Source organism: Schistocerca gregaria, chromosome 8 (genome assembly GCF_023897955.1).
Source record: "Schistocerca gregaria isolate iqSchGreg1 chromosome 8, iqSchGreg1.2, whole genome shotgun sequence".
NCBI lineage: Eukaryota > Metazoa > Arthropoda > Insecta > Orthoptera > Acrididae > Schistocerca > Schistocerca gregaria.
In genome coordinates this window covers 232,416,587-232,527,776 of record NC_064927.1, presented here as the reverse complement: position 1 = coordinate 232,527,776, position 111,190 = coordinate 232,416,587, and the positions used below count along the sequence as shown (strand labels likewise).

Here is a 111,190-nt window from a genome sequence, read left to right as displayed (position 1 = left end):
GTCTGACGACAAACCCTCGTCATCTTTCCATCTCACTTCACTGACGTCCAGTATATCTAGTTTGAGCCTCTGCGTTTCCCTTTTCAGAATTCCTAGTTTCAGCTTCTGACAATCCACGCTCCGATTGATAGAATGTTATCCTTTCGTTGGTTATTCAAACTTTTCCTCGTGGTCGTCTCCCCCTTGGTAATCCTCGTCAAGAGATCCGAATTGGGGTCAAATCTGGAACATTTTCCCAGTGGAGACATCATCATGACACTTTTTGAATTAAGGCCACATGTCCTATGAATTCATATTGCGTGTCTTTAATGCCGTGGTTTTCATTTCCTTCTGCATATTCATGTCTTTCTTGATAACTGTCGAGTCTACCGCCTTCTAGGAGCAGTTTTCTACCAAACGCAAGCTGAAGAGAATGTCCGGAACCTCAGTTCTTCCCTCTGACCTCTTTGACAAGGCCGTTACTGGAACGAGGGTGACTTCTTATGGCGGAAGTGTTCGGTCAAGATTGCTGTTGATTTTTATTCGAAGTTTTAGCAGTAGTGGGGTTCGAACCCAGTATCTAGTACGTTTTCATTGCTAGTCAGGGAAGTTATCCGTAGACCATGAGTCACGTAAGCTTACTTTGCCACAGTTAAATATCTTTCTGAAATAATACATTCGCTTGTTTGGGAAGGGCCCTAAATCCACATCTATGACATTTCGTGCAATTTGCATTTCTGTGTTCGTTAGGGGTCGACTCGTCATTGAGTGTGAAAAAGACCTCAGAGTATTATCAAATTGCCCAAATATTCAGTGGAGAAATTCTAGTTGATTTCAAAAGAGCCCCATGTCCATGACACAGGGCACTTTTGCTCTCAAGAACTCTGAACAATAAGTCCACGTGTTTTATTGAGATGCTGTGATTGCCAGAAAAGGCGAGAGAGCGATATAAATAACTCACCTATGCTTTGTATCATTGTTGAGGAACAACCAGCAGGATGTGATATTGTGTCCTCATAGTGACTTATATTCTATCAATACAACTGAATTCTGAAGTTGAACCTATTCATAAGGAAAGGAGGAGGAAAGGTTACGGCATTCTGAGCAGTACGAACGAAATGCAATCAAAACTGCTAACAAAAGTGATTGGAGCATACCAGTTACCTAAGTAAGCTTATACCAGAAAAATTTGTTGGATAACGAGAATTTTACAGACACAAGTACTATAATGCATTATGATGAGACAACCTTTGTGAGTATTATGGATTCATATTTAATATTTCTTTGTAGTATCATATTTCAGTGCAGTGCTAGAAATTCCAGACTGAATACCATGTTGCTTCCAAGGTGATTATAGATGGTGGACACATCAGCAAATAATTTCACAGAATAAATAAGTAGTTTGCCGTCTGTTCCATTAATTATAGTGCATTGTTTTCCCAGACGTATCGATTCTTGCTATTGACTTTGAAATCGATAGCATATAAACTAGAAAACAATAAATAAAGATCAGTGCTTACAGAAGATGAAATAAAAACTCTTATTTTCCTCTGTGGCAATGAACTATTTCGATGGACGTAATATACTATCTTCTAAAGTATCTACAGATAAAGCAATAGCTTGTTTGATTGATGGATGAGTAGTTGCGTTACTGAGGAGATTTAGGAAATTAGCATTTTCCGACATTAAAGTGCAAGATGAGATTCTAGTCACGAATTCTTTTTCGTGAGAGATGGCTTTCATGTCCACTGCTGCAACAATCTCAGTGTGTCTCCTACAAATGACTGAGATGAATGTTTGCTGAATAACTGTATAAAATGCTCTAAACTCATTTCAGTACTTGTTTGCGTCAGTTTAACACCAAATCGCTTCGGACAACACGGAGCGAAAGTGAAATAATGACTGAAAAATTAACAATGAAACTCTGAACTGTACTGATGTATTAAATGGGAACGATGTGGAAAAAGGAGTGAAGCGATATAGCATTAAATGAAGATATACAGTGGAACTGAGGTTGTTCTCAGGAAAGTTTAAACTACAATAATTAAAATGTTGTTAGGACTCGCTACTGTGATCTAAGTGAGAACAATAAAGGAAACATTGCAGAGCTTTAAAACGAAGTGAACTTAATTAGAAAGTTGTTAACGATGTTGGGAAGACTGATGAAATAAAAAGACAGACGAATGCAGGGGAATTTAACTACAGAATCTCGCCATTCTGATCTGAAGACAAAATTGATCTCAACAGTCAACACGTATAGTCATAATGACAGCGTCTTTCCGTGGATAACAGAAGTTTAAGTCTATAGAAATGATTATAACCATTTCTATAGCAGGACGATCTCCACGGATGATATCATATGGTCCTTTATAATTATTGTTTGCAGTACAAGAATACATACGTTCGAGTAATAGGGGGGGAATTCAGTATGGTAAATTAGGCTGCAACCACTGAGCTCTTTACATATAACTCTTGAGTCATTTTCAAAGCATTATTACTGATCTAATATCTTTCTTTCCTTTTATGATTAACTAAACTCCCCACGAAGGTGTGCGCTAGCTGTGAATAAAACCTCTCTTCGTCAGCGTATTCTCTTGTTACTCCACAGTATAAGCTCACGAATGGTTGAGCTGTGCAGGCACGGACTTCATGAAAGGGACTACACCAAAGCGCCACTGCTTATTAGGTGTAGCTCTCACCAAGATGTATCCACAGCACACGCTACAGGACAGATGAAGTAGTGAGACTCATTTACCCCCAGAGCAGGATCGAAAGAACTAGAAACAAACTCTCAATCACTATTTATAAAGCCACATGTTAACTTAGTTTCCATTGGTTCCCTTATCGTACTGTCCCAGTAAGTGGCCGCGAAGGGCTTCACGTTGCACTGCACGTTATGATCAGCATCTACACAGTATTCGCTTGGTCGTTGCAAGGATAGTACCACACAGCAATCTTCAACTGAAGTCTTGGTCTGACGGAAATATGGTAAGCTGCGACTTCACACTTTTTGATAAACATCTGCCCTGCGTACAAACAGATTAAACTATTCTGTACTTTAAAACTTTTTGTCAGATGACATGTTGAAAATAGGCGTTCTTCAATCAGTTTTTATGCTGATCCTGGAAATAACATCCGTTTTTGTCTATGATTTCAGGTATTTCCATAAAATAAGACGTAATATTTCGACGACTTTTATTTCTGAGAGCACAAAAATATTCAAGACCCATTTCACGTAGGGTGAGTTTATAATGAAAGTACATTTAAAAAAGTAGAATACATTTAAGAAATACTCTACAGAGCCCACCTAATTTATTTCGAGACTACCTTGTCAAAAAACATGAAGTCAACATTGTTCCATTAAGTTTTAAAATTTCTCTTTTATGAATTCCTTGCAGATCCTTTTGTATAATGACTCTCCCTCTTCAACGTCAACAATGTACGGCCATAATAGTTGTTTCCCAGTTCCCCTGGTACATCCTATCCATCTCCTTCATACCTTGGTGAAAAAGTTTACCCTGAGCTTCACTATAATGTCCCAACATTTTCGGAAAGTAGTTGATACGTGAGTGTAGAAAGAGGACTTTCATAATCGCATTACATCCCATCTTCTCAAAATCTTGCAACATTGTTTCAGTAAATGCCTTCCAGTTAGGATCTTCGTTATTGCTAGAAAGTTCTCAGTAGCTGGTCGGAAGGCGAACCATACGTCTTTTTCTGTCCTCTTCATTGCCTTATCAAAATATTCATCCCTTACCAGTTTCTTTATCTGAGGACCAAGAAACGTTGTCTCGTCTGATGAAGGAAAAATCCTTGGAAAGTTGCTTCAAAAGGGGGCCAACCTGTAGTAGAGCCTTTACAAACAGCTTGATCAAGCCCAATTTTTGGTTTAGTGGTGGAAATAAGATTTTCTTTTTTTGTGTTTCTACGAGCGGTCCGAGCAGGTTTATATTAGTTCCAGGCACAAAATCTCTCCACGCTGGTCAAACTCACGCTCCAATGTGTTTTCCTTGCCCGACTGTCTCATTCGCGTATAAATGGACAGTTTTGTGAACCCACTTGTTGTCCTATTATTTTTCCGATAATTTTGAAGTGACCACAGATTAGCCATTCGTATTTCTCAAAATGGAGACTCTTTAAGAGTATCTTCATTTTCTCATATGCCTCTTTCAGTTTAAATGAATGGACCACACAAATGTGCCCATGCACGTTCCTATTGTGCAGTAAAACGCCTTCAGGCTCCTCGATGATGAAACTAGGAAGTGCCTACTGGGCAGAATCACGTTCAGTGCCATAGAAGTTTACGCCACTGCAGAAACTAGGGAGATCTATGAGAATGAAGTAACTAGTTCTTTCTATGCCTGCACCATGAGTAATGTGATTATAGTTCCGGTAAATTCTTAGTTTTTAAACGGGAGCCAAATGGTTCCACAGATTCCTTAGGCACATTCTGATCTCGTACGAGATCATTAAGTTCGCTCTTAGAGAATAATTGTGGGCTAAAGTCGTATTCACGCTGATGAACATCACCGTCGTCTACGGTAATTTTCATCACCCCCTTTTGATATATTCTCTGAAACAGATGGGGGAAAAGGAGCTAGCAGATCTACTCTATGTACAACTGTCTCAACAGCTGAATCGAAGTTTGGATACACAATTTGTTTCTTATTTTTGGAGCTGACCCCTCAACGTTAACTAAACAGGAGTCACAGTCATGAATGTGGTTTTTATGCTAGCCCCATGCCATTGGAACTGCAAATGGCATGCATGTTTTCTTTTCACAATACTCGACATAACAGCGGCAAACTGTCTTTGGTGCCCATTACTTGCGCTATTCACCAGGTTCAGTTTAAAATAAACATGGTAAGCTTTTTGCACAAAGTGTGTATTAACCATTCTTAGGCATTGTACAATTTCCACAACACAACAGATAACATTTGGATCGTCCATACACTTGCATGTTAGATTGCAGTAACTGTAAAACAACAGGCGAACTGTCTTATTAATACTCTCTTAAATTTACAGAATAATCCAACTATAGCAATGGTAATGCTAGACAGTGAGATAAGCAACATTTTCAGGGTTCACAGTAACAGCTAGCATCAACAGGTGCAGCATCCAAAAGGTGCCGTGTTGACAAAATTTCCCTTCAACAATACCCATAACCTACTGGAACAGCGATATATTGTGAAGCAGATAGCGGGAAAGTGTACGTGAAAGGAGAAAACTGAAAATAAATCTAGAATCAGCATAAAAAGTTGAGGAAAGATCACAGATTAGTTTTCAGTCATCTGATACCACACAGACTAGTGTTATCTTTCAAAAACCATAAATGAGTTCTGTGCCATGCCACAGTGGTCTAACTATGTGTGCTTTATGAGGAATTTTCATTGTTTGTAGACCAGCGAGTTATTCGAACATTGCATATGCAGAAAAATTTAAATTTCACGGGAATTTCATTGTTTCCGCTGGCTTTGCTGGTATCTGGATCTCTACCTGGCGACAACACAGAGGCCGTGGTGCTGGCTTCAGACGGGTATGACCCCCCTGGCGGTCTGGCAGCGACGGTGACGGGATGGGGAACCACTAACAGTGATGCGCCACTTCCCGTCACTCCGCAGAAAGTGGACGTCAGTATAGTGGACCGGTCAACTTGCTAGGACATGTTCGCGAGCATAAACACTGTTACTGAGCGCATGGTGTGTCAGCGTCGTGTGTCGTCTCGTGGGCAAACCTGAAATGTGAAGAAGACCCTGGCGTCTTGTCAATGTTGGAAACCTGCGTTCCTGGGTTCGAGGTTTGACTGGTGCATAACACTCAATGCGTCTCGACTCATCTATGTTTAATCTAATTACATAAATTGTCTGTAACTATTAATTGTTCTGAAATGCTTCAAATGGCTCTGGGCACTATGCGACTTGACTTCTGAGGTCATCAGTCGCCTAGAACAGAACTAATTAAACCTAACTAACCTAAGGACATCACACACATCCATGCCAGAGGCAGGATTCGCACCTGCGACCGTAGCGGTCGCTCGGCTCCAGACTGTAGCGCCTAGAACCACACGGCCACTCCGGTCGGCAAGTGTTCTGAAATGAAGGTTTTTGTGTCATCTAATTCTGGTAAGTCGATCTTTCTCCTTAAAATTAACTAATGCCACACCAGCACAGAAATGAGAACATTCACGGCCATATGTAATATCTTTCTGCACTGTCCAATCACAAAGTTCCAAGACTGGTTTAATTCATGGCGTGCAAGCGACATCAGAACAGTATGAATGGTGGCAGCTTTAACTAACGAGTGTAAACAACACATATGTAATCGACCAGTCAGTTGTAAGCAGGCTATATCAAACAGTGGACATGCGTTGTAGTATCGACGTTACTGTGTCACAAATCGCAACGGAGAAACGTATCTAAATTTAAGTTTCGAGCCGTTATCTAGAATGTTATGAAGAATAGAAACGTGTTTCCAAAATTTATACCGCATATCTTTCCTCACGAACAAAAGAACGACGCTTACACGCCTGCTGCGACTTGATTGAAATGCAAAACGAAGACAGTTCTTTCCTAGAAAAACTCACCATGGATGGCGAGACTTGGTGTTATCAGTACGATCCAATCACAAAACGACACAGTGCAGAAATTCACATTAAGGGTGAACGTTTTGATGACATAATCGCCGTTCAGAGCAACGTGGTGCCCAAGTTGAACAGCATCCCGAAATCTCATAGAAGTACTTTTATGACCGTTTCACATACCTGTATGTTGCCCTTTTCCTTTGCTGTACTTTTTCATTATCAATAATAGGAAGTTGAATAGTATCAGTAATATACAACCAGAGTAGCAACTAACAACATTAGCATCGAAAGTGAATATGTTCCTTGGGTCACTTTTCACGGTATATCATGATGGTGTGGAATAAGTCAATTTACAGAATATTAACTTCATTGGTATTTAAATAACGCTGAAGGCTGCCCTTTTACAGATGAGTTCCCATAACAGGAAACAGTATTTTGTTTAATTAATTAAGTATACGACACTTTTGCGCTAAAAAGTGCTCGGGTTTGCGAAACAAAAAGCTGTTATATGAAACAGATGTAAAGCGAAAATCGAACTATATGTTAACTTCAGTAACAGTCACAATCTAGTTTCAGGAGTTCGCTACAGGTATAACTTCGAAGCAGAGATGAACGTCATCTAACTGGCTACAGCTAAGATCCACGCCAAGGTTATAGGGAGCTTGCAGAACAAAATTAAAACTGTACTGTGGAGTGTCACAGCAGATGGTGTCTTTGTAATATTCTTGACCCCTATTACTGGCACAGTCAGTCATCAGAACTGTCCAACAACCAAATCTCGTCATATCTAGCAACTTAAGATGCTAGCTCGCAGAAAATTTATAAGCTGCTTATTGTTACGGGGTAAGTGGATGGTATATGTGGTTGATGTGAGTGTGATACTTATCTTCAAAACATGTTACAATATTATTTGCAAACTTCCAGTAAAAGAAAACAAAATTCAAATCTTCAATCACTTTAAAAAATATATAATTTTAAATCAGTGAAATAGATAATAATAGTAGATTACCCAGTAGTTAATGTGAACAGAGATGAAACACGGAGGGAGTCAGTTACTGGCTGTAGTGCTGGTGATCAAACACTTCCCATCGAAAACGCTGCAGGAGCATTTTCATTGCCCCTGCGAGTGAGAATTATCACAAAGTAGGAACCGTATCACAGTCCTGTAATGTGGGCTGCATAACACGAGGCGAAATCTGTCACCAGGACCTCATACTTGGCGGGACACCCTATTTTCTAGGCACCTTTATGTGTTCACCATACGCTCAGAACTGAAAAGAGCGAAGTGATGTAACCGACAGGCATACTAGAGACATTGTCGAACACATATATCCAAAGCTTTATTAGATTTTCACAGTGGTTTCCATTTCTTGGCCGATCGCAACTTACTTTCCGAATATCCCTCGTAGCTGTAGACGTAGATGTAGATATTGTGACATGTTTCTTACTTGTCATCTACATCTGCATCTACATGATTACTCTGCAATTCACATTTAAGTGCTTGGCAGAGGGTTCATCGAACCACAATCATACTATCTCTCTACTATTCCACTCCCTAACAGCGCGCGGGAAAAACGAACACCTAAACCTTTCTGTTCGAGCTCTGATTTTTCGTATTTTATTTTGATGATCATTCCTACCTATGTAGGTTGGGCTCAACAAAATATTTTCGCATTCGGAAGAGAAAGTTGGTGACTGAAATTTCGCCGTGACGAAAAACGTCTTTGCTGTAATGACTTTCATCCCAATTCGCGTATCATATCTGCCACACTCTCTCCCCTATTACGTGATAATACAAAACGAGCTGCCCTTTTTTGCACCCTTTCGATGTCCTCCGTCAATCCCACCTGGTAAGGATCCCACACCGCGCAGCAATATTCTAACAGAGGACGAACGAGTGTAGTGTAAGCTGTATCTTTAGTGGACTTGTTGCATCTTCTAAGTGTCTTGCCAATAGAATTCAACCTTTGGCTCGCCTTTCCCACAATATTATCTATGTGGTCTTTCCAACTGAAGTTGTTCGTAATTTTAACACCCAGGTACTTAGTTGAATTGATTGCCTTGAGAATTGTACTATTTATCGAGTAATCGAATTCCAACTAATTTCTTTTGGAACTCATGTGGATCACCTCACACTTTTCGTTATTTAGCGTCAACTGCCACCTTCCACACCATACAGCAATCTTTTCTAAATCGCTTTGCAACTGATACTGGTCTTCGGATGACCTTACTAGACGGTAAATTACAGCATAATCTGCGAACAACCTAAGAGAACTGCTCAGATTGTCACCCAGGTCATTTATATAGATCAGGACCAGCAGAGGTCCCAGGACGCTTCCCTGGGGAACACCTGATATCACTTCAGTTTTACTCGATGATTTGCCGTCTATTACTACGAACTGCGACCTTCCCGACAGGATATCACGAATCTAGTCGCACAACTGAGACGATACCCCATAGGCCCGCAGCTTGATTAGAAGTCGCTTGTGAGGAACGGTGTCAAAAGCTTTCCGGAAATCTAGAAATACGGAATCAACTTGAGATCCTCTGTCGATAGCGGCCATTACTTCGTGCGAATAAAGAGCTAGCTGCGTTGCACAAGAGCGAAGTTTTCTGAAGCCATGCTGATTACGTATCAATAGATCGTTCCCTTCGAGGTGATTCATAATGTTTGAATACAGTATATGCTCCAAAACCCTACTGAAAACCGACGTCAATGGTATAGGTCTTGGGGCGAAGTGTCTGCGTCCCACCGGATGCTGCATGGAAAGCGGAAAATTATGTTTAAAAGTTTTATTATCAAGACGGTTTTCTACTCTGCATTCAGAGTTGTGGGCTCGCTCCCTCCATTAAATATCTCTTAGGACTAAGACCACTTGTCGGTGTGGGCGCCTCACATCAGCCAGATGCAGGACAGCTTTAAGAGAGACATTCAGAACACGCGGCGGACGTCCACCTCGCTCACAGGGCAAGTCGACTGTAGCGGACTATACAATAGTGTCTACGACGGGTAAACGTTCAACTTCAGAGATACAACAGTGCTACGAGTATGGCACACCAAGAGTTTCTGGGATTCTGTTGACAGGAAAGCGAAAGAAATAAGAACACTCGAAAATACAATGGACAGAGACAGCGCCTTTCATCTCAGCTCCACTTGGGACAACTAAAATGAAAAATTCGCCATTTGTGTTACCTGGTTAAAAGGTCCAAACAGGACATACTGGTGTCTCTAGGACTCGAAGCGTGCCCATTCCCCCACGACGTCAGCTATACTCTGGTCACCAATGATTCTCACTTCCGAGCGCTCATGACTGGCTCACCTGGTGGGAGTTGCGATCCGCCCCGAACGAATAAAAATCGACTGATGTCGTCAGAAGAATTCCACAGATTGATGTCATCTTCCATCAAATGCGGAAAGAAAATAACACTTCCCATATTTTACTGGAAATAATGTCAACCCTGTATCCTTTCTTGTTTTCCTTTTGATCAACTGGAATGCAAACTGCACTAATTTTGTCGCTCTCTTTCATGGTTCAGTGCCACACAGCACCGTATCAGAAGTTGGATCTCCACATTCAGCATCTCACTCTCCTTGCGTTTAAGTACGAACGTCATTGAGTGACTATGAGCTTTTCGTTTACTTTGAGCCATATAAAAAATAGTCGATTCCTATACACGTATCGTAATTCTAGTTTCTAAAAAATCCGTATCGTCACCCACGTTAAACATTAGGCCTTTTGGCCCATTTATCTTCACAGCTGTTCGTTCGATCTCTTGAAAGGGTGTCCAACGTCTCTCTTTCCGGTTGCGTTCCATAGGCATCCAATGGACCTAGACTTCCCGGTTCAGTATGTAGTTTCCATTTGTAGTTAGCTCTGGTATAGGATCATGGTTTCTAATACAACCTAATGACAAACATCGCACCACGAAATGCAGGATAAGGATTAGATTCGTCGTAATAGATCAGCTACAAGGCTGGTGAAGAACATGCAAAGGCAATTTTTGTAACAATAAAGAGTCATTTAACTACACTGGGAAGTGGAAAAGTAGTTTCTTGCTGTCGAAAATTTTGTAGCGAGTTACGGCTTGGTTAGGGATAAATTTCAGGCTACTTCCGGTCATTCAACAGCCGAAGAAGAAATTTTCACAGACTTCATGACAAGTGGCGAAATCAAAAGACGGTTTCCTAATAAACTGCTCTTTCAACTTTGGGCAGGGTTGGATGACGTGTTTTTTGCTCTGAAAACAAGAGAACTTCGTATACCGTTACCATTTTTAACACGCTATGTTTGCGAAACTGGATTTTCTACTTTGGTGCTTTGAAGACAAAATATAGATTTCAGATTATCTGTGTGTCTATTTATAATATAAACATCGCCTTCAAAAATCTTTTCTCAGGAAGCCAGGATATAGGAAGTCGCTAATAACAACTAAACTTAATTTTAATTTAGTTCTCAGAAATTAACATGTGATTCCATTGTGCAGTACTGATACAGTCCTATTTATATGTGCATTATGTGAGTGTAAACGAGAATTTTAACTTTTTATTGTGTCACATTGTCTTTTACTTTTCTTTTCTTTCAGTAAATTAAACAGTCTTTTGTGAATTTTAATTGTTTTATTATGTCAGAATGTATTTTGCTATGTTTTCTTTCAGTAAATTAATAAGAATCTGCGTTCATATTTTCTTTAATTTTCAATTTTGACTGTGGTACCGAATGGTACTTTCAACCCTCAATGTGCTACTAACAAGTCAATGACTAACTGATGATGCCCGAGTTGCAGCGAGTCAAACGGAGCGCGGTATTTGCTTGGTTTATTGAATATGAGTAAATTTCTGGCCACCCGAACAATCTTCTTACACCACATCTTATGTAATCGCTTCCTCCGCCTTAACAAATATTTAGAAGAACTATTAGGATATTACACTCTAGGCACGTCTGAAAAATAGTTGAAATTTTGCACGGGACCGAACTTTAACAATCCGGTCCTGGACTTGCATAGTCGTCAGGAGAGAGGCGTGCGGGATACGGAGTGAGGACAGCGTCCACGCTACGCAGGTCACCAGCGGACCTCCAGGGAGATCGCGGCCTCCGCGTCCCATCAGCGTTGGCTCGGAACCTGGCGGTGCAGCTGCCAGTAGCTGGTTGTTTCCAGCTGTACTCGTGGCTCCACACGTGTTCGAAGACAACTAGGCGTGCTGAGTGTCGGCCTCCACAGCGCACTCTCACAAGGGCTGAGATTACGCAATGGGCCTCAGTAATTCACACTCAGCAGTCAGACATTTGTTAAGAAGGATGTCGTATTTATGTTGGCGCTCCCGTACACTCTGCAGTGTGTCCTGGGCTGCCCTCACTGTCAGATCTCCAAGTGACTTCAGACTTCCGCAGTTTCACCTTTGAGAAGCACTTTCCTGCTGGCTTGGCCCTTGAATATTTGTTGTTGGATTGTATCTAGACCTCCTTCTGATGCTCTGCTTTGTCACTAGCGTGACCGTATCTCTCGGCTTCCACGACGTCATCGTGCCTCGCATGCATACTTGGATGGTCGGTCGTTTCTCCGTGCCCGTGATGCAATAGCTTTCGTGTCTGCCACATCTCGTTCAGCATTTCACCCTAGCTGCCAGCCTGCTGGTCACTGATAGAGGCAGTGTGGCCTCCACGACCTGCCAAGGTAGAACTTCAGCGAATTTTTAACGTCGGCTGGGAATACCATACTCGGACGTAACAGAACACAAATTGTGGAAGAAGAAATCCATCGTTTTACATCACTCTATATGAAATCAGAAACGTAACATAAACAAACGATTGAAATACGGGTAAGTTTTACATGAAAACGAATACTGATTGTGCCGGCCTAGGTGGCCGAGCGATTCTTGGCGCTACAGTCTGGAACCGCGCGACCGCTGCGTTCGCAGGTTCGAATCCTCTCTCGGGCATGGATGTGTGTGATGTCCTTAGGTTAGTTAGGTTTAAGTAGTTGTAAGTTCTAGGGGACTGATAACCTTAGAAGTTAAGTCCCACAGTGCTCAGAGCCATTTTTAAAAAAAATACTGATTGTGTAAATATGACTTCTTACATCGCTCTGTATGAAATCATTTCGTCCACTTAAACTAATATTTTTCATAAGCAATTAGGAACCTAGCAAGCCAAGCACGCTTAAGAAACGGTTGAGCATTTACAAGGAAATGAACATAGACTGTGGAATAGGATACCTAACAGCTAGGGGAGTATTTTCGGGATCAGTACTGGAGCGTCTATATGAGCAACCATAGCCAGTTAATAGGAAGACGGTTAACGAAAATGGCATTTGGGAACCAAATGGAATCTTTGTAATCATTGATGACGCAAACGAAGCCGCAGATAATGGTTCAATCGAGTTGCCTTATAGATAGCAAGCTAGAAAAGTAGCGATAGAAAGTCTAGGAAGTTAGGGAGCACTGAAAAGACTACTTTATGCCGGAAACGAGGGAGTGAGATACCGCGCTGATCGCCTCTACTCCTATTTCTGGTCTTTTCATGTTTACGCTTTCGCGATAGATGTGTGTGTGTATTGCGTATTAAACAGGGGACTTAGAAATGACACAGAGACTTCGTCGCCCCGTAGTCCTCAGTGGTTCACAATCCCACAATAGACCACAGCAGTCCACCAACCCTACCGCCTTCCCACACCGATCCCAGGGTTAGTGTGGAGTTCGGCCCTCAGTGGAACCCTCCTCCCACCCCCCATCCACCCCCCCCCCCCCCACTCCCCTCGGTAACGTCATACACCAGACGAGTGTAACCTCAAATGTTTGCATGGTTGAGTAATTATGGTGCTGCATACGTGGAGACACCGTCTGCGCAGCAATCGTCAACTGAGGTGTCATAACGGGAACCAACCCTCATTCGTCGAGTTGAATGGAGAACCGCATTAAAAACCATTTACAGGCTGGCCGGCACACCGGACCTCGACAATAATCCGCCGAGCGGATTCGTACCTGAGACAAGCAAGCCTGCCCGCTCGGGAAGCAGCGCGTTAGACCGAGCGGCTATCCGGACTTGACGTACATTCGATATTCACTGAAGAGCCAAAGAAACTGGAACAGGTATGCCTAATCAAATAGAGAGATATGTAAACAGGCAGAAAACGGCGCTGTGATCGGCAATGCCTATGTAAGACAAGTATCTGGTACAGTTGTCAGAAAGGTTACTGGTACTGCAATGGCAGGTTATCAAGATTTTTTTGGTCTGAATATTGTGTTTTAGACACAGCATCGGACGACCATTTCATGACTGCACCATGAATCCAGGAAAACATCAATTCTCCGATATCGCCTTGGCTGGAAAAAGATCCTGCAAGAACGGGACCGACGAAGATTGAAAAGAATGTTCAACGTGGCAGAAGTGCAATCCTTCCTCAAACTGCTGCAGATTTCAATGCCGGGCCATCAACAAGTGTCAGCGTACAAATCATTCAATGAAACATCATCGATATGAACTTTAATAGCAGAAGGCCTACTCGAGTGTCCGTGATGACTGCACTACACAAAGCTTTACTCCTTCCCTTGGCCCGTCAGCCCCGACATCGGACTGTTGATGACTGGAAACATGTTCCCTGGTCGGAAGAGTCGCATTTCAAATTCTATCGAGCGGATGGATGTGTATAGGTATGGAGAAAACTTAATGAATCCATGGATCCAAAGTTTCATCGTGCGACCGTTCAAGTATGTGTGGCTGGAGTGATGTAGGACCAGTGATACGTGTAGCTCCTATTCTGACAAGTAACACGTACGTAAGCATCTTGTCTGATCACCTGCATCCAGCCATGTCGTTTGTGCATTCCGACGGACTTGGGCTGTACCGGCAGGACCACGCGACACCACACATGACCAGAATTGCTACAGAATTGCTCCAGCAACAGTCTTCGGAATTTAAACACCTACACTGGCCACCAAAGTCCCCAGACATGAAAATTATTGAGCATATCTGCGATGCCTTCGAACGTGCTTTTCAGATGAGGTCTCCACCCCTACGTCATCTTCCGGATTTATGGACCGCCCTGCAAAATTCATGGTTTAAAGATTTTAAATATGGCTGAATCAGCAACTGTTGAAATTCTTCACGGTAAATGATGACAGCCAAAACAGTTGCAGGATGAATATTTATTAAAATTCTTGACCACGGTTTCGGTACATCTAATATACTTTCAGTAGAATACTTAAAATCACATCCTGCAATGGAGAAGCATGAAACAATTGTGCCAAAGGCGTCGTCGGTAGTTAAAACATCATCTCCATTTGTATTTTAGTTAGGCAAAGTACTGATGCTAAGCTGTATTCGCATCGACCATCTGTCCATAATTATGTTGTATAAATGGAGATGATGTTTTAACTACTGACGGCACCTTTGGCACAATTGTTTTATGATTCTCCATTGCAGGATGTGATTTTAGGTATTTTACTTCTGATAAAGGCATATTTAGATATACCGAAACCGTGGTCAAGAATTTTAATAAATCTTTATCCGTCAACTGTTTTGGCTGTCGTCATTCACCGTGAAAAATTCGTGGTGTCAATTCCCTCCAGATGTACTTCACACATTAGTCGAGTCCATGCCATGTCGCGTTGCGGCACTTCTGAATGCTCGCGAGCCTCTTACACGTTATGAGGCAGGTGTACCAGTTTCTTTGGCTGTTCAGTGTATGCTTATTTAACATGGAAACTGCTTCCTTGCTGCCCTGATTACTGGTAATGGTTATTTCATTTGTCGGAAATCATGTCAATTTGCCTTGGCTGGTAGGCACTTTACATCTATGTTTACGTCTTTAACTATTTTGAGTGTTCAACGTACACGTAACATTTGCTACCAGTCTGAGCATAGTCGAAGTACATCCGTCCGTGTGTTCTCACATGATCGGCATAAATCTTACCGTGCCAAATGATTCTTCTCTTCGTATACATAATTACATTATTAATTCTAACAATTCGTCAGGGATGGTTGGACATGCCTCTCGCCTTAAGAGTTATCCTGCCTGTCGAGGGGTCTCCGTGCCTTACACGATATTTGGCAGGTGTACCAGTTCCTTTGGTTCTTCAGTGTAATATAGTGAGAGCCGAAATTCGTGGAAAGGCCTTGGAGGCGATGTCGGTCATTGCCTGCTCATGCATTTGTCTCCGTACGTTGTTGGAATGGCTTCCTGACGTTTATAATTCAAATCGGAGGGCCTTGACTCACAACTGTCCTTCGATCGCGTTATATGGCACAGCGGAGTTGACTTGACGTCAAACATTTATGGTCGTCATGTATGGGGTAATGGAAACATTTTCTCTCGAATATTCCAGATCTACCTCAGATACTGCTGAACGTAGAAACACGAAATCTTATGTAATCCTCAGTACTGTGACCTTTACACAGGAAGCCAGTAAACTCGCGACGTGACCTGTGTTCATTACACAACTGCGTGTAACAACCTACTCACACATCGTTCCTAAACTCGCCCCATGCGCGACATAGAGCCACAGGATTTTCCTGCTATACGTGGCATAACCTCAAATGAGACAACCATTCCCGTGACTAGCTCGGTTACGCAGAAATGAGAAAGTAATGCACATTTTCAGCAGAGATCTCATGTGTGATAGCTGCGTAGACGGAGTGTAATATAGCAGGTTGCTAAACATTGTCGAAACACCTGATAAAAGTAAATACCACGTCAGCATATGGCGGAAAATTAAATAGTCAACGCCGTTCGACAACTAAAAACAAACCATCGAAGACAGGGAGTGGCGGAAGTCACAATACATGATTGGTAACTGACAATAGGAAACATATTAAACAGATAAAAAGTTGAGTGTATTGCTTCCAGTATTTGATAACTATTAGTGAATACGTCGAAACATCGATTATATTACACGCAATTCATATTTCTCTCGACTCCTGAAAAGCATAAGACTCAATACCACAAGCTATTGTTCTCGATTCAACTTAATTTTCGGGATGCATCAGTGATGAAACGGGTGGACTGAACTTAGGGCTATAAATTGTGGAGCAAAGCTACAGACCCTAATTGATACATTCATAAGGAATTCACCCAATACCCAAGACAAAAGAAATAGAAAGTTGTGCATATTACAATAAATGGTTATGAAAGACGTTTATATCATGAGAAAGGAGAGATTTTTTGGGATATTTGATAGTTTATTTGGAATGTTTACGATTTCGGGCATCTTTGAAGGACGAACCCATGAATGGCATACCAAGTCTGTGGTGTTACTGAACAGTGCTTGGGCGTGCGAAGCAGTCGGAAGTAGTTTTCAGTCAAAACGTTCGAGAGGGTGTGCTGTGAAATATTATTAATAAACGTTCTTTACAACCATACACAGATAATCAGGTACAGATAAGATTGTTTGGGATCACATACATCAGAAGTGACTTGCACAATAACGCAAAGTTGCAGAAGTGGGTAAAAATTATACTGGCATGGTCACAATAAAGTGGCAAAGAATGGGGTGAGCCTTATGTTTCACGAAGACATTAGTTCCATTACAGACGTAAGTTTCATTAGTGAATCGGTAATTGAAGCTAGAGTAAACATGGGAAAGAATAGTTTTACTATACCCCACGTGAATGCACCTCAACAAGGGTGTAGAGAGTGTGAAAAAGTGAATTTCTTGAAGAACTGGAAAACCAAGTAAGAGAGAATAACATAACCGTAATTGGGAAATAGGATGCTCAGACTGCTAGTGATAGAAATGTATACGTGACGGTAATTTTGGTTATAAGGAAAGAAATGTTGATTTGAAGAGATTATTAATCAATGCACAAGGTATAACTTTTTAGTAAAAAATACATTCTTCAAAGAGCGAGGTAGCCATATGATTGCTAGATATGGCTGGAATGGAAAATCTAAGACAGATATCGACTATGTCTTAGCAGACGAATTAATTGCAAAAAAATTGAGGGACACTAAAGTTATACCAAGTGAGTGTCTACCAGTAGCTGATCTAAATTTCAAGACTAAAAGAGTGACTTCTGTACAAAGAATGCCTAAAATTAAGAAATGGAAGATGAAATAGGAAGAAAATAGGAAAAGTTTCCTGAATTTAATAGCAGAAAAATTGCCAGTGACAGAGACTGATAGTATGGAGCAATGTTGGAACCTGTTTAGAACGTTAATAGCCAGCAATGCCATACAAGTATAAGGCAAAACAAAAGGTAAAGGAACGGAGAAAGGAACCAGTTGATTGAACAATATAGCAATATACATAATTAAAGAAAGGAATACAGCAAGGAAAAACATGGGGATTGTAAAAAAAAGAGAGCAGAACCAAGGACTGGTGCCAAAAGATGAGCATAATGGGATGACACTGGAGCAGGAGCGTCGACAGAAAAAATTAAAAAGAAAGAGAGTAGTAAAGGAAGGAACGCAGAAGAGACTGGAAACATTCAGCCGGAAACTAGAGAAAGACAAAAATGGGTTGTTGAAAAGTAAAGGATGTGAAGGAAGAGATACATAAGCTGTTGAAATAGATGATAGGAATATTATCAGGCACGTGGAAGGCATCAGGGAAGTAATGAAGAATTATTTTTAAATCTTGTTGAATGGGGAAAGTGAACAAGAAAGTGACAGTGGACTCATTGAAGTATAAGGGGAACAGCATCCAAATCTTGGGCAGGAACTGAAAACGCCCTGAAACAGGTGAAAGGTCACAAGGCGGCAGGAGTAGATGAGCTGATAATTATGGTTTGAATGACTGTAGAGAAGAAATTGTAATATCACTGTTTGAAAATTAAGTAGAAAGAAGAGCACCAACTATCAAGCAACCCCACTTCTATATCATTGCCTTAAGGCATTGGAAAACGTAATAGAAAAGAGACTGCAAGAGTCATAGAACATCAGTTTGAGTAACAACAGAATGGATTCAGAAGTAAGAGCGGAATGGTAGACCTCATTTTCCCTCTGTTAGTTAATGGAGAAATCTTGGGAAAAAGGAAACGATCTGGCAATAGTATTCCTGGATTTCGAGAAAGCATGCAACATTGTACTATGAGGTAAAATATGGGAATGCTTGAGAAAACATAATGTTCCTGATTCATTAAATTAAAAAGGTTGAGATGCTGTATAAAGGTAGTGAAAGAAGTGTACAAGCAGGAGGTGGAAGGTCAAAATGGTTTAAGACAAAGAGAGGTGTTCATAAGGGCAGTTCACTTTCCCCATTACTCTTCATACACTAATGGACACAATCATGAAAAAAAATCAAGGATTTGGTAAACGAAGATCTCAGTGCTTTTGCTTTTGCTGATGACATCGCCATTTGGGGAAAGACAGAAATGGAGGTTCGGAGGAGGCTGGATTACTGGAACAAAAAATTTGGAAACATTAAGTTGACTTTGAGTAACAGCAAGATAAAAGCAATGAAGATGAGTAGGACACCCACACCTTAAAAGATCATACTAGAAGGACAGGAAGTTGAATGTGGAAAAGATTTCAAGTATCTCGGTAGGCTCATATAGGTGACGGAAGTGTCAAACTATAAGTTTCAAACGGTGCAGCCAAAGGATCCACCTTCTTCCTCCAAGCACGAAAGCGAATCTGGAACAAAGGGACAAAGGAGTCCCTTTAAGAGCTGAATAGACCATGCAAAAAACATGTCTGGTGCCAATCACGACATATAGTCTGGAGACCTGTGTCATAGGTAAGAGAGAAGAGAGATCAGGCATGTGAAATGGAGTTCCTTAGGTCAACTCTACAAAAAAGCCAGAAGAGACAGTCAGGAACGAATACATAAGGAGAGACCTGAGGGTGACCTTGACCATGAACGAAAGAATAAGCACCGCAAAACTGTACTGTCAGGTCACGTGAAGCGAATGCACCCGACTCGAGCTGCACGTTACTAATTGGATATGGAGTTACAGACTGAATGGCCTAGGAAGAGATGGACAGACCAAATTAACGAAGATCTCGAGGGGAGAGGAGTAACGTGGGATGCAGTGAGGAGACAAAAGCCATACCAAGATAGAAATGAATGGAGTCTTATCGTTCAAAACGTTCCTACCCGGCTTTCTGGAAGGATATCCTATTGACGATAATGATATAAACGTAGGATTCCGCTACCATTGTCACATTCAATTAAATTTTTCTGGGTTTGTGACCGCATTGTCAATATATATAAAATTACCGACTTTTCAAGTGACCTTCTTTTCTGGGTTTTTGATCGAAGAAGGTCGCTTGAAACGTCGGTAATTTGATATATATTGACAATGCGCTCACAAACCGAGAAAAATTTTATTTGACGATAACGATGTCAGTATTTAAAAGTAGGGTAGTAAAAGCGATTCTATATCAGATTTGATATCAGAACTTAAAGACGCTTGACCTCACATTGTTAGCGAAAGCTTTTACCACACATAGTTTACAATTACTAAAAAGAAAGAAGCTTAGTTAGTTTGACATGTCGATCTTTCTGCTCAGGATACGTACTGTCTAGCAGTATTCTAATAGCGAAGTTGAATAAAAAGCCTTTGCTCTGCATTTTCATTTAAAACGAAAACATATTTATGTGCTTTGACTTCCTGCTTATATTTTCATGTCAATCTATTGTTAACAACGGTTTGCGCACTTAATTGCTTTACACGATTTCTGTAGTTAATTTTGTTTAGTATTTAATCACTGATTGTATTCGAATATTTGTGACTTTTATTCCTTGATGTCTACAATTCTATCAATAGGTCAAGAACCACTAGATCCAAATTAATTAAAAGATTTAGGAGAAGCTCCTTCCAATTAGTTGTTAGATGTAGAAAGGAAATGAGGCCTTCTGACATTAGTGATTCACGAGAGGCAGGCACAACAATGATAGGCAAATATGATCAGAGTAGTAACTTTTCAGAAATTAGATATGAACATGAGATCTTCATACGTGAAAAAATTCCGTAGGATGTGATTTCTTTATAACGTTCTAGCTGAATTTCTGGAAGTTTTGGTCTCGACACTATGACATTGTATAGTATTGTATTGAACTGGGGACCTAGGAACGACGGAGAGGCTTCGTCCCCGCAATAGCCCACAGTGGTACACGACCGCACAACAGGCTGCAGCAGTCCACCCACCCCACCGCCGCCTCACACCGAACCCAGGGATATTGTGCGGTTCGGCCCCCAATGGACCTCCCTGGGAACGTCTCATACCAGACGAGTGTAACCACAATGTTTTTGCGGTAGAGTAATTATGGTGCACACGTACGTGGAGAACGTGTTTGCGCAGCAATCGCCGACATAGTGTAACTCAGGCGGAATAAAGGGAACCAGTCCGCAATCACCGAGGCAGATGGAAAACTGCCTTAAAAGCCATCTACAGACGGGCCGGCACACCGGACCTCGACACCAATCCTCCGGGTGGAATCTTGCCGGTGACAGGCACGCCTTCCTACCCGGAAAGCAGTGCGTTAGACCTTACGGCTATACGGGCGGGCGTCACTATGAAATTAATGAAAGCCGACCCAACTTCTCCATCTTTCAATAGCAGTGTGGACTTGATAGCAATGATCATTCGCAAATTGTACCGTCTGATATAGCCCCTTCCTCTTTAAATATTAAATCTACAGCTGAGACCATGAATACTATGTAACGTATACTAAATATGTCAGCAGAAAATGAGAAAAGACTGGAACAAACTAGTAAAGGACTTGGATTGGAGGTGGAAAGCATTAGGAATGAAATTAAAGAAAATAGCAAAACACAGGATGAGTACATTGATAGGAGGCTAGAAGAGAATAATAAGAATCTTAGAGATGTACTTTAGGTGTACTTGAATCAGTTACTGAAACGGATTAGGAAGGAGATACGTGAGTATTTCAAGTCTCTGACCAGACTTAAGCAAACTGTTGAACGCTGCAGCTGAAAGACTACGAGAAGAAGCACGATGTATGCAGGCCACAATTATTAACCGAGTTTGTAAAGATCAAACTAAAAAACAGGTTGAGGAAGTCATTACGAGTATGGCACAATTATGGACCAAATCTGATAAAAATGCTAATGACATTCAGCCAGCCCCCTTTACCTACACAAAGGAATTTCAGTTGTTGCAACGCGTTTCAAATAAAATCACCATTAATCAACAATACAAACAAGGAGTTAATGAAACTCACGAACAGCTTTCTCGTGTCGAAAATAACATCGCTCAGGCAGGTAATGGCAATAGGTGAGACACATTTGATACTGGACAGTCTCATGAGAAAACAAACTCATTGCACGTGTGAGTAATTATTTGTGAACATTATACTTTCGGAAAGAAGATAACTGGAAAATTCATGCTCACACAAGAATGATGGTAGTAATTGGAAGCATTTTCTCACTGCTAGGAAGCTCAAAGTTTTTAGAAATGTTGGTAACAGAATGCACCCATGGGAGTGGCTACTATAGTTTTATTATTCTCTTCCACGTAACATGGCCAAATGATCACAAATAAGAATTAGTGTGGAGTTATCTCGAGGGCGAACCAGCTACAAGAATGTGTTCATTAGCAACAGAACGTCAAACGTATGGAGATTTCTTTCACGCGTTTTTGTCAGCTTACAAGAGCGCATCAAACACAGCATTATTATCATCAAGAACCTTGAAATGTCTCATTTCTCAAGTTTGGCACGTTTTTCCCAGTACCTGGTATGAAAGAATCAGTTTTAGCTAATCCTTACAGCTCCTCTGAACTAATATGTAACTGTTCGATGAAGTTCCCGTTTTCATTAAGACATACAGATTTGGCTGTTTGTTGTATAGATGATACAGAAGCATTTAAAGGTCTGCCACAAGAACTTGAATTTCACAATGATGAGCGCCCATTCCATTACAACACTGATGACAATCACAGAAGTATGTATCGACTACAGTAGTATCGGGACCAGTGGCTCTCGAGAGAACAGTTCAATAGTAACAGGAAATACAATAGACATCCAGCGATTCATCGACCATTATGTGTAAATAACTGGCCTTCCAGAGGTAGCTTTCACAGTTGCAGAGATTACTAAGGCAGAAACAAAGATCGGGCCTTGTGGAATCGAAGACGTTATGCGAATGAAAACTATTTTAACCAAAATAACTATGGCGGAAGATCAAATCAGAACTGGCGAAGTCCAAGAAATAATAGCCCAGAGTGGAACGCTGAGATCATTGACATCAGGCCATCTGGCCCACGTAATCCGATGAGAGGGTCTGTGGTAACAATGACGTGTGGCAGTCTGGCACGACAATAGTATGTGGCACAGTCCGTCACAACAATGACATGTGGCACAGTCGACAAACGATACATTGGAAAGCATTTGAACCAGAGGTGTAAATATAGTAAATTTGGAGTACATTAGAGACGTGCTGTTAGAGGATAATGAAAATAAACCAAATATTTTAGCTCATCGTGTCGTCAGCTCCCCGATTGGAAAAAATTAGTTATCTGCTGTTTTAGATTCTGGAAGCCTCATTTCTGTTATTAGTGACGCTGAATTCAGTAAATGTGGGAAAATAGATTACTGTGTAGTATTTTCACTACAACATTCGAAGGTAAGAAGCGAAATTTACAGGAACGAGCTTTGATGTGAGGAACCAACCGATTTTAGATTTTGTATGTCAACGACATTAGTTTTGGACAAATTTTCTAATAGACCCATTACTGAGTAGAGAAATAATTTTTGGTGTTGATTTCTTGAGTGAACATAAAGTGATTTTTAACCTTGACGGCACAAAGGAAAACTAGAAGTTAATGATATGATAGTGTGCTTGAAATTTGAAGAGCGCATTTCAAAGGAAGAGGAGTATCAGAATTGTTTAGCCCTTAAAGTCTTGATGCAGTTTCATAGACCGCTAGCGTTTATTGTTACTCTGTTGCTCATGCACGGGGGTAGAGTAGGAGTCTAAAGCATTGTCTAGTAGTTCTTTCCTGAAACTGCCGCAGTTTCCTTTGTCAGTAACCACTTGAATGTGATGTGAGCCTATACAAATATGGCTTCTTTCGTGTTTTCAGTATCTAAGTACGCAACAGCGGCTTTGCGTGATATAGCAGCGGCCATTTAACTGTACAAATATGTTTGGAAATTTCCGTTACCAACTTCCAGGACTTGTAGAGGGGAATGAGTACACAATAGTATAGATAGGAAACCATGCCTGAAAAGGTACCATTGACGCTCTACGATGATTTCAATTCAGATTTTTAACTGATTTCTGCTTGAGGAATCGAATTAGACGTGAGTCAGCGCTGTTATAAGGTAACAGCTCGAAAAGAAATATAACAAAGCATCCATTTATCTCTTAAGCTAGTTTGTTTGTATTTACACTTGAACATTGGGTATTTACATTATTCCAAAGCAAAAATGTAGAGAATAGTTCTGATGCATTAGAACAGCGCCTCGACGTGGCGACCACCAACTTTGTTACAGACATTGTACATACGAAGCATGGTCTGGTACACTCGCTCCATCTTATCTGGTGTGTCGCAGTTTTTCTTACTCAACAGTTGCCATTGCACGTGACTGTTTCATCAGAAAGTTATTTTGAATATTAATGATTGTCACTCTTTACATTCATTTACAGTTAGTACGATGCAGCTTAGTTTGACTATCATCACATACATCAAAAACAATTTGCAGAATTATGTTCACGTTTAAAAGTAGGGCAAAAAAAAGGCTATTCTATATCAGACATCGTAATCGGAATTTGATAGTATTTGCTTGCACATTGCTGCGGAAATGTTTTAGCACAAACAGTCTTCATATAGAAAAACTAAAAGTTTATTAGTTTCCAGGTATCATTAAAACTTTGGTGGACAGTAATATTAAAATTTCGAAGTGATTTATGTATTAGATAGATGAATCATTTATGGCCGGCTGACAAGAAAAATGATTACACCTTCAAGGGGCAAGGGTGATGTCCGTTAATTACGTGAGCTCAAAATAATGAGACGATGGGTCCGACAAAATCTCACCAAATTTCACTTAAAGGTAGGTGGGTCGTGACAATGAAAACCCCTTGTCAACTTTTTGATTCAGTACATGAAATGTGTCCGCAGCTGGCGAATACGTACAATGATCAGCTGAATAAGCTTTGACTATTAGTGCGCTATCCACGGCGAGAATAAGACTTCCAAATGTGGTCATCCCTGTGTCACGGACTGTACTCGTACACACATTACGTCATTCCCGCACAGGGCAGGACATTTCAATCACACTACATTAGATGTATTCGCCATTGTCAATTTGGACAACGATCAGCTCTAGAACGGAGTCACGACAGTGAAAATCTCAGCCGGACTGGGACTCACTTTTGGCGAGTGGTGCCTTACCTTTGGCTATCCGAGCACTACTCACAGCCATATGTCGGCAGTCATGTGTCTACAACACGTACACTCGCTATGTATATTCTCGTATAGCGATACATTTTACTTGAAAGGCGCTTGCCGGATGTCGGCGGATAAATATGGCATTGCAGCGCCTGTATTGTTAATAAGACATGCGTGTGTAGTGTGGACCGACACTCAACCCAAGACCAGGAATAGCCGGTACTGGTGAGGATTAGCCACTACCAACGGGGAACGTTTTCCTTCGGCTTGTTAACAAGATCACGGTTCGCACTGGGAAACTACTATCCACGTAAGGAGATGAAACAATCTTCTCATCAACCAAAAAGAAAAAAGAATGCTTACGAAAGGAGAAAGATATGTGGCAGCCACTAGGAACCTTACGGATATATAAAATTCCATAGAGTGTCGGCCAGTATACAGTGTGGTCACAGAAACAAGTACTAAGACTCGCTTATTCGAACACAAAAGGTACTGCCCCGAACGACTGGCACATAGGCCGTAACATAAGGGGTGGACACGACGACATGAATATCAGTGAGATGACCGTTTTAACCAGAAAAACACATTGCAATGTGCACGCTCATAAACAGGCCATAGAGATTTACAAACGTAATGATAATTTAAACAGAAAAGAAGGTGTTAAGTTAGATAGATGTCGACTTAGGTGGCAACAAAATGTCGGTTAATTACCTTTAATCGAGGAATATAGCGCCGTCATCAGCTTGCATCGCATGTACAATGATGGTGGCATCTGTCAGCTCAATAAAGTCAGGATCCCCTAGAACCCTTGATATAGTTGCCGCTTTCCATCCGTAATGTCTCCCACACTCAGAGGCGAAACGTCAGAGTACACTTTTATATATCGATCACGCCTTTGTAGTCAGCAAGTATTCACCGAAAAAACCGGCCGTGAAAGCCTAAAATGATAAGGAAACGTAATACAGTTCCATATTTAACACTTCCATAGAGATCGCGAAGACCAAATCATGCTAGTTACACGATGCACAACCACAACCATTCTTCCCGTGCCGCATATGGGAATGTAACATGAAGAAGTCCTAATAGGTCGTACGAGGGACGAACTCTCTTCCACTCACTTCACAGTGGTTTCGCGAAGAATGGCTGTTGCTATATTACTAATGAAATGTATGAATGATAAATTCCTTGTGTTATTTCTTGACGAACTTTATGAGTATAAAATGAAATGTAGAACAAATTATGTTTCTTAAGATTTACTTTGATTTTTGTAATCATTCCAGTATACTTCTGAAATCGACGTTGAAGTTATTGAGAAAATGTTTGAAGAGCACATTACATTCATCGACGATACCAAGATATCAAAATGATATGAAGTAGATAGTGAGAAACATGTAAGATAAAAGCTTTCCGGTGTACCTGATGCAACGTATCAAAGTCCTCTTCAAAGGCAGCTCCAGTTTCACAGCTACCTCCAACGACAAAGCTTTTAATGCCCAAGCCTTTTCCCATAGAAATGCCTTTACAGCATCATCTGAAGATGACCTACATACACCAGTCGATTTGTTAGTATCCCAGCTTAAACAAAAAAGGGCGGAATCGCAGAAACTAACTTGGGAATAAAAGTTGTGAGATAAAATTTATACACAGATGGCAGTGCCGTGAACAAATATCGAACTATAATAATCTACGCTGAAACGTGAACACAAGCAGTGGACAGAGAACTGTTGTCGAGAATTAGCCACACAGTGACAAACATGACGTTTCACAAGACACCGGCATTCTCGTCTCCTCTATAAGGGAGTTAAATATGGCGTCGAAGGGCAACGACATGTTTTCTGGTCACAGAAACGAAGTTTCTCAAAGAAATCGAAGGTTGCAAGAGACTGAATCACATGCACGAAGACGGTAATCTACGCTGAAACGTGAACACAAGCAGTGGACAGAGAACTGTTGTCGAGAATTAGCCACACAGTGACAAACATGACGTTTCACAAGACACCGGCATTCTCGTCTCCTCTATAAGGGAGTTAAATATGGCGTCGAAGGGCCACGACATGTTTTCTGGTCACAGAAACGAAGTTTCTCAAAGAAATCGAAGGTTGCAAGAGACTGAATCACATGCACGAAGACGGCACTTCATGGAAACTGACGTTTTTCTCAGTACTGGGAAAATTCGAGGAATCCAGGTAAGAAAGACTCTGCTAACCCATTCAAATGAGCAAGGAACGGCAACCATAACAAGCTGCTGAAAACAGAGCGATAAAAAAGGCATGTTTGTCGGCTGACAGACGAGAACCGGCTCATGGGCCAAACTCAGTAGCGGATAAAGATGTTGAGTGTGAAATGTTTTTCCCCTTATGAGTGACTTAACAAGGTCACCAAACATTTCATCCAGCAAGGTTTAAATCTATAGATATATGCAAGTAGCCATCTTCTTACTGTATCTGTTATATATGAGTACTAACAAAGCAGGAAAAAAGTCTTACAGTTCCTCGAATGAGTGACCGTGGCGAGAAGAGAAAATTGTAACGTTATATGCACGCGAAGTCTTTCTTCGTTGTTAGAGGAAAATTACGATGATGGAATATACAAAACCAAACAACGAACAATGCCTGCGACACTGAAAGATTTCATTTATCGTGCCGCCCTAACATTACTTGTCAACGTGAAAATACTATACTCTGTGAAGGATTTTCCCTTCGATAAATTTTACCATAATATGTAGAGGCCACTAAAAAGAAGAAATAGGCAAAAGGAGATGTCACAAGCAAGTTAATGTGTTGTCACTAGGCCAATCCATCGCATACTTAGTAGTACATAATGTTTCAGAAAGATTCCTGTAATTTCACAGGAAAGTTTCTTGTATAAAAATGAGGACAAAAACTTAGGACGAATTCTAACTTACGCGAAGGAAATAACCATCCGATTTTGTAAGATCTTTATCTGGTCCGTAGCACTGCACAGAAGTGAAACGTGGAGGATAATCGCTTCAGACAAGTAAACAATAGGCACTTTCGACACGGGTAGATCGATTAAATACTGAGGAAGTGCTCTATCGAACTGTGCAAATAAGAATTTATGGAACAACTTGACTAAATGAAGGGACCAGTTGCTAAGGCATATCGTGAGGCATCAAGGAAATGTCAGTATGCTATTGGGGGAAGTTTGGGAGGTAAAAGTTGAAGACTGAGACGAGGACATGAAAACAGCAAGCAGGTTATTATGTAGTTGTTCAGAGATGAAGAAGCTCGCACTGCATAGATTAGCGCGGAAAGCCGCGTTAAACATTACCCTCGATGGAAGACCACAAGAATCACAACAGTCCACAAAACCTACTAACTAGGAATTTGTACAATTAAAAAAAATATTCATAAATACTACAGTTTTCAATGCCGTTCGCCTGAAATTTCATTTCCTCTTCTTTATAACGCCAGAGCGATTTTCATGGAAATTTCACAAAGAGTTTATTTGGTACTTTCCGTAGTTTATGTGCCAAAAGCTTCAGAAAAATATATTTTTCCTCAAAACACAAAAATTATTCCGTAACCAGAACTTCACGTTTTGACACATAGAACACTTCTCAGGAGAATCTCAAAGCAGCGGTAAAATACATTTTACGGGATTGACTGTGCAACAGCAATCAAAAATTTCGCATCTCCCCTCCACACGAAACGTAGGGTGCTGATTAGTGAGGGTCTCTTAAAGTTTTTAGCGGCAAAATACATACGAGATGAAGGTAGTTTCTTACCAATGCGGAAACTACGCACCAACTGCATTTTCTGCGCATTAATGAAAGTTCAGGGAGAACATTGAATCCTTAGAACTAATTAGCTCAACCACTTGTAAGTGACTGTGGCAACAGCTCAGGAAACACCTATGTGGCAACTTATCACGCTCGATAAAACAGCACCATTAACTTTTCCTCATTGAGCGAGAATTCTCGAACGCTGATAAGAGACTGTCAATTACTTATGACCGTGCACCTCTTAATTGTATATATAGGGTGCGACCACAGCAGCCTGCAGCCACCGCCGCCAGAATGCAGCGCCTCGCCCTCTTGTTCGTGTGCCTGCTCGGCTCTGCCGTAGCCTTGCCAGCCCGCACCAGGCTCTGGAGCAGGGGCAACAGCCGCATCATCGGAGGAAGCAACGCCAACATCGCCAACTACCCGTGGCAGCTGTCCTTCCAGTATGGCGGTTCGCACATCTGCGGAGCCTCCATCATCAGCTCCACGTGGGCGCTGACGGCCGCTCACTGTGTGGACGGTATGAGCCTCCTGCTGATGACTTTCAGAGCCGGATCGTCGATTAGGGGGAGCGGTGGCACCGTCTTGAGTGCCTCCTCTGGTTACATGCACGCATCGTACGACAGCGATACGGTCGACTACGACGTCGCCGTCGTTCAGGTGAGCAACTCGCTAAGGCCTCTCAGACAAGGTCTATTATTAGGCAGCTCCTATATCATTAGGCTTATGTTGTGCTGAATAAACCATACGCTGTGTGCAAAGTAGAGCTACCCTTGATCAGAAGGTCATGAAAACGTCAAGTTCTAATAAGATCAGTACATGTTTATACGGCATACAACTCCCCTCTTTCTGATTTGAGAAAATCTGTCTATGTCAGGTACAAAGGCAGGTATGGTTTTGCTTCAGAGTTGACGTCAGTGGACAGTTTGTATTATTTTTATGTATAAACAAGTCCAAACACTTATGCTGAGATATAGTCAACAATAATATTCGAAATAGAGCCCCAACATGATTCCTTTGTATTTGTAACGCACTCGAATCCCCAGGAAGTATGACTTAACTCTGATAACACATTTTTATGTTATGCAGCGGTACGTCTTACACTCGGTAGGTGACTGATTTGTTTGTAACACTAGTGAGAGAATAAAACTGCATCTAATATTAACTTTAGACGGAATTAAAATGGTACACAACGTCACATTGAAGAGCCTGTGAAGAGCTATTTAGCTGTGGGTAGTGACATACTTGCCATATTGGGATGATCAGTTTCGTGTGCGTCTACGATTAGATGAAAATTGTAAACAGGAATTAAAAACTCTGAAGAGTGTACAGAAATTATCAGGCCGAAAATTTTTTGGGATAGGAAGACTTTAAACTACAGCAAGATATCCAATGTATGTATCAGTTTCTTTGTGCCACTGACTTTACTGTTCTAGAAGCCAAAATATACTGAATCAAATTCATGGAGCCATGAAGAAAGAGTGTAGAACAACTTACTTTCTGAATGTACATAAACAGTTTATCGGTTAGCATGGGTAGCACTTTAGGGAGTCATGGATGGCTACGGTGGTGTGTACATAAAATTAATTTCATTGGATTATTCGAAGGAGGTGTTAGATACCACAGACAGGAGTTGCACTTTCAGTGGAGAACAGCAAGGGGTAAAATATGCTGCTATAAAACATTTTGTTAATTTACCAGATGAGATAAAATGTCTGATAGACAGCAGCAATAGTTTCAAAAACAGACTGAAATCATACCTCCTTGACAACTACTTCAATACCACAGACGAATTCTTGAATATGAGTAAGTAAATCTGGAGATATAATATATGCATATTGTGCCATTTAAGGGAATGGGATAGATAATACAAATATTTGGATATAACTCTATAACGTAAACAAAAAAAGAGAGGGAAAAAACTTTTTCCTGTGCGCATTTCTTGTGCATTTGACACGTTCCACATCGTAGCGGAACACGTACGTAAATAAATAATAATAAAAAAAACGAACATACATTAGAAGGTTACCTGCTGCTGATTGTATGAGAAGTGTTCATTCTGAGAAGACCAAGACATCGTTCTATTCTAACGCCAAAATTTACTACACAATAATGAATATGTCACATGTGTAAATAGAAGCATTTGTATTATGAAATCACGAATATTTCGCTATTATGACCTATTTGGAAGTATTACTACAGAATCTAGGATCATATGATTTATGTCTTACCGCAAAGATTGAAGAGCTGAGAGGCATGGATCTAGGATCGTAAGATTTAATAACTTTGTAAACTGTAAGAGATATGCGTAAAGAATGTAAAAAAAAAAAAAAATTTGATGAAGCAAAACTATACAAGATGATGGAATGATGAACACTCAATTATACTACAATGAATTAGCAGAATCCATACATCTGTCAGACAATATATCAGCCTGAATTGCTACGTAATTAATATCACAGAGAAATCATAAATTATCAGCGCCACATTTACAGTCGTCTCTAGACGGTCTCTGCACTATCACTCCAAGTGAGAATGAAATAAACATACAGTAGATATTATTGTAGAATAACACCTTGTACCATGCTCAGAATTATGTAGCCGTTGTTCAGGCATGAATAAACATTGTTCCGTCTCGTGTTCCAGGTGTCTGGCTCGCTGCTCGGTACGAACGCCCAGGCCGTCAACCTCCCATCCGACGGCTACGACCCCGCCGGAGGCCTGGCCGTGACCGTCACTGGCTGGGGATCCACGTACACAAACGGCCCGGCCCCGAGCAACCTGCAGAAGCTGGACATCAGCATCGTGGCGCGCTCCACCTGCCAGAGCATCTTCGCCAACGTGAACACCGTGACGGCCCGCATGGTGTGCGCCGGCAGTGCGGGCCAGAGCGTCTGCAGCGGAGACTCCGGCGGCCCCCTGGTCAGCGGCAGCACGCAGGTGGGCATCGTCTCCTGGGGGGTCAGCCCCTGCGAGGCCAGCCCCGGCGTCTACGCCAACGTCGGAAACCTGCGCTCCTGGATCCGCTCTGCAGCAGGTGTCTAAGGCCTTCTGGATCACAGCTGCTCTCTGGAATGTGCATCTGCACTTTTTGACAAGAATGTTCCAGTTGTATACAAGACGAATTTTCACAAATAAATGACTATATACCAATTACCAATTTTTGTTGATGTTGGCGAATATAGAGATCCTATGAGCACTTAATGAACGTAGACTTTATAACCGATTACCACAGCTAAAGTAAAAGCAAAAAACTAAATTTAAATTTTATACATGTGCAAGACACAACTGTTGTTGGTAAGATGAAATCAACAGAACACACACTCGAAACCTGGTGGGACAACAAATTCACACGTCTGATGCGGCCATCTCATTTCACGCTTAGGGAGTTATATACACTGACTGAAAAAAGTCACAACACCAGGAAGGTAGTGTGTGACATAAACAAAAGTTGGTAGACGTGTTCCTACATCTCAGACATGATGCGTGTTCTGATTTCGCTCCACTCGACGAAGGGTAGTGCTAGTAGCGCAACTACGACGATCCAACTCGGGTTTGCTTTAAATACACACTGTAACGGCCGTAAATGTTAGTTACCCTTTTTACTGGAAGTCGTAAGTTGACGTTAGTGAAAATTGCCTTTAAGGCGACAAAGACGACATTCTCAACACCTCCCTTCGTTAGAACGAGGCCGCGCAATAGGACTACGAGAAGCTGAGCTGGATGTTCCTTCTGTGATGTTGGAGAAAGACTTAGCAGGAATGTAGCCACTGATCGCTGGCAGTGGTGGTCACCAGTACGTAAGGTCACAAGAACGCCAGGGCCTGGAAGGCTAGAAGGGAAGAAATCCCCTTACGTAAGACAGGAAACGAAAAGGACACATGGATGGGCGGACCCAAAAAATAATCCGTTCACTTTTCCTTTGACATTTCACATTTATTTATGGAACACATTACACTAGTAAAAGGAATACAGTGTTAACCATGTAAAGGAACGAGCAGCTGGAATACTCTTTTTTATTACAAATTATCGGTTTAAACTGCCGAGCAAAAGCCACAAGCAAGAAATTGGAAATGAATAAAAAAAGTAAGGTAATAAGGTGAGACATTTCTTGATTAGAGCAATATGACCTTCGAGTAACTAAAACAATTACTCTTTGAGAACCGTAAGAACAAATCGCCACTGACAGCTCCTAAAAGTGTTTTACAAAATAAACTTAAATTAATTTAAATATTAGTTAGACCAGCCTTTGGCAACAACATCAGTTGTAGCAGTCACTAAATCACAAGCCCAAACATTTCGTCTTCAGAACAGACCAACCATGAAAGTTAAGTTTGAAACGTCCCCTTAGAAATATTAATGAATGACTGTGCTGGTAAACCACTTACGTTATTTGATTTTCAAACAGCTGAGCAGAACTGAACGTAATCAGACATTTCGCTCTTTACTTATTCTGACCAACACTAAACTGACACACAACGCAATCTGACTTTCAAATATCCCTACAAAAGAATGGCCCTGACTAACATTCACCTATACCTTTCATGAATCACTTACCTCACAAAAATCTTCGTTACTCGAACTACTGCAATACAGAGAGCGTCACTACTGCCAGCTAAACAAAAGATTCTAACTACTGAAGGGACTAACTACTGATAGGCATAGCTAGCAAATGAAGGATTTTGATAAAGAACAATGTATTTACCTTAATAGTGTTCAAAAGTCTTTATATATATATATATATATATATATATATATATATATATATATATATATATATATATCAGTTCATGACACCCAGTCTTACAAATTTACTGTCTCTGATGGACACACGTCCAGACCATCCGCTCTCAAAACTCCGCCATCTCTCTCCCCACATCCACCACTGCTCGCCGCTCACCTCCAACTGCGCACCGCTACGCGCTGCTAACAGCCAACTGCCCAACACTATAATAGCAAATGTTCCAACAATGCCAACCAACCACAGACTGCACACAGCACAGCCAGTGATTTTCATATAGAGCGCTACGTGGCGCCGGCCGCGGTGGTCTCGCGGTTCTAGGCGCGCAGTCCGGAACCGTGCGACTGCTACGGTCGCAGGTTCGAATCCTGCCTCGGGCATGGATGTGTGTGATGTCCTTAGGTTAGTTAGGTTTAAGTAGTTCTAAGTTCTAGGGGACTAATGACCACAGCAGTTGAGTCCCATAGTGCTCAGAGCCATTTGAACCATTTTGCTACGTGGCGTTACCAGCATAAAAACCTAAGCAGCCTACTTACATAGCCCCCTTGCACCACACAAAAAATTTTCCGAATTGTTTTTGGCACTGGCCAATACATATTTGTAAAACAAAATTTCATATTAACGCTAACAAATATATCAAATGCACACACATATCGATACAATGTTGGTCAAAAGCTAAAATTTTCTCACAGTCCATAAAGACAGTCCTGATCATTCATCACAGTATTAATAACAATTTTATACACAAAGTGTGAGAAGTAAAAGAAAATGCACATGGGTGTAGTGGATTTCCATGCAGTCTTGAAGAAGCAGTGTTGTCCTTCCAACGGACGACAGTGCTGACTCTTGACATACAGATAGGTAATGGGACACAACAGAGCAAACACACTCCAGAGTCAGTCGTAGTTTTGAAGAATGATGGTAGGTAGGTCACCACAGAGCAGACCCACTGTAGTCCTGGTGGAGATTATGGCATTGGTGGGCCACCAGAGGTGCAGACCCACTGCAGTCCTTGTAGAAATAATGGTATTGGTGAATCATCAATGATGTAGACCCACTGTAGTCCTTGTAGAAATTATGGTATTTGTGAGTCATCAAAGGTGTAGACCCAATGCAGTCCTGGTACAAATTATGGTATTGGTGGGCCATCAAAAGTGCATACCCACTGCAGTCCTTGTAGAGATGGCTAGCAGCCATTCGTTGTGACTGTGCAGGTGCACAACCACCATTGAAGAGTCTTGTGGATAATATAGCAAGTCCATGAACCACCAGAGGTGCAGACCCACTGCAGTCCTTGTAGAAATAATGGTATTGGTGAATCATCAATGATGTAGACCCACTGTAGTCCTTGTAGAAATTATGGTATTTGTGAGTCATCAAAGGTGTAGACCCAATGCAGTCCTGGTACAAATTATGGTATTGGTGGGCCATCAAAAGTGCATACCCACTGCAGTCCTTGTAGAGATGGCTAGCAGCCATTCGTTGTGACTGTGCAGGTGCACAACCACCATTGAAGAGTCTTGTGGATAATATAGCAAGTCCATGAACCACCACCTGTGCACTCACAATTTTTTTTTTTTTGAAATGTCCTCTTAGAACCAGCAAAGCTGTTAACCAGTCCCTTGCTGAATTATCAACACACGTGTCAGCACTAACAGTCCTCTTTTTTTCACATATTGTGCATACACTATGACCAACAGAAATGTGTGCAGGGAAATGAATGCTTACAAGTAACTTAATTTGATGAACTGGTGTCAATTACAATTTTATAACATGAGAATACAATAACAAAGGTACAAAATACATCATTAAAGAACATAACAATACAGATAACATTTGTAGTAATAGGGACTTTACAAAAGAATAGAAATAGTCATATACATCAGTGTTACAGGAATTATGACATAAGTAAAGATATAAAATAATGAGATTAGTTTTCTAAACATTAATTTCACACATGAGCATTGAAACAGAACAGAAGAAATAATGTCTAAACATCTTTACAAAGAAAATAACATATTATTACAAAAATTCCACAACATAACTGGTATCAGCTAAACACATAAAGACAGGAAAAACACAGAAACACAAGAGTACACAAACACATAGCGGTATAACAGAAAAGGGAAGAACAGGGTTTGTTTTCAGTATAACATTTGGTACTGCAGTCCAACCCAAAACTTCATTCCATAGATCTTTCCTCTTATTTCAACATTTGTTTCCACCAAAAAAATCCTATCCAAGTATGCTTTCTGTATTTATATCTTCACTTATTTCTTACCTCATTATTTATTTTCCTTTATCTTACCTCATCATTTACTTCCAAGAAAATCTAACCTAAACCTGTCATCCCTAAACCCTATTGTTCGGTTCATATCCGCTTTCAAACACATTATTTCTCATTTTTGCCCAAATCTTTGTCTTAAAACTACTCAATTCATTCTTTCCCTATTCTTCATAGTTAGTTTCTTATATAGTCTCCCTCTTATTAAGCTAACTTAAATCTACTGAGCTCAGATGAATAAACTAAGGGATGAGGCAATGCAGCAGCTCAAAACAATTAACACAAACAGCAATGACAGGAAAATGGAAATTGGCAAAGCAAGCAACAGTATATCCAAATTAGCAAAGCAATTGCAAGATTACAACTAATACAAACCAATGTGCAGCAACAAGAAAAATAAGTCAGTAGTAAAACTGGCTTAACAGAGTAATACAAAGTGACATTCAGTAGTACTATGCCTGACAAACAGCAGCAGCAAATGCAATAACTTATACCAAATTATGACATAGCTCAAGCAGAAAAAATAGTACACTAAAGACAACAATGCAGATAAGGGAAACGTCTATTCACATCTTAGTGCCTATATCATTAAAGTGGTGCACCGCAACACGTTATTCTACCAAAATAATTACCAAGTAGTTGACAAGAAAATTATGAATGCAGTTACTGTTATTAATCCTTTCTGATTGTTCTTTCCTTTCCAAGTGCTGCTCTTTCAAAGAATGTCGATCATAAAATTATTATTTAATAGATCTGATGACAGAAAGTGCTCAAATTAGCAAATGCATTTCATTTTGTTTTATAAAACCAATGCTGCAAAACAGCTGGAAAACAGATATCAAATGAAATAAGCAACTATGTAAAGCAAACCATAAAAACATCATTCAATAGCCATGTGGCATTTCATAAATCAGTAGAAATTTCTCTCAACTCTCGTAGAAAGGCACTTGTCATAATCAGGTGTGCAGATGTAAGGATATTTCCCATCAATTCATAAGCATTTCAGTAAGTACGATATGTTTCCAAGTAATGAGCGTGACGTATTTGCGATGTTTTCTACAAAGGAATGTCAATAGCGAAGTTAATGGTCTCTTTTTTTCTCCACCTAATGGCTTCTTCTCCAGGCAGGTGGAACAGCTGGGTGCCCATGACGCATTACATGGTCACTCAACTTTCTTGCCAAAATATTTCAAAAAAATTTCACAGGTTGAGAAATTGCGTTACAAATGTGTAGAAACAAAATCCTATAAATATAACAGTGTCCAAAAAATTTTCGCCGACATTGTGATACATTCACGCATATACACACATTTCATAACTCTTAAAGTACGATTCTTGGTTTTCAACATCCTTTTTCACAAATCAGAGTTGCTAACCACTACTCATTATTCCTTACTTTATTACTCACATACATATTCGTCGACACTTCTTCAATATTTCATAATAATAAATACGTGGCATAATCAAATTCCTCATATAGCATCAGCTCATTGATCATAAACATACCTCAACAGCATAATACACATCGTCGTCGTAATAATAACATCATAACACCTCAGTCAAATCTCAAAATGGTCGTAGCTTCCTCCAATAATTTCAAAACACAAAAAAAATTCTCTGCTCATTTCAGTAATGTCACCTACCTCAAATGTATTTTAAATATCATGATCCCATACCAAATACATCATTCAAAGCTCTCATAGTATCGTAATGGTTCTAAAAAAAATATGAACAGTTCACAAAGTACAGACGAAATACAAATACGTAAGTATGAAGTTATCCAACTGTGTAATTGCGTAAACATGTGTCACTGACGTAGTAAAAAAATGTTCATTTCTCTGTTAAATAATCAGATAGCTGTGTAATTCTGTGTTAGAGAAATATGGTATCGATGTGTAAAGTTGTATAAGCAAATACCATATTAGCTAGGGCTCCTAGCGCTCGCTGCACGCTTAGCACACTAAGTAGGCGTGTACCCCCGGGGGTTTAATGTAATTATACCCTCAGGTGTAACAGATTACAGCAATCGAATGAAATGTATCACAGAAAACCTCTGTGTCATTGTAATTCAAAAATCTTTAAGAATAAATGTTTTAAGTACAAATTGAATTACTGAAATATGAGTACTGCAGCACTAAACTGTGCGTCTTGTTGTAACATAATCTGTCATTATGTAAGGGTAAAAAATGTGCCCAGTGTCGTAATTATCGTCGTCTGTAAGCAAAGTTCTGCAGAAGTCAATGCACTTACCTCATCATAAACAAAAGTGAAATGCTATGAGTATAGATATCGTGGTTATTACGTAGTTTCCTGTGATCAAGAAAGTAATATGCTGTATCATTTGTTGTGCTACAAAAACAGCTGTCTCGTTGTAGCTATACCACAAAAGTTACTACTAAAACATATTTTACTTTCTAGAAGAATTCAGAAAAACTGTGCAGATATAAAACAGATACAGCACAAACGCAACAATGTAAATAGTGTCACATATTAGTAGCTATTAGATAAGCTAAATCATTATGGTTTGAGGGGGGCAGTGCACAAATGGTTTAATTCGTACTTAACTGGAAGAATGCAGAAAGTTGAAATAAGTGGTTCATGTAATGTTTAAACAACAGCAGATTCCTCAAACTGGGGGACTGTCAAGTACAGGGTCCCACAAGGTTCGGTCTTAGGTCCTTTACTGTTCTTGATATACATTAATGGCATTCCACATTGATGAAGATGCAAAGTTACTTCTTTTTGCTGATGATACAAGTATAGTAATAACATCCAAAAACCAAGAACTAAGTGATGTAATTGTAAATGATGTTTTTCACAAAATTATTAAGGGGTTCTAAGCAAACAGACTCTATTTAAATTTTGATAAAACACAGTATATACAGTTCCGTATAGTAAATGGCACAACTCCAGTAATAAATATAGACTTTGAACAGAAGTCTGTAGCTAAGGTAGAATTTTCAAAATTTTTAGGTGTGTCCATTGATGAGAGGTTAAACTGGAAGCAACACATTGATGGTCTGCTGAAACGTCTGAGTTCAGCTACGTATGCTATTAGGGTTATTGCAAATTTTGGTGATAAGAATCTCAGTAAATTAGCTTACTATGCCTACTTTTATTCACTGCTTTCGTATGGCATCATATTCTGGGGTAATTCACCGTTGAGTAGAAAAGTATTCATTGCTCAAAAACGTGTAATCAGAATAATTGCTGGAGCCCACCCTCGGTCATCCTGCAGACATCTATTTAAGGATCTAGGGATCCTCACAGTAACCTCACAGTATATATATTCACTTATGAAAATTGTTGTTAATAATCCAACCCAGTTCAAAAGTAATAGCAGTGTGCATAGCTATAACACCAAGAGAAAGGATGATCCTCACTATGCAGGGTTAAATCTCACTTTGGCACAGAAAGGGGTAAATTATGCTGCCACAAAAGTCTTTGGTCACCTAACAAACAGCATCAAAAGCCTGACAAATAGTCAACCACAATTTAAAATTAAATTAAAAGAATTTCTAGATGCCAACTCCTTTTACTAATTGGCTGAATTTTTAGATATAAATTAAGGGAGGGAAAAAAACTAACTTAAACATTAGTGTCATGCAACATTTTGTGTAATGTAATATCGTGTACAGACATTTTTCATTAACCTGACACGTTCCACATCATTACGAAGTGTCGTATTTATGATCCATGGAACAAGTATTAATCTAATCTAATAATCGTGCAGCACTCAAAGAAACCAAATACTAACTCATCTTTAATCTCACAGAAAGTACTTCAAATAAAGAATGTCTTTTAAAGTAAACCAAAACGTTGCATTAAAATCTCATTAGCAGTATATGTTCTAAGTATGTAAGCCTTATAGTCGTTACGTAATCGTGCAACTAACAAGCAAGAATGTAAACACACAATAACACTGTGTCCTCTGTTCACTATAACAATGAATTTGTAATTACTTGTCGAAGTAAGCACTCTAGGTTCTTGACTGAATAGTTAACTTTATAACATAGTTGCATGTTAATCGTTTCTAAGTATGACAAAGAGTACTAGTAACGTGAAGTGAAAAATGTTATAGCAAAGACTAAATTTAAAAAAACAGATTATCTCTCAATAAACGGTTTTACATGTGAAATGTGGTGCAATCCTTTACTGCCCGCATCTCGTGGTCGTGCGGTAGCGTTCTCGCTTCCCACGCCCGGATTACCGGATTCGATTCCCGGCGGGGTCAGGGATTTTCTCTGCCTCGTGATGGCTGGGTGTTGTGTGATGTCCGTAGGTTAGTTAGGTTTAAGTAGTTAAGTTCTACGGGACTAATGACCATAGATGTTAAGTCCCATAGTGCTCAGAGCCAGTTTTTGCAATACTTTACTCTTCCCAGTACGCAGAGTTTCAACTTCAACGCAATTATCATGTGGTACACATCGGTAAGGAATGCTAAAATTTTTCTCAACGTTAGCGTCTATGTTATTTTTCTCTGAGCCAGCCGGCGCACGTGGCTGCCTGCGGTGCGAGTCTGTCTCTTTGTTGGCGCACGTCGTTATTGGGATTAGGAGACCTAACTTTACAAATTCACCTTGTCGAGAGGCCCATGCTCTGTTTGAACCCTTTCAATATCCTCATACACTTTCTCTATCTGTTCATCTTCAGCTTGCGACGTCGGCATGTATACCTGAACTATCGTTGTCGGTGTTGGTCTGCTGTCGATTCTGATTAGAACAACCCGGTCACTGAACTGTTCACAGTAACACACCCTTCGCCCTACCTTCCTAATCATAACGAATCCTACACCTGTTATACCATTTTCTGCTGCTGTTGATATTACCCGATGCTCATCTGACCAGAAATCCTTGTCTTCCTTCCACTTCACTTCACTGACCCCTACTATATCTAGAATGAGCCTTTGCATTTCCCTTTTAAGATTTTCTAGTTTCCCTACTTCGTTCAAGCTTCTGACATTCCACGCCCCGATTCGTAGAACATTATCCTTTCGTAGATTATTCAATCTTTTTCTCATGGTAACCTCCCCCTTGGCAGTCCTCTCCCGGAGATCCGAATGGGGGACTATTCCGGAATCTTTTGCCAATGGAGAGATCTTCATGACACTTCTTCATCTACAGGCCACATGTCCTGCGGATACACGTTACGTGTCTTTAATGCAGTGGTTTCCATTGCCTTGTGCATCCTCATGTCGTTGATCATTGCTGATTCTTCCGCCTTTAGGGGCAATTATCCACCCCTAGGACAAGAGAGTGCCCTGAACCTCTATCCGCTCCTCCGCCCTCTTTGACAAGGCCGTTGGCAGAATGAGGCCGACTTCTTATGCCGGAAGTCTTCAGCCTCCAATGCTGTTTATTTATCAAAATTTAGGTTCAAATGGCTCTGAGCACTATGCCACATAACATGAGTCGTAATCAGTCGCCTAGAACTTAGAACTAATTAAACCTAACTAACCTAAGGCCATCACACACATCCATGCCCGAGGCAGGATTAGAACCTGTGACCGTAGCAGTCGTTCCGTTCCGGACTGAGCGCCTAGAACCGCGAGACCATCGAGGCCGGCTCAAAATTTAGACAGTGTCGGGGATCGAACCCGGGACCGAAGACGTTTTGATTATTAATCAAAGACGCTACCCGTAGACCAACGGTACGATCCTATATAATCAGCCAGGCAAACATCATTTATGCTCCACAAGCTGGCAAGAGAAGAATTAAGGAGGTAAGCCGACAAATGTGCCGCCACAACTGCTCTAGAGGCTTCGTACATCGTAGAATTAAAGGCGAAAGTAATCCAAGGTAGTAAAACACTCCACCTGGCCTGAGCCCTAACATGGTAAATGCTCAAGGCTGCCCTCAAATTTCTATTAACTCTTTCTGAAAAGGAAGGCTGAGCATGATAAGAGATGGTAGTAACGTGTTTGATTATTAAAACAATAACTCTTAAACTCGCCGGAAAGAAAAACTTGGCATTGTCACTAACAGGGGCTTTAGGTTGTCCATACTTAGAAAATATGCTGGTTAAGTGGCGTATAAAGAGAGATGTCGTAACTCCTCTACTGGACAGTCACCAAATAAACTGGGAAGAACGATCGACCACGAACAATATATAATGATTTCCTCCCTTAGCGTGGGGAAGGGTACCTGTATAACCAATAATTTAGCCATAGGATCCTGTTCCCTTAAGTGATTTGGTCACAAGCTCTATAGGTACACAAATTTTATGTTCAGCCACTCTGACAACTTTATTAATAAATAACCGGGATCCCCACCCACAACAGGCAAATCATGCACCTTGGCTCACACCTCTGAGAAGAGGGGCGTATAGGAGGCCACTTAAACTGCAAAACTCGAGATAACAAGGATAGTCACACAAGGAAACTGAACTTCCAGTAAGAAACAGTCCACAAACAGTCCACAAACGGGCTCTCAGTTGAGATGAGCACAGACATGGAAGAGCAATCCTACCGATGCGACAAATGTAGGCAAAACGATTGGGAGGCTTACTGACAAGAATTATACAAGCATCGGCTGTTACACCTGCGCCCACGTCTAACTGGACACTCATGCACCTGGTGCTTTTGTGGCGCACACCATTGTTCATCCAGAAATTTAAGTACCCTATTTGAAACAAGTACTTCATTCCACTCAGAAAAGCTAGTAGGTCTGTGGGCATATACAAAATGTGAATGATCCCCCGCTTTCTAAAATATTAGGGAAATTATCGACTTAATGTCTGATTACATGAAGGCACTTGCTAATAGTACGCTATCCGAAGGTCGTTATGAATCGGTGGTGGCAACTTTCTCTTTCTTATCCGATCTCTGAGGTGGATCGAGTTACTGTAACTTTGAAGTATCTCAGACAACAAATCGCTCAAGATACCTTTCGACAAAGAACAGAGGAAAGAAAGTACCATGGAATACGAAATTTACAAAGCATCGACATGAAGATCAAAGCAAGCGTATAACCACATACCTCAAACCCTGTTATTGACTAACAGGTAAATTACCTTATTCCATACTACCACCTTCACTATGCAAGGTCAAAGTACCAGTACCGATCTACAAATCATTCACCCTAACGTTTTACGGTTTCCCTTTGCTGATCAGTAAGCTTAAGGTGCTTTAATTTAACAAAGCGGTTACTCCAGTGGAACAAATGCACATGCCGATGGGTTGACTATCCTCCAAAAATTTAATATTACGAGACAGCTTGAGAGATAGCAGGGCACTCTCACTTCTGAATCGGTGTTATGCCGCTTCATGTTCTTAGGAGATGACCTTTATTACGATTTCATTTCATACATCATGATTAAACGGTAGGTAGTACTTAATGCTCTTATTTACATGCTCTAGGGAAGGAATAACAGTAAGCTTTACCTCTGTTCAAAGGAATAGAATGCTGATTTAAATGTCTGCAGTAAAAGCTCGGCGACTGTGGACCGAGGGAAGCGCGTTTTTTTCTGCAGAACCTGGGTGGAAACATTTCCGGATGGTTCAGCGGTCTCGTTGTGCAGACACGTTGGTTGGCGCTGAGAAGTTGCTGCTGCAATAGCCAGCGCATTGTAAACCGGCAATAAGGCATAGGACGTGCTCTTGTTAGGCAGGAAGCCGATGTGACAACTGTGAGCGTTCTGCGAATTTCTGTGGGCCAGGTCACTGGCGCCCAGATGTCCAGCCTCTGTTATAAAACATATTTGTGAGCAGAAGGCCTTTAGCGAGTTTATGGCTACTCTTTGGAAACCTCGAAATGGATGCAACAGGGAAGATAACAAGCTTTTTACGGAGGGTTGTGGTTCCATCTTGGTCATGTTGTTAGCGAAAGACATGGCGTAAACGCATGGGAAAGAGGCCACGAAGCTGAATCTTTTTTACTTTTCTCCCAGTTATCTTTGAAGTCACTAATTGGTCAAATGGGTGTATGCAGAGCAAGAGTCACTCTCCGAACTTTGAATGCCACACTCCAGCTCGTGATTGGCTTGTGCTAAAGTGGGGGAAGTCTAATATGTAAATGGGCTTTAGCTACCGAGCTGAGGAGGAAAGCGGACACAAAGAGATGACTCTTCTACTGGCACTTCCCACTAAAGAACTACAGCCAGAGACTTGTTTGCAGCAAAGGTGAAATTTTTATGCGAAGCCGAATCTTTCCTCTAGAATCTTACCTCTTACAAGTAAGTCTCTTTTCCAAGGCACATAGTTTTCGGAACGGTATAAAACACAATATGAGCAGCACCCGTTAGTTGAAAAAATTTCGTAAACGCAAGCAAAAGATTAAAATATAAATCAGAGAAAGTACACCAAACTGTTAGAACTACATTTACCACAGAGCTTACAAACAATTTAACAGCGCTAAATAACCAATTTCATAAAAGCTAGGGTAATGCCCTGACGACTCACGACTCACATTGATTTGAAAGCCATCTGATTTAAGGTACCAGGCAACTTGTGACATGTAACAGTAAGGCAAAACTTCTGTGACACTTAATAATGGCAAGCAGCCACCGTGAGACGTGTGGAAAAATCACTGACCACCAAATGGATCGAACTCGAACAGACCGGTTAGTAATAATGGCAACAGGTGACAATTTTTTTGAGATCCATGAAGCAAGAGTCAGAGAGCGGGGCACCAGCAAATGTGGGAGGGGGGGGGGGGGGGGGAGAGAAAAAACGAAATGAAGCCTCCACGACACGGCTCAAGACATTAGTGTTCAACTTGAAATTCCAGCACTAGTTGTGAGGACATAGTGTGCCTCGTAGAACAGTTTGTTTTACACAATCGTCCTAATCCTTCGTAACACGTTCATAAGGATTAGTTGGTGGACTATCCTTGGATAGAGTTACGTGTCTTACCCCTTCTCAAGCCAACAGCTCCTTAACATTATGGCTAGCAAATTGTGGCCCCTTACTAGTCAATAGACGTCGTGGTTTACCCATATCATGAGAATATTCTTGCAAACAACGCATTACTGTATTGGTATTTGATTGCTTGATGGAATAAGGTTTCAGATATTGTGACCAACATTCAGCAGCTTCTTTAAAAAGTGTGTATTTGGAGATTCCATTTTTTCTTGTACGGTAGAATTTACAAATTTGAGGAATCGTTTCTCCAAATTAGATAACGATTCAGGTATGTTAGCTATTTCTCTAAATATTTAGATGTTCATTCCCGCTGAGAGTTGATCTTTTTCTTCCTCTCGAACTAAACTGTGTTGGCCATCAACCACATCCTTCAATTCCTGAGGCAACCTGGTCAAAATACGTATTAGCTAATTTAGCTTCTATCTCATGTTTGACGTGTTCTGTTATCTCTGATTTTATTTCTTCTTTCGTTTTTTCTACCCTGACAGACAGTTCATTACTTTTAGACTCCAGTTTTTCAGATGATTCCTTCCTAGTGTCAGCTACTTCACTCCTGGTGTCAGATAATTTCTTATTTGTTGAATCAACTTGGTAACATAATTTCCTAAAATTAGAATCTACTTTATCAGGTAGTATCTTAATATTGAAATCTGTACTGTCAGACACTTTTTATTTCTAAACTCTGTTAACCCATTCTGGAGCCTCTGCGGCTATTCTTCTAATGAGTGGTATACAACGCAAACATTCTCTTTTATGCACTCTGTGTTACTGTAATAGATTGTTACTACACAGTTTTCTTAAACTTCAAAAAACTGAAACCTTTTGTCACAGTTTAGACAAAAAAGTCTTCAAAGTGGATTTCTGTATTTCCGAACAGCTCACCCTTACCAATGGACTGTACTCCCTCGTCGTGTAGCCGATGCAACCGTGTGCACGTGGCGACGTATGTACTGCGCGGTATCATACAGCAGCTCCCTTGTGGTGTTGCCGAGCAACTTCTACGTCTCCGCCGAGGTCAGGACTCTTGACCCTGCCGAAAAATTACTCCGTCATAGTTAACACATTCTTTTATTTACCTATCGACTTTGTTTTCTTGGTACTTAAATTTATTTGAAGTTACCGTAATATTTGTAGCACAATTGTATAAGTTTGGTTTCGTCAGTTATTGCGGTTTTTCTCTTCTCTTTGTGCTTAACTGATCGTTACTGACTTTTACGTCGATCCACTTACAGTCTCTCCTTTTGTTTGTTCCTTGTTACTCTTAGCAACGCCTTAATTTATCACTCGTGAAATTTCTAAATTTTGTTAGTTTGTCGTCATTTTCTCCTTATTGCTTCAAATCTTCGGGTCCTGTACACTGGGAGCAAACATGAAATGTTTTGGAATAGTTAATTTAGAGTTTTATGTAACTGCTGGTTCAGTCCTTGTAGTAGAAGCCGGGCAAACATCTCATGAAATCTGTTACCTGACTTAACATACCACGAATTTACCTTCTTTCTTTAATTCGCTCATCGAAGTTGATTCTCTTGAAGTAGAGGTCCCGCTAATCGGTGCCTCTGAAATCCTGTGTGTAGCCGAGGAAAGGCTTGACTTCTTGACGCTCTGCATCTGTTATTGGAGATAAAGAAGATAACTTCTACTCTTGTGACGAGAAACCTCGTCCTCTACTTTCCTTTAACAGTCATATATTTCCTTATGCGGGTGTACAGATCATTAGTGTGACTCGTGAATTATAGAAGAACGCAACTTTCATACAACATATACCTCGAAGACTCAGCATGACAATCCAGATTATAATACATTTCATTTGTCACCAAACCATCTTGTCTTTCTTTCTCAATCTTGGAGAGTGTGGTTGCTGTTTGCGGTCAAGCCACCATCCGGGTACGGCGCCAAAACGTAAAAGGACCCGCTCACGGCAAGTCAGTCCCGTTACTTATCGCCACGTCTCACAGTCTTCTCGTATTCCACTCCTCCCGTTCAATGTCTGCACGTACGAAAACAAACACCCACACACAGTATATGTTCCCCGACTTCTTCTTCCCCACTTAATATTACTGTGTCACGATCATTTTCCTTGTACTACGCTAGGAGTGTGAAACTTCGTTTTCCTAAACGGCATGTGACACTTCACTACAAGCCATGTGTGATAGACAGCTTCCACTTGTGGGCGCAAAAGACCAATTGGGGGGGGGGGGGGGGGGGAGGGGCACCAAAGCTACGTGACAGAAAAAAAGTGTGCCTCTATAGTCTCCACATAGTTCCTTAGATATCATTTAATATTGATTAGCATGAACACAGAAATTTTAAGAGTGACAGTAGCCAGTTATTACCCAGAACCCACCAGCTTAGCCGAGCGCGCTGACGCCTTGCTTCCTGGACTGGGGTAGGCTCGCCGGCCCCGGATCGCTCCCACCCGGCGCATTAACGATGAAGGCCGGAGTGCCGGCCTGCCTGGATGTGGTTTTTAGGCGGTTTTCCACATCCCCCTCGGTGAATACAGGGCTAGCCCCCTGTCCCGCCTCAGTTACACTTCTCGCAGTCATCTGAACAATTTCCGCACTATTCCATGGATTACACTCGTCACAAACAGTTGGGGTACACTAATTCCCTCCCAGGGGTGTACCTGATGGCGGCAAGAAGGGCATCTGGGCCACGCCTTCAATTAACATTGCCACATCGAATTAACCATGCCGACCCTGCGTATCCACGGGAACAATGGCACAAGTAAAAGAAGAAAAGAAAGAAAGTAGCCAGTTATTAGCAAAAAAAAAAAAAAAAAAAAAAAAAAAAGAACAGGTAAATGAGCCAGAGTATCCAAAGCTATGAAAATATTATTATCAGTGTGAGAATTACTGTGGAAAGTTCACTATTATTAGGGTCAATGACTACATTTGCCTCGTGTGCTAGGGGATCCTGACATGGTGATTACTCTCTGTAAACATACATATGTATCATTCCATTCCAACAACGCAAAATCCCACTTGCTTTCTCCGAAGATCATGGCGTCAGCTTCTCTAGGGAATAGGCGATTTCCACAAGGACGGTATTGGAAAAGAAACATTCGTGCTGGTTAATAAATAGCTTCTGGATCGTAGTCTCTGAGTGATTTGCTAGATGAGATGAAGAGGGCAAGTTGTGAACTCTTTAAGGATGTGGTTGATGTGATTACGAATCACGCCTCATTTATGTTTCATCTCGTTGAGCCGTTCACAGGAAGATATTTTCGAAGTACGGTACAGAAAATGTAGCTGCGAACTTTGACGTCCCATTACCAGTAAAAATGACTTCAGCGTCATTACCTAATTTAATTTTCCCACGAAAACCTAAATAATTGAGTCATTTAGTAATCAGCGTCTCACGAAATATGATACAGTACAAAATATAAGAGTCGCTGTAGGGACAATTCAGAGAACAGTATTTACTCTCATGCAGTAGAGGATCCGAACATCCAGAATTATGATTCACTTGATTTGCATGCAGCCCAAATGACATAAATATCTTGTAGGTCCTCCAATATAGTTTCGGTGCAGTCGGTTGACTGTACAACAAGGTTACCACAACTGACCACAAGAAAACACTGCTCTGTAAGGCGATAACGACAGATGTAAATGAAGAACATGACACTACAGATACCGGAGGAGAACTGAGACGGCCTATGAAGCTGTTGTTGGTGTGGTCTTCAGTCCTGAGACTGGTTTGATGCAGCTCAATGCTAATCTATCCTGTGCAAGCTCCTTCATCTCCCAGTACCTACTGCAAACTACATCCTTCTGAATCTGCTTAGTGAATTCATCTCTTGGTCTCCCTCTACTATTTTTACCCTCCACGCTGCCCTGAAATGCTAAATTTGTGATCCCTTGATGCCTCAGGACATGTCCTACCAACCGATCCCTTCTTCTAGTCAAGTTGTGCCACAAACTTCTCTTCACCCCAATCCTATTCAATACCTCCTCATTAGTTACGTGATCTACCCACCTAATCTTCAACATTCTTCTGTAGCACCACATTTCGAAAGCTTCTATTCTCTTCTTGTCCAAACTATTTATTGTCCATGTTTCACTTCCATACATGGCTACACTCCATACAAATACTTTGAGAAACGACGTCCTGACACTAAAATCTATACTCGACGTTAACAATTTTCTCTTCTTCAGAAACGCATTCCTTGCCATTGACAGTCTACATTTTATATCCTCTCTACTTCGACCATCATCAGTTATTTTGCTCCCCAAGTAGCAACACTCCTTTACTACTTTAAGTGTCTCATTTCCTAATCGAATTCCCTCAGTATCACCCGACTTAATTCTACTACATTCCATTATCCTTGTTTTGCTATACCCCTCGACTATTATAACTGCCATTTGCTTTCTGTACAAATTGTAAATAGCCTCTCGCTCACTGTATTTTACTCCTGCCACATTCAGAATTTGAAAGAGAGTATTCCTATCAACATTGTCAAAAGCTTTCTCTAAGTCTACAAATGCTACAAACGTAGGTTTTGCCTTTCCTTAATCTTTCTTCTAAGATAAGTCGTAGGGTCAGTCAGTATTGCCTCACGTGTTCCAACATTTCTGCGGAATCCGAACTGATCTTCCCCGAGGTTGGCTTCTATCAGTTTTTCCATTCGTCTGTTAGTATTTTGCAGCTGTGAGTTATTAAACTAATAGTTCCGTAATTTTCACATCTGTCAACACCTGCTTTCTTTGGGATTGGAATTATTATATTCTTCTTGAAGTCTGAGGCTATTTTGCCTTTCTCGTACATTTTGCTCACCAGATGGTAGAGTTTAGTCAGGACTGGCTCTTTCAAGGCTGTCAGTAGTTCTAATGGAATGTTGTCTACTCCGGGGTCCTTGTTTTGAAATAGGTCTATCAGTGCTCTGTAAACTCTTCACGCAGTGTCATATCTCCCATTTCATCTTCATCTACATCGTCCTCCATTTCCACAATATTGTCCTCAAGTACACCGCCCTTGTATAGACCCTCTATATACTCCTTCCACCTTTCTGCCTTCCCTTCTTTGCTTAGAACTGGGTTTCCATCAAAGCTCTTGATATTCATGCAAGTGGTTCTCTTTTCTTCAAATGTCTCTTTCATTTTCCTATAGGCATTAACTATCTTACCCCTAGTGAGATAAGCCTCTACATCCCTACATTTGTCCTCTAGCCATCCTGCTTAGCCATTTTGCACTTCCTGTCGATGTCATTTTTGCGACGTTTGTATTGCTTTTTGCCTGCTTCATTTACTGCATTTTAAAATTTTCTCCTTTCATCAATAAAATTCAATATTTCTTCTGTTACCCAAGGGTTTCTACTAGCCCTCGTCTTTTTATCTATTTGATCCTCTGCTGCCTTCACTCTGTCATCACTCGAAGTTACCCATTCTTCTTCTACTGTAGTTCCTTCACCCATTCCTGTCAATTGTTCACTTATTCGCTCCCTGAAACCCTGTACAGCCTCTGGTTCTTTCAGTTTATCCACGTCCCATCTCCTTAAATTCCCACCTTTTTGCAGTTCTTCAGTTTTAATCTACAGTTCATAGCCAATAGATTGTGGTCAGAGGCCACAACTGCCCCTGGAAATGTCTTACAATTTAAAACCCGGTTCCTAAATCTCTATAGGTCCCTTGCCAATTATGATTCAGACTGTTGTGTGAGTGGCCATAGTTAACTGTTTTGAGACAATCGAACTACTTTCTAAAATTATCTCTACAAGCCTATAGGAACTGGTTGGTGGAGAAGATATTCTTCCCATTTTATTTGTTATGCTGAGCTAAAAAGTGATTTCACTTAACAAAGAGAGGAGCTGCGAGAGCTTCAGCGAATTAAACTAGTTAGGAGCTTAATGTATGCAATATGGACACATTCATTTGCATATAACCATAAATGATAAGATGGAATATTTGTCGTCTGTTCCTTAGTTGATGTGAGGGTTTTCCGTGAACTGTTGTAATATTCTCGGTGGTGGTGTCACTCCATGAAGCAATGTTTTTAGAAAAGGCTGGTGGGTGATACAAGAGCCGATAACACTATAACTAGAGCTCTGATTGTTGTATACACTGTAAATTAATTCAGGGGAAGTTTTGAACACGGGGAATTAAGGAGTAGGTGGTTTACCTCGTCGAGGGTAGACTAGGGGGCCACACACACTTACACACACACACACACACACACACACACACACACACACACACACACATATATATATATATATATATATATATATATATATATATATATATATATATATATAGGGTGTTTCAAAAAGGTACGGCCGAACTTTCAGGAAACATTCCTCATACACAAATAAAGAAAAGATGTTATGTGGACATGTGGCCGGAAACGCTTAATTTCCATGTTAGAGCTCATTTTAGTTTCGTCAGTATGTTCTTTCATTTACGTTCAATGGACCACGTTATCATGATTTCATACGGGATACTCTACCTGTGCTGCTAGAACATGTGCCTTTACAAGTACGACACAACATGTGGTTCATGCACGATGGAGCTCCTGCACGTTTCAGTCGAAGTGTTCGTACGCTTCTCAACAACAGATTCGGTGACCGATCGATTGGTAGAGGCGGACCAATTCCATGGTCTCCACGCTCTCCTGACCCCAACCCTCTTGACTTTCATTTATGGGGGCATTTGAAAGCTCTTGTCTACGCAACCCCGGTACCAAATGTAGAGACTCTTCGTGCTCGTATTGTGGACGGCTGTGATACAATACGCCATTCTCCAAGGCTGCATCAGCGCATCAGGGATTCCATGCAACGGACTGTGGATGCATGTATCCTCGCTAACGGAGGACATTTTGAACATTTACTGTAACAAAGTGTTTGAAGTCACGCTGGTACGTTGCTGTGTGTTTCCATTTCATGATTAATGTGATTTGAAGAGAAGTCATAAAATGAGCTCTACGGTGGAAAGTAAGCGTTTCCGGACACATGTCCCCATAACATATTTTCTTTCTTTGTGAGTGAGGAATGTTTCGTGAAAGTTTGGCCGTGCCTTTTTGTAACACCCTGTATTCTACGAAAATTATGAAGATCGGTAGCGACCTACCAATTTTATTTCAAGTGCGGAAAGACAGCAAATCTTTGATATGTTTCTATGTATGGGATCATAAATTATGAGTAATCCACTATATAAGTTGGGTATGGCCAGAGTAGCGGGGATGTATGAGGTACATGATATTGTGAGAGCCTGTTGTTCATCAGCTCCAAAATTAGGTGGCTATCTGCTACGAAGAAATGATATCGTCTACATAAAGCTGTAATTGTATGGTGTATTAATGCAATTAACTATGACGTGAGGTGGTTGTGTTCTGTGTTCGATACAAAGGTGTTACTACCGTTCACACACTGTTGGCAAGTCTTTCCCCAGCAGAAATTAAGTTTCGGTTATAATATAGTTGACATCGAGCTCTGTTAAAGAACTTGGTAGGTTGACTTAATGAAACAGCAGCACCTGTTTAGTCTGGACACGTACCAATAACGTCTACATCGCCGCTTCGCATCCCCAGAAACTGCTGTTTGTCGCTGAGTATAACGCCACTCCTGGCTACTTATTTAATTTCTTTTCATGTAAGGAATTACTGTCAATGAGTTCATCATTAGAAAGAACAATAACTATTTTTCTACTTATATTTGACTTGGCAGTCGATTTCAACAATTACTCCTCGACAATTCTCATGAATAACTTACAGCGTAAAATAGAAATAAAGTAATGACGAAATAAACCTCGGGTGAACAGCCTGGTATGAGTGTGCATAGGACACAATGTTTCGGCAATCGACCACGTTGCCATCATCAGGTGCGCAGATGTGCTGACCGGCGGTGGGCCGGCGCCATGTGTATATATAGAACAATCCCCCTCCCGCTCCACCCTCAGGCGCTCTCTATGAGTCGGTGCGGTCCGCGCCCCGCGCGCGGTCCAGGTACAGCGTCCGTTCTCCCGCCGTCTGGGTGCTGCGTCCTAGGTCTTCTCGTTCAGGAGGGTCTGCCGGCACCGCTCTCGTTATTCTTCCCTCCTCCCCCATAACGACAGCTAAAGAAGGAAGGACATATACTTTATTTCCTCAGCTGTTAAAGTGTATTGTTTCTTACGAGCTACACACATTTGCTTACACCTTTCGTATTTCAGATATTTCATAGTTTGCGAGATGTTGCCGCTGAGACTTTGAAGCGCATGATTTACTCCTGGATTCTGCTAGAGAAACTCATAGATTGTGGAAGTGTATTGCTTCCTGCTGAGAGGATGATTACGATTTGGGAACATTGTAGATTAAGTCTGGCGATCCTGCGATAGTAGAGATATTTCCTGTAGTGGCACAAAGCTATCCTGCTAAATTATTTTGATGTTGTGTAAGTATTCAATTAAAAATTCTTCACGATTTGTATTATGCTGTGTTATCTAACGATCCAGTGTATGTTTTTAGTCCAGGAACGTCATTTCACACAGAAATCACAACTAATTTTGTCTTCATTGTGAATGATCTCTTTCAGCCATCACCAGCTAGAGGGAGCAGTAAATGCCGTAGTAGATTGCTAAGTCACTTGAAACGACATCGCTCAATAAAGCCAATGTTGCGTTTGTTCTAGGTTCTTATCTCACAGTAGACTAACGTTGTAACTCGTACGTGATAGAGCTACAGAAGCTGGGCTTTCTGTACATGGCCAACTATTCACGTTAAAATGATCTTATATGACAGGAGGAAGCTATTACCTGACTTCATTTCTTGGGTAACACTCACGCTGTACGATGCACAAATGTTAGAACTTCTTGCCTTTCATCTTCTGTGACATCCAAAATAGCCAAAAACCTATGCACCAAGCTGCTTTTTCCTGATATATTATGCCAGCAATGGTCGATTACGTACTTAGTATTCCTGACGCCATTAGCTGCGAGAATACTGGCTACAGCCCGGCCGGTGTGGCCGTGCGGTTCTGGGCGCTTCAGTCTGGAACCGCGTGACCGCTACGGTCGCAGGTTAGAATCCTGCCTCGGGCATAGATGTGTGTGATGTCCTTAGGTTAGTTTGGTTGAAGTAGTTCTAAGTCGTAGGGGGCTGATGACCGCAGATGGTAATTCCCATAGTGCTCAGAGCCATTTGAGCCAATACTGGCTACAACATTATTACAGCTCGGTGTACGCACTGACCATAGAAATTACTTCACGCTGAAGACGAAACTACAATATTAAACAATCCTACGTTTGACAGTGTGAGTGTGCAATCGACCACTATAGATCATGTGCTCAAGCCGCGGCCCTGGGCTGACGGCGAGTAGCATCAGGTAGCCGTAGACCGGTGCAGCAGGAATTGTTCTCATCAGGACAGGCAGCCGCGAACTCGTCACGGAAACGTTTTCCCGATCTTTTTCTGTTATTGGCGCTACAACAAAATCATGATGCAGCTATATGTGCTGAGTAGGTTGCGGTTTAGTCTGCTTCCAGCGGCGTTAGCATGCGGATCTCTGCTGCCAACTGCGGGCGTCTCGCTCTCCTGCATTAAGTCTGAGCGCTTATTGCAGCTTTCCGCTGTGGTGTTCTAAGTATTCTTGAATAATAGAACAGGCAAGTATGTCAGCTTAATAGAACAGATAGTTTGAAGCTCACCTGTGATCGAAGCATTATTAAGGGGAACTCATGAATTTGAATCGTTTCTTTATCAACATGTGAAGACAGGTTGTGATGATTTCGTAAGTATCTATTTATCGACCGTGAATACTGATGCGTACGTCAAAATGATAAACGCCAATATTTGTGATAAAATTGTCGAATCTACACTCCTGGAAATTGAAATAAGAACACCGTGAATTCATTGTCCCAGGAAGGGGAAACTTTATTGACACATTCCTGGGGTCAGATACATCACATGATCACACTGACAGAACCACAGGCACATACACACAGGCAACAGAGAATGCACAATGTCGGCACTAGTACAGTGTATATCCACCTGTCGCAGCAATGCAGGCTGCTATTCTCCCATGGAGACGATCATAGAGATGCTGGATGTAGTCCTGTGGAACGGCTTGCCAGGCCATTTCCACCTGGCGCCTCAGTTGGACCAGCGTTCGTGCTGGACGTGTAGACCGCGTGAGACAACGCTTCATCCAGTCCCAAACATGCTCAATGGGGGACAGATCCGGAGATCTTGCTGGCCAGGGTAGTTGACTTACACCTTCTAGAGCACGTTGGGTGGCACGGGATACATGCGGACGTGCATTGTCCTGTTGTAACAGTAAGTTCCCTTGCTGATCTAGGAATGGCAGAACGATGGGTTCGATGACGGTTTGGATGTACCGTGCACTATTCAGTGTCCCCTCGACGATCACCAGAGGTGTACGGCCAGTGTAGGAGATCGCTCCCCACACCATGATGCCGGGTGTTGGCCCTGTGTGCCTCGGTCGTATGCAGTCCTGATTGTGGCGCTCACCTGCACGGCGCCATACACGCATACGACCATCATTAGCACCAAGGCAGAAGCGACTCTCATTGCTGAAGACGACACGTCTCCATTCGTCCCTCCATTCACGCCTGTCGCGACACCACAGGAGGCGGGCTGCACGATGTTGGGGCATGAGCGAAAGACAGCCTAACGGTGTGGGACCGTAACCCAGCTTCATGGAGACGGTTGCGAATGGTCCTCGCCGATACCCCAGGAGCAACAGTGTCCCTAATTTGCTGGGAAGTGGCGGTGCGGTCCCCTACGGCGCTGCGTAGGATCCTACGGTCTTGGCGTGCATCCGTGCGTCGCTGCGATCCGGTCCCAGGTCGACAGGAACGTGCACCTTCCGCCGACCACTGGCGACAACATCGATGTACTGTGGAGACCTCACGCCCCATGTGTTGAGCAATTCGGCGGTACGTCCACCCGGCCTCCCGCATGCCCACTATACGCCCTCGCTCAAAGTCCGTCAACTGCACATACGGTTCACTTCCACGCTGTCGCGGCATGCTACCAGTGTTAAAGACTGCTATGGAGCTCCGTATACCACGGCAAACTGCCTGACACTGACGGCGGTGGTGCACAAATGCTGTGCAGCTAGCGCTATTCGACGGCCAACACCGCGGTTCCTGGTGTGTCCGCTGTGCCGTGCGTGTGATCATTGCTTGTACAGCCCTCTCGCAGTGTCCGGAGCAAGTATGGTGGGACTGACACACCGGTGTCAATGTGTTCTTTTTTCCATTTCCAGGAGTGTAGTTGTGGAACTTTTAGATTAAAACGTTCTGCCGGAAGCGTTAGTGAATTTAGGGTTACCAATGCCAGTTCCGGTATAAGAACATTCAGGATTTTTTAATTAACATTCGAAAGTGTGGGAGAGCAAATAAATGCAGTAGTCTCGTCTTATGGGAAAGTCTCAGCAATGTTCAAGAGAAATGGTTGACCTCACCTAAGTTTCCGGTGCTGAATGGCATCATACAATTTGAAATGGAACTAGAGAAACATATCCCATCTTGTATTAATGTTTGTGGCTACCGAACTATCGTCATGTATGAGGAGCAACCTAGAACGTGCACGGGATGTGGCACGAAGGATCACGTGCGAGTCCAATGTATACAACGACGTGCACCCAGCTGCGACTGTCTCCCCTATCCCAATAACGTACACGGCACCTGTCAGTGGACTGTCACCCTCCACCACCACAAATTGATAATGATACTGACAACGGAAGTCACTGAAGTAGCGGACATCATTCCGGCCGTACCACAACCGACTCAACATGCCAAGGAAGCCATATAACAGCCACTTCCGAACAGTGTTCCGAAATCGGATGCACCGTCTGCTGACGGGAACGTTACTAAACCTGAACAACATACTGCAGCAGGAAATTCTGCAAGCTCACTGAGAAGCCCCTCCCCCACAAAAAAAAAAGAAACGAAGGATTGTACATGAAGCTGATGAGAAAATTGAGTAAAGCTTTACGTAGACGATATCATTTCTTCGTAGCAGATAGACACCAAATTTTGGAGCTGATAAACAAGGGTAACAGGCTCTTACAATATCATGTACCTCATACATCCCTGGTACTCTTTACCTCCGCCTGCCTGGTGCTGACCAGGATCTCCCAGAAAATAAGGGTGGGGCTTGATACCAGGTTAATGTCTGTAGGGTCAGGGTTCAATTCCCACTTCATGCGAAAGTTTTTAATGGTCACTGAGAGATCTTGTATTCCCCGTTATTATTCCAAATGGAGAACGTATGACACCACTGTAATTCCGAATTCACACTAAACGTGATCTCCCTTCGCTACCGATTACGGGTTACGCTGGGCTACGCGATGTAGAAACTCTGTCATCAGTAACGTTTCTGCTCCATGACTTTTAGTTTAGTTATTGAACACACTGCCATATGATGCGCAAGGCATTTATTCTATCTTTTATTTCAGCCTGAGATCCTGGATATATCTATTCTGTTTTCACAGGATTTGATCTGTTCGTGACGATATAATGCCATCAATTCGTTATTAGTTCGTTGTTCCACAGATTGAAAGTTCTCCACGTGTCATGGTCGGGATTCTGGTTCGACACAGAAGTTTTCATAACTCCTCTCAGGATTTACCATGAGCGCTTCTAACTGTTTAGATTTTTAACATCCAAATATTCATTGCCAATGACTGTATGTGACGGTTTCGACGCCCAAACAGGCGCAGATCTCTTCGTTACATCGTTTCAAGGTCACACATGACACACCCATCTGCCGGTGAAAAATAATTCGGTTGTTAATGTGTCTTCGTGTGCAGTCAACGACGATATGTGTGGGGCTCGATTCCCAGCCTACCCGTTCTCTTCGTCGCGTCACCTATAGTATAAACAAGCGCACCTCTCGATTCTCGTGAAAGAAACCTATGTCTAATGTCCACCCTTGCCTAGAAAACAGCGAAGATAGGTGCCTGCTTTGAATGCTGGGAAGGCCGAAGTTATTAATTGCCTCGTCACTGCAGTTCCAAACATCTCGCTACTGCTGCAAATTCAGTATCTGGAATTTGACTGTGCTTACGTAACAGTCGGATTAGGCGCTGGGTTGGAATCGCCATCCACCACATATAATACGTCGTTTCAAGTCTGTTACGTGGGAATCAAACGATATTTATCTTTTGGGGTTAGTTACCATGGAAAACAGTTTCCGGACAACTGTCACGATCTACTACAAAAACTTTTGTCCTTTAATTTAAAGTTCAGGTCTTCTGACTGGTACCGTCTAAAAATGTATTATATTGCGCGTCTTGAAAGCTAGACAGCAATGTCGGTCAGTGCTGTGGGCGAATCTCCGTCAGAAACGAATACTTTACTTAGTTTTTGGTGTCTATCCTTTTCCAGAACAAAACAGTTTATCATTTCACTTACAGTGAAGCCGTGTGTACAGTTGTCTGCTCATTAATAGCTTCCATTTTTAATGTCACTTTGTAGTGCGATAAGAGCGATAAGTGGTTTTCGAGCAGCACATAGAGCAACGTGGCATCACGAAGATTGTGAAATCACTAGTGATAGGTTGTTGATGCATTCGTTTCGATAGAGCTCCTTGTTTTTGTGGCTACTTAGTTTAGTACTCATTTGAACTCGATGTTAGCGAGTAAAAGATTTCGTAGCCTGAAATTATGTGTAAATTCCGTAGGAAGTCGCTACGTGGTCTCCTTCTCAAATCTTCGATGAATAATATCACTCTAACAATCTTGATTGTGTACCACCTTAAAAAGAAAATTAGATGTTTTAACCGGTTTCTTTTCTTTTACGTCAAGTGATGATGGTCTATGACCGAAACCGGTAGTTCAGATATAGGTCAAATAAAACAGTTGACGATTAAAATGCATTTTCTAAAGTATCCTCTATTGTTATGCAGTCGTCTTTGAACAAAACATCAATCCTTAAATCTTGCATCACGGAAACCAGTCGCCAGTTATTTTCCGTACATTACGGGCAATTGAAGGAGGAAATTCAATCATGAGAACTAATTATCTCAACCACTTGTAAGTGACTGTTGCAACACCACAGGAAAAACCTATGTGGCAACTTATCTCGCTCGATAAAACAGCACTATAAACTTTACCTCAATGAGCGAGAATTCCCGAACGCTGATAGTAGACTGCCAATTATTTCTGACTGTGCACGTGTTACAGTATATATAGGGTGCGATCCCAGCAGCCTGCAGCCACCGCCGCCAGAATGCAGCGCCTCGCCCTCTTGTTCGTGTGCCTGCTCGGCTCTGCCGTAGCCTTGCCAGCCCGCACCAGGCTCTGGAGCAGGGGCAACAGCCGCATCATCGGAGGAAGCAACGCCAACATCGCAAACTACCCGTGGCAGCTGTCCTTCCAGTATGGCGGTTCGCACATCTGCGGAGCCTCCATCATCAGCTCCACGTGGGCGCTGACGGCCGCTCACTGTGTGGACGGTATGAGCCTCCTGCTGATGACTTTCAGAGCCGGATCGTCGATTAGGGGGAGCGGTGGCACCGTCTTGAGTGCCTCCTCTGGCTACATGCACGCATCGTACGACAGCGATACGGTCGACTACGACGTTGCCGTCGTTCAGGTGAGCAACTCGCTAAGGCCTTTTGCGTTATGCCTGTTTTTACGTGAGCTCCTATATCATTCGGGTTATGGGGGAGTCCCATAAAAGTATGCTGTGTGCAAGGTAAGACCGTCTTCAAGCGCAGGATGATCAAAACGCCACGTTAGAATATTATCAGTATGTTTTGGAGGCAAATAGCTTCCCATTTTAAGTCAGCTGGAAAGTGCGAGCAGTTTTACTTCAATATTTCAATCAGTATTGTTTAATATAGCATAACAAAAATCTTTGCACTTGCTCATGCACTTGAAAAAGTCCAAAGATTTTTGTTATGCTATATTAAACAATACTCTACGAAACACAGATCAAATACCATTCCATTATATTCGTAACACAGTTGCACGAGCATGAAATATCACTGAATGTTGATAACAGATAACTGTGCTATGCATTGTTACGTCTTTCACTTGGTAGGTGAAGCTACTAAGTCTTTATTTATTTTTATCGTTTAAAACACTGACCTACATCATTTTCCGTGACAAAGACATCTCTAACTTAAGAAAGGTGGCTCCACTGAGTCACAGCGCCAGAGATTGCGCCAAAGAGTATTATTCAGCTGCCTCCACTGGTAGTTGCCGCTGAGAAGTTAGTGAGTGCAGTCGTAGTTGTGAGGTAGGCGTGATCTGTGCTTGTTGAGACGTCGATAGAGTACTAGTTGTTCTGTTGGGTAAGACACAATATGTTATTCGATTGGGGATGCTGTAATGATCAGAGTGTATATTTTTCGTCAATGTATATGAAGGTAAAAAAAAAAAAGAATTACTATGGTGCACACGGAAACCAGAATTACACTCTAATACATGAACACAAGCCAGATGCTTTGTTGACTGATCCTGTGAGCAAGAAGCATTGCTAGTTAGGAAGTTTGAAATAAATAAAAATAAAAAATTCGTTACCTTCATATATATTGACGAAAAATACACTCTGATCATTACAAAATCCCCAATCGAATAACATATGGTGTCTTATCCAACAGAACAACTAGTACTCTATCGACGTCTCAACAAGCACAGATCACGCCTACCTCAGAACTACGATTGCACTCACTAACTTCTCAGCGGCAACTGCCAGTGGAGGCGGCTGAATAATACTCGTGGGCGCAATCTCTGGCGCTGTGACTCAGTGCAGCCACCTTTCACTTAATCTATTCATTTATTACACACAATATACAAGCCCAACGCAGTCTGACTGCTCTACAGTGTTAACATGGCTTCCAATAATTAACATAAAAGAATTCAAGAAATCCTAACAATAACCTATCCTTTTTCATAAGTAACTTCACTCACAGAAAATCTTCATAACACGAAGTACAGTAATTTCAGTAAGCAGCAATTACAGCCACCTTATTACTTGCAAATTCTAACTACTAGGAGGCATATGAAAAATTTTCTTGAAAAGCAAACAATGTACACTCCTGTAAATGGAAAAAAGAACACATTGACACCGGTGTGTCAGACCCACCATACTTGCTCCGGACACTGCGAGAGGGCTGTACAAGCAATGATCACACGCACGGCACAGCGGACACACCAGGAACCGCGGTGTTGGCCGTCGAATGGCGCTAGCTGCGCAGCATTTGTGCACCGCCGCCGTCAGTGTCAGCCAATTTGCCGTGGCATACGGAGCTCCATCGCAGTCTTTAACACTGGTAGCATGCCGCGACAGCGTGGACGTGAACCATATGTGCAGTTGACGGACTTTGAGCGAGGGCGTATAGTGGGCATGCGGGAGGCCGGGTGGACGTACCGCCGAATTGCTCAACACGTGGGGCGTGAGGTCTCCACAGTACATCGATGTTGTCGCCAGTGGTCGGCTGAAGGTGCAAGTGCCCGTCGACCTGGGACCGGACCGCAGCGACGCACGGATGCACGCCAAGACCGTAGGATCCTACGCAGTGCCGTAGGGGACCGCACCGCCACTTCCCAGCAAATTAGGGACACTGTTGCTCCTGGGGTATCGGCGAGGACCATTCGCAACCGTCTCCATGAAGCTGGGCTACGGTCCCGCTCACCGTTAAGCCGTCTTCCGCTCACGCCCCAACACAGTGCAGCCCGCCTCCAGTGGTGTCGCGACAGGCGTGAATGGAGGGACGAATGGAGACGTGTCGTCTTCAGCGATGAGAGTCGCTTCTGCCTTGGTGCCAATGATGGTCGTATGCGTGTTTGGCGCCGTGCTGGTGAGCGCCACAATCAGGACTGCATACGACCGAGGCACACAGGGCCAACACCCGGCATCATGGTGTGGGGAGCGATCTCCTACACTGGCCGTGGTGATCGTCGAGGGGACACTGAATAGTGCACGGTACATCCAAACCGTCATCGAACCCATCGTTCTACCATTCCTAGACCGGCAAGGGAAGTTGCTGTTCCAACAGGACAATGCACGTCCGCATGTATCCCGTGCCACCCAACGTGCTCTAGAAGGTGTAAGTCAACTACCCTGGCCAGCAAGATCTCCGGATCTGTCCCCCATTGAGCATGTTTGCGACTGGATGAAGCGTCGTCTCACGCGGTGTGCACGTCCAGCACGAACGCTGGTCCAACTGAGGCGCCAGGTGGAAATGGCATGGCAAGCCGTTCCACAGGACTACATCCAGCATCTCTACGATCGTCTTCATGGGAGAATAGCAGCCTGCATTGCTGCGAAAGGTGGATATACACTGTACTAGTGCCGACATTGTGCATGCTCTGTTGCCTGTGTCTATGTGCCTGTGGTTCTGTCAGTGTGATCAAGTGATGTATCTGACCCCAGGAATGTGTAAATAAAGTTTCCCCTTCCTGGGACAATGAATTCACGGTGTTCTTATTTCAATTTCCAGGAGTGTATTTAGAAGGTTTTAACTTATTCATGTGACATCTAGTTCCAAAGATTATGTAGTTCTCAATGATTCCACAACCCAAACATTATCAACTACATCCATCAACATTATACAATGCATGTCATACCAACACTGAGTCTCCACTAAGAAAATCATGTCCAAATACTTCTCTATCCGCTCGCTAACTGCTAGTCCGTCCAATCACAGAATCTGTTGACGAGAGCGCAGTGCGCTGTCAGCGATATTAATGCAGTCTATAGCGCTGCCAACTCACAAACATATAAACGGGGTCCTTACAAAAGGATTTAAAATGCTTCGCAATGTCGTCTTTGAGAAGCTATGTAGGTTTGGGTAGCGACCTACTTGGCAGTCGTGGATCATCAGTTTTGTGTGCGTCTGTGATAAGGTGACATACGTAATAAAGGATAAAAGGTGTAAAGAAAATACAGAAATAATGAGACCAGAAAATTTTAACAACTGATAAACTACACATATTAACCCAATGTACGATTCGGATTGTACAAGTATGCATCACATGTGCAATTGACTGTCATGTCCCAGAAACCAGTAGGTAAACATATAGCTAACCAAATTCAGATAGACACGAAGAAAGCGTGATAGAATAGCTAAGTTTCTAAATGTATGTAATTTATTGCATAGCATGTGTAGCACTTCCAAGAGTATCGGATGGCTATGGTGCTGTCTACAGAAAACTGTTGCCTTTGGATTATTTAAGGGAAATGTTACAGGCCATAGACAGAAACTCTACTTTCAGTAGAGAGTAGCAAGTCACATACAATAGGTTATCTTCAATTGACTAAAAGAGAATAAGTAATCCTGTGAAGAGAGTCGCATCACTATGCACATCGCATGCAAAGAGCGAAGGAGAAGCAGTGTTCTTGTTTTTCGAAATAAATACATCAAATCAGAAACTGCTAATTGGATTAATCTATAAATCTCCAAACGTCGGTGCTATGTCCTCCTTTCAGTTTGCCCTGTCTTCGCTCGTAGCACTGTATGAACACATAATCATTATGGGTGACACAAACATCGACTTACAGTTAAAATCTCCCTCTGCAGAAAAACTAAGGAGACTGTTCCACTCCAATGATATGAATTTAACACCGCTGGACCCAACTCATCACACGCCCCACAGCCATACACTCATAGACATAATACCAACAAAGTGACCAGACAAAATAATTCGCGCCAATCAGGCATCCGCTCCGGGACTCTCTGCTCGTGACGTGATATTCTTACATTACTCAGTGCATACTACAAAGAAAAATCTCACCTGGTAGCCTACAGAAACCTAAAAAGTGTTAACCATGACGCTCTTCAAAAGGATTGCTCAGACATCCCTTGGCATGATATAAGCAATGAACCGACTTTAGACAGAAAAATTCGGGAATTATGTCGCCAAATTATTGCACTGTATGATAAACATGCTCCTCAACGCACTGTCAAGGTAAAGAGAGCTCCCGGTCCGTGGCTCACCACTGTATTACGCCACTTAAGGAATAAACGTGATGCTGCACATAGGGCCTTCAAGCGGAACCCAACTCCCGAGGCGTACGAAGCTTATAGGAAACCCCGGAATAGAACCAAGCAAAGCGTGAGGAATGCCCGCTCTGTCGTATGCGGCATATCAAAACCTGCTGCACTGTGGGAAAAGCTGCGAAGTTTCGGTATAGGGAAGCGAAGATCTGACGCTGTTTATCAAGCGACTGCAGAAGAATTAAACGATTTCTTCTCAACAGCTGTAAACTGCTACACAGTGACAAATTACCAGCCCCAAGATATCAATCTCTCGAGAGACAAGTTTTTCCTAAAAACATGTCACTACCGGCACAGTACACAAGGCAATTATGAGAATCTCTTCAGAGGCAGTAGGAAATGATGGAGTGAGCATTGGCATGATTAAGAACATCGTAGACACTATTACTTCAGTTATCACAGACATCATCACAGACATCTTCAACCTGTCTCTTGTCAGTTGTACATATCCTACTGAGTGGAAGCAAAGTTTTTATTCAACCTATACCCAAGACTGACAACCCTAAGTCGCCAGGTGACTACAGGCCGGTCAGCATACTACCTGCAATATCTAAAGCCCTAGAATACATCGTCAATGAACAGCTGACGGATTACCTCAAACCTCATAACATCCACGTCAAATATTAGTCAGGCTTTCGAAAGCACCATAGTACAGGCGCTGCTTTAATCAAAGTAACTGATGACATTAAACATGCTATGGACAGACGTGAAGCTACCATCCTAACACTGCTTGACTATAGCAAGGGTTTTGATACAGTTGACTTTGATATATTACTAATTGAAATTAAGCAGCTGAATTTCTGAAACAGCGCAATACCCTGGTTCGACAGCTACCTCAGAAACAGAAGTCAACAAGTCATTTGTGGGTCGGAAAAGGCATCATGGAAAATCGTGCCCTCTGGAGTTCCCCAAGGCTCCATCCTTGGTCCATTACTCTTCTCACTGTACATTAATGATATTTCTTCAGTGATTCTCTCCTGCAACTACCATATATATGCCGACGACATCCAACTGTACTTAAGTGCAAGCCCCAAGAACATTGCTGACGCAGTAGCGAGTATGAATGGAGATCTTTGCTCTGTTTCTCGATGGGCACAGAACCTAGGTCTGAAATTAAACACCAAGAACTCCCAGGTCATACTTATATCTCATCCAAAGTTAATCAGCCGGTACTTTCGCGAAAGATTCCCACAAATACTCCTCAATGGTACCCAACTACCAGACCAAAATACAGTAAAAGACCTTGGAATAATCTTGGATGAACACCTAAACTGGGAAGAACAAAGTCACAGCTTGCCGGAAATCGCTCTCCTCCCTACATGCAATTCAAAAATTTAGAAAAATATTTCCAACCCATGTTAAACAAAAATTAGTCCAAACACGTCTTGCCTAATCTTTACTACTGTGATGTAATTCAACACGGCACAAATAGTGAAAATTCGAGATGCCTCGAGCTAGCGATGAATGCTTGCGTAAGATACGTATGCAATATACGGCTGTGTGATCATATCAGTCCTTCATACTCCCAGCTAGATTGGATACGCCCACATAAGGCAAGCGGTCTCCACACGATGTGCTTATTTCATCGATATCTTAGCCACTGGTGCCCCCAATACTTATCTTCTCATATTAAACACCTATCATCATTCCACAACCACAGTACCAGATCGGATACGTCTAGCATCTTGGCTGTACCTATACATAACACAAAATCATTCTCCGTGTCATTCTCCATCTCAGCCATACGACTATGGAACGCGCTTCCCTGTGATCTGCGTCTTATCCAGAACCACTCAACATTCATGAGGGAACTCAAGACCTACATATTAGGGACGGTATAGCCACCATTGTAGTTCTCCTCTCATCTCTTTCTTTATCCTCTCCATCATAGCTTCAAATTTCGCCATTCTATTTCTCTTCCTCTAACCTATCTACCTCTTCTATACCTCTCTCACCCCATTCTATCGTCTTATGTCTCTGCTTGATGAGAATAACTCACAAGCTGCAAGAATATAACGAGAAAATTCCCAAATAGCAATAGGACTGGCATTCATAGAAGAAAAATATGTTTACTTTCATATACATAGACATTATTATTATTATTATTATTATTATTATTATTATTATTATTGATAGTTATAATTATTTTTTGATTTTTATAATTATCATTGTACTACTTTTATAATCTCTATTTTTCTTTCTTTAACATTAATACTGTGTAACATGTTATATGTCCTTAATGTTCTGTGGAAACTGAAATTTGTTGAATCTGAGTATGCCTGGTTAGGTGTAAGAGAGGGCCTGAAGGCCCTAATCTTGCCAGGTAAAATAAATGCATAAATAAATAAATAAATAAATAGATTTAGCACGTGCCCTTATAAGCAGCCATGGCGAATAATTGATTTACATTACGTGGTAGAGTATCGTGGCAGCGTATTTGTTACTAAAATCACGAATATTTCTGTATTGTGACCTATTTGATAATACTACTGCAGTATTTCGGTAACATATCATTTATGGCTTACTGAAAAACAAAATTGAAGAACTGAGACACACACTGCTAGGATCATAGGACTCAGCATTTTGGTAGACGCTAACTGATATAAATGTAAATGAAAATTGTTTGAAGAAGCAAAACTATACTAGACGATGGAATTCCGTAGGCTGAGATATACTACAAAGAATTTAGAGAATCCATACATCTCTTAGATAACATATCAGGCTGACTACCTACATCGTTACAATCAGACAGAGATCATAAGCGATCAGATTCGCATTTCAGTTGTTTCTAGACAGTCCCTACATAATGATTCCAACAGCGAATGAAAGAAGCATGCAGTGGATAATTCTACATTAAGGTCGTATACAATGCTCAGAATTATATCGCTGTCATTCAGACACAAATAACCATCTGCTGTTTCAGGTGTCTGGCTCACTGCTCGGTACGAACGCCCAGGCCGTCAGCCTCCCATCCGACGGCTACGACCCCGCCGGAGGCCTGGCCGTGACCGTCACTGGCTGGGGATCCACGTACACAAACGGCCCGGCCCCGAGCAACCTGCAGAAGCTGGACATCAGCATCGTGGCGCGCTCCACCTGCCAGAGCATCTTCGCCAACGTGAACACCGTGACGGCCCGAATGGTGTGCGCCGGCAGTGCGGGCCAGAGCGTCTGCAGCGGAGACTCCGGCGGCCCCCTGGTCAGCGGCAGCACGCAGGTGGGCATCGTCTCCTGGGGGGTCAGCCCCTGCGAGGCCAGCCCCGGCGTCTACGCCAACGTCGGAAACCTGCGCTCCTGGATCCGCTCTGCAGCAGGTGTCTAAGGCCTTCTGGATCACAGCTGCTCTCTGCAGTTTGCCCCTCACGTTTTGACAAGAGCGTTCCTGTTGTATACAAGATGAACTCTCACAAATAAATGACTGCACAACGTAATTTATTCATTATTGACAAAGATACAATAGAGAATACTACGAGCACCTAATGAACGTAAACTTTATAATTGGTTATCACTGGTGAAGCAAATGCAAGAAACAGAACGGGAATTTCGCTAAGGACTGTGGTGCGATTTCACATGAACACAGGAGCACTCTTGTGGTTATCTCACGCATCAGGACTGCCCATTTGTACATCACTCTGGTGAATCGACGTGTTCTGCTGCCATTCATGAACAGCATTCCACAGGGTGATTTCCATCAGGATAAAGCCCTCCCACATACCACTGTTGTAACCCGACATGCTCTATACCGTGTCGACAGGTAGCCTTGACCTGGTCGCTCACCAAATCTCCAAACGAGTATATATGGGATATCGCTGGACGGCAACTCCAGTGACACCCTCAACTAGCATTAGCCATCCCTGTATTGATCGACCAATTGAAACAGGTATGTAACTTCATCCCACAAACTGACAACCGGCACTTGTACAATAGAGTGCTTGCTCATTTGTATGCTTGCAGTCACCATTCTGCCTCTTAAACCAGTTATAAAGGTACCTGCGTTTCACATTTGCAAAGGATTCCCTCTTGCTTACATTCACCCGTGACTTTGCAGTATTGATCACCTAAATATGTCACATACTCAAATGTATTCCCAATATTTCATTAGTCTGCAGTAATTATTTTCTGGTGCGTCGATGTTTTTACGTGGTATACGTCTTGTGTTTATAGGCGCCCATGACAAAATATTGGCTGCGACAGTCTCTTATAAGCTAGGTGTAAATCTATCTCAAATCGTTCTAGGCACAGTCAAGTCATCACCAGTGTGCTAGTTCAAGGCGATTTTATTAACGGTATTAGAGATATGAAAACAGTGTCATACTATGTGTGATTCTAGGCGCAGAAAACGAAAAGAAGAATGTCTTTCTCCAACAACCTGCTACCATTTTTAGGCTGAAGCTGAGTGCGGAGAATAAATCAAAGATACGTTAGTCGGAGCACAGCTTCACACAATTAATGTCCTATCTCACCTATTACTCTATAGACATTTAACAAATAAAATGTAATGGCATTATAATTTTGATGTTCTGTGTTCGTCAAAACCAATATATCAGAAAACATGAAAAAAGTTCCGTCAAAAACAGATGATATGATTGCAGGAAAATAAAACATGATGTACCCCCAATTTTCCAGATAAATGCATTGAAGTCAATGTACTGCTAATTTCAACAGAGACAAGATATCAAATACAAAACGTTAGCAAAAAAAGAATAAACTCAAAATCCACAAATCATGAAATACGTGTTTAGAGTAAATCTGTCAGTAAGGGAATTATAGGTAATGCGGCACACGAGCAAGCTGAAAAGTTTACTTCAGTTCGACAAACCAACTTCGCCAGTTATTCTCTAAAGGTACCAATAAATGATAATTTTCGGAGAGATTGTCCATAACATCTTACAGTTATTGCAGAGTGAAAATAGAAGTACAAACATCTGTTACATGAAAGTATAGACATTATTAAATATTCTAGAAGTGAAACAAATGTATAGTTACTACCTGTTACAGGTTTGCATGTCATGATGACCTATCTGAGCACGGCCTAGGAGTGTGAATAATATACTAAATTTGAAAAATTACAAGAGTATAATGCATCATCAACTGTAATACTGTAGTGAGAAACCTATAGATAATAGATATGTAGCAATAATATTCAACGTCGAAAATTTTCATCTTGCTACGAGGAGACGAAGTCAGTTCGTTATAAACTACTGTTACTATTAATTTCAGTTATATTTTGAAACATTGTTATAGTAAAGAGTGACTGAAAATTGTAGAAGAATTGGGAAATGAAATTAACTGTAACGTAAGAGAAATATCGGGAAAACCATTGTTTTCCTTTTTTATCTCAAATGTAGTTGTAAAGATTGTGGCAGGAAAAATAAAGGAAGTAAATTTTGCAGGATCGGAGTTCGAACGCGATCAGCCCGATTTATGCGTCCATTGTTGCTCTTCATTCCCTTGAAAGAAAACAGGGAACGTTGTTGTAGAAACAATGCACCCCATATTTATCGACTGAGCTTGTTGTTTTTGATGACCTTGCCCACAATCAGACTATGAACTCTACCTTTTTTCTACTGGCGCAAGCAGACAGTAAAACGCTAAGTGTGGGAGGTAATTTGACAGCGGCTATTGCTACTGTGGAATTTGCCGCCTTAGGTGCCCACCTGTGACCGTAATACGTTCCTCATGAAGAAACTGCAGCAACAAATAATTTATATTTTGATTGTCACAGCCATCTAGGGATGGTGCCGTTTAAATACCTTACCTTAACATGAGTTGTAATATTTTTTATAGGTTCTCGCGTTTTTCCTCCTCCTCTTCGTACGAGTCCCTAACGAAATATTAACAGAGTACATTGTTATTCCAGTTTGCTTTAGTATTACACGAGAAATTACAATATGGTAACACGGACTGGGCAGAAATCGAAAGTGATAATAGTTACTTACGTTATCGATGTATTACATTAGATTAAGAGCAGTGTTATGCCAGTATCACTGAATAGTGTTAGAAATTGCCTTAAATTGGGTTCACGCAAACATTACTTACTTCACCTGAATAGCATGCGGCAAATGCTAATCTGAATAACTCTTACAATTTTGACAGATGAGTAATTTGGACACATAGCATGTGTACAGGACAAAGCATTACGAGTTAGTTAATTTGGGTATTGATGTAAAGTTGGAGGGGTGAACATCATACACGGGCAAAGGCTTGACTATAGGAAGGAGGTTCGAATGGATGTAGGTTGGATTAATTATGCAGGGATGGAGAAGCTTGTCAGTGACAGACTACAGCTTGAAACATGGCTACAAGCTTGAGATAATAAAGACAACAACAAAAACAGAGTGCGTTAATTTTTAATTTGGAAAGTAAAGCATCTTGTAAGTAAGAAATTAAATGTTTATTTGATAACCCAATTTTTTCTCTTTTTGTGCAGTAAGCACTTGCTGGGTGCTTGGCTTGGTTACGTGTGTCATTTTCATTTAATACAACAAAATCTTTATATCTAATCATGTCTTTCTTGGCAATGTGGAATAGTCCAATGTTCTGAATATTTGTGACTGTGTGTTTACTTTTATATAAGTTACAAGCAAAGGTTCACTTTCTTAGATTCATTACTTGTAGCCCTGCTCTATGTTCATGATATTTGATAGTTACTAAAAAATGGGACACAACCCGCCGGATTTGAACAATGATGCCAGAGGTTATCATAGATGATATATGGCACAGACTTAATAGCAACGACGGATGTTGAGAAACAACGGTTTGCAGAACAGAGAAAACAAATGGTAGAGATATATCACGTTCATTCATATTTCGAACAGAATTTGAAGTATATCGCTCCTTTGAATCTTAGTATCCTATTCTTCAGTTGACTTATATGGCTTAATTGAAGATTGGGAAAATAGTGTAAAAAAATGAAAGGAAGAAAGAAAAGGGACAGAAGAAACATTAACATGGAATACCTCCTTTGACAAACATGACTTGTTTCCTGAACTTCAGATGATCTGTATAGGTTAACTGCAGTACGGGATACGAATTTACCGTATGCCGACATTTTAACCTTCACTAACACTAGTGTCCTATTCTTCGGCTGGCCTATGCAGGTCATCTGAAGTACGAGATACAAATATCACTGGTGTTGCTTTCTTCGCCTCCGCTACTACTAGCATCCTGTTCTTCAGCTGATACTAATACAAGCGAAGGGGAAAAGACCAAAATACCTAAACAGATCATCTGAAGACCAGTATAACAATTATAGCGCAGACGAAAAAATCGACACTGGTATCCTGTACCTCAGCTGAACTACACGAAGGAGAAGTAAAGTGACATACATAAAATTTTTTATCTCTTACTTCAGTTGACATACACTCCTGGAAATTGAAATAAGAACACCGTGAATTCATTGTCCCAGGAAGGGGAAACTTTATTGACACATTCCTGGGGTCAGATACATCACATGATCACACTGACAGAACCAGAGGCATATAGACACAGGCAACAGAGCCTGCACAATGTCGGCACTAGTACAGTGTATATCCACCTTTCGCAGCAATGCAGGCTGCTATTCTCCCATGGAAACGATCGTAGAGATGCTGGATGTAGTCCTGTGGAACGGCTTGCCATGCCATTTCCACCTGGCGCCTCAGTTGGACCAGCGTTCGTGCTGGACGTGCAGACCGCGTGAGACGACGCTTCATCCAGTCCCAAACATGCTCAATGGGGGACAGATCCGGAGATCTTGCTGGCCAGGGTAGTTGACTTATACTTTCTAGAGCACGTTGGGTGGCACGGGATACATGCGGACGTGCATTGTCCTGTTGGAACAGCAAGTTCCCTTGCCGGTCTAGGAATGGTAAAACGATGGGTTCGCTGACGGTTTGGATGTACTGTGCACTATTCAGTGTCCCCTCGAAGATCACCACGGCCAGTGTAGGAGATCGCTCCCCACACCATGATGCCGGGTGTTGGCCCTGTGTTCCTCGGTCGTATGCAGTCCTGATTGTGGCGCTCACCTGCACGGCGCCAAACACGCATACGACCATCATTGGCACCAAGGCAGAAGCGACTCTCATCGCTGAAGACGACACGTCTCCATTCGTCCCTCCATTCACGCCTGTCGCGACACCACTGGAGGCGGGCTGCACTGTGTTGGGGCGTGAGCGGAAGACGGCCTAACGGTGTGCAGGTCCGTAGCCCAGCTTCATGGAGACGGTTGCGAGTGGTCCTCGCCGACACCCCAGGAGCAGCAGTGTCCCTAATTTGCTGGGAAGTGGCGGTGCGGTCCCCTACGGCACTGCGTAGGATCCTACGGTCTTGGCGTGTAACCGTGCGTCGCTGCGGTCCGGTCCCAGGTCGACGGGCACGTGCACCTTCCGCCGACCACTGGCGACAACATCGATGTACTGTGGAGACCTCACGTCCCAAGTGTTGAGCAATTCGGCAGTACGTCCACCCGGCCTCCCGCATGCCCACTATACGCCCTCACTCAAAGTCCGTCAACTCCACATACGGTTCACGTCCACGCTGTCGCGGCATGCTACCAGTGTTAAAGACTGCGATGGAACTCCGTATGCCATGGCAAACTGGCTGACACTGACGGCGGCGGTGCACAAATGCTGCGCAGCTAGCGCCATTCGACGGCCAACACCGCGGTTCCTGGAGTGTCCGCTGTGCCGTGCGTGTGATCATTGCTTGTACAGCCCTCTCGCAGTGTCCGGAGCAAGTATGGTGGGTCTGACACACCGGTGTCAATGTGTTCTTTTTTTCCATTTCCAGGAGTGTATATAGGTCAACAGAAGTACGGTACACTACATTCATAGTTCAACTGAGGTACAGGACACCAGAGTTAAATATATCGCTCTTTTCGTCTTTGCTTGCTCTAGTATCCTCTTCTTTAGCTGACCTATCTAGTGTATTACAGTAAATAATATAATTAAAGAATAGTACAATTGCATTATTAGTAAATGTTCTGCGTGTACGAAATTGTGCTATTTGGACTTCCTCTCTTACATTTCAATTCTAGATGCAGGAAGCCAAGGACACGAGTGCGTCTCAAAAAATAAAGAAAAACCTCCCTGTTTGGCTCCACTTCACCTCAATAAAAATTCTTAGTACTGTCCTCAAGTCTTGTCTTATTCAGAATCACATCTAATACATAACACTCGGAGCACGTCATTGTTCGATCAGTACGTTTTAACAATCCCTCTATGTACGAGAAGCAAAGTCAAGCACACGGAAAATTGAATTATGTTGTTTGTTCATTTGTCGGAGCCTTATCGCGCACTCATAATTAATGTCTTTGCCGTGGCTTATGGTCGATCACTGTTTCAATTTTTTATAGCAAATTTTAACTATACAAAATCCGTGGGGTGTTTCATTGCTCCCACACTGTACGCTGAGATGGTATGGAGGCGTACAGTGTTTTTGCATGTACACATTTATATTTACATTTGCCGATAGGGGTCATGCCCTTTATTTGTCAGCTTCCTTCTAGTATGGATATGTCAGCTTATCGCATGTTCTACATGAAACTGAAAGATTATATACATAATATGATAGCTCTTTACATATTTGAATTTAGCGTGCTGACAATAATGTTCAGTTTGCTTCGACCTCGCCGCCGGGTTTTGCGCTTGCGCAGCATTAGGTTTGACGGCTAAGCACGCGTCGCTTACGGTCAACATGCTAATTGCTACTGGCCCACGTGCGTGTACTCGTTTTCTTACTGTTGATTTCACATTGAGTGTCACACTTTCACCTGAGTTTTACATGTTAAAGAACTGCATTGGCATTTGTCTTCATTCTGGATTCATTCGGTGTGTGATTATTGTTCAAAATTCAACACTGTGGGTCAATATCTCCATTATTACCCGTCGTACTCGCATTTGCAGCGGAGAGAACGCTGACAAGGTAAGTATTGATTGGATGTGATTGATGTAACGTAACACAGGGGTCTGTAACAAATTATACTATGTTGTTAAGTAATATTTGAAAAATAGAGAGCCTTTGTCACTAAAATGAAATAACTTAGTTTGTACTTTTGTTTCACTATGATTCTCTTCCTATATTTAGATTAAGTTTTTCTGATCAGTTACAGAGGACCGCATCCATTAGCGCTACTGATCTACAGCGCGTTTTATTGGCATATGCTGAATAACAAGAGATTAACACTGAGAAATATTTTTAAATGTTAATGCATATTGTATGTTAACTGGGGACCTAGAAACGACGGAGAGGCTCCGTCCCCGCCGCAGCCGCAGTGGTCCACAACCCCACGGCGACTACCGCAGTCCACTTCACCTCTCTGCCGCCACACACAGAACACAGGGTTATTGTGTGGTTCGGCCCCCGGTGGACCCCCCAGGGAACGTCTCACACCAGACCAGTGTAACTCCTATGTTTACGCGGTAGGGTAATGGTGGTGTACGCGTCCGTGGAGAACTAGTTTGCGCAGCAATCGCCGACATAGTGTAACTGGGGCGGAATAAAGGGAACCAGCCCGCATCCGCCGAGAGGCAGATGGAAAAGTGCCTAAACACCATCCACAGGCTGGCCGGTTCACCAGATCTGCACACAAATTGACCGGGCGGATTCGTGCCGGGGACCAGGCGCTCCTTCCCACCCGGAAAGCCATGTGTTGGACCGCACGGCCAGCCGGGTGGGCTTAATGCATATAGTAACGGTACAAAAAAGATTATAAATATTATTTGTTAGCAGTAAAGCAATGCCTGAGGTGATAAGTGATTGTTTCATCTTAGTGAAATACTGTGGAAGCAGTTTTAAATTGAATATTTATACAGATATGTTTATACAGTTACTAAAATGAAGTCCCATGCTTATTGACAGAGGAAGGTCCTAATGGACGTCCTTTGCCATTGCCTTCCTCGGACCGTAATGGAGATGAATGATGATAATGAAGACGAAACAACACCCAGTCATCTCTGAGATTACTTATTGTACATTTAGCTTGTTTGGTGGTTATGCAGGGTGAAACGAAATTCGTGCACGACTCCTCATATGCCAGCAATAAAAAAATGTCTCTCCCAAAATTTCATCTGGGGAGTACATCCAGCAGTAAAAGGACGTTAAGGATTGACAATCTGGCAACACTGTAACCACATTTACCTTGACTACCTCTGTCAGCACGCATTACCGACGCTGTACAGTTGGCGCAGTGGGTAGGGTTTTGCGTTAGCATGCAAGAGGTCGACAGTTCGATGCTGGGTTGAGGCATACTTTTTTTAATTGGTAAAAGAAGCCCAGGTGGTACGGTATCTGTCATCTTCATCGTCAACAGCGATTGCACCAGATATCTTCATCGTCAACAGCGATTGCACCAGATCCTCTAGAAAACATTTACACTTACACACTACCCACTTGTAATAACGGAAGTCTGGTCAGCTTTGGAAGAAGCCCTTTCCACATCACGGCCGTGAATTTATTCGCACCACTTCATCTACTAGATGCGAAACATTTTTACTTTGTACCCTCCTCCAATGGTCTCATGGATTAGTACCAACTATCTTGAGTTATTCATGTCCATTACAATTCGTTAGGGCCTTACGTTACCAGTGGGACTAGCACCGTGCTTTGTTAATAATGTCCAAACTCGGCTACTATTTGTTTATACTATCACCATGGTCCCACTAATTATGCCTTTCAACATTTAGTCTGGTAACCGCATGCTGTTTAGTAAGTATCTCAATACATTATACTTACTCTTATTATTGTTATTACTATTCTATCAATAAGATTGTGGAAACACCACATCTATTGCCCTTAAGGAAAGAGTTTAATGCGAAACCGAACATTTCACAATCAGTGGAGTAACGCGCCCATGAAGGGCTCCATCGTACATGCGTACATATATCGAGTTTTTTCATTGTAAACTTTTAAGTCAGTGTGGCAGACATATGGCATACACAAACGATGTATATGTGGATATGCTTCTGGTCCTTGGTGCATCTGATAACCGGGTTGGTGTTGCCACTCATGATGTGCTGCTGCATATCCTCATTTATGCCATCAAGATAAAAAAGTGTTTTGTCATCTGGAGTTGTAACTTCGCGAGTACTACCACCATCGCGTGACAGAGGTCGTCCACGGACTCACTGATCTCTAACTACTGAGAAAGCTGTTCTGGCGGTCATACACCAAGAACCTCAACGAAGTACACATAGCATAGCAAGGTAGCTGCGTGTCTTGCAAAGCACGGTCATTAACATGCTGCACGAGTATGGGCTGCATCCCTATCATTATGCTTTCATCGAACACCTGCATCCTGAACATCGCCATCAGCGGATGCAATTCTGTGAGTAGTTCCAACACAACAGGAAGCCAACGATGACTTTGTGAACACCGCAATATGATTGGATGAACCAGCATTCCTTCATGAGCATGTCTTCAATATGCAAAACGCCACCATTGGTGTGAGGTTAACCCACAAACCACCCACGACTGTGGATATCAAGATCGCTTTGGTCTCAACGTCTGGGCCGGAGTATTGGTCGACAGGTGGTTGGGCCCCTACATGTTGCCTGACCAGCTAACTGCACAAAGGTATCATACATTCCTCTCAAACTATCTGACTGACGCACTGGAGGATTTTCCACTACTTGTTCGGTGGAGGATATAGTTCCAACATGATGGTGCACCTCCACGCTCTGGAATTAATGTGCGACAGTATCTGGACAGAACATTTCCATGGAAATGGATTGCATGTGGAGGTCCAGTTGTATGACCATTGCTTTCATCTGGCCTAAGGCCCTACATTTTTTCCTATGGGGACACCTGAAGGAGCACATGTACTCTACTCTGCCGACGAATGTGGAAGAATTGGTTGCTAGTGTTCATGCTGCTCTTGTTACTGCGGATTCACCTTTGATGTGAAGGTACCAGAGCTGTATGTTCTAGCGAGTTGCGCAATGTTTGGACGTGGAGGGAGATCGCTTTGAGCATCTGTTGTTATGAGGACAACATATTCTGTTGTGGCGGTCATGCAATCATTAATATGGACATTATTACAGTCACTGGTTGCCAATGTGCGGCGTCTGGGCGCTCATTTTACATGTAGTATCAGTGACAGGTAGATGATGTGATACTGTACTGTGCTGTCATCTTTAGCGTTTCGAAACTGAGACCTATATCTCTGACGTCGATCTGTTGCAGAATTTTAAAACATGTTTTTTGCTCGAGTATCATGTCGCTTTTGGAAACCCAGAATCTACTCTGTAGGAATCAAGATGGATTCCGGAAACAGCGATCGTGTGAGACACAACTCGCTTTATTTGTTCATGAGGCCCAGAAAATATTAGAAAAGGGCTCCCAGGTAGATGCCATTTTCCTTGACTTCCGGAAGGGGTTCGATACAGTTTCGCACTGTAGCCTAATAAACAAAGTAAGAGCCTACGGAATATCAGACCAGCTGTGTGGCTGGATTGAAGAGTTTTTAGCAAACGGAACACAGCATGTTGTTATCGAAGGAGAGACGTCTACAGGCGTTAAACTAACCTCTGGTGTGCCACAGAGGAGTGTTATGGGACCATTGCTTTTCACAATATTTGTAAATGACCTAGTAGATATTTTCGGAAGTTCTATGCGGCCTTTCGCGGATGATGCTGTAGTTTACAGAGAAGTTGCAGCATTAGAAAATTGCAGCGAAATGCAGGAAGATTTTCAGCGGATAGGCACTTGGTGCAGGGAGTGGCAACTAACCTTTAACATAGACAAATGTAATGTATTGCGAATACATAGAAAGGGGGATCCTTTATTGTATGATTATGTGATTGCGGAACATACACTGGTAGCAGTTACTTCTGTTAAATATCTGGGAGTATGCATACGGAATGATCTGAAATGGAGTGACCATATAAAATTAATTGTTGGAAGGGCGGGTACCAGGTTGAGGTTCATTAGGAGAGTCCTTAGAAAATGCAGTCCATCAACAAAGGAGGTGGCTTACAAAACACTACAAAAGATTTTGATGGAGAACAAACCATGTATTTACCTCAATAGTGTTCAAAAGTCATAATGTATATAGCAATTCATGACATCCAGTCTTACTAATTTCAAAACTCCGCCATCTCTCTCCCACATTCACCACCGCTGGGGGCTCACCTCCAACTGCGCAACGCTACGCGCTGTTAACATCCATCTGCCCAACACTACAAAGGCAGACGACAATGCAAACTAGCCACAGACTGCCCACAGCACAGCCAGTGATTTTGCATACAGAGCGCTATGTGGCGTTACCAATAAGAAAACCTAAACAGCCTACTTACAGAGGATATAGAAGAACAGCAACGCTAGCAGAGGGAACAGGAGTGTGAGACAAAATTAATGAAACAAATAAAAAATATCTTTATAGGGGGAGACAAGGAAGCTGTCAAGATAATTAGTCAGGAGTTAGTAGATCGCGATAGATATTAATGCAATGAAACCGTTAGCAAACATACCAACTCAAGCGAATAATCTTGAAACCGGAGTAGATATGTTAGAAACTCAGTTCAAAGCTTGGACTACTACTGTAGAGTCAATACAGAATGATATCCCCACAGGAGTACAGAAACAAATGCAAATGGAAGTAGCCAAGGCTTTGAACATGAAAATCACAATCATCAAATAATGTCAGCACACAGCAACGAGTACGCTGGTACTAACAGGCAAAAGAACAACGAAAATTTGCCGACAACCTCTACTGCAGCGCATAACAGACCATGTTTCGGTAATCAAACGGTATTACCTCAGCAATTTCAATCATCAAGAAACCGGAATAATGAAGCAGAATGTACTTGCAATAATGTCAGTAAACTACGTGCTAATGAAAACTACTCTACGGACTTAAGTACCTCAATATATGAAGAGAGCTTAGTTAAGAACCGCCAATTCGACGTATTCAACGAAGAGAATAAAAAGGTAGTTCTCATTAGAAAATTTACAAATGTTCTTCCAAAGGCTTTGACGGAGCAACAGAAAATCCAGTTTGTTGTTTCATACATTTCCGGTGACGCGTTGCTCTGGGTATTGAACGTAGCAGGAACGTGGAAAACAATTAACGAATCTGAAAATGCGTTTCTCGACCAGTTCTGGTCAGCTTCGATTCAAGAACGACTAAGGAAGATTGTATATAACGCGGAAATAAATAACCCGAAGACAGGCTCTGGGATGAACCAGTAACCACACGGAACCTGTTACGACTACTGGAGGCTAGATTGTCAATAGATAGTAGACAGAAACTGTTTAGCGTCATGGATACTGATCTTAAGGAATTTTTATCTGTGATAGATTCATTAGACATAGTCCAAGAAGAAGTCAGAAAGCATTTTGACGCAGTACGTAGTGCCAACTGTTCTGACGGAAAAGGTTCCTGGAACGGAAGCAAAGGAAATAGGGCCGAAGGCAGTCCGAAGAAAAACAATAATAAAACTCATGGCAATAGGGAGTATTGTAATAGTAAAAATCTTTACAACCAAAAACCTAATTATATCTGTAATAATAATAATAATAATAATAATAATAATAATAATAATAATAATAATAATAAAATTACCAGGAGACCAATGACTGCCAGCATCTGAATGGTAATCAAAGGCAATATAGCTGCGTAAATGCCAAAAACAATAATAATTATTATAAATGTAAAAGACGAACTGAAAATAAATCGGACAGTCCGTAAAGGATAAACTAAAAAACACGCATGGTGATAATAAATATTGGAAACAACCAGGGAAAGTCATTGGCAGCCGCAACAAAATCTTATGAGTCCAGGTCAGTCAGTAAATTGCGTACGGGCTATAACTATGTCGAATATCCAGTATCCACAATGGTGGGACCCAGGTAGACCACCTCCGACTGTATAATCACAAAATGTGAAAATAATGGAGGTATCCTCGGAGCCGAAACAGAATATACCAAAGTCAACAAACTAATCTCTGTCCTTGTAGGCTCTCGCCAGGAGACTGAGGCAAAGAATGAAGGCAATAGGTCTATGCAAGAGAACGTCAATATGATTCGCTAACAGGATGGTAAGAAAATCGAAGATGAACTCTGTCAAGAATCTGCCGTTGCTGATAGGGAAGAAAAGGAAAGTATTTAGGCAAGTGTCAATGGAACCATCAATGGTGTAACAACCATTATCCTCCTCGATACAGGTGCGAATGTATCGGTGATGAATGTACAATTATTCAGAAAGGCAATGCAAATAAAAAGACTGCCGATTTTTCCTGTTATGAATTGCTAAGTAATAGGAGCGTTGGAAAAGAAGGCACAAATTATAATTACGAGACACAGGTTGAGACTTCGTTTGGAAGTGATAGCTTATATATGCACGTTCCTATTAATGGAAAACTTTTCAGTACCGGTGTTACTGGGCCTTGAGTTTTTGTGGGACAGAGAGACTGCAATAGATCTCGTCCGGGAAACGTGTACTTAAGTACCGGCAGCGACGAAAAACGGTGAAGTTGAATCGGGAGTTCGGTGTGAGCCTTCCGCTGACAAGAGGATCAGACGTGTCTATTGGCAAAGAAAACTTGTTGGTGTTAGAGTATGATCACCCACAAATGTATCATACCAACCGAAACAATGATGCAAAAACTACCGTGACTGACACCGGTGCAACAATAGAGGAGAAGGTGAAAGAGGCATCTTGGATTGACGGTTCAAATGCTGGACACTTAATAAAACTGTTATGCTACACCATGAAGTATTTGTAGATCGACTAGGTATCTTAAAATTATCTTTATGATATGAAAGTCTATCCCGTAAGACCTATTGCAGAGCTTCATATTCGGTCCCCTGGACAAAGAAAATGACAATTATTGTATGAAGGACCATTTAAAATCAACTATCACCTCAATCCCACATGACGGAGGTTATGTACTAGAAGATGTCAGTACAGGTAACCTAAAGGGAGTGTATTTTCATAGAGACTTTTGTGTCTCTGTAAAGAGAATAACATGTTCGATGCAAATGCACAATAGCGCAAATGTAAATATGTAAATAATAGCTACAGTGAAAATGCTATCGTAAGTAATGTCATGAATTTATATGTAGTAGTCTATAAGCTCACATGTCAGTGGTTACACTGTAGTATACCAGGAGTAGAAATCCCAAAGGAAGGAACTGTTTTTAATGATACAAAATTTAATTATTCTGAAAAGGTCATTTACTCGAAGGAAAATTAGTGCAAATGTTATCCCAGCAAGCAGAATTTTCTTGTTGAGTCATGAATGTTTCTATGAACCTCACCTATGTAAAAGCACACACGTGACAAAAGTTAATTGCGTGTTTGTCTTTATCCGTAATCGCTCTTAATGTAACATTTTACTGTTGTGTATCGTTTTGGGTACGTTTGCCATTTGCTCTTATGAGCTTCAATCTTGTTGGGTGAACCGAACATGGACATCTGTCCCATAAACTGGTAATAATTCTAACAAGAATATGAATGAATGAGTATACATGCACATAAATAAAATGTATGTCATCAAACATGGAAATGTACTGGTATCTACACAGTTCAATGATTATCCTACAGTCAGAAAAATGTAGAGGGTTTTATCAGTCATCTTGTCTCATATTTTTGACAGTATATGATATTTTTTATCATGTTGTTAGAATATGGAACAATGTGCATATGAACAAAGATTCATTACTTTGCAAAATGCCAGTTGTATAGAAGATTGTCAGTTGTGTTGTTTATGAAACACTAACAGCAATCAGGTCAGTGAAGCATTTAACAATTGGATCCTCTTACCGACCTCCCAACTCAGATGATGACATTGCTGATAGGCTCAATGAAAACTTGAGACTAATTTCAAACGCGTACCATACAATTTTGGTTGGTAGTGACTTCAATTTACACTCGATATGCTGGCGAAAGTAAATGCTTAAATCCGGAAGTACGCATAATACATCATCTGAAACTGTGCCAAAGTCATTCCCTGAAAATATTTACGAGCAATTACTTCATGAGTCCACTCGAATGTCAAATGGTTGTGTAAACACTCTTGACCTCTTGGCAGCAAATAACCCTGGGATAATAACGAGCATCAAAACGGATGAAACGAATTGTGAACACACCTCTGACGTAGAGAGACTGTATACCGACATTCCCAAATCCACCAAAAACAAACGAAAAGTGTATCTATTCAAAAAAGTAGATAAGAATTCACTTGATACGTTCCTGAGAGATAATCTCTACTCCTTCCAAATTAACAATGTAAGTAAAGACTAGATGTAGCTTGAATTCAAAGAAAAAGTATGGACACCGATATTAAGATTTATATCAAATACATTAACCAAAGACGGAGCTGATCCCCCTTCGAACACAAATCGGGTCAGAACACTGTTGCAGAAACAATGAAAAAAGGACGCCAACTTTAAACGAACGTCAAATCTCCAAGATAGGTGATACTTACAGAATATCGAAATTTGGCGCGTCCTTCAATGGGAGATGCTTATAAACTTTAAACATGGCAGAAAATCCAGAGAGATTCTGTTCTTACGTAAAGAATGCTAGCGGCAACACACAATCAATATCTTCTGTGCGTAGCAGTAATGGAAGTACAATCGATGACAGAGATGCCACTATGAGTAACATAGGAGAAGATAACCTCGGAGTAGTGAAGCAACTTAAATCACGTAATAAAAACAAGTCTTCCAGATCACACTGTATATCAATTAGGTTCCTTTCGGAGTATGTTGATTCAATAGCTACGTAGTTAACAATAAGATACAACCGCTCGCTCACCGAAAAATGCGTACCCCAAGACTGGAAAGTTGCACAGGTCACACCAGTAATCAAGAAAGGTAGAAGGAGTAATCCACTAAATTACAGGCCCAAATCATTAACGTCGATATGCAGCAGGATTTTGGAACATGTATTGTGTTCAGACATTGTCAATTACCTCGAAGAGAGCGATCTATTGACACACAGTCAACACGGATTTAGAGAACATTGTTCTTGTGGAACACTATCTCTTTTCTCACTCGAGGTGTCGACTGTTTATTGCCAAGGGCTTTCAAATTCATTCCGTATTTCTAGAGTCTCAGAAGGCTTTCGACACAGTACCTCACAAGCGGCTTGTAGTCAAATTGCGTGCTTATCGAATATCGTGTCAGTTATGTGACTGGATACGTGATTTCATGTCAGAGAGAAAAACATGTCTGTATGGTGCGAAAAATAGCAATTGACCCTAAATAATGGAAACTGTGAGCTCGTCCATATGAGTGGTTACACGACAAACAGTCAAATCTAAAGGCCGTAAATTAACTAAATACGTAGGAATTATAATTACGAACAACTTAAACTGGAAAGAACACATATAAAATGTTGTGGGTTAGGTGAACCGAAGACTGCGTTTATAATAGCAGAATACTGAGAAGATGCAAGAGACACATGAAAGAGACTGCTTACACTCCGCTTGTTCGTCCTCTTTTGGAGTACTGCTGCGCATTGTTGGATGCTTAATACAAAGTATTAACGGAGTACATCGAGAAAGTTCAAAGAAGAGTTGTGCGTTTTGTATAATCGACAAACAGGGGAGAGAATAATACTGACATGATGCAGGTTCGGGGTGGACATAATTGAAACAAATGCGTTTTTCGTTGCGGAGGGATCTTCTGACGAAATTGCAGTCACCAACTTTCTTCTCCGAATGCGAAAATATTTTTTTTGGCTCCGACCTACATAGGGAGGAATGATCGATCATAATAAAATAAGAGAAATCAGAACTCTCACGGAAGTAAATAGGTTTTCGTACTTTCCTCGAGCTGTTGGAGACTGGAATAATTGAAAATTATGTGAATGTGATTCGCTGAAGCCTCTACCAGGCACTTACGTGTAATTTGAACAGTATCCACTTGGTGAAAATGTATTTTTCGTCACACCGACAGTCACACTCACCCGACACAAGCGACTAAAAACTTATGTTTTACCGCTTTCCCTGTATGCACTGTGAATCTACGATACTGTGCCTCTTGTAACATCAGACACTTCGGTTTCATTGGTTGCCATACGAACACCAACAATGTGCCTACGCAGGAATTCACTTAGCTCCGGCATAATGCACTCACAGCTGAAGAGAATACTTTTCAGACCATGACTGACACTTGAACAAAAAAAAAAAAAACTGGTTCAAATGGCTCTGAGCACTATGGGACTTAACATCTGAGGTCATCAGTCCCCTAGAACTTAGAACTACTTAAACCTACCCAACCTAAGGACATGACACACATCCATGCCCGAGGCAGGATTCGAACCTACGACCGTAGCAGCAGCGCAGTGCCGGAATGAAGCGCCTAGAACCACTCGACCACAGCGGCCAGCACAGAGATTCATATCGACCGCTAAAGACCTCTGTCCAGATAACGGAAGTAACATAGCGGATCCATTATTGAGGATGATGCGACTGAACTCTTCAAGAACGTGAAGGATCCTATGACCAAACCTATCATAATAGAAACAGCCCGGCAGTCTTTTGAGTTCGCTAAAACCCTGAACTGCCGAACCAGTGCGTAACACTTTTCAGTGGAAATACACGACTTCGACCAGCTGTAAACAGCCACATTGGTTAGACAACCTATTGGACTAGTGAACCTGCCCGCTAGCGTTTGAAACCTGTCGAGAGCCACGAGTGATATCTTCACTGGGGTGTGGTGGAGTCCATTATTAACGAAAACGATAACTCCTCATCTACAATTTTCTCTGTCTCGGTGATTAACCTGGAATGCTTGATAGCGGACAAGAGAAGAGAACCTGGCTGAACCACGTCCCTAAGATTACAGCCGCTCCTATCTTCCGTGTACAAGGTTCATATTGAATGACTCATTTACATTCATGATGAAGAACTAATTTATTGGCAATCGCAGATCGTGCATGCCATTGGAGGATCCTAAAGATAGCCACAGGTTATAGGCGTAAGTGGGGTCGTTAATAGTAGTCGTAGAGACTGTACCAGTAAAGTTCCAAAAGGATGTGTCTTCGTATAAGCTAACAAGTGCATGATCAACGAGAAAATTTTCTTTTGATGACATACTCATTGTTATAACAAAGCGGCAGCGGTTGTTGACTCTACTGAGGATGATATGGGTTCGGTTGCAGGAGGGCTTGGGGCAGATGATGAGAGACAGATTATTCGTGACAAACGTCTGAGAATCCCTGTCGCCAGACTAGCTTAGGAGCACGCAATTTCGATGGACCTTTCACGTCAGATATGTCACCCTATCTGTCTGACAATTGGAGGTCATGTTTACTATACACGGCAACGTGAGGGAGAGAGCCTAACAGGGACGACAGTGGCGGTAACGTTGGACACTTGGAAGTATCTAGTGAAGCGACTATCGTTTGCAGGGAATGCGTTGGAAGTAGCGGCGGGAAATCCAGGGGATCTTGAGGACTAGGGGGTTGTCGAAGAGCAGCGGAGTGCGGGCTACCAATTATCCTCCCCGACGTGACGTAGGCGTGTGCACGTTGGAGTTCTTGTTGATGAAGAAAGGCCACGAATGAACGGACTGTCACTGCAATTTAAACATGTCAAAAACGGGGCCATACACGAATCTGCTGGTTGCGGACCATCACACTTGCTGCAAAGAGTATGAATTCCACGTCGGCCTTCCCGATGATGAAAACGCCAGAAATTTATGCTTTGAACGACAGGAGCGATATACGGTTCCACCAGATTACGCGTCCGCAGTGTAGCAACATGTCGGGGCAGAGTTCGGAAGGGAAGTACCACCAGACAGACTGGAATCGGCACCATTTGTTCAGGATGTGAATGATATTTCTTAGTGTATCGTTCGATAATTCTACATCTACATATATACTCCACAATTCACCATATGGTACGTGGCGGAGGGTACCTCGTACCACAACCAGCATCTTTTCTCCCTGTTCTACTCCCAAACAGAACGAGGGAAAAATGACTGCTTATATGCCTCTGTAGGAGCCCTAATCTCTCTTATCTTATCTTTGTGGTCTTTCCGCGAAATGTAAGTTGGCGGCAGTAAAGTTGTAATGCAGTCAGCCCCAAATGCTGGTTCTCTAAATTTCCTCAGTAGCGATTCACGAAAAGAAGGCCTCTTTTCCTCTAGAGACTCCCACCCGAGTTCGTGAAGCATTTTCGTAAAACTCGCGTGATGATCAAATCTACCAGTAACAAATCTAGCAGCCCGCCTCTGAATTGCTTCTATGTCCTCCCTCAATCCAACCTGATAGGGATCCTAAACGCTCGAGCAGTACTCAAGAATAGGTCACATTAGTGTTTTATAAGCGGTCTCCTTTATAGATGAACCACATCTTCCCGAAATTCTACCAATGAACCGAAGACGAATATCCGCCTTCCCCACAACTGCCATTACATGCTTGTCCCACTTCATATCGCTCTGCAATGTTACGCCCAAATATTTAATCGACGTGACTGTGTTAAGCGCTACACTACTGATGGAGTATTCAAACATTAGAGGATTCTTTTTCCTATTCACCTGCACTAATTTACATTTAATATATTTAGAGTTAGCTGCCATTCTTTACACCAATCACAAATCCTGTCCAAATCATCTTCTATCCTCCTATAGCCACTCAACGACGACACCTTCCTGTACACCACAGCATCATCAGCAAACAGCCGCACATTGCTATACATTCTATCCAAAAGATCATTTATGTAGATAGAAAACAACAGTGCACCTACCACACATCCCTGGGGCACTCCAGATGATACCCTCACCTCCGATGAACACTCACCATCGAGGACATATATCACAGTCTAGAACTGGAGGTGAGTCGACACACAGGAATATACTACGGGACCCTCTTTCCTGCTGCTGACTTGCAGATGCATTGGTTTCAAGCGCGAAAGCTGGAAAGGTCTCTGGGGTGCCTAATGTGTTGATAAATCTGATGCAGCTGTTGTTGTTGGCGGTGAAGTAGCTGGAATTGCTGTTTTTGTAGCTGCAACAGTTGAAATTACTGTTGTTGAGCCAGTTGTTGCTGCTGAAACTGCAGTTCTTGACGACGTTGGTACAGAAGCTGCTGTGTGGGTTGATGTTGTGGACCCTGTTGTTGGTGGTGCTGTAGGAGAAGCTGTGTATCCGGCAGCTGTAATTCACTTTGCTTGATCTCACCATGGTTATCGGACATCGGTAGCAACGGAACATCTGTTGGTACGTTTTGATGATAGATTTCTGGTGCCAACAGTATGACCTGCCCGTATCAGGGGCATAAGCCATTTTACGCTACACTATACAGCACTACCGCCGAGAACGCACAACCAAGAAAACAAACACATGCCAATGTAAGCTACGCTGCACGTAAATGATTCTTCAGGAAAACCTACGATACAAACAGGGAAATACCAGGAAGAGGAAGAAGAGTACGGATCAAGACACTCGTTCGCGAAACATAAACATAGCACGGCCACGCGGAGCGCACTAGCGAGAACGTCCGAACACCGCGACAAGCGGGAAGTCCAGACTTTGCCTGTGAAAGTCTGACTGCGTGTTGCAGCTTTCCGATGGGGCGATGATGTTTGGTTTGTAGGGCGCTCAACTGCGCGGTCCTCAGCGCCCGTACAAAGTCGCAATTTGTACACAGTCCAATTTTTTTCACAGTCCAGTGTAACCACTGTGACGAATAATGATGATGATGATGATGACGAAATGATGAGGACAACATAAACACCCAGTCCGCGGACAGAGAAAATCCCCAACCCGACAGAAAATCGAATTTGGAGCCCCGTGATCCAGTGGCAGCAACGCTACCCCATAGATCACCAACTGTGGGCTCCCCTCTGGTGTTCGCATATTCGTGAATAACAGAAGATGCATGTATGTGTCAACTTAATACAGCATACAGTTTGAAGTTCACTTCTGATTGGAACTATTTTAAACTGAACTCCTGTCAATTTAATCTTTTGTTGAAGATTTTCTGAAGATAGGTTGTGATGATTTAGTTGATATCTATCCATGGAGGATACTGTTGTATACGTTATATTGATAAAAGCCGATCTTTGTGATAAAGTTTGCTTGCGTGACCACCCTCCGCGGTAAGCACAGAAATACTTGTATTTTAAATAAAGGCGTTTGGCCTTTTCTGACTATAAGGCATCCTCAGTGGGATCTATAATGATAGAGCTTTGTTATGTTTCGATTACTCCCTTTCTTTTGAAATAGCAAGCACAACCCATAGTTCTACGCAAAAATATACCCCAAAACTGACAAAAAACAATGAATTATACCAGGAAGCAATACCTGCAGTGTAACATTTGTGATGGCAGATACAAAGAACAAAGAGGTATATCATTTTATGTCAGACACAAACAACCCATGAGAGCCTGGAAGTATGGGACAAACCACTCCACATGTGCAGAACACCTAAGAGAACATAATCACAAACCAACCACTAGAGAAGAAGACATGAAAACGATTAGAATCAACAATAATTTGATTCAATTATAATATGAAACAGCCTTGCAAGAAACTTGACACATACAGCAAACCAAAGCACAAAGGAAAACACTGTTGAATGGTCAGGTACACACTCCAAACAATTCATTGCTTACAGTAACAGATACAATAATGGAATAACGGTCCAAAAGAGGAATAATATAATAATAATACCACCCAACACCTTTTCACTCGTTTTTTCTCAAAGTCCTCCACAGAACATCGAAACCAAACGTCAAATCATCTGATCCCCGAAGCTTTCAACCACTCTCTGACAGTTATCACATTCGATCACATTTTTATTCAACATTCTACAACTGAAACCACCAACCCGCCGCCTCCCCCCCCCCCCCCCCCTGCCCCTCGCCCCACACACACACTCAACGAAAAAAATAATTAATATTTATAGAAACTGTTCAACTCACTGTCCCTCCCTCTCTCTCTCTCTCTCTCTCTCTCTCTCTCTCTCTCTCATACACACACACACACAGATATAAACATCATGAATATAACTTACTTTTGAACTTACACTTCATTACGTTGGCAACCTGTGGGTAAGCAAACCAAGAGGAGAAAATACATAATGAAGTTACAATATTTATTTTGTTAAAAGCACGATGTTCAAACAAATATCTGAAATTAGTGGCAAAAGAATAATAGTACATCACAAAAAAAGAACAAGAGACGTGGTGAACAGTGTGAAAACGCTTAGGGTACAAAATTGTGCTCATGTTTCACAAATAAAATGGTAGTGCGACTTCCAGACCAAAAGAGAGGTACCGCAGATCCGAGCTGATAGTAGGAAATTACTTAGTTCCACAACAAACGCGACGTGAAGTGTTTGATATTCTAAAAATAACAAACCTTTATCTGTATGGATGCCACTGAAGACGCCTTAGAGCAAGAAAAAGGCGAAATGTGTACGGGACAAATAAATTAAGTTGGAGCAAGAAAAGGCGGTTTTATTTACAAAACAAGTGTAACTTATGGAGAAACCTTCAGGTTCATGCATTCTGACATAAGCATAAGATAATGTTACTCATTCTGGTTTCGGTATCAGAAGGTGAGGATTTAGGAATTACCGTTAGAATTTCCGGGCAAGCAAATAAATGCGGCAGTGTTGTCTTAAGGAAAAGTGCTGAGTGTGTGTGAAATCTTATGGGACTTAACTGCTAAGGTCATCATTCCTTAAGTTTACTCACTACTTAACCTAAATTATCCTAAGGACAAACACAGACACACATCCATGCCCGAGGGAGAACTCGAAACTCCGGCGGGACCAGCCGTACAGTCTATGACTGCAGCGACTGAGGCCGCTCGGCTAATCCCGCGCGGCAAAAGTGCTGAGTCAACGGTTGAACACGCATCAGTTCCCAATTGTTGAACAGTATTAGACAACTTAAAATGGAATTACAGACATCTTGTATTAGCGTTTGTGGCTACCGAGCTATCGTCATGTGTGAGGGGTACCCGAGAACGTGCCCAGGCTGTGGCTCGATGGGTCACGTGCGAGCCCAATGTGCAGGCTGATTACAATTAAACTTTCAAAACGCTGTAGAAATAACAGCACTGGCCAGAATGACGTCAAATTCCAACGGAATATTATCGGAGAATGGGGGAAAGAAGAATAAAAATAGTTTGAAAATTGATTAATAGATGGCGCTCTATGTGTCAGGATACATAAGTGAAAAGACCTGTCATGCGCACGACTCATTGAAGTTGATATAGGTCCGCCGGATACAGGGCTTTTCCTCCTATCGCGTCTGCGACGTTCGCCATGGCTGCCTCACTGACGAATCGCACTGTGTTTGTAAGGCTGTATTACAAGAATGATGACTGTGAACACGCCGCTCTGCAGAAGTTTCGGACAGTGAAGGGTTTGAAAAAAGGCGTTGGTCTGATGACTGGGAGGAGATGAGTAGTGGTGTGCAAACATGTAGTGCACGGAGAATTGCCCGAACATTGGACATACTCGTAGAAACGGGGAGTTAAATCATACGAAGCGTCCTTCTTTGGTATCCATTCAAAACTGTCCGTTTTGCACGAGTTGTTTCCTATTGAGCGGCCTTTTCTATAGAATTTCTTGCCCGCACGGAAGTGGAAGGTTTTGTTGACAGACGAAGCCCACTTCCATCTGACAGAATATGTCAATACACAGAATTGTAGAATATGGGCAACAGAAGATCCACACGCAAATCAACCAGTACCACATCCTGAAAAGGTCACTGTGTGGCTGGGGTTTACGGCATCGTTTATCTTAGGGCCATATTGCCATATTTTTTCCAAGAGGCAGGTGCGCCCTGTCCTGTTACCTCTACCGTCACTGGTAAGCGCTATGAATGTCTTTTGCGCAACCACACATCATTTTAGCTCTCCAACAGCGTGTATGTGTGGATGGGACCGTTTTTATGCAAGATAGCGCAGATCCGCACATTGCAGATACAGTTAAGCAGCTGCTGAAGCGCCATTTCGGAAATGCTAGAATTATCAGCCGATATTTCCTTGCAGCCTGGAGTCCCGATCATATGATCTTAATCCGCGTGTTTTCTGGCTGTGGGGTTCTCTGAAATACGTTGTTTTCAGTGTACTGTTTGCAAACTTAGCTGTACTGAAGGCATGCATTACGAAACACGTTCTGAATGTGACCCCAGAAAAACTTCGATCAGTTGTGGAACATGCTGTCTCGTTATTTTGACTTGTTGCAGAAAACGGTGGGGGCATATTGAACATGTTTCGCGCCAGTCACATGTAGATTAATAATCCGATTTGATGTTATGCTTTTTATGCGGTTTTTGGCCCCAGGAGAATTAAAAACCAATGTGATTGACGCTTTGTATGCGGTTGATGGCCTCATTACAGTTTTCCCATGCGATGCGATATGTGGTGAATGGGCTTACGCAATTAACAGTATCACAGCACACGTTTTCCCCCTTCTCAGAGAATATTCCGTTGCAATTTGACGTCATTTACGTAACTAAGAGTACCACAGGACACGTTTTCCCCCTTCTCCTATAACATCCGTTGCAATTTGACGTCACTCTGAACAGTGGTGTTATTTCCACAGCGGTTTGAAGTTTAATTAAAATCACCCTGCATACAGCGGCGCTCGACCTAGGTGCCGGCCGGCGAAGCTGCTAGACCTCTGCTGGCCGGGCTGGCCGAGCGGTTCTAGGCACTACAGTCTGGAACCGCGCGACCGCTACGGTCACAGGTTCGATTCCTGCCTCGGGCATGGATGTTTGTGGTGTCCTTAGGTTAGTTAGGTTTGAGTAGTTCTAGGGCACTGATGACCTCAGAAGTTAAGCCCCATGGTGGTCAGAACCATTCTTTTGTTAGACCTCTGGCTGTCTCTCCTATCCCGATAACGTACGCGGAGCCTCTCATTGGACTCCCCCCCCCCCTCCGCCCACATTCTTGTCACTCCTCAAATTGAGAACGCTACTGATAATTACCGAAGTAGCGAAGGTCGTTGCGGCCGTACCACAACCGTCTGAATATTGCAATGAACGTCTGAACGTGCCACTTCCGAGCAGTATTGCTAAACCGGAACGTTACTGAATCTTAACAACACAATGCAACATAAAATTCTGTAAGCTCACCGAAAAGCTGCTTCCCCACAAAAAATCAGAAATGAAAGATTGTACATCAAGCTGCTGAGAAAATAGTTCCACTGATGCGCAGTGAGGTCCTGCAAGTAATACAGTGTGAGTTAACGAGCATCTCGCTCTCATTTAAGTATATGGCCGAAGGAGTCAGCTTTCAGGAATAATGAAACGAAACCTGTTGTCCAGGACCGGGTGCCACTAAGGGCGCAGAGTCACCATGTGATGGGGAAACTCACAGGCGTCTGTTGTCTATTGAGGCCTAAGCGCTGTAGTGTGCGAGTGAGACAGACAAAGAACCTACATCTGAGGTAGAAGGTTTTTGTGGCCTGACATGAGTAGGGATGTTAAATGTGATGGACCTAAGATCGGCCACAAAGGGAAACATTTATCGAAACCATTTCTGTAGTAATTCAGGGAATGAAGCCATAGTAATTTTAATCTGCCATTCTCCATAAATTGTTATGGTGATCCCAATAAAGCTTGAATATTGATCATGTCTATAACAATTTAGGATTTTCTGTTAAAATGAAATTAACAAGTTTTGTAACAAAGACGAATGCTAAACTCTGAACTCTTTCGTCGATCTTAACGATCGACATTTCACATAGAAACGAATGATTAAAATGACAAATGCTGCAAATTTCAACTCAATAACTTCATTTGTTTAAAAGATATAGTAAATTTAAATTATCAGTATTTACAGTTAAGCATCAAATCATCATTTCCTCCAAACAAAACACGTTGAACGATGGCAGAATGACACCTTGTTGTGCCATTAGGTAATATAATATTTGTTGTAAGGTTTACTGCATAATAGTTACTTTTGTTCTTTATTTATTTGTGAGAAAGCACATTGGTGCTACGCTACTGGCCGTGACATTCAAGGTTAAAAAGGAAATTGTACTGGTTTTAGGTAAAAGAATTTAATTTTTAATATGTAATGGATGTTATTGTTATTGTACACTACTGGCCATTAAAATTGCTACACTACGAAGATGACATACACTCATGACTCATACACAAACAGCAGTTGACCGGCGTTGCCTGGTAAACCGTTGTTGTGATGCCATGTGTAAGGAGGAGAAATGCGTACCATCACGTTTCCGCCTGTGATAAAGGTCGGATTGTAGCCTATCGCGATTGCGGTTTATCGTATCGGGACATTTCTGCTCGCGTTGGGCGAGATCCAATGACTGTTAGCAGAACATGAAATTGATGGGTTCAGGAGGGTAATATGGGACGCCGTGCTGGATCCCAGCGGCCTCGTATCACTAGCAGTCGAAATGACAGGCATCTTATGCCCATGGCTGTAACGGATCGTGCAGCCACGTCTCGATCACTGAGTCAATAGATCGGGACGTTTGCAAGACCACAATCATCTGCACCAACAGTTCGACCACGTTTGCAGCAGCATGGACTATCAGCTCGGAGACCATGGCAGCGGTTACCCTTGACGCTGCATCACAGACAGGAGCGCCTGCGATGGTGTACTCAACGACGAACCTGGGTGCACGAATGGCAAAACGTCATTTTTTCGGGTGAATCCAGGTTCTGTTTACAGCATCATGATGGTCGCATGTTTCACGACATCGCGGTGAACGCACATTGGAAGCGTGTATTAGTCGTCGCCATACTGGAATATCTCCCGGCGTGATGGTATGGGGTGCGATTGGTTAAACGTCTCGGTCACCTCTTGTTGGCATTGACGACACTTTGAACAGTGGACGTTACATTTCAGATGTGTTACGACCCGTGGCTCTACCCTTCATTCGATCCCTGTGAAACCCTACATATCAGCAGGATAATGCTCGACCGCATGCTGCAGGTTCTGTACGGGCCTTTCTGGATACAGAAAATATTCAACGGCTGCCCTGGCCAGCACATTTTGCAGATCTTTCACCAACTGAAGGCGTCTGGTCAATGGTGGCCGAGCAACTGGCTCGTCACAATACCCCAGCCACTACTCTTGATGAATTGTGGTATCGTGTTGAAGCTGCATGGGCAGCTGTACCTGTACACGCCATCCAAGCCTTGTTTGACTCAATGCCCAGGCGTATCAAGGTCGTTATTACGGCCAGAGGTGGTTGTTCTGGGTACTGATTTCTCAGGATCTATTCTTATTTGTTTTTTTTTCTTTTCTTTACCGACATTTTTTTAAGAGGCCAAAAAAATTTTTGCGCCCGTCTGTGCGCGTACCCGTATCCTTTCGTAAAGCAATCCCTCGTTCTAACTATTTTTTTCAACTGCTTTCACCTTTTTTATGTTGTAAGAAAAAACAGATGAAAATAAATACGCGGTTCCTCCGCTTTATGGTCCAACAACACGACCACTTCTTTTTTTTTCCTTGGGAACAGGAAGGCAGGGTAAATAAATAATCTTTATTCGTACAATTGTGCTGTCCTACGGATAAGAAAAGTATCGAGAAAGCAAAATCAATTTGGAAACCATAAAATCAATGCAAATGCCGCGCCGGCCGCGGTGGTCTTGCGGTTAAGGCGCTCAGTCCGGAACCGCGTGACTGCTACGGTCGCAGGTTCGAATCCTGCCTCGGGCATGGATGTGTGTGATGTCCTTAGGTTAGTTAGGTGTAAGTAGTTCTAAGTTCTAGGGGACTTATGACCACAGCTGTTGAGTCCCATAGTGCTCAGAGCCATTTGGACCATTTGGCAAATGCCGCCCTCAATTTTTTTTTCTTGTAACAGGAATAAAGTAAATGACAATCCTAGTCACGGGCGGACACCCCAGCTGTCGGACGGATTGTGAAAAACACTTCCTAAAAAGTTCTAAAAGTAAGTTCTGTATTTCGTATGACTCCGTATGAGCTCGTGTTGTTCTTGTAAATACATCCAATAATCCATCACGGACTTGATATCGCACGAATACAAATATTTTGTCGCATGTCCAGCGTTCCAATTTACCGCATACGTCTTTTGTTTGGGAAAAAAGGTCTTGTCCGGTAGAAAAAGTACACCCGATGTGATTTCTGTGTAGTTAGTGCGCTGAAGGAAGGCCAGTATTCGACGCGTCAGCATCCAGACGTCCCTCGCTGCGCCACACACTAAACCATGTTCTTCCGTTGCTAACAGTCCACAGTTTGTGCAAAGAGGAGAATGGACAATATGAATTGTATGTAATCGACTCCCGGTCACAAGTTTACGGTTTGTAAGAATATACCACATCGATCTCGCTGTTGTTGACATTAATGGAGTATGCACTGCACACCAAAAGTGGTTCCACGTTCTCGACGCGTATTTGATTTCCATTATGTTGCAGCCATGATGGTCCATGAAGCATCTATAGATCTCCCGAGTCGTGGGTATTCTCGTCGAAGGCACATTCAGACGAACATAACTGTAATCAACAAGAAATGAGGCAATGTGTGCAAGAGAAGGCGAAATATTGCCCACCGCAATAGGGGGTTCGTACGAAGGCGGAACAAGTACTTCTATCAGAGCTGACGTTATGATATGTTTTCTTTGTTGGCAATTTCGTGTCATCGCTCGCATGTAATGCGCCAGAGCTTTGTTTCGCACGTTTCCGGAACTGTAGCGTTAACGTACCATACTTGATGTTAAATAACATCCCAGTACTAAAATAGTAACCAAAGGCAGCCATGAGGCGGCCTGCAATACCCTTCGGTATTGGTAGGATCTGCGCTAAATGGGGCAGTCGTGACGCTATGTGAACGTTGGTGTATGCCCCTCGTATTAGCCTCATAACGATGGAGATGAAAACTGGTGGAATCGCCATTCGGCTTATGACTGACTCCAAGAAGTCATGGTTCATCCTGTCGAACGCACGATCGAAGTCCACCGATATCATCGCTGCTCGCATTTTACATGTTTCAGCAAGGACGATAACGTCACGGTATTCACTTAACGCCGAAGAGATGTTGCTTCGCAACCCTAGGCAAGCCTGATCACGGGATATTGTCCTGGATATCGCTAGCTTGAGACAAGACGCTAGTAGTCGTGCAAGGATTTTATAGTCGGGGTTCTGCATAGTGCGAGGCCGATATTGATTAACACTGCGACTCCCCGCCATCTTCGGGATGGGAAGAAGAAAGCCCGTCACGAAATCTGACGATAGGCGCATGTCCGGACGCATCGCCTCGTTGTACATCGACAACAACTGTGGCATCATCATGTCCGTGAATTCTCGATCAAACTCTAGCGTAATCCCATCTGGCCCTGGTGATTTATGGGCCGCTCCTTTTGTGAGTGCCACCTTTATATCGTCTTCTGTGAGTGGCTCCATTAGCGCTGCCTTATCCTTCTCTGTCAGTGTCGTTTGCAGATGTTGCAGTATCTCTTCCCCCACCAGACGGTCCGTCGATGTACCGGCATGGAGGTGGCAGAAATGCTCTAAAAATTCATCTGCAATGTCCTTTTGTGTTGTCAGTTGATGGCCATCTACACCGTGGAGCACTGTTACCAATGCCCGGCGGTAACGTTTATATTCCCGCGACACTTTGTGCATCGAGGTACGTTCCCCAGTGATGGTGTCGAGACATCTTGCCTGTATTGGGATGCCACCCAGTCGTCGTCGCGTGATCGATAGGATTTGTGCCTTGACACGATGAACTTCCTCATGATGTTCTGCAGACGGCATCTGGAAGGACAGCTCACGAAGCGTGGTGTAATAATAATCAAGAGTGTCTCTTTGCCATCTCGTCTTACCCCGACCATACTGTATGAGAGCTCTTCTTATTGCCGGCTTAGTACACTCGAGCCACCATTGAAGCACGGAGGTATATGTTGGTAGACGGCGTTGACATGTGGCCCATACCTCTTCGACTCTCTGACGACATTCGGGGTCCTCACAAAGTGACGAACTGAGCTTCCATGTCCCGCGGCTTCTCCACACACTTTGCCTAGGGAGTGTTATGGTACAAATGTAAGCCAGATGATCAGTAAATGCCGCAGGCCATCGTTCCGCGTCGACCACCTTATCCTGTAGGCCAACCGAAACATATATTCGATCGAGTCTGCTCACCGAGTGACTAGTAAAAAAGCACATCCCTCACGGTTCCTATGAATCAGATCCCTGCATAGCACGTGCAATTCACGACAGGTATTGTAATGTAGAGTCTGGCCTTTTTGGGCTAAAACACATTTGAAGTCACCACCTATAAGAAACGATCGAATCTGCCGGTAAATAAGGGCACAATCTCTTCGAAATAATATCTCACACGCGCCCGTCTGTTGTCGGTCCCGGAAGGGGCATAAACATTGAGAATAGGAATTCCATTAACAGTTATCGTCAGTCCTCGTGCCGAAGGTAGATAAGCCAGGTCGCGAACCGGAATCCCGTCCCGGACCAATATCGCCGTTCCACTGTCGTTGTTCGAGTGCGGCCAGGTGTAGGAGATGTAGCCATGGACTTCCTGGAACTCAGGAATGTAAATTTCCTGCACCATCAGTATATCCACATCCGACCCGTGTATCATGTCCATAAATAACTGCTGGGCGATCTAATGGTATTTACATTCACGGTCCCTATTCTGTATGCCTGGGATCGAGTAGCTGTCATCTCCACATGATGTTAAAGTTTCACCGTATCGACAGTCCCTTTGCACATCCGCAGAGTGTCGCCCGACGGACGTGTCCCTGCGGCATTAGGTGTCTTGAGATGCGGACGAATGCGAGTCCCCACCAGTAGAATGGTCCGCATCGGTGATTTCGTCGTCCTGCTCATACCAGCTGATATTATTGGGGTGCTCCAAATTTTCCTGTGCGGCATTGATGAGTGACATCTGTTGTTCATTCGCATCTTTAGACTCCACCACAGAAGGGGTAGCAGTCCCCTGAGCGGGTACGTCGTCTGAGTGACATGACATCTTTTCACTGTCCGAATTCATATGGTCTGCGACATCCGAAGCTTGTGGTTCCAACTCAGACAGGTCCATAGTGTTAGACTCATCTGGGCTCCCAAGAAGAGAAGGGAGCGTCTCCGCAGAGTTTAGTCGGCGCTTTGGTGAGTGTTGTTTGCGGGCCCTAACCTCTGCCTCTGGTGTTGGTGAATCTTGTATCTCCTGCTGTCTCGCCGCCGCCACAACACCCTGGGGCCGTTCCACTTCAGCTTCCATGCCTGTTGTGATGCTGTCAACCACTTTCTGCACCACCTGTAATGTCTGGGATTGGAGGTTGGTCGGGGCCATTTCTTCTTCAGTGGGGTCCGAAGGCGCCTCAATGCTTGCGGCGTCGGTTCGCTAGTGCACTCCGACCTCGGCGTCATCTCCCCGCGAAGCGCTGCCACGTATGTCATCGGCAGTGACGTTGGTGTAGTCGGTTTCTGGAGGTCTCCGCTGGGGAGTTGCACGAGTCTCTGCTGCATACAAGCAGATCGAAGATGTCCTTCACCACCACACCCGAAGCACGTCCGTGGCTGTCCATCATAGATGACAATAGCTCGACAGCCTCCGATGTTGATATACGATGGCACATGTTTCGTAAGGGCAATTCGCACCTGTCGGACACCATTGAGCACTGGATACGTGTTAAAACTTGCCCAACGTTCGGCCGTATGACTGATAACTCTGCCATATGGCTGGAGCGATTCAGTGACCAATGATTCTGGTACCTCGAAAGGCAGCTCTAAGACTCGAAACGTACGCACGCCCAGGCCCGAATGAGCGACTAAAACTTCGCCAATATGACCATCGGAGTGTCGGAACTGGAATCCTCGTTTGGCGGCTTCAATGATCCCATCGCATGCTGCGTCGTCAATCATCTTTACGTAAAGAGTGCTTCTCACGATTGATAAATGAATTCCAATAATCTTCGTGTAATTAAGTTGCACTTCGTCCCTCAAGAAACGTTCGATTTCGAAAGCCTTCGGTCTTGCATATTCGTTACAGAACGTGAACTGTATCGCGGATTTCGGAAAGTGTGTGCCATTGCGTTCGATTAAAACAGTAACACACGCGAGTGACGACGGTGGAAACACCGCTTCTTCCGCGAACGTTCGCAGCCGGGACGTAAACAAGTCCGAGCTGCTCCGCGGCGAAAGGCGGACTGTGTCAGTTGAGCGAGGATATTCGTCTCGCGGGAAACGCGGCCGGTGATGGGCAGACGCAGTGCTGGTGCAGACGTGAAAGTGGACAGTTCTGGTCTAGACACCAAAAAGTACAGCTCGGCTGGAGACGCGAAAGTGGACAGTCGATCTTATGGCAGCTAGGAAGTGAGACGAGTTAGCAAATTTCGCGTAGTGTGGTATCGCGAGATTTAGTCTCTGACCCTGAGCAGCCATACACCTGGTGCGGACTCTACCTTTTCTCATAGATAACGAGGTGGAGTATCGAACTTTTATTTCGCAATGAGATTGTTTATGGTCGAACTGTGTCGAATGGATATGCGCTTGAGTCGATCACTTTGTAAGGTGTCAGGCAAATCCAACACCTTCCATGAAAACCCTGACATGATAAGCAAATCCAGTGGTATGTCACATAGCTCCGAATAAATCGTGACATTAAATTAACCAAAGTAATACAAGTAATGAGTGAGCAAATGGAATAGCACAGACTAACACAAGAATGCCAAAATTCATGTCATACCTTCCCACCGTGAGACAGACGCAGTTCCGAGGGGAGAAACGAGAACAGAAGCCGAGAGCAGAACCATGTTAAGCTGGAAGGCCCTACGATAGGGGATGGACGGACACCCACGTCGCCAACTAACCGCTAAGACCACACCACCCACAAGTTTTAGCGTGAGACTTTTTCGCGTCTCTGTTACGTCAAGGACCACCCCAGTCCATGTTAAAAGGTAGAGCCCTCCAGAAAAAAAGTATAGATCTTACAATAACACAAAAAGGTGTGTTATCGTAAGATCTATACTGCTTTTCTGGAGGGCTCTAGCTTTTAACATGGGCTGGGGATGGTCATTGACGTACCTGAGACGCGAAACGGTCTGACGCTAAAACGTGCGGGTGGTAGTCGTACAGGTAGTCTGGCCCCTCCTCCCTTATCGTAGGGCCTTCTAGCTTAACACGGTACTGCTCTCGGCTTCTGTCCTCGTTTCTCCCCTCAGAACTGCGTCTGCCTCAAGGTGGGAAGGTACGACATGCATTTAGGCATTCTTGTGTTAGTCTGTGGTATTCCATTTGCTCACTCGTTACTCGTATTACTTTGGTTTATTTAATGTCACGATTTATTCGGAGCTATGTGACATACTAGTAGATTTGCTTATTATGTCAGGGTTTTCATGGAAGGTGTTGGATTTGCCTGACACCTTACATATCATTACCCTTCGAACTTAATTTTTGCACTGACTTTAGGCAATGATTGAATCGTTGTCTAAGTCGGTCAAAAATTTTCTAATTTATCTAAATTTTGTTGCGTATTGTTCAGCCACGTTATTCTGTTCTATGCTAGTTTGTATTACTAATTTATATTTTTATATTCTTCCACATTATAATTAAAAATGACAACAGAAGAATATTTTTATACTGTAATTAATTTTTAATTATTTTCTTTCTTTATTTAAGTGTGAAGTTTGTTTTTTAACAAGTTTGTTATTGAAAGTGAAGAGTCTTTCACATCGATTTTCTTAGAAATATTGTTTTTATAAATGTAGTAATTAAGTAAAATCTATTCCTAACATATTTTCTAAATATCATGTACAAGAAAAATGCTTTTGTTTCTAGACACTCATTTCAACATTGTTACCCTAACAAATTATTTCCAAGAATTGCTTTGACAAAGAAATATACATACACAAATATTGAGATATTATTCTAATAAATGGTACAAATGCTTAAAAAAAAGGAAAACGTCCAACAAGATAATTTTTGTTATTTGTTTTTATAAGGAGAAAGGAAGTAAAATATAGTTATTCTTTTATTTTTATGAGGAGAAAATGAGTGGCATATTGTTTCTTTATATACTGTCCATTTCGGAACTAATGACTTATTTTTATCAATAGTCTATTTTTTATTTAAGTCCATAGTCAATGACCGTTATTTTTTTATTTTTTTTTTATTAGCTGTCTGGTGTGCTTAACTTATTTAGTTTTTCACACGTTTCTTTTGCACAATTTCTACATCACATAATTTGATTTCACACGTTCACACAATCCTATGAATGTTCAAGCATGTGGTTGGCGAATGATTTTGCACGAAGGTGATGGACTTGAGCAAGATTGATGTGGGCAAGTATTTGATGTACAGCTTCGTTCGTCGTTCCTTATTGGCTTTCCAAGTGTGTTGCTGTTGTGGAGGTCCCATAATGGAATGGAGCTGTGAGTGCAGAATCTCGTGGTTTACTGGCTTTGTATGCTTGAAAGTCATTGTTATGTGTCGCTGAATGCGGTCGTTTTTCGTTGTAATACTTCGCAGACGACTAGTTTACAATAGGATAGGGATTTGGGAAGGTATGTCGTCCATTCTTCACCCATCTTCTTTCTTGGTCTCAATCTTGCGAATCTTCAACTTCTGTTCTTCCTGCTTTTTCTCTGCTTCTCACTTGCTTCTTGGTTCTTCTCTGGGCAGGATATGGAAATATTTATTGATAACTATTCGCTTTGAAGCTCTCCTCCTAGTAACAGTTTGATAAATTGTTTGTGCGCGTCATTTTTACTTTGTGGAAGTTCTTCTTCAGTTTCGTGCATCAGCGTGCTGTTTAATAGCAGTAGTGTGACTTTTACGCATATTTTTTGCCAGCGGTGGCTTGCCCAAGCGGTCTTCTCGTAGGGCCGTTTTTTGCTCGCTCCGTTCATTCGGGACTCGGAGACCCTTCCGGCGTTCGCCGTCCCAACGCCGTCCCGCCGCGTCTCAGCAGGGGTCTGTCACTGTGCGGCTCGGTGTTCCATCCCAGCAAGGTTCCCCCTAGCGGGCATATTTATTGCCCACTTTCTATACAAGGGCCTTTCGCTGTCCTTTCCCTTCTCTCGACGCTCCTGCTATGTAGGAATCGTGTCTTGCTAATTACGTCCTTTTCTTTCTTGATATATCTCGCGTTGCAATTTGTGGGGCGTTGCATCTCTTCCTTGCTGGAGTTTTTACAATGGTTCTTACAAAAAGTTTTACTTATAATCATCTAACATATATCTACTATCTACTTGTTTTACGCCTACTTAAAAAGCTTTACAAATTTCGGCGCCCTTTCCAAGTTATAATTCTAAGATATTTGGAGTCTTAACGTCTACTCAAGAATCCTCAAATTCGTTTTTTTTATTTTTGTGTAGAATCATGGTGTATAACATTTTAGTATTTCATGCTGTTAAACTATCTACGCTTTATCCCTTCACCTTAATCTATGGTACTATTGGTGTTATTATTGAAACTACTTTCTTTTTCCCACCTTCCTCTCTCTTCATTCTTCTTTCACCTGACGATCTTATCTGCAACATAATCTTGAAATATTGTGCTGATTATTTACCAGTAATAAAATTAATCTTCAAACTTTTACTGAAAGTGTTTAATACTGCCAGTCATAAATAAAAATACCTCTGCTTTATCTCGTAAAATACCCTCTAATTCTCTTTTACTGTGTTCCGAAATACCTTGAACTTCTTGCAATTTTTCGTAGATTTCTTTGTGGACTTCTAACATGAGTTGAGGCGACTCCTCCTTTTGTGCATACCATTCTAATTCTTCATCCTCTTTATCTTGCATCATTCTTAATTGTTTGTTTATAACTGCTATCTCTTCTAATTTTAGCTACTTTTCCCCATTTCTATTAGCACTCGTCTCTCATTCAAAAAATCTGCACCTATAATCAAATCTACAATTAGTTTAGGTATAATCACGAAGTTGGCTTCGATCTTTTGACCTTGGCACGAAAGAGTTAACCTTGTTTGTCTCGTAACTTCCGCAGCATTGTTTCTAAGAGGACCTCTTACTTTAATCTTACGTGTTTTCAGAACTGGCAATTCCTCATTAGCATTACACTGCATGAATAAATTTTCTGAGATCGCAGTCAGTTCACTTCCACTATCAATTACAATACTGACTGGGATATGCCTTCACAATTGGTTGAATTTGAAAGGGTTGGTTCTGTTCTTCTTCTTCTTGCAACAACGAATACTCCACTGAATCATACATGAGTCTTTTTAGGAATTTCCCTTGTGAATTCGAACTTTCTGTAGGAAAAGCTTCGACTGCTACTTCTCTCTCTTTTATTTCCTCTTCTCTATTTCTTCCTTCATTTACGCTTTCTTCTACATCGCCTACTTTTTCCTCATCCTCGTCTATCTTCTCCTTCTTCGTCGCTACTTCCACATAATCGCATCTAAATGCTCTAATTACCGCTTCATAACTTCCTTCATTATATACGTTGGGTTGTGTGGCCACTTGTAAGTTATTTTCAACTTCTGTCGACTGCGCATTATCCTCATTGACCTCGCTTTCCCTGGTTTCCATATCAAATAGCTCTGCAATACTCATTACTTCGTCCTTTCCTCCTACATTCGTTATGCATGCCTCTGGTAATTCATCTTCCTCGTCAGTATTCTCCCAATTAATTTCGTACCAACACGATATTGTTATTTTCTTGTCTTCGTTTTCATCTGGTCCCTGCGGATTTGTTTCTTCGTTCTTCTCTTCTCGTGATAAGATTTTTACTTCTCTGTTCAAGGTGCTGCAATTATCCTGGGTCGGTGCGTCATTCTCTTTGGCATGGGCGCTTAGCTCTCAATTCGAACGTTTATCGTGGGGTTTGGTGGCCTTACCTCCACCTCTTCTATCTGTATTCGCTTTTCTTGTTCAGCTTGTGATAGTGGTTTCTTTGTTGATAATTTGTCGGTCTATTGGTTCTCCAGTACCCGGTCCGGTTGTCGTTATTCCCTCTATAATAGTTGTTGCCGTTCCTGGGTGAATTAAAGTTATTGCCATATTCTCTTCTAAATCCATAACCGGTTCTTTGTTGAAATCTATTGTCGTTTCTTGGTGCGAAGTTATCACGTGGTTCGTAATTATTGTTTCTTCGTACTGTGTCTTGTTGATTCCACTGCTTTTTGCTTTCGTTTTCACGTGCGCATTGTCTTTTTCTTGCGTCATCTTCTGAAAATATGAACTCTAGTTCCCTTAGAATACCTTTAAATTCTTCGACGTCATTGCCTCCGCGACCTACTAATGATTGCTGGTATTTCAATGGTAGGTTCATCGCGCATAATTTAATGAACTCTCCGTCACTGTATGGTACATCTAAGCATTGATTTTTGTTTGCCATCACTTCGAAAAATTTCACGGAACTCTTCTCTCCTGAATTTTCAAAATATGGGTTCTGTAATAATCCGTACTTCACTCTGGTCTGTGCTTCGCTGGACCAATATCGTGAGAGAAACTTCTCTCTGAAATCTTCGTACGATCGGCATGTCGCTGCAACATTCTGCATGGTTTCTGCGACTGTTCCTGACATGTGTGCACATATAAAGTCTAATTTGTGTGCTAGCGGCCAGTGTTCTGGTAATCCTACTCGGAATTGATTAATAAAAGTTCGTGGATGTAATGAGTTTCCTTCGCGAAAATGTTGAAATTTTCTGACTGTAAGGAAATGATCGTTGTCGTATTTCGTCATAGTTCCATATGAAATTCGCGATTCTTCGCCACTTTTGTTTCTGATCATTTCTCCCGTTGTTCTTTCCGGTTGTGGTAGATCCATTGGATATTGTCCACTGTAACTTTCGCCTGCGCGCGGTGCTGTCTGTCTGATTTCACGTATGCTACTTTCCGCTTGTGGTTGGAATCGCAAATGCGTAATATCTTCGTTAATATCTTGTTTCTCCGGTTCTGTTACAGATACGGATGTGGTTGCAGACTCAGTGCTTGTTCGATCTTGTTCACTACGCTCTTCAATGGTTTGAAACAACTCTGTTCGCAATTTCTGAAATTGTCGCTTCGTTTGCGCTTCTATTTTGACTATGCGGCTATCATATCTTTTCAGCGCTGCTTTTGTGATACGTTTGTGTAACACACTTTTTTCAACAATTTCACGCGCTGTACCTGCTGCTTGTCTAGTAATTACGTTTATCTTTTTCTTTAGTTTCTTGACTTCTCCCTGGGTGTTGTTACGTAATGTTTTGATCTCGTCCTGAATGTTATTACGCAATGTTTGTACGTGCACTTGTACCTTGTCAATGTCTGTTCTCAATTGATTGTAATCTGTTATTAGGTTTCCTATTACTTCTCGAGATTCTTTTGCCTCATCTTCAATATGACTTAGGTGTAACTGAATTTTTTTGTTTTGTTCTTTAATCTCACGCATTTGTCTCGTGGTTTCTGCATTCTGAATTTGAATTTGGTTCGTAATTTCTTTATTTTGCCTTGTCATGGTTTTCGTAATTTGTTGTAATAATTCTGCCAGATTGGTGGGTCCTATTGTCTTTTCTTCCGACGTCCTACGCTCTGTGTTTTCGCCCAAGTGTTGGTTCGCAGCTGATTGCATTGATCTCTGCTGTGACACGTTTCTGCTCGCATTCCTTGTACTCTGTGGTGAGGGAGCGCGGATTACTTGTACTATGGGTTCTACGTATTCAAGACGCAAGTTAAAATCCTCATCGACTGTCTCTCTACTTTCCTGCTCCTCTGTCGTATGCTGACCTACGTTTTCTATGCCTTGACGTACATTATCCTCGTTATGGTGCGTTATATGTCCTATTTCTCGCCATACTGCGTCGTCTGTTGCACTGTATTCTCTGTCCATTTTCATGCTGGGTCCCTACCTCAATTCGGTCAAAGTCTCGATATGCCATTGCTAATCTTTCCGAATCTCTTATTTTCTGTTTTAAAATCAATTCACACGCCCTACTTCGCGACAGCATGCACTCATACGATCTCACACGTTTCATAAACTTTTTGTTCACACAATTTGACACTACCAAGACTGACAATCCATTCACTTACTTGTTGGGTCACAACCAACTTGTCAACGATGTATCCGCCACCTGCGCGCTTGCATTGGAGAGAAAACTTAATTCTAACAATATTAAAATTCATAACTTAGTTATGCTATTGTCTCTGCTAGACTCATTTCTATTTAATACTTTTACTATCTATCGCTGCAGCTACTGTTTTCGACTATGTAAAACTTTAAGAAATTTTTTTTTACTACGAAAATTTTTTTTAACAGGATATTTTTCTGACCTACTTAGGCATGTGGTCGACCTTCAATCATGGTATTTTACCATCCTGGCAGGGTCGCCATTTTCTAAACATTCATGGTGGTGTCTGTTTGTACTATATCGTGTCTCCCTACCACTTTCGCGCAACGACGCTCTGAGCGTGTTTTTTAGGGAATTAACTAGTTTGAACCTGGGACCTGCTGCTGGTAAGGAGACGCCAGACCACACATGACATGTAGAATTCAGAAGAGTTCAGTGAGACTAGCGATGATATAACCAAATACTAAATGATCTCAGCGTCAGCTCCACTGCACTCCCTGTAAAAGAATCTTAATACTAACTAAATTTAGTGGAAAGGGTTCAAGGCTTTCCTATTTTTAGTTAGCTGGTAAAATAACGTCGAAAAAGCAGTTAAGTTTACCATTGGAAATTTTATTCTACTCACAAAACATCGTTTATAAATTGCACTATTGATAAAAGGAAATGTTTTAATACAGGATGATAAAAACCAACTGCGTTCAACAAAAATGTGAACGAATATTCCCTGAATGGGTTTCCAAGTTCTACAATCGATCGAAGGATGACCTATGCTATATCACATCTATAATCTAAATTTAATTTAAGACTCACAAAAGAGAAAACTATCAAAATGGTCTACAGTGACCCTCAATGATCTTTAATTACTTATTTAATTTGTCGTAAATTACAGTGGCTGATGTGGCTTCTCAATAACTATATAAAAGAAAAATCATCAGGTTTCAGATCTGTTCTTCAAGTGGCAAATGTGAACACCATGAGTTTTAATTAACGATCGACACTAGTATTACGCAAAAAGGGAGTGTAACAGATGAGACTTCTGCAGTTCTAAGTGAAGCCTTATGCGCTCAAAAATGTGGCATCGTGTGCGTTCATTACCTTGTCGGTGTTTAAGCAGCGTCAGGGCGGCAGCGGCCGGCGCCGCAGCCATTCAGCTCGCCGTCTCGGAACCAACTCTCCTCTTAACTTCCTTACTATAATTTACCGTAGTTAGTTTAAAAAAAACTATCTGGCTATGTTTTCATCTGACCAATCAGGGTCTCAATGTTAACCTTAAGCTCCGCCTCCAAAAATTCTGTCTATCCAATGAGAAACGTTATACTTTTCGTGGTGGGGCAATGTTTTTTAAAGTTTGCAACGTAACAGAGACGCGAAAAAGTCTCACGCTAAAACGTGTGGGTGGTGTGGTCCTTTTAGCGTTATCGTAACATCTATACTGTTCTTCTGGAGGGCTCTATCTTTTAACATGGGCTGGAGGATTGTCCTAATGTAACAGACACGCGAAAAAGTCTCACGCTAAAACTTGCGGGTGGTAGTGGCCCTTTTTGTGTTATCGTAAGATCTATACTGCTTTTCTGGAGGGCTCTAGCTTTTAACATGGGCGGGGGGTGGTCATTGACATACCTGAGACGCGAAAAAGTCTCACGCTAAAACGTGTGGGTGGTAGTCGTACAGGTAGTCTGGCCCCTCCTCCCTTATCGTAGGGCCTTCTAGCTTAACACGGTTCTGCTCTCGGCTTCTGTCCTCGTTTCTCCCCTCGGAACAGCGTCTGCCTCACGGTGGGAAGGTACGACATGCATTTAGGCATTCTTGTGTTAGTCTGTGGTATTCCATTTGCTCACTCGTTACTCGTATTACTTTGGTTTATTTAATGTCACGATTTATTCCGAGCTATGTGACATACTAGTAGATTTGCTTATTATGTCAGGGTTTTCATGGAAGGTGTTGGATTTGCCTGACACCTTACAATAACACAAAAAGGCCACACTACCCGAAAGTTGTAGCGTGAGACTTTTTCGCGTCTCTGTTACGTTAGGACCACCCCCTAGTCCCTGTTAAAAGATAGAGCCCTCCAGAAGATCGGTATAGATCTTACGATAACGCTAAAAGGACCACACCAACTGCAAGTTTTAGCGTGGGACTTTTTCGCGTCTCTGTTACGTTGCAAACTTAGAAACATTGCCCCATCACGAAAAGTATAACGTTTCTCATTGGAGAGACAGAATTGTAGGCAGAGCTCCAGGTTAACATTGAGACCCTGATTGGTCAGATGAAAACACAGCCAGATATTTTTTTTTAAATCAACCTCGGTAAAAGGTAGTAAGGAGAAGTTAGGAGCGGAGAGTTACTTCCGAGTCGGCGAGGTGAGCGGAGCTGTGCTGCCCGCGGCCCCCTGACGAACACCGACAACGTAATGAACGCACGCGATGCCGCATAACAGCGCATAAAGCTTCACTCAGAACTGCAGAAGTCTCATCTGTTACACCCCCTATTTGCGTAATACTAGTGTCGATCGTAAATTAAAGCTCATGGTGTTCACATTTGCCACTTGAAGTAAAAATTTGAAACGCGATGATTTCTCTGTTATATAATTATTGAGAAGCCACATCGGCCACTGTAATTTACGACAAGTTAGATAAGTAATTAAAGATAATCGAGGGTCACTGTAGACCATTTTGATATTTTTTCTCTTTTGTGAAACTAAATTTAAACCTAGATTATAGATGTGATATGGTATAGGTCATCCTTCGATCCATTGTAGAACTTGGAAATCCATTTAGGGAATGTTCGTTCACATTTTTTGTTGAACGCAGTTGGTTTTTACCATCCTGTGTTAAAACACTTCCTTTTATCAATAGTGCAATTTATAAACAATGTTTTGTGAGTAGAATAAAATTTCCAGTGGTAAACATAACTGCTTTTTCGACGTTATTTTACCAGGTAACTAAGAATAGGAAAGCCTTAAACCCCTTCCACTAAATTTAGTTAGTATTAAGATTCTTTTAGAGGGAGTGCAGAGGAGCTGACGCTGAGACCATTTAGTATTTGGTTATATCATCGCTAGTCTCACTGAACTCTTCTGAATTCTACATGTCATGTGTGGTCTGCCGTCTTCTTACCAGCAACAGGTCCCAGGTTCAAACTAGTCAATTCCCTAAAAAACACGCTCAGAGCGTCGTTGCGCGAAAGTGGTAGGGAGACACGATATAGAACAAACAGACACCACCACGAATGTTTAGAACTTTCGCTATTAATTTGCTTTCTGAATAATTATTATCCTAACCAAATCGCAACTGTGTGGCCTACTTCATTTATGAGGCGTTAATTTAGTTCCCGGCATTATTATTACTGCTATTATATGTTATGTTAACTTTGTATTTCGCAAATTTGCCTTCAGCCAGACAATTTAACCAAAGGGTAACTAGTGTCTAATTTTGGGCGTGTAATACGACACTTGCGGGTCATCCCCTAGGTGAGTTTGAGCCAAGACATTCCGACGAAGAGGAACCGCCTGTGAGTCCGAACACCTTTGGGATGTTAGCTCGCAACAGGAATTGAATGATAGTTCGGAAGAACATTGTAAGCAGATTTAGCCGCACTCTCTCCACACACCAGCCGCTGGTAGCGCACCCAATCGCACGGAAGCAAAACAAAACAGAACTGTGGCCCCTCACAAAGCTACTGCAGAAATCCGCAGTACAACCGCGAATGAGTTGTTCATATATGCCATTCTCAAGGCACAACTGCAACGTCGAAGCACTGTGCAAGGGAATTTAATACCTCGGTTCACAGAGGAGGAACAAGGGAGATACCACACACAGAATAAGTAACCGCAGAGTCAACTAAAAGTTAACAAAACATCAGAAATATCGATAGTGACTGTTAATCAACAGGTGAGGTAGCACTAACTCTGTCCCTCTGTTTTTTGATGAGAGACAGAGCCGGATTCCAGGCAGCATTTAAACAAAATCCACCATATCTGTTTATAAGGTTGCTTGATAGTTTGATGTCAACAGCTTCCTTAATAACGTTATCCCAATAGCTGGACGTGCAAGCCAGAATCTCCGTGTTGTTGTATTCCATAGGATGCCAGGTGTCAAAGCAATGTTCTGCAACATTGCTCGGCTGTTTTAAGCGTGTGTGACGCTTATATTTAATCCACCGGTCTTCCACAGTCCTGATTGTCTGACAAATACATGACATGCCACAACTGCAAGGAATACGATAGACATCAGCCTTACGCAAGCCAAGATCATCTTTTACGGACGCCAACACTGGCTTAATCTTAGAAGGTGAAAAACACATTTCATGTGGTGTCACCGCCAGACACCACACTTGCTAGGGGGTAGCCTTTAAATCGTCCGCGGTCCGGTAGTATACGTCGGACCCGCGTGTCGCCGCTGTCAGTGATTGCAGACCGAGAGCCGCCACGCGGCAAGTCTAGAGAGACTTCCTAGCACTCGCCCCAGTTGTACAGCCGACTTTGCCAGCGATGGTTCACTGACAAAATACGCTCTCATTTGCCGAGACGATAGTCAGCCTAGCCTTCAGCTACGTTATTTGCTACGACCTAGCAAGACGCCATTATCATTTACTATTGTTACTGTGAATCCTGTGATGCAAGAGCGACGTTCACCATTAATGGATTAAAGTTAAATATTCCATCAGCTACGTCCGTTTTTCTAAATTCTAATTTCCTTGTCCTGTACCAGACCCCACGCCAGCCTGCGTGAGCTAAAACGCGTGCCTTTCGGCCTCCTCTAGTAACACGGTGTTGGCTCTCCTGCCAACCACAACATTTCACATCATATATCCGCAATATACGGCCACTTCTGTTGAAAATGCTTCCTGCGTAAGGCAAAAAGGCCATAGACTTAGGTGCCACTTAGTTGCTATCGTCAGTCACCCGTTGCACAAAAGGCTGATAGCGCAACGCACGTTTGATTCTGAGGAAACGTGACTTCCAGATGTGATAGGTCAGCTGGCAGGGCCCTGTGAGCCAAGGTACGAGGTACTCCTTCACGCTGAGCTGGATGGTGACAACTATCAGCTCGCAGAGGCAAGTCAATGTGAGTAGGCTTCCTATAAACATAATGTCCCAACGTACCATCAGTCTTCCTTCTGACCAACGCATCAAGGAAGGGAAGGCATACATTCTTTTCCACCTCCATAGTGAACTGAATATTTGGGTGGATTGAATTCAGGTGTTCCTAAAACCGGCTTAAATTCTCACTACCATGGAGCCAAACAACAAAAGTATCGTCTACATATCTGAAAAAAAAAAACACCCAGGTTTCAAGGTCGCTGACTACAATGCACATTCCTTGAAGAGTAACAATACAGCATCTGATGCGGTGTTTTATGTTCACTCATAATGGATCCTGATATAGTTATTATACCTGCGGACAAGGGAAATGCCACGGTTTTGTGAACAAGCACGATTACATTCAAAAGATGCAGTGTCTACTTTCTGATTCCGCGTATCGAAAAATCGGCGCTGACCTTACTTAGAGTGTTGAGAGAAAGACTAATAACTACTCGATATCTTTGGGTATAGCGCTGTAATTAGTACTGGGAGTGGAAGTGAAATGGGGACAACGCTACTCTCGAAAAAGGATATAATAGTCAAACTCACAGATAGTACAGGGATCGCTTGTACTGTTTACAAAATCCGGAAATTTAGTGTAAATGCTTCACTGACAACAGAAAACAATGCAACCGAGCAAAGTTTTGTAAATATGAAATTGTTTCTCCTAGGAGTTAATTATGATAACATCAATTTACCGGTAAATGTTAACCGTGTTGTACGTCCAGAGAATCAAGTCGCTAATTGCAAGTGAT

General features: G+C 42.2%; 2 protein-coding genes across 2 annotated transcripts; both read left to right on the top strand.

Moving 5' to 3' along the window:
• The first annotated feature begins 28,858 nt into the window (after positions 1–28,858).
• Positions 28,859–31,757, top strand: LOC126284593 (trypsin delta-like). Its single transcript, XM_049983637.1, has 2 exons — positions 28,859–29,261; positions 31,248–31,757. The coding sequence occupies exons 1-2, from the start codon at positions 28,896–28,898 to the stop codon at positions 31,644–31,646; spliced, it is 765 nt and encodes a 254-aa protein (XP_049839594.1). The 5' UTR covers positions 28,859–28,895; the 3' UTR covers positions 31,647–31,757.
• A 26,799-nt stretch (positions 31,758–58,556) lies between these two features.
• On the top strand, positions 58,557–67,862 carry LOC126284595 (trypsin alpha-3-like). The gene is made up of 2 exons (XM_049983639.1): positions 58,557–59,021; positions 66,356–67,862. The coding sequence occupies exons 1-2, from the start codon at positions 58,656–58,658 to the stop codon at positions 66,752–66,754; spliced, it is 765 nt and encodes a 254-aa protein (XP_049839596.1). The 5' UTR covers positions 58,557–58,655; the 3' UTR covers positions 66,755–67,862.
• Positions 67,863–111,190: the final 43,328 nt, after the last annotated feature.

Bases quoted from the DNA above. Each gene is read 5' to 3' on its own strand.
- LOC126284593 (XM_049983637.1), top strand. From the start codon at position 28,896: ATGCAGCGCCTCGCCCTCTTGTTCGTGTGCCTGCTCGGCTCTGCCGTA. The intron at 29,262-31,247 runs GTGAGCAACTCG...CTCGTGTTCCAG, and splicing joins ACGACGTCGCCGTCGTTCAG to GTGTCTGGCTCGCTGCTCGG.
- LOC126284595 (XM_049983639.1), top strand. From the start codon at position 58,656: ATGCAGCGCCTCGCCCTCTTGTTCGTGTGCCTGCTCGGCTCTGCCGTA. The intron at 59,022-66,355 runs GTGAGCAACTCG...CTGCTGTTTCAG, and splicing joins ACGACGTTGCCGTCGTTCAG to GTGTCTGGCTCACTGCTCGG.